Raw genomic sequence first — 144,179 nt, forward strand, 5'->3', positions numbered from 1 at the left:
TGAATTTGTCAACTAACAAAGTATTGGCCTGGAGAATAGACATCCTTCACGATTAGGTGGCTTTCTTCCATGGTGAGAATCATTGTGTTTTCTGTGGTGGCTAATGCTGACTAACCTCTAATTTGAATATCATACCGGGAAAGAGGATCATTTGAAGCAGAAGGATAGCCAGAATGATCAGATTAGCTGCATTTTACGTTATTACTTTACAAGGATACACATAACCAAGGCATCTCTTCTATGATAAGACATAATTTTGTATCATTCTTCACATTCTTTCAAGGCCCAGTTCTAATGTCATTTCCATTGTGAAACCTTTAGTCATTCCCAAGGCTGAAGGAACTACTCCATCCTCTGTGCTCCTAATGATATTTTGGATACACTTTGATTCACTCAATATTCAACACAATTTTTTAAAGTTCTAGACACGTGTTAGAGCTTGAAATATAATCAGGACCAAGACACAGTTTATGCACTCAAGAGAGAGGAGTAATGGGCAGTTACAATAAACTATCCATGAGTGGTAAGTTCAAGACATGATAGGGGAATGTAAGAAGGGTATCTTCCCTGTTAAGTTAAGGACATAACTCCCCAGAGTTCACAAAGACAGTCCAGTCCCAGTGAGCAGGAATACTGGAAGGTAGAAAAAGCCTTCTTAGCATAAGGAAAGGATATGGAATGCTTTTTATTTTTGGAAGTGAAATAATGTATCTGGGGGAAAACTGCAAGTAGAACAAATTGGCCTCTGCATGGAATTCAATGCCAAGAGTTGGTTTAAAAAGAATAGTTTGGACAATTAAGCAGAGGTCAGTTCACAAAGGATTAAGTTACGGATTTACATTTTATTATAAAGGTAATGGAAGATGGGATTTACAGGTGATGATAATGGAGATCTGAATGCAGTAGATGGTTAGGAAATAGAGAAAAGTAGAGAGAGTTGGAGATCATTAGAAGATACTATTAACAGAGATCATTGACTCTTTGGGTATGGAAGTGAGATAAAAGTAGACGCAAAGGATGATGCCCAGGTTTCTGTCCTGAGAAACTAGAAAGCCATGATAACTATGGTTGAGATAGTGAACTCAGTAGAAATAATTACTTTGGGGGAGAAAATACAAAGTTTGGTTTTCATATTAACTTTAGGTTGCCTGTGAAACATTCATTTGAGAAATCTAAGAGACAGATATTTCTATGATTGATTTACCTTCAGAAAGACATCTGGACTGGAGGTCATATTTGAGATCAACCACCACAGAGTTGGTAACTGATAGATAAGATTACTTACGAAACTTGTATAGAATGAAAAGAGAAGAGGGCTGAGGTTGGTACACTGAGGAAATATAACGGTTATGATCTGGGTAGAGGACTAAGAAGAAGTGGCCAGAGAGGTAAGAGGAAGATCAGGGGGAATACATTACCACAGAAACCAATGAAGATAGCATTTCAAGAAGGACGTGAGGTCAGGAGTGGTACATTTCAAGGAAGTAAAGTACAGTAGTCCTCATTATCTATGGGGCATACGCTCCAAGACTCCCAGTGGATGCCTGAAACTGCAGACAGTACCGAACCCCATATATACTGTGTTTTTTCCTATACATACATATTTGAGGTGCAATAGCAAAATTAGCATGAATTTCTTTTTCCTTCCTCACAAGTTCACGGATAGAAGATTTGTTCTTACCGTAGATCTTAGCAAACTCAGCATACAATTTTTTTTCTTTAAGTCAAGAACGTCTACCTTTTCACTTAAAGGAAACACTTTACAGCTTCTCTTTGACTTATCCAAATTGCCAGCATCACTATTCTTGCCTTTTGGGGCCATTATTAACTAAAATAAGGATTATTTGAACACAAGCATGGAGATACCATGACAGAAGATCTGATAACATAGATGGCTACTAAGTGACAAACAGGCAGGTAGCATCCACAGTGTGGATATGCTGCACAAAGGGATGATTTACATTCTGTGGGACAGAGTGAAAGGCAAGAGATTTCATGACGCTACTCAGAATGGCGCACAGTTTAAAACTTATAAGTTGTTTATTTCTGGAATTTTCCATTTAAAATTTCCCACTGTGGTTGACCGAGGGTAACCGAAACTGCAGAAAGCAAAATCACGGATGCGGGTGGACTTCTATAAAATTGAGAACCAATAAACATCCGTATAATTTTTAGAAGTAAATAAGTCATTGGTGGACTTGGTTGGAGCACTTTCAGGGAAATGTGGGGGCCAAAGACAAATTGCAGATAGGTGAAGAGTAAGAGAGGGGAAAATGAAACCATGTACAACAGTTTCTTAAACAAATTTGGATGAGGGAGGGAAGTATCTTTATTATAGATCCAATACTTCATTTTGATGTGCAGAATATTCTCCTCTTCTCTTCACTGCCCCAATCCACAACACTAGATTGAATTTTTGTAGTCAGCTGAGTTTTTTATTTATTTAGAGATTCTTGTTGACTAGCCTGGTGCCTGGAGCTCCACGAATATTGTTACATAAATGAGTGACTGGGGCAGAAGTGAGGAATATTTTTTCCATCACTATTTCCCAGAGAAATATCAATTATTTGGATGGAAATTATTTTGAGGAAGTGGAGTACAAATCTACGTGAAGTGAATTGAGTCTTCACGAGGCCAGGATACCACTCATTTAATTACACTTTCAATGAAACTCAGTAATATCCTTCTCTCTAATGGAAAACCGACTTTCTAAACAATTAAGAGAATTAAAACTTGTATATGACATTATTATATCGGCAACAGTCCCACTGCAAGTACATGAGACTGTCACAGCAATAACTGGAGAACTAAAATAGATGTCTATGTAGACAGCTACACATTTACTGCCTGAGGCTCAGAACCAATCATAACTCTAGGTGAACTCATTCCTCAAAGCACTAGGGGAAGCTGGAGGAGACTTCCAGGTGACCCCTGGATGGCTGGTTTCTGGGCTATATATAGCATGGGCTGAAGTGTGCTGTCAAGATGCAGCATTTAAGCATTCTGAACTCCATTAAAATATTCCTTTCAAAGATAAAGAACTGAAGACTGAATGCAGGAAGAATCTGCTTTTTGCTTTTTTGGATCTGGGCTCAGGGGCAATGGTGCTGGAGATGTGGATTTAGATATGACCAGTATGGAGATGGTGACTCCAGCAGGGAGGATCAAAGAGAGAGATCAGAGAGCACTGTATCGTTGGAAGAGGAGAGGGTTGTCTCTTGAATCTTATGGAATCCTGGCATTGATCATTGGGCAGGAAAAGAAAAAGTTTCAAAGGGACTGGAGGAATGGTCTCTATGCTAGAGCAGTATGCACTCCATTTCTAATTTTCTTCCTTTGCGTTTCGAAAAATAAAAATAAAATCCATCAGATTAGGTATCAGTCTTCTCTTAAGAAATGTTTTCAAAAATTGCGTCTTTCTTTAAAATATTCCCCAATGTATTGTTTTTGGACTTCGTCGTGAACGTGCAGCCAGAATTTATTGGGCACCTACTATATACTCCATACTCCAAGAACAGCTTGGTACTTAAACTTGTGTTGTTTTGTACAATGCCCACCTTCAATGTAGAGATGAAAAATGGTCCTGGATTACACAGAGGTAGGAGGCAGGGCTAGAATTTGAATCCAAATTTTCTGAACCCTATGATCTTTCCATAATAGTTGATATGGCTCTTTGATAAATATATTACCCGTAGAATATGTGTTCTCATATCTTTCCTAAAATTTTAAGATTCCAAGGCCTGTAGAACCAGTCATGTCATTCCACAGTGACAACCTGAATGTTTTAAAAGGCATCAGATATATAACCCTTCCAACAGAAGTCTCTGTTGCTTATTCAGAGTCTGCATAATGGTGGGCCAGAGGTGTAATGTTGGGTGATTATCCTCTGAACTTGACTTTCTCCAAATTCATTGTAGACATACAAGAGAAAATGTGTATATTAAGGTGGTCTAAGGTCAAACACATGGAATCATCTTACGTTGAAAATACGGTTTTCGGTGTTTTAGAAAGTGTGTTGGGCATCTTTTTGCCTTAGAGCATAGTCTCTGACAATTGGGAGTTTAAGTCAGTTTGGTCCTTTCCAGTCCGTATGGGGTGGCTCAATTACATTGGAGAAGAAGCATAAGTAGTTTAAACAAGGTAAAACACACTAACTCCATATTTTGACATCTCCTACAAGAAAAAAAAGGAATTTTTAAGTGGCACCCAATGTTCATAGAACATTAGATAAGTAAGTCAAATTTCAGGAAGAAAAGAGAGGGAGAGACCAGATGCTATCAGGTTTCTGAGACGTCAAAGGTAAAGGACCCTCTTTCTCACCAGAAAAACGTGGGTGGGGGAGAGGCCTGTAGGGATCTGCTCTGTGATCTTTGGGCAACCTGATATGTAATTTAAAAGCTTCAAGGGGCTTGACAGTTGCAGCTATTTATCCTTATTTTAAGGCTTTAATTATGGTGGATAAAAAACACATACAAAAAAGTATCAATGACACATATAAAAGAGCTCAATGAATTATTATAAACAAATGAATTCGTAATCAGCATCCACATCAAAAATTAGAATGCCCCCAGAAAACTTGTCGCTAGCAAACTCCTGTCCAATCACAGCACCTTTCCTTCTGCCAAAGATCACTACTCTCCTGACATTTGAAGGAATTACTTCTTTGTTTTTATATCTTACCCACCTACATGTGCACCCCTAAACATTACAGTTGAGTTTTGCCTGTTTTTGAACTTTGTAAACTCTGCATTCTTTCGTGTGTTGGAGATTCATCCAGTTTTTGTGGGTAACTGTAGTTCATTATTTTTCCTGTATATTTCACTATTGCATGGCCATACATTATTTTGCCCATTCTATCATTGATGAGCATTTGGGTTCTTTTTGGTTTAGATCTATTAATAATGATGCATCTATGAACTTTCCTGTATCTGTCTCTTGCTGCCTATTTGAATATGCATATCTTCAATGTTAGAAAAAAATGCTAAACAATTCTCCAAAATGGTTATGACCAATTTACATTCCTGACAAGAGTGTGTAAGAGTTTACATTGCTTCACATAGCAGGTTTTTTCTTTTTTAATTTTGGACATCCTAGTAGATATTTAGTGGTATCAACTTGTGGTTTTAATTTTGTTTCTACTATAAGTAATGATGCTGAGCATTTGTTTGTATATTTATTGATCATTTGCATATAGTCTCTTATCAAGTACTTTCCAAGTTTAATGTCCATTTTTCTACATGATTGTCTTTTTCTTATTATTGATCTATAGAAGTTCTTTATATACGACTGACACAGGCCATTTGATAATTTATGAATTTTGTTTGTACATAGCAATGAAAATTGTTCTTATTGATTGATTTGTGTTAAATAACCTTGCCGAACTCACTTTTTGGTTGTAAAAATGTATTTATTGATTCTTCTGAACTTTATACTTAAAACTAATGTTATCTCTAATAATGACAATTTTATTTACTCTTATCCAAACTTTACACCTTTGATTTAGCTTTTTTGTTCATTTAATTGACTACTACATTTAACAAGCATATTTTTATTGTTATTGCTGTTCTCAATCTCAAAAGGATAAATTGGAATATTTTGCTATTAATTATGATTTTAGATGTAAGTTCTAACATATACACTCTATTAGTAAAGAAATTTCTTTCTATTTATATCATGCTGATATTTTTAAAAATATTATGAAAGATGTTTGATCTTCGTCAGATTTTTTTCATCCCTTTTCATTTTTAAAATTTATTCTGCTAATGCAATAAATAATAATAATTTTATGTTTCAAATGCTAACCTAACCTTGCATTCTTGTAATAACTCCAACTTGGTTATTGGGTTTGCTCATTTTTATTTAATGATTTTTTAAATCTATATTAATGAGGGATATTTGACTATAATTTTCTATTCTCCTGGATGTTTCAGATTTTTGTATCAAAGTTATGCTGGCTACATAAAACAAATTAAAGGTTATTCCTTTGTTACCTATTCTCTGGAATATTTTATGAGAGATTTTCAATTTTCCTCAATGCTTTGTGGAATTTGCTGGCAAATTTTCTTGAAGCAAAAACTTTAAATCATTGATTTAATTTTTTCTAAAATGAATAGTATTTGGCTTTTCTATTTATTTTTGAATTCCTTTTGCTAAATAATATTTTTCTGGGAATTTGCCCATCTCATCTAAATTTTCAAACCTATTGGCATACATTTTCTCAAAATATCTTTTTATCTTTGAATATCAGACACTCGGTAGTGACGGCCCTGACGTAAGTTACTTGTTTCTTCTCGTATGTTTCTTTATCCAACTCACCACAACTGTAGTAATTTTATTATTTTTCCCCAATAAACAACTTTCACTTTGTTGATTCTCTCTATTATGCATTTATTCCGTATTTCATTAACTTTTGCTTTTATATTTATTATTTCATTTCCTGTACTTCCTTTGAGTTCACCTTGTTTTCTTTCTAACCTGAGGTAGATTTTAAAATTACTGCTTTTCAGCCATCCTTATTTACCCAGATGTGCATTTAAGGCTATAGATTTTCCTTTAAGCATGGCTTTAGCTGTCTTCCAAAAGTTTTGAGATGTCATACTTTTTATTATAACTCACTTGAAATACTTTTTAAATTCTCACTTTGATTTTTTTCCTTGACATCTGGGTTATTTCTTCCACCTCCTGGAGTATAATAAGCATGTTATTTTAAGCTTTATAATTTTATGTTTGATAGTTCCAATATCTCAAGTCTTTAAGAGGCTTTGTAGAATGTCTGGAGTTCCTTCTGGCTTTTCTTCATATTGCTTTTTTGTTTTATAAACTGGTGATATTTTATTATGTGCTATAAATTATGCATTCGAAACTGTTTGTAGAAATAACACAAAACAGAGGATGATGTTTCATCCTCCAGATATGATTTACAGTTGTTTCTGTCAGGTACCGGAGGCCTCAGCAATCTGGAATTCTCTTCACCCAATTTGCTGATTGAAAATATTCAAACTTGAGTTGCTATCTCTGTGAGGCCCTGTCTACTTCTGCTTCACTCTTCTTCCTAAGCTGGAATTTTTCTGTGGCTCAGCTTAAATGAGGATTTTCATCAGGGCCCCCCTTACTGAGTTCCAGACTCTAATTCCTGATGGTCTAGTCTCCTGGGATGGTCAGAACAACTGATGAACCCTCCTCTCCTCAACTGCCCCATACTGAATGAGGCAACTTCCCCTCGGGGAAAAGCGACCTCAGATCCTAGACTCACTCTTATTGGACCTCTGTCCTCCCCTGTATTCTGGCCTTGTCACTTTTTAGAGTCCTGTGAGTAATCTTATACCTTCAAAGAGAACACATAGCCAACTTTTCTGGTTATCCTCATCATTCCAAATTGCCTAGTTCATCATTACTAGAAGCAGAAGTCCAGACAGATATTTTTCTTCCCCAATATAAATAAAAGACAACAAGAGTCTCCTTGTTTTCGATATACCAATTCAAAAAGGCAACATAAGTTACCAGGTTTAACTTACTCACTGTCTTAGCTTTTGTCCTGATGCAATTGGATCTTCAGTCACTTATATCATTGCAGCATATTGCTCTGAGCGACTTTTGCTGTTATAAGCATATGGTGTTTTTAGTTCTACTGTTAATTCCTTTCCACTGGACTTGTTTAAAACATGCTCATTATCAATTTAGATGCTGGTTTATGTATGCATTACATTCTAAAATGCCTGGCTAGCTTCCTCGGGAGATGAAATTATGAACTGGTCACTTAGATTTGCATATATTTTCCAGGACTTATTTGCAGAATTATCAAGTACCAGCTATACAAGCTTTGAAAAACCTGCTGTACCATGCCTCAGTACACTAGGGAGCATTGCCCCCCTTATTTCACGTGGAATGTCTCTATCGAAGCAAAAGGAAAATGAAAGTATGGGAGCCTGACTTGTGTGAAGATTTGACTCTAAAGTTGTATGAAACTTTCCCAAAATTAATCCAGGATTTTCAAGGAAAACTCACAAGAATATGAAGCATTCACCTTCATACATGTCATGGTGAAGTGGATTACCCAGACTTTGAAGCTGTCAATCAAAGTGAGGGAAAAGAAGTCAGTTTAAGAATGCTGGAATGAAACTTCTTTTGTTTAGATTTCCAGATATAGTTAATATTTATTGTTTTGTCTGTCCTCAAACTCTTCTTTCTTCTGGAAATCTCCTCCTCTCTACTTGGAAGAAATGGCTTCTCTTTCCCTTTTCAAATATGTGATCTAAAAGGATGCTGTGATCAGTCTACTTGCATGGCCAGAATACTCGGCCTAGGTGTGGAAACATTTTACAATCTAAGTGCCACATCTCCCTCTTCAAAGCCACTGGCCTGAGTGGTGGGTAGGTGACCTGGGCCTGGACAATCAACCTAGACCTTGTCTAGATTATGTAATTTAAACCAATCGAAAAGAGCTTTTCCTTTTGTGATGGCAAATTTAGGAAGATGTGAGCTCAAAGTATCTGGCAGAATGAGAACAGCAGGGGTAAAGAAACTCACACAGAGAAAATCAAAGATGAATAAAGTGAAATTTCTGATGATCTTGAGCACCACGCCCCACTGACCAGGAGGCCCAGTGGTACTCCTTGCCCTTCCAACAGTGGGACAAATGGTCCATTAAATTCCTCATTTTTGGTTTAAGCTACTTTAAGTTGGATTCCTTTAATTTTTGACAAAGTTTTTGGGTTACCAGATAAAACAGAGGATTTCCAGTTAAATTTGAGTTTCAAATAAACAACAAATACTTTTTAGCCTTATTCTCATGCAATATTTGAATTTGAATTAATGTCAACTTAAATATGAATTCAGATAAACATAAAAAATATTTTAGTACAAGTAGGTCTCAAACATTGCACGAGGGCTGCTTATATCAAAAATTATTTTTTGTCTATCTAAAATTTAAATTGAACTTGGCATCCCATATTTTTATGTGCTAAGTCTGATGACTTTGAGTTAAAAGACTCTTGACCAACACGTAGGCCATATTCTGGTTGCACATTTTGAAAATTCATGAATAAAATTCTTTCATTAAATGTACACTCAAAATAATAAAGTGTATTCATTTTTATTAACTAATTTATTCTTATAACGACTGATTTATTTTTACTTAAACTCAATTGAACAATTTTACTTTTATTGAATTTCTACTGTGTGCAAGACACTGTGCAGGTTTCAGGAAGCGATAAAAATAGATATGCAACCCTTGCTTCTAAGGACCTTAAAATCTAGTTGGGAGAGAAAAATTAAATTTATTGCTATAATTTGTGGAAAATATAAAACAGGAGAGTATAGTCTCCAATTTATTTAGCACTGTATAATTTATCAACTATTTTCAGCTGACTGTTCTCACTGAGTTCTTACAACTTTGTGAAATAGAATTATTATAACTGTTCCCATTTTTTAAAAGAATAAATTGGAGTTCAAAGACATTAAGTAATTTTCTTAGATCTCCCAGGTAACATGTAACATAGCCAAAATATAATTCCAGTTATTTTTACTCCAAAGTTTTCCACTCTATTACTCTGTCATTAATTATTAAATAAAATTTTGGAATATATGGCATAGAGTATAGACCAAGGGCGATGTAAGGAAATGTTACGTGGAATCTGTAGGAGACTGTATGAAGGAAGTAGAATATGAGAAGGACTTTAAAAAATGGGTCTGATTAAATGGCAGAACAGAGAAGAACTAAAAGGTATTTAGGAAAAAGGAATGCAAAGAATTTGAGGAAAGAGGGAGGACATACTCATCGGAGGCCATTGGAGGAAACAGTCCTTCTGGGATAGAAGTTTAGGAAAGTTACTAAATTGAACTCTGTCTGCATTCATGAGTGAAAGAGAAAAACATGACCATCAACGCAAGACACTGACAGGAAATCATAGCATATCCCACTAGTCCATTGACTTGACCACGCTACTGGACAAACATTTCATGATTTTTCTTCTTCCAATTTCCAACCCATCCTTCATTCTTACTCTCAGTTGATGGTCTTTGTTTCCATTTCCCTGGAAAAATAGAAACTTTTAGAAAAGAATTTGCTGATGACTCACAAATGTTAATCTCCAGACGATTGCCTCAACTCCACACTTGTGTATCTATCTTGCTGCCTGTTCCTCATGTTCATTTGGATATCCAATGAGTTCTCAAAACGTCTCATAATCAAAGCTGAATTGCTGATTTTCATCTCCCGTACCTGCAGTCAGTAATGCCATCATTCCACATCGTTAGGCCATTATTCTCAACTCCTCTCCATCTCACACTCCATATCCAATCCATCAAGCATTCCTTTTGGTGGGAAACTTAAAATATACCTAGAACTTAATTGCTTTTCGCTAGCTACTACTACCCCCTTGGTACAAGGCATCATTATCATACCCTGGATTACTGCCATTGTCTCCTAACTGGGCTATCTTCTTGTAATCTTGCTTTCCTTCAGTCAGCTACGAATACAGCACCTAAGTAATCCATGTTATGATTCTGTGCAGAACCTGCCAATGGCAGCATCCCACCTCCCTGTCGGCAAAGCCCAAGTCCTTACAATGGCCCACAAGGCTCTACAGGACCCAGCCTTCTGTTACATCTCTGACATCTTCTACTCTCACCCCTTTCTTTTCCTGCACGCCAGTGACCCTGACCTTCTTGCTATATATCAAAAACGTATGACCTGCTGCTACCTCAGGGCTGTGCACTGGATATTTTCTCTGCATAAATTTTTCCCTCCCCAATTGTCTTACTCCGTCATCTCTTTCAATTCCTTTACTCTCCTTTTAAAAATTGCAACCCCATGCCAGTGCCTGGCTTTCTCTATCCACTTTCCCTGCTCTATTTGCCTCTACTGCATTTAATATAATCTGATCCTATATATGTGTCTTACTTATTCATTTATTGTCTGTCTCCTTCCACTACAACATAAGCTTCATAAGGAGAGGGACATTATTTTGCCCATTTGCTGGATTCCTAGTGCTGAGCACAGCGCCTTTCACATGGCCTTTCACAGACTAAATAAATATGCGTTAAATGGATAAATGACTGTGGCCATAGTGTCCAGATCTATGGCAGTCTTTGAAACCAGGCAGTGAAGTATAGAGTCACTGAGCCACTAAGGTTCTTGGCAAGATGAAATATATGAGAGTTAATATAGCAGAAATAGCTAGGATATATTGTATACATGGGAGGAACTAAGATAATAATTAATCATCTGGGGGCTTGATGGTGGTGGCAGAGTCTTCGAAGGTCTATGTGGGGTCAATGAAGGTGAGATTCTTGAAGTATTCTCACAGTTTCCGGGTGTGATCACTAGATGTGAGACAAAGAGGCCAGATGGGAGGCTGTCACAGTATTCCAGGTTTGAAAAGATGTGGGTATGAATTAGGAGTGTGACTGGCAACGAGAAAGACAGAAAGGCACAAATGTGAGCGATGGTTAGGGAAAGATACATAGGATTAAAGGGCAAGTGGAAATGGAATGGGTGGTACAGGTAATGGATGACCTTGAGCCTTCCAAATTAGGATACTGAAAAAAAAAGAACTGCACCTCTGATTGAAAAGAGCTGTCTGGCTAAGAAAATGGTTTCTCTTTGCTGTTTTTGACTTATTTTTTACTTTCAGGTAGGGAGAGAGAGCAACAGCAGACAAAAGATGAAGGCTGAATCCATAGTCACTAGTGACTTCCTGCTTGTCGAAATTGGTGAAAATTCTTTTAGAGATTAGACAAATACTTGAAGACTCTCTGGGGTGCTCCAGCTCTGCTTGGATGGTATCACTTTGTACCCTCTCTCCATGGCATGATGGGATCACATATTTCCTTTAGTCTTTTTATTAAAAAGAATTAGTTGTTGTTGTCCCATTACGCTACCAGTAAGGATGTGTTCAGTGGCACTATTACAAAGTGAAGTCAAGGTCACTTGGGAAGTTTTTGGCTTTGCTGGGAATTCTCACTCACTAAATTCCCCGTAGTCGTGTATCAGAACAGGTCACTGTTACGGTTTGTCAGCCATGCTCAGTGGTAGAAGCTCGTACACCATCTGTTCTCAGATGCCTGGTTTTGCCCAGAGCTATTTGTTCCTCTTTTTTTTTACCCCCACCAACTTCCACAAATCACAAGCAGGAAAATCTTAACAAATTTTTCTAGTATTGGAGTGATTGAGTGTTAAATGAATTAAACGTGGGGAGGTCACCTCATAGAGGGATTATGCTGAAGTTCATACATACAGAGAAACAGCAATTACCCTGAAGGCAGATGAGTTTTCTTTTTGGTCCCTGGACAGACTTGTCTTAAAAGGTTGGAAGGAAGTGAGAAGCCATTCCCTGTTTCCCTTGTAGCTCCTTTTGCCCGCGACTAAGGCTGAGGAAAGGAAGGGAATTAGCATTTATACAACGTTATAACTACCTGCCATGACTGAGAGTTATTATGTGCTGGTCTCTATACCAGCATTTTAAACATAAGATCACAGTTAAGAAAATCTTGAGTTGGTTCAATCTAATCATTCTTTTTAAGATCAAACTCACCTTTAAAAATTAGAGAACATAACTGCCTTATCCTATACTGCTAAATCTACTCCAGAGAAGAACCTGGGGGATTTGTGTATTCAAGAAACACCCAATGATTCTCAGGGTCAGGTGAGTGTGGGAATTACGAAAGAGGGAAATATCTGAGTTCAGAAGCCAGAGAAATTGGTGTGAGGTCCAGCTCGACACTCACAAACTGAGGTCACTTGGGTCCAATCAACCTTCACAAATCTTGGTTTCCTTAGTTTTGAAATAAGAAAAATAGTATAAATCCCTTTTAATGAAAAGAGAAATCTCAAATGACTGGTTCCCAATCGATATAAAAGAATGAACCCTACCCAACATTTAAAAATTAGAGAACATAAATCCTTTGATCCATTTGAACTAAAAGACTGTTCAATGCTTCATAAAGTTGTGGGCGAATAATCTTACGCCACTTAAAATTTATCAACCAACTAAAAAATGAAAGCTTACGGCCATTTAAAAGCACTCAGATCCTCCTGTTGAACCTGTTGTGGTAAACCACATAATTAACGAAAGCAAATCGAGATGAGCTGTGCCAAGGTCAGCAAGTGCAGACACGCAGAAAATCCAAAATACGTAAATAAGCCGTTTGGCGCTTGGGATATACCATTAGACATTTTACAGCATTTTTACTGCTTATTCAAGTTAGCTTGGGGAGCTACTCTAAGTATTATGTAATCTATTCTAGGCAGTTGAGAATGAAATTTTAGACAAATATGAACTAAAATTTTAATGGAACTAGAGTTTACAATACTAATAAGTGAATTTCTCTACAGTCTTTCATTTAGCGAGTATTTATTTAGTCTCCTACACATAATATATAGTGTTGGCCACTGGGGAAGGGTACAATAACATTCAAAATTAGGAATTTGTAATTTAGTGGCAACAAGGAGAGGACAAGTCAGAAAATGCCAGAGTCACCGAAGAAGGATTGCAAAACCTGGACTTTCCTCCCTCGGAGATCCGAGGCTTTGCCCACATATATCACACGTGTAAACACATCAGACATATTAAATGCATATTCATATCCCTCCTGAGGTTCCAATTCTACAGACATGAGCCAGCTGAATATTGCTTAAATTTTGGTGTTGACTTTGGCCCTGTCCATGCTGGTCCTCCTTCTCTAAGTTCAAGGCTGCATCCAGAGGGCTCAGAAATTAAGGAGCGAGGCAAAGCAGTTGATGTGACCTACTTGGGTGAGGGAGATTTGGGGTTGAGTTCCTCTCTGCTCCTTGCATGCTATGCAAGTTTGGGCAACAAATTTATATTTTCAGTCTCTCATCTCCTCATCTGCAGAAACAGATAGTCTAATGAACCTCTACGGAGCAGGAAAACTGCTATTTAGTAGGTAAATATAAAGCTCTCATTACTCTGTAAACTGAGTTTATATTTAATGATAATAAAGAATTACTGATGCAAAATTTTAGATCGATGATATTAAGTTTATTTTTTAACAAAGTCTTATCTTTTGAAGATATATACTGACATACGGAGGTTCAATATCATGTTATCTCTACTTTCATATATTGAAATATGTATATTGAAATATATTTATAAGTTGAAATGTTCTATAACAAAAAGTTTATAAATGCAAGCTATTTGAAGAACAGCATGCAGGGAATGCCTTTTCCCAAACCAAAACTTTTTTTTCCCCTATCTATCTTTCTCATGAGCTTTTGTCATTTATTCAGGGATACGCTGAGTATACATAAGCAACAAAAGGAAGAACTATGGAAATAATCCTGCAGCATCCTTAAACTAAAAAGGGAAACTGTTGCGTGCTGCCAAAATCTGGGAAGGCCCTCTGGCTTCCCCACCCTGGGTCCCCCTTTCATGGCGCCTACTACAACATGGATTTATGCTCACCAGAATATCACCTACTGTATAACAAGCAGAGTATAAAGTACCATATTGGACTACCATATGGCTACTAACCTCAGAGGTTGGTAGCAACTATCAATGTAGAAATTTGAGAGCAGAATGAGCCTCAGGATAGATGAGTTCTCACTCAAGCATGCTATATAATTGGCTGTAGTGAGAAACTAAAAAATGTCTCAGAAACCAGATGGATTTGAAATGTTCCATTATTCATAAACACTTTTTTTTTTCTTTTTGCATTTGTACTTGTTCCCATTCCCAAATATTCTGCCACAGAAATTTGCTGAAGAAGGTGTGAAAGGGACAAAAATCTTTGCTTGTTTTTCTGGAAGGTGTCTCTGCAGCCACGGCACCGAAGGAGCTAGAAGAAATGGCCGGGCAGTCTGTTTAAGGACTCCTCTCCGTCTATTTGTGTTTTGGGGGTTGGGGGGAGGGGAGGGGGGTTTGTTGTGAATGTGGCCACAGGTAATCACAGGCTGTCTGAGCTTGGAGCTGTGGAAGTTCATCATTTCCAAACTCCAAACTGCTGTTTCTTTTGATCATTCAAATAACAGCCATCGATGTCCTTGTAACACGAAGCCACTCCCTAGGGGAGAAAATTACTCAGTCTACTTCCTACCTTCCATCCTCTGTCACCCTCCACTCCTTTCCTCCAGCTAGAAAGAGAAGGTAGGGCCACTTCAACTGGAGGTGGAGATTTTTTTCAAATAAATAACATGCTGAGCAACAACAGGGAAACTCATCAGTGACATTTATAAACAATGAAGGGTTATAGCACCCTCTCAGACAAGCAGCTTGCAATTTGGTAATTTACATACCAGATGAAATGCAAGAAGGAAGGCACCTTTCAAAGAGTATTTGTTTGTGAAAGAAGAAAATCCAGGCCCTCTGCTCTGTAACATGGTAACAGAGAATGCAAGATCGTGCAACAACCACCGGACAGCAAAACCATAGCATTTCATCATATATTTCGCTCCCCTTAGAAATAATGCATCTACTTTAAGGATGTTGAGAAAATGTCTGTTTAAGCCATTAGCCTAATTATTGTTCAGGGAACCGATTGTTTTGTGTGATTTATATTGAGAATTAAATAACTGATGGAGTTGATGTGGTAATATACAACTAGTATAAAAGATTAACCTACCCATGCTTTCACATCTAAATCTTACTCATCCCAACTTCAGTTCCTTACCTCAAAATTGCCAGTGTGTCTAACAGGACAAAATCCATAACTGAGAACTTCAATTTAAATGCAGAGAAATGTAACAGTCATAACGACAAAATACAATGTGTATTTTGTAGGGTTACTAATGATTTTATTATAGCTACCTAGAATTTTTATATGTCTGGGTCTCAGTTATGGAGAAGAATGTAACTTTAGAGACTCAGGTAGAACATAATTGTGAATGACTTAGTTATAACTTAAGAATATATTTAACTTTTTACAAAAAATTGACTTTTTTTCATTATATTAGTTTAATAGTAAAGATATTTTGTTGCGATGGTCAATGGGATTGTATTTTTGACTTGCCTTTCTGCTAGTTCGTTATTAGTGCATAGAAAGGCAACTGACTTTTGTATGTTGATTTTGTACCCCGCAACTTTGCTGTAGTTATTGATTAGTTCTAATAATTTTCTGGTGGGTTCTTTAAGATTTTCCATGTATAGAATCATTTCATCCTCAACAGTTCACTGCAGCATTATTCACAATACTCAAGACGTGGAAGCAATCCAACTGCCCATCAATGGATGAATGGATAAACATGTGGTATATATATACAATGGGATACTCCTCAGCCTTTAAAAAAAAGACAAAATCGTGCCATTTGTGACAACATGGATGTAACTTGAGGGTATTATGCTAAACAAAATAAGCCAAACACGGAAAGACAAACATAGCACTATTTCACTCATATGTGGAAGATAAACAAACACTTGGATAAGGAGAACAAATTAGTGGTTACCAGAGGGCAAGGGGTTGGGGGGAGGGCAGAAGGGGTAAAGGGGCACATGTGTATGGTGATAGATAAATACTAGATTATTGGTGGTGAACACAATGCAGTCTATACAGAAACTGATATACAATAATGTACCCCTATAATTTACACAATGTCATAAGCCAATATGTCTTCAATCAAATAATTTAAAAAAAAAGATATTTTGATGTTCTCTGTGCAGATATCACTTGGCACAGCAGTCCTTCCAACCCCGCTTTCTAGGCTGGGGACAGCCCCAATCCTCTCAGCCCTTCTTTGACTCATTTCCCAGGGACTGCTGCCACTTGTGTATTCTCAGATATTTGCTCTCCACGCCATGCATTATCTCTGCCATACAACATTGCATTTAAAATTGCCCTATCTTTTTTGGCCTGCGAGAAATCTTAGAGACCATCTCATTCAAGCTTCTCTTTCTGTAAACTGAAGGACATCTAATGGCTTGCCCAGGGTCAAAAGCTATCTACAAACCCAGGATAGGAAGCAAAGCATAGACTTCTCACATAACAATGGTACCATCTTATTATAGTCTGTTTTATATCATCATCCAATTGCTTTGATTATGACTTACTTCCAAAATGGTTTATAAAACCTGTGATGGTACAGAAACTATCTTATCTATTTATTTTCTCCCACAGCGCAATGCTGGAAACATACTAGAAAAGCAAAGACCATATTGACTATGTTGGAAAGTAATGAGAAATATAATTTTTCTTATTGAGTTGAAATTCACATAAAATTAACCATTTTAAAGTTAACTATTCAGTGGAATTTAGTACATTCATAATGTTGTACCACCACCACTTCTATCTAGTTTCAAACTATTTTCATCACCCCAAAAGGATACCAGGTATCCACTAAGTAGTTACTCCACATCCTCCCCCACCCAGGCTCTAGCAACTACCAATCTGCCTTCTGTCTCTATGGATTTACCTATTCTGGATATTTCATATAAACGGAATCATACACTACGTGACCTTTTGTGTCTGGCTTCTTTCACTTAGCATAATTGGAGTTTCACCCACCGTGTAACATGTATCAGTACCTCATTTATTTTTATGGCTGAATAGTATTCTATTGTATGTATATATCACATCTGGTTTGTCCATTCATCCATTGATGGACATTTGAGTTGTTTCCACCTTTTCGCTCTTGTAAATAGTGCTGCTATGAACATGTGTGTACATGCATTTGTTTGAATTCCTATTTTCAGTTCTTTTGAGTGTTTACCTAGGAGTGGAATTGCTGGTTCATATGGTAATTCTGTGTTTAACTTTTGAGGAACTGCCAAAGTCTTTTCCATAAGGCTGAACCATGTATACGTGAGGAATACAATTTTGGATTAGAAAATTACAAAATATAGTATGATTTTACTGTATAAAAACTACTCCTTGACAATTTGGTAAGAACTGCTGTCCAGTTCACCATTTATATGCACTCTCCATTTATAGGTGGAATTCTGACACATCTGGATTTTATAAGATGCATATACTGATTTTTTCCAGGATATGTTCAACTCAGGAACTCTCACAAGTTCATATCAATGCCTTCAGTTCTAATCTCTTGGATAAATAGTAGTGCCACTGTGCACAGTTGTTCAGGTTGTGCACAACCTATACTGCCATTTGCAGCTACCCTGATTAAGGAGTATTTGATTCTTTAGACTCTAAATTTGGCCCTTCCTGATGTGAGGAGTTATCAATCTACCCTAAAGTCCTCAGTCATTCTTTGGTGTCTAACTACTTACTTTACTGCAATCAGTGAACAATTATAATATCTCTAATGTCATGCACAAGTCCTTGTGCCAGATCCTCAGAGGGATTCCAAAAGGTGTGAGATGTAGATATTATCCTCAAGGAAATTAAAGATTTTAAGGAGAAATGAGACTGAAATGCTTGAAAAATCTACTCACAGTACAGAGAGTAAATACTAAAAAGCTATTTTTGTTTTCAGTGCTGTCAAGTCAATTTCAACCCCTAGAGACCCTGCATACAGCAGAGCAGAACTTGCCTGGTCTTTTTTTTTTTTTCCATCTTCTCATCTTCCGTTGCTAGACTAGACAATGCTCTGCTGCTATTCATAAGATTTTCATAGCCAAGTTTTTCAGAAGTGGGTCCTTCTTTCTAGTCTGTCTGGAAGCTCTGCTGAAACCATGGGTGACCCTCTTGTATTTGAAATATCAGTAGCTTAGCTTTCAGCAACACAGCAACATGCAGCCACCACAGTATGACAACTGACAGATGGGTAGTGTGGTTCCCTGACCAAGAAATGAACCCAGACCATGGCAGTGAGAGTATTGAATCTCAACCACTAGTCCACCAGGGCTGACCTAAGGAATTATAGGAAGAAAAAATTCTGGCTAAATGATTATTGAAAATTCACAGAAAAGATAAAATTTGAATTCAGTTCTGGAGAAGGGAGTAGTAGTTAAAAGGTAGAGAGAAAAGGGGCCGGCATTGTTCGTGTGTTGTACAGAGTATGCAAAGGGATAAAGCAGATTTAAGTATGAGTTTAAATAGAACAGAGAATTTATGCACCAGAGTAGTGGAGGAATGAGCTTGTAATAGTCTGGAAATACTTCTCAAAGAGACTGAATGTCAATCTGGTATTTATTCTGAAGATATTGGGTCTTTGAATGTGAAAGGATGCTGAAAAGCAATCTCTTAGATCAATTACTCCTACAGGATGGATTGGAGAGGGAGAAGAGTTATGAAGCTTCCATTATTCTCCAGGCACAACGTGATAGGGAAGAATCTGAATTAAGTTAAAGACAGAAGAAACTGAAGGCATGTGAGAAAATCTCAATGATAAATAAAGAGGACTTGGTGACCGATACGGTTTGGGTTTTAGAGGAAGGAAAAGGAGTTGATGGTGCCATCAGGTGTCAAGACTGGAGGACTGAACAAATGGTGATATTCTTTATAGAGTTGATTCATCTGGAAGAACAGAGGAGAGGAAGATGTCAGGTCAACGAAGACAATGAAACATTTAAGTAGAAACATGTGCTTGATCATCATTGTGGCAAAGAGACTGTGTCTTGATAAACTTCTCATCTTTCTAGAAAAAGCTTTGGAAAGTTGTTTCAATAAGGTGATATTTGAAGACATTTGAAAGTGAATGAGATCTTTGAGGATGTGTGCTGAGTCTACCTATTAAAGGACATCCCTTCTATCTAGCCCAGTCAATTTTTTAAAATATTTTTGTTTCAATGAGCTGTATCCCTCAAAGAGAAAAAACCAATGGATTCCACACTCTTGTTCTCCAATCTTCCCATCAAAAGCAATGTTGGGCAAAATCCAGATGTCATCCCTACTGCCTCCAAGAACTCAACCTGAACCTGTGAATTTTCTGTCTTCTGAATGATCCCAAGAGCCTGAGCTGGTGTTGCTCACTTGGTGGTTGGTAGCTCAAGAAGAAGATGAGTCAAGCTCTTCTGGAACCAACCAGGTACTGATTGTAATTTGGATAGGGGCTCATCTGACTGTTTACTTTCTCCAGAGTGCTATTTGAGGTTTCATAGGGGAAAAAATCAATAGGCATATCACTTTGCCTTATTTGGCATAAACAGGGACAAGCTTTATTCTTCCTAATCTGTCTAAGGAGATGGATGACAAAAAGAGCAAGTGACCGTGATCTCTAAGTAATGGAAAATTAATTAGAAATTTTTAGATATTACTTATTCTGCCATAGCATCTTTCAGACAACATTGCAAATATTGCCTAAGAGAAAAGATCATAACTGATTTATTAGCTCCAGCTGTTCCCCATAACAGGTAAAATTGTTAAATGGTGGTGCCAAGTGTTTCTGATCCTAAGCAGGGAATTCTGCAGTCTTCCATAATATAATAAGACAGAAGAGAATAACAGCAAGACAAATAATAACATTTTTAGAAGAGTTTCTCGATGTGAAGCTCTGTGATGGAGATTATTTTATTTAATCTTCACACTGTATATATGATAATTAACGTCATTTTGGGGAAAACTCACCCTTACAGAAGCCCAAGTTTCTAAGTCAAAGGAAATACAAATTGAATGCTTCGGGCTGCAGCACATCTTCTTAACCACGTAACAATTGAGAAGTGTTAAACTGAGGTAAAGAGACTGGAAGGGAAAATACTGACGAATGTAGAGTTAACTCTAAGGGGAAAGATTTAAGAAGACGGTCACATTAAACATGTTTCAAATCAAAGAGGTACACCAAGGAGGACATAGATTAACAAAGGACGTGAATCTGGAGAAAATGAAGTCATTGCGTGGAACTTTGAGAAAGTACATTTTTACATTAGTCCTGAGAGTAGAAATCAGATGGAGGCAATTCAGGTGTGACTGGGTAATGAACATGTGGTGGAGCTAAAAAGAACAGAAAACAAGGCAGCCTAGAAGCCTTAGATGTCTTACAGTGACAAAAGAAAATATGGTAGCTGCCTTTGAAGAATCAAGTGAGCTTTCCTTAGTACATGAATGAAGACAGACATGGGGCTTGTCAGCTGAAAGGAAGGCCAAAGGAGATGGAGAGAGAAGGGAGATTTGAAGGAAGAAGCAAGATCAGGAGCTTGGGTCAAGAAGTAAGTTCTTCAAGGCAAGATAAATACCTCTTTTTTGTAAGAGAGGAGGAGGTAAAGATGGGTGGCTAAAAAGTAAAAACCCACTACCATTACGGCACAAATCCCAACATTTTATTTTAGTTAGTTAATTAGTTTTTTTTGCTTCAGAGGCAAGAACATTCCTCTCCTCCCTCAAGCTTGAAAAGTTCAGACCACCTTTAACCCCATCCATTTTCTCACTCTTACATCTATTCAGCTTCTGGATGTCAATGATTACTTTCCTCTCTGACACCCCGTTTCCGTTCCCACCAGCACTTGTAGTCCCACCACTATCCTGTAGTCTTCTGATAATAATAACATTAACTGAACCCTTTCCATGTTCCAGGCACTGTGATTAAGTCTTAGAACGGCTCTGAAAGAGGGGCGTTATTACACCATTTTGTGGGAAGACGCTAATGCTTTCAGAGGGGAAGTAAATTTTTGAGTCCGTATGATTATAGGTGAAGAACCAGAAACCAAGCTCTGGTCTGTCTAACTGAAAAACCGTCCTCTGCCATACCACACTCTTGAAGGCTAAAACCTCTTTTTTTACAGGATAAAGAAAATATTTCCAAGAGTTATGGTGGAAACCAGGCTAGAGAATCAACAGAGACGGCCATCAGGCCTGATAGCCCCATTGGATTTAGAGAGTGAGAATTTGTAGTGGTCACTTCCACTCAATTCAGTGACTTCTTCCAGGAAGGTACTACAGCCTGTGGGTGGGAACATAAAAGAAATAGTGAGGATCATCACAGGGGAGAATTGTCACGACAAGGAGGACAAGCAAGCTAGAAGCAAGAAACCAAATCACAGCCTTGAGATTCAAGGAAAACATGATTGAGCTCAGAGGTAAGTGAATGGCTCTCACCTGAGGGCCCCCTGTGCTGAGACCAGTTGGGGTGGAGGCCTCCTTTTATCATCTTCAGCCTTGAGCATGTAGTTTTGTCTTTTGGTCTTCAAGTTCTGGCCTCCTGGCACTCCTAATCTTAGTCCATTTATTCCTCCTCATCTCAAGCCTTTTCTTTTTCTTTTAGTTTTACAAAGGGATAAAGGAAGAGTATATATATTATATATTATATATATATATTCAAGTACATATATATATAGTTAAACTCCACCACTATAACAAATTTACTGTTTTCAAGTTTTCTACTTTTTCTCCCAGTCCTTGTACAGAATCACATATGGATTTTAAATAGCTCCAATGAGAGAAGAGATGCCATATTTTACTATGTGTGTTTCACTCTTCCTTACCTTTCAGAATTTTCCAGAGGTTAAGGCTCAATTACGTTGCCCTCATTTTTCCCTAATCGAGCTCCTCTGTTGAACAAAAAGATTCCTCTCAAACTTTTATTATTGACAACAAGGCTGCAAGAAAATATTTATGAAGAAAGCAATCTCTTTCTGTTGGATTGTTTCCTCAGTTGAAAATTTCAGAAGTGGAGTTACTGGGTCCAGATATTCTCTTTTGTAAATAAGTCTTTATATGCCCATGAGCTAATCTTTCATTGTTCTCTTTTACCACTCCCATGTACAAGGTAATTATTTCCCTAAATGTGGATTTTCAAAGACACAATAATAGCTTTAACATTCATATCACTCCTATCATTGCTAAATAGCACTTTTTATAGAATGCATATATAATTGGAGGAGTTACTTATAACTATAGAGTATAGCATTTGTATTAAAATAAAATCTCCTGTATGTTTCTCAATAATCAATGCATTGGGCACCTTCACTTACTTTGAAAATCATTTACTGATTGAAGAAATATTTATTTTTTGGCAGCTACAAACTCTTGCCCTCACATTTTTATGATTCTACTAGGAGAGCAATCAATGACAAGAGTGATGAGGAAGGTGAGCCCAAACTGGCAACTGGAGCACGAAGAGGAGTTACCCTACTCAGACAGATTGCAAGAAAAATAATTGTTTTCTTTTGTTGACAAAGCTGCATCACAAAAGAGATACATAAGAGCATTTTATTTGGAGGACCTAATTCAGGATTTTATGTATGTTACGCAGTCAAGTCAACTCTGACTCCTAGTGACACTATGAATGAGTGACATCCACAATGTCCTGTCCTCGATGCCCTGCTCAGCTCCTGTAGACTCATGGCTTCCTTTATGGAGGCAATCCTTGTCATATGTGGTCTTCCTTTGTCTCTCTTTAAGGTTTTAGAATTCATTATGTAGGCTTTTCTACAGAAGAGTTTACTCAATCCAAGCAGTCTAGCATGCATCGTCCATACCCTGAAGTTATTTTATCACTTGCTTTAAAATGGGGATAATTGAAAGAACATATCCTAGAACTGTGGGAAGTCATCAGTCATGCCCTTTCATCTGGTTATTGGATGGTGAGAAATGATCTTCATGGATATCTGAAGGCACTGCAGAGTTGAAATAACCACTTAATGGTTTGTGCTTCCTGGTGACTTTCTTCTGTCTAACCTCAGTTCTTACAAACTTTTTTTTTGGCGGGGGGGAGGGTATTTTCCTCGTAATTCTAAGAAAATGACAATATAATCTAAAATACACCTTCTTTTGAAAAATATAATATGTAGATTCATTGAATCTGTCGTGCTATTGACTTCTCTCTGTAGTCTCACAGATACGATGAAGAAATGCCTTCATTTTCATGTGGCGGATATTTAGGCTCTTTTTTTTAACATGTAATAGGAGGTGTGTGACTGATAAAGTGTTCATGTCACCTTGCAACCAAAATGCAAATACCAGGTTTATTTTCTCCTAAACCTTTGTATGTAGATAAAGACTTAACTGAATCACTTCTGTCTTAAAAAGTGAGCTCTTGCTTCCTAGTAATCCTCTCATTGTTTTCTGTGATTTTTTTCTATTACACGCAACGGTTCCTGACCTTTCTAGCCTTTGGCAACCTTAAACAACCTGATCATCGCTAATATTTTGAACATCTTTTGAAGCTCCACTGACCACTGCCACCAAAGAATGGCCACATGTGCTATATGGATCAGCGCTTCCTCCTGACTGTTTAACAAAAACCTCCCTGAGATGTTGATAAGTAAACAGACACCAACAAAAGAATGGTGGCAAATTACCCAGGGAGACTTATGGAAGTCATACTTCCCAAGTCAGGAGAAAAAGACAGGACATCGGTGATTCAGGAAAAGGTACAGTGCTCCAGGAGAGACAGGAAGCACTGACATATGGCAAGTGAATCAAAGAGAGCTGTCAAGTCTCTGTTCAATTGTTTGAGTCACAAAGTCCACAGTCCTTAAGCAATGTGGTACTTTGACCATAACTTGAGTGAAATCAGAAGCAATTGTTGGTGACAATGTCAGTGGTGGAAGGAGCATTGCAGAAGGAATGAGAATTCATTGTCCAATGAAGAGGAATGAGAAATTTGGCCTTGATTTTGGTTGAGGGTCATATACAGATAACTTGTCCAAAAGCCTGATTTGATTTTATTTGAGAGACTAATTTCCATGAAGACTTTGAATCTTCACAGATGATGTACTAATTTAGAGTTAGAACTGAGATGAATTCCAAGGAAGAACTAGAGAAGCCATACTTTGAGGAATGAAAACATGGATATAAAAATATTTAGGGAACTGTAAATCATGATAGACACAATAACAGTAACTATCCTACTGAAGAGGCTCAGAATTAGGATCACAAAGCTCTATTGCAAAGGAGATAATCTGATAGAGAAAGGAGATGAAAGCCTTTAAGTGGAGAAAGAGAGAGAGTGTGGAACCCAAGAGAGACATCTCCTGGAGGTATGTCAGTTCCAGCCTGCCTATTTCAGTTTCTGGCCACCACACAGCAACCACCTCTCTCTTCCCCCACCTCCTGAAGTCACTCAGATAAATCTCTGTTCCTTGAAACCAAAAGAAGCCCCCGCACTCTCTACTCCTGTCCCAACACATGGCCCATTATGCTTACCTTATGTCAAAGATACACTTGAGATCTTGGAAATTTCGTATAAATATTCTCAGATTCCTGAAAGGGGAAAGAAAGTAGCAGGAAAGGACAAACTAGTATGTGCGTTATAATATATAATAATATTGAGGTTATAGGGAAATGAAAAACACACCTGATGCTCTGTGTTCTTACTGAAAAACAATAACAAAAATCTAGAAGCCCCGAAGACGGTTTTCCTTTCTCTGACATTTTTATTCCTCCTTAAGATTTAGTTTCATTCACAGTGATTTCTTGGGTGAGTAAAATAATATTTCACTCAAGAGTTAAAAGGGGTCAGTTTGGGTCTTGTCAGGGTGCTTGGGATCTTTCTTGCTGACCTGGAATTAGTGCATGTGCATCTAAGTGCTGCTTCAACCACCCAGCACACCATGAAATATGTTTTCCGCTACAATGATATTGCTGGCAGTGCATAAAACAAATGGACTGGGTCAGAAATAGCCTGACTCCACCTTTCAATGGAATCTTCTAGATATATGTTACTTTGGAGAGCACTTCCTAAACTTTCTTCTATTAAGATTTTATTATAATTTTTATTTCCATCTACAGAAGCTATTCATTAACTCAGTTCACCCTCATAACAGCCTCTGGGGGTGAGTTCTGTATTGCAAGCCCCAATGCACAGATGAGGACATTGAGGTTCAGAAGCCTTAATATGTTGCCCCAGCTCTCAAGCTAGTAACTGGTGAAGCTGGGATGCAAACCAGGAACCTGGACATCTCAAGTCTTTTTCTTTCCTATTCTGCTACTCTGACTCATGTCATTCCAAACTGCATCAGTTAGGGTTTGGGTTCAGCTGCATATAACAGATAATCAAAATAAACAGAGGTTAGACAAGATAGAAATTTATGTTCCTCCCATATGATAATAAATTCATAACTAAATAGTCCAGAGCTGGAAGAGGCAAATACTTTCAGGTTTCCCACTGTGATCAAGCACATGAAGGCAGCTGTAATTCCAGCCATCATGACCGTACTCCAGGCAGCAGAAAAGAGTTAGAAACAAGAGGAAGAGTGGCACCAAATCAGGATAGCAAACCCTCCAGAAATACACAGCAGTGACCAGAAACGTGTTTCCTGTGATCGCCGCTAGTGGTATAGCATCCATAGAAATCTAATTTTTGTCTGATAACATTACTGCCCTCAACAAAACATACTGTCACCAACAAGGAAATTGGAAATGGATTTTGCATAAGCATCCAGAAGTATCTGTCCCATAAGACATCTATATCTTCATTTCAAAAAATAATCAAATGTTTCCTTTGGGTCATTTTTGTCCCAGTGGCATACTCCTACTCCTTCCTGTACATTTATCAATTGAGAACATGTACACATGTTGACCAAGGGTCACTTTGGCTGACACTTCGCCAGCTATATAAAGACTATCCACATGAAGCCCACGCCAGATAGAAGCTTAAACCCAAGGTTTAGCTGTTCTAAAGATTTTGATGTTCCTCTAGTTCACACAGAATCTTACTGGGTAAAGTTATAAAGAATATATTCTAGAGAAATAAGAGGGGAAATATTTGGCATATATAATTCAACCATTTTTAGGTAATGGACAAAGGCAACGAAAAAGACAACATTACAGGGCATCTAATACTTTAGCCAACCAAGAAGTGTCTTTAAAGTTGGAAGCTGACTCTATGACCAGGGCTATTTGTTTCCCTCAAGTGTTACTCATCTTAACTACTGATTCGCACTGTTCACCCTCCTGCTTGGCAGTAGAAATTAAATGGCGTGTGATTCACAATCTCAGCCTTGGAGAAGAGATTTATAATAAAAGAGGTTTACAGTGTGTCTCTAGCCTCCTTTGGCCTCCTCTTCTTCCATGCTAAATCCCTCCTGGACTGTGGGATTTTACAAGGGACTTGATGTTCTCAGGTCTTGTCGAGACAGTGAGATGTTTACGAGGAGTTGGACGGAAAGCTCCCCAGTCATCAAATTGGCTAATTAATCCCAGATTATCCTGAATCTACACTACAGAACATGAGCTGTCCAGAAGATGAGTCCATCATCTAACACAGGGGTGGGGTGGGGCAGGGAAGGAGGAGGATCTGAGGAAGAGGAGATGGCAGTAAGACTAAAAAGCAATGGCCAGTGGGACTGGAGGAAAGCCAGCATAGTATGATGGTTCTAAGCCTAGGCTAGGAATTTCAAGAAGAATGGAGAGTTCAACCATGCTAACTACTCTAACATCTGAGTAAGTTGGTCAGATGAGATATTGGGTTTGGAAATTAGGAGGTAATTGATGAGTTTGATAAGTGGTTTTAGAGGGATGGTGGTGGGAAAAGAAATTAAAAAATAAATAAATCTGTGTTCAGTAGAAATTTAGAGAAACGGTAATTTTAAACTAGAGATATTAATGGCTGGTCATTTTTCGAAAGGCTTATTGATGAAGTCAAGGAAAAAGAGATGGTGGGAACCAGGGAGGTAAGCAAGGTTAGTGGGGTTGATTATTAATGTAGCAAAATCTTAAGCACAGTTTTAGCCTGGGGAAAGTAGTTGGTAGAGAAGAAAGCATGGAAATGAGTTTACAAGGAGATAGAGCAAAGGCTAGGAGAAATGGGAAGGATGTTATATCACATTGAATTAATATTTAATTAATATCACAGACAATGTTTTTCTATAATGGTCCCACTAAATACAGAGCATTCAGTCCCAAATATTAATAGAATAGACACATGTACACACAGTCATACACACTTTTACGTAAACCATAAGTACGTGTGTCTCAAGCCTCAGTGTATAAAAACTGAAAATATAGAGTAATTTAGAAAGGTGATTACTTAGATGATAATAAATATGATACTAAAAATATGTTTTAGGATTCCTTTAAATGTTTACCCATCCCTCCACTCAATTAAATAGCATGTCTTTTGGATATTTTTATTCTTTTCCACTTTTCACTGTACATACCATGAGAGATATAGGTTCTATACTATATTGAGATACACAAATAGAGAGAAGATTAAGCATACATAAGTTTGCTTCAATATGACATATTCAAATGAGAAATAATATTTTTAGGAGGATTATTAATATTTTTATATATTATCAACATCAATGTATAATGCCAGAATGTCTTCATTTCCTCCCCATATTAGTCATAATCATTACCATCATTTTTTTGTGCTAATTTTCTTCTTTCAGCAAGGTTTTATAAGTGGTAAACTCTCTTAGACTCTGAACAAAATGACTTCATGGTGCCCACACCCTGGAATGATAATGTAACTGAAGACAGAATTTGACGTTGGTCATTACTTTCCACTTATACTTTGAAATTATCATTTCATTGTCTCATGTCCTCTATTTCCCTTGCAAAAAGTTTAGAGACAATTTAATGGGTGGGAATGCGTTTGTAAGGAATTTGCCTGTTCTCAATGGTTGCTTTAAGATTTTCCTTTTCCTAAGTGTCCTAAAGTTTTACTATACATCCAGTGTGACCCTACTTCTAATTTCTTATATTTCAGTCTCATGCTTCTTAAATTTCAGGAGCAAGTCCTTTTTAAAATGGCGAAGCCTTACCTTTTCAAAGTATCCACTCTCCCATTCTCTTCTCCATATCAATTGATCTCATCTTGATATTTACCATCTCTTTGTTTTCATGCTAGATTCTTGATAAGTATCTTCCAATAAAGTCCCTAATGCAGTTTTTACATAAGTCTAACTTTCTATGTAAGTCTAGCAACTGCTACTAAAAGTTTTATTTTAAAGACTACATTTTACAATTCTAGCTCGATTTTGTTCCTTTTTTTCACATTTTGTTTGTTAGCATTGCTTTTTGGTGTGATGTTTTATTCTTTCTTTCTTTCTATGTTTCAAACCCTTAGGCTTCTTGGAGGTCTAAGACTTGTTTGTTGTGTTTCCTGGTCTTAATCTTGGTGAGGGTTTTGGGGTTTTTTTCTCTATTTCGTTATCTTTTTAAACACTGGAGTCAGCTTCAATAAAGATTAGTTTTTCCTCTGCAGAAATCCCAAGCAAAGTCTGCTATAAGTTTTACCTTCACTCAAAATTAGGATGGGACATAAGATTAAGTCGTTTGCCTAAAAGAGAAAAAAGAGTCTAGTTCACAGACTTACTCAGAGGCCTAGGGAGCCCCTCTACTCCATTCTTCTCTTTGATATTAGAATGATCACATAAAAATTGAAACTAGACTGTACTAACCTTTTTAATAGACTTTGGGATAAAGTGTAAAGTTCCTTCCTCTACACTTTATTCTGAATAAAGACTGGATAGAACCGTGCCAACTCATTTCTTTGGACTGGGCACCCAACGAAACGACAATTCCAAACCCATTTGCATCCTGGTGGGTCCTTGTGAACTAGTTCTCATCAATGCAGTTATGTTTAAGGGAGAAGCGCCTCTTGTAGGTCGAGGCATTTGACAGCATGTGAACCTTCTCTATGCACCTCTCCCCACCTTTGCCCCGCTGATCTGTAGAGCGGAAGTTGTCCATCCACCAGCACCACCACCATCTCAGACTGTGAGATGCGCAAATTAGCAGAAACGTTTATTTTGCTGTGCCACTGAGATTTGGGGTTTATTTTGTTGCAGCAAAGCCTAGCTCACCTTGACTAAGTCACTTGGCCTACAAGACCTTCCACAATAAGCTTCTTCCCTACTTCTCCGGGCTCAATTTTTACCGTTCTCCGCTAGTTGACTGCATTCTCAGCACATCGGTATCGTTCAGTTTCTTAAATACAGCTGCTCTCTTGGACTTGAGACTTTTATATATGTTCTTCCTCTGTCAGGAATGCTCCTCGTTGGACTGTCTGCCTGACTTCATCTTCAAGTCTCGCGCACCAATTCCTTAGAGATGATGTCCTTTGTTCTCCATTCTAGACCACAGGCTTCCATTGATTTCCTCTCTCATAGAACCCTATTCTTTTCCTTAATAGCATTCTGTTCAATATTTAGTCATGTGTTTATTTGTACAATGTCTTCTTCACTAGCCTCTACTCCTGTATGTGCATAGAGAGGAACTGTATTGTTCATTAGCATTTAGACAACAGAAGATAGGGGCTCGATACACATATTTATCGATTGATATTTATTTGTTTTTGGATGAGTGGACAGCTCATTTCAAACTCTTGCGTTTGTTAAGCCTTGAGATGGAGAACTTCTTTTATGAAGTCTTTTGTGAAATGTGAGGTTGAAAGTATCATATAATAGATCATTTGAATAAGAGAGCATATATGAAAGTCTCCTGAAATTCTCCTTGTCATGTTCAAATCGCCTTTACTAATTTTTTTTTTTTTGAGGAAGATTAGCCCCGAGTTAACATATGCCGCCAATCCTCCTATGTTTCCTGAGGAAGACTGGCCCTGAGCTAACATCCATGCCCATCTTCCTCTACTTTATATGTGGGATGCCTGCCACAGCATGGCTTGCGAATTGTGTCTGCACCTGGGATCTGAACCTGCAAACCCTGGGTCGCTGAAGCGGAACGTGGGAATTTAGCCACAGCACCACCCAGCTGGCCCACCTTTACTAATTATTATCGCTACCAAACTGGTACAATCCTGGAGACATGTGTGGTAGGGTTCTATCAATAGAGGGATGGATGATGAGAATAGCTGTATGCCACAGAGTTTTCCCTGTAAATGAAAAACCAAATATACACGTCTATATAATACACATCTATACAATATGTAATTATATAATTTATAAATATTACACACCCATAAAATATATTCAATTGTTAATTATATAATCATTATTTTCTCTCTCATCTCAGGAAAAATTTGACAATGGAAATTTTTTCTTATTTTCCTCATTTCCGTGGAAATTTGCAGCATAATGTTTATCACATACTGGTTGGTCAATGCGTTTTATGAAAAATAAGCGAATGACTAAATGATTTAACTTTCATCTAATTAATAATAATTGTAATAATAAGTGGCGGCTTCCATACAAATCAAAGAGAAACAATAGTAAGAATTTAATTCTAGAAGCTTGTTTTTCCTAAGAAAACGCTCATCTCTAGGTACCGGGTAGAATGAGATGATTTAAGAGCTAAAAATGTCATGAGAGCAAGAGGTTTTCTGAGACTCTGAATCAAGTTCAGGCAAACATAAATAACAATGAAATGATAATACAGTGCACGACCTGTTTGATGTTCTTATTGCTGCTCTGAGAAATTCCACGACTGGATTTACACTGTAGGAATTCCAAGACAAACACAGACCTCTTGACAATTGGTTTCAGTTTTGAGTATAAGTATATAGTTCATTTAAACATGCAAGAGGAAGCTTTTTAATCAGAAAACTAGTGCTCGTTCAAAATATATGTAAGAGCTATTTTTCCCAATGCTGGATCAGTTGTTTTTGATAATACAGAAAAAAGAATACTCAGTGAGATCATTTTGATGTAAAACTGAAGGGTTGATTAGGGAAGATATTCAACATGGGTTCACTCTAGCTTTTGGTCCCTTGAAAACAAAGGAAAAAGTGGCACATGTTGAACAAAAGGAAAAGAGAAATAAAAAAGTGTTTGTGAGAGAGTCAAATCCAGCTTTTGAAATAAAAGGTTAATGAACACACGCAGGGTTCAAGATGGAACCCAAAGCTCCAAATTCTCAAGAGGTTAAAAGAGGGTTTCCTCTGTGTGTATGTGTGTTTTGTAATGGTTTACGGGTTAAACAGCAAACCCCGTCTCTCGCTGAGGAGGTTTACACCCTGCAGCTGGAATTGATGGATGTGTGTCCCGGTGAAGAGGTAAAATTCTTTCTCTTCGTTGACTTCAGTCCTGTCAAGTTTGTGGACATATGAAAGGTGCAGAATTGAAAGAATCTGAAAACAGAGGGCCAAATAGCTTGGAGGCAATCAAATAGAGAAGGGAGAGAGAAGAGCTGGGGTACTTCTCTGTCAGGCTGATCAGCTTGTTGTAAACAAAACAGCTTTAAACTCTCACCTCACACTGTTAACTAACCTTGTCCCTGACCCTGTGCCCATTCCTGGGGCTGCGTGAAGCCCGTCTGGAGACAATCTGACCAACAGTCATAACAGGGACTGGCCTCCCCTTAAGGGGGCCACTCTCTTCAGGGTGATTGCTTCCTTGTGCCTTAAACTCCTGACCCATTCCAGCTTTTAATTCATTATTCATCGATTTTCTTAGTCCACTTAAAAAAAAAATGGTAGGGTTGTTGCTCAAGTATGAGGGGGATAGGGGGTAGGGAAAGTGGCATTCTGGAAAAAAAGGACAACCCTGTCAAAACATGACAGCCGATCCAATGCCTGTTTTATACTATTCATAGAAAATGCCAAATTCTGCAAATAGTAACCACATGTACATTGGCTTCACAGACTCAATGTTCTGCTGCAAAATGAAACGTTCTTTAGTTTAGTGTGTCATCAAAGGCAGCGAAAATATCATTCTAGCCTTCTAGGCTTAACCCTTTGGGCTCTTGATTGCTAGAAGTTTAACATGAGCAAAGCGTGTGGGTGCGCGCGCACAAACACACACACACACACACAACTCCCCCCTCCCCCCAGCTATATGAGCAGCAGCTTGGCCCACACAGCCCACCACCCAGAAAGGCAATTCGATTCACAAATCTGTTCCCGGGGCATTTTTATTCATAGCCATGGGATCGTTACAGCGACAAGCCCACATCTGAGGTTTATGATCTTCCTTGCTTTGCCAAAGCGGAGGAGGCGGGGAAAAACAGCTTGGAAGAGCTGCAGCATGGCTCAGACTCCTGCGAGCTCGGCAGCCAATGCAGGGATTCTGAAGACCATTTCTTGTCCTGGTTCCCCTGGCTGGTGCCTTCCTCGTTGTGTTTAAAGGCATCAGGACTGGCATTTTAGCTCAAATCTTTTGCGCAATTCTTCTTTTTGGGTGCCTGGTTGGCATTCCCTTATACAGACATTTAAAAGAGTCCCCTCATACAAGTGAACTGTGGATGAAAGTTTTGAGCACAGCACACCTTACTCGATGGCAGCCAGCTGCCTCTGTGGCTGGGCCCTGCTCTTGCCCAGGAATGCTTCTAGCACCTTCCACATGACCACTGGCTCTAAAGGGGCCTCCTGTTTATCTTCTTCTACAGAACAAATAGTCCCTGTAGCGGCTGCAGTAAATCTCTTTCGGTCTGGAAGCCTGAGCCATGGGTGTTTGTCCTATTTTCTCCCCGCGCTAGCTGCCTTCTCCCCCATCGGCCTGGATGTGCTCTGTCTTTGACAATTATTTCAAAATGTCTGTACTTGGCCTCTTGATGAAAAACAAAAGATCCCATAAAGTGCAAGGAAACTTCTCTCTCTTTCCCTTCAGACTTCAGCACACGGGCAGGGCAGCATGTCCCGGGGAAATGGCATCCTTCTGCTCTGTTTCCCAACCGAAGGGGAGATAATAAACGGCAGAGGCTTCTGCCGACAGCCCTCATGACACAGGACCCGGCTGATCCTTTCTAATGGCAATAAATAAATGACGGAAGTTTGAGGCACCAGACTAGTGAATTGGTGGTTAAGCCTCAGGCTTTTATCTCCCTGACCCCTGTTTGAACTCAACCTTGGTTCCTAAGTGCAGGGCAGACAAAGTGGGGTGGGAGGAAGGTTTCTTATCGACACGAACACCCCTTCCAGCTCAACATAAAGAAATATGATGCCATGTGTGTGCCTGCGCCTCGGGGGCGAAGGTGGGGGTGGGGAGAAATTTGTAGGAACAAAGTGAGAAGACAGCAAAATATCAGCTATTCTTTCTTGATGCCTCTCCCATGGTTCCAGAGTTTAATAGAGGACATATTAATTGGTTCCACTGGCATTTATTGAATAGGGGGTGAGGGGTGTCAGTTGTGTGCAAGGCACTGTGCATACTGCTGAAGATACAAGTTTAAAAAGGCAAACTATTTCAGGAACATGGAAATGAAGAATCCCAATGCTTACACTAGCATGGCTAACATTTATTGAAACATAAATACGCCATTCGCTGTGTTAAAACACTTCATATGCGGTATTTCATTTAATCCTCACAATAATTCTATGAAGAGGTACTATTATGTTTTCTAGTTTTACAGATGAGAAAGCTGTGACTTAGAGAGGTGACGTGATTTATCTAAGATCAGGTGCCTGGAAAGTGATGGAGCCAGGATAAAAATCCCAATCTGTCTAACTCCATATTACATCACCTCCTTAAAAAAGAGCTTGGCACATAAGGCTCATTGGTTTGATAGATGATGACCACATTTCCCAGCCAAAACTCCATGGGTGTATCCTGGCAATTCCGAACATATTCATGCCAACTATTGATCTGACTATTGGAGATTAGGATTGTATTATCTCCATGTAGCCCATTTCCTCATGTGAAAAATGAATGCGATAATAATGATCTCCAACGTTTTTTGGTAGAGATGATTTTCAGAATGGTTTGTTGAACAAGTGGCTATTGAGAAACAAGGTTTAGATGCTCTTGAAGGCGCCTGTCCACCACGTCCTCCAGCAAGACTCCCCAGCTCATTGTCAGAATAGGGCTTTCAATATTATTGGTAACACGCTGAGTTTTAGAGAAGTTCTATTCTAACTAGGGACCTCTTACTAATCTACACAGGAACAAGGCAGAGGGCAGGCTTCAATGTAGTTTTGTAGGGGTTACTGTGACAGATGGCCAAGAAACATCAGTCAGGTGGTGTGCTGCACTTATTTGGTGGAAGAATTACAAGATGCACAGATCTAGTTCTGGTTTAAGAGTAAAGAGCAAGTAGGCATTTTAGGCATTTGGATGTTTGCTTTATTTTGTGTCAAGGAAACTCCTGGATACTTAGATGTCAGAAGGTTTCATCTCACTTTCCTGGTTACTCTCCTAAAAGCCAATCCACTTTCTCCAACAGGATCGACCTACAGGAATGTGAAGAAAAGCAATGAAGGTGTGATTCCCCTTAGCAGGAGTTCGCAAAGAACGACCTCTAGGCACAAAGACCCAAGTCTTAGCGAGTCTTTGAAAGGGAACAAAAACGGCTTAGGAATTGGAACATACCCAGCTATTTCATTGCCAGAAGGAAAAGTCAAGCCCTTCTGTGCTCCCATCTCCATTTCACCTATACTCCTTCAATCCCAACAAAACTACCCATAACCACGCACCCCGTTATAACTTCCTAGGTTGCTGCCTTTTCTATCTCTTACGTGAAGGTCCACGTCTGATTTTCCTCTAGATTTGGAGCAACACACACATCATTCCTTTGCCTGACCAGTTCCGTCTACCCTGGGGCAACGTGCTTTGACAGGAAGGTCTTGGGCTGAAAGTCAACTACAGTTTAACTCCTGAAATCCCGACCTCGGGATTTGTCTTTGTGTCCTGGCCAAGTTCTCTAACCTCGCAAAGTCTCCTTTCCCCCGCCTAACAATGGCCTGGCAAAGTTGAAATTATGTGAGATAACATATATAGCTTTATTTCTAGAAAGTGCTCCTTAAACGTGTCTTCTTTACCCTTTACCTGTGGAGCTCACAGATGCACCTTCTTTCATTCTCCACATCCTCTGAGAAGGAGATACAAAGTCTTTATCTTCTATACCATTCCGTCCATGAATCAAGCATGAAATAAACACTTTGCTAATGACACGAGATGGAAGAATTAACTAGTAAATCCCTTCACAGACACATGCACAGTTTTAAATGATGTGCCAATACCCAACCTCTCTGAGAGACAGGGTAAGACTGAAGTTTCTTTCACTTGAGGGAACTTTCTTCACATTCCTTCTTCTTCCTGAGTAATGATATGATTAATTTGTACGGAAACCTTTAAAAAGCTTTGATGCATAATTACAAGTGAAATAAATTTCAGTGAATTTTTCATAATTACAGTGAAACTGGGAATGAAGCGGGGTCCAGAAGTGTGAAAGCATTTACTGTGAATGGTTTATCCCCCTACCCTACCCCAGGGTGGATATTTGTTATGAAGGATGAGTCTGGGTAAGTAAGCAAAGATTTTAAAGTGAATCCCAAAGAGCTGAACCATATTGGAAATGCAAACCCAAGCTTTTCACCTAGACAAGCTCCGAGGACTTCAATTCTGGTTTGTTTTTCTCGACTCTGAAAGAACAAAGGTCACTACAATTTATTATTGGCAAGACTATAAATGTCTAATAAAAATAACTTGAATATGGGTATTTTATTTCAAGTTTGGAACAAATGTCCAAGAAGAGACTTTTAGATTCTTTACTTTGATCATACACCCCTTTTTCCTGGCAATGTATCTTCCATGTTTCCTTGAAAAATCGTTCAAGAGGATTTTAAATAACATTTTAAAACGTCCCCTCTGCTTTTAAGAAAGAAAAAAAAAATCATAAAGTTGCCGAGGAGAAGTGAGGTTGCTGTCTGGCTCTGGTAAAAGTTGGAGATTACGTTTAACAACAGAAACCAAATGGGAGTGCTTAGTCTAAATTCTGCACAGTCATATCAATGGCCAAATTTTGGGGAGCGTCTCTGTTCTGCACCAATGAGACAGAAGCAGGTCCAGCTACTGAAGGGGATTTTGGGAACCCTCTGGCAATTTGCAGCTAGTAAATAAAAAGCTATGGAGTGAGTGACAACCAGGCCCATGCCTATGCTATCACAGGGCAATAGGACATTTTCTCTAGCCCTCACTGGGCCTCAGCTAAGTAGACAGGGCAAGAGTTATACAACATGCAAGGGCTCCAAACCCTTCTCCCCAAGGTCACATTCTCACCTTATCCTTGTGCCAAAGTCCTTCCCAGAATGCCTATGTGAGGAGAGTAAAATTTATACTCGCACAGCCTTAAAATGCTGACATTCCATGTTTACACGGATTGTTTACACAGAAAATTAATCAGTTACGGTTTTAAATTTTAATTAAAGAATGTTTTCCGGTGTTATTGCAAAACAGACAAAAGCCCATAAAATGTATATTTGACTGCTGTTGTGTGTTGTCTTTGGATCGAGGCACAGTCTTGAGATCAATCATGCGTGATATTTTTGTGAACTTTTCTTTTAACAGAACAACCTTCACATAAATTAGGTTCATTAAAAAGTATCCATCAAAGTAAAAGTCATTCTGAGAAAATGCTGGATGGAATTTCCTTTCTAAGCAGCCACAAACTACTTTGGACTTGTTCTGTAAATAATAATACAGGAAAGAAATAAGCAAACACTCAATTGTGCAATAGATTGCTGTTTGCCAATGAACCAGAAGTAACTTTATAGGAAGTTACACATTTTGGTCAAGAGAAAACTATTGGTTCAATGGACATTGGCATAGTGGGAATATTTTGGTTCCAGATGGTGCTAAAAGCTACGCATATTTTTAAGATTTGTCTTGTATTTTTCTGTTTCCATTTCTTCTTTATCTTGCTTTATTTCTCTGGTTATAAAAGAAATATACGATTTTTATATAGAGAAAAGAAGTACACAGAATCAGAAGTTTTTAATAATCTCTTTCTTAATAAAGAACGATTAACACCTCTCTATTTTTTAACGCATTTACTAAAATAATTTATATACGTATTTGCACAAATGCTTTATAAATTGCCAAATAGCACATCAAATATGCCTAATCCTTGCCCACTGAGAGCTCAAAATCTAGTGCTAAAATCAATGATAAGAATACTTGCTATAACAATACCTCAAATTAAAAGTATGCATACTAGTGAATGAAACTTGTATTTTAAAAGTAAATAGATTTATTGCAGAATATTACAGTCATAAAAAACAAAAGTGGAATATTGTATGTTGTTATATATTGTACATTGTTTATTGACTTTATTTTTTGATCTAACAGTATATATAGAGCTTTTCAGGGCGCTACATATAGTTCAATCTCATTCTTTTTCACCACAGTCTAAAATGTCATTGGATGAATCCCCTAGTCATCATCATCGTCATCGTCATTCTTCTTGTTTCCAATGACGTATTCTCACAACCATACTTTAATGAACATATTTATATACTTTGGACATTTTGTTAAATTAAACTACTTACATGAGGTCTGCGCCCAGCTAACTCGTTAGAATTAGTATTGGTGAGTCAAAAAACACGTTTTATTTTTCATTATATTTATTTCCACTTTTGACAAAGTAATATGTGCACACACTTTGATAGGTCAAAAAACACTGAACAGCTTATAATGAAACATAGCAGTTTCTTGGTTTACCCCTTCTCATTACCCACATTTCTCTTCCCAAAGCATCCACCCTCACATTTTGTACCTCTTTCCTCTTAATTTACCTTCAAGATATTTTTAAATTATATGTTTATGCTGCTATTTTAAAAAAAATACAAAAAGTGGACAAAATAGTATAATAATCTGCTGAGTCCTCATCACTCACTTTTACAAATCATCAACCTATGACTTTCTCTGATCCTCACTTCCAAACAATATGCACCTCCATATCATTTGGAAGCAAATCCCAGGCATTGTATTACTTCAGCCATAATATTTCAGTAAATATCTTTTTTTTTTTTTTTTTTGGTAAGGAAGGTTGTCCCTGAGCTAACATCTGTTGCCAATCTTCCTCTTTTTCCTTGAGGAAGGTTGTCCCTGAGCTAACATCTGTGCCAATCTTCCTCTGGTTTGTATGTGGGACACCGCCACAGCATGGCGTGCTGAGCACTGTGTAGGTCTGCAACCAGGATCCAAACTGGTGAAGCCCGGGCCACTGAAACAGAGCACGCAAACTTAACCATTATGCCACCAGGTCAGCCCCTATCTTTACTAGATAAGGATGGTTTTAACATAACCATTATTCAATTATCATATCTAACTGCATCATCAAATATTCAGACAGTGTTCAAATTTATAATTATTCCATCAATATAATGTCAAACGTTTTTAACTATTCTTTTTAAATAAGGATCTAAATAAGGTTAACACATTGAAATGGTTGGTGTGCACTGCCCATCTCTCTCTCTCTGCCTCTTTTTCCCCACGAAATTTTGAAGAAATCACTACTATATTTTCCAGAAATCTCGATTTTTCTGATTGCATACTTGTCACAGAGTTTGTTATATTTCTTTGTTCTTTGTATTTCCTGTAAATTGGAGGTGGGATCTGGAGTCTTGTCCCAATTCAGATTCTTTCTTTCTTTTTCACTCTTCCTTCTTTCCTCCCTTCCTTCCTTCCTCCCTCCCTTCCTTCCTTCCCTTCTTTCTCTCTCTTTCTTTCCCTTTCTTTCTTTCTTTCTTTCTTTCTTTCTTTCTTCCTTTCTTCTTTCTTTCTTTCTTTCTTTATATTTCTTTCTTCCTTTTTCTGGTCAAAATTATTTCATAATGGATTTTCTATTCTGCCATCAGAAGCCACATACTATCTGATTATCTATCTTTTTGTAGTGTTAATAGTAAAAAATTCTTAATATCTAGAAACATGAATTCATTATGAGTGCAATTTGAAGATATTCTGTAATTTTTTCTTCATTTGTTAACTGGAATATCTCTATAAATAAATTATCTCCCACACTCTAATATTGGGTTATCTTGGTGCTATAGTTCTTACAGGAAAGGCAATATAAATGCTTGATTCATTCTCTTTACTAACCAGTTTTCAAATAATGAGATAGTCCTTTAACATGTTGCAATGATGACTTCATGAGGCATAATTATCATCTATTTCCCCATCTTTTGCAAAAATAATCTTTTCACATTGGCTCTTGAGTCATTTGGACACGAACCTGGTAGTTTTAGGTAGTTTCTTTGTTATCTGGGATGACAAAATGTTCCTGGATCATATTGTCTATTTCCTGCCCCAGTGGAGAAATCTGCTATTTCTCCAAGGAGAACTGGTTCCTTTGAGTGGGTGATTGTACTTAGACACCATAATCTGAGAGCTAGGAATGCTCATTGTTACTGAGTTGATCATTGTTTCTGGGACTTTTTAGTGGACAAAACTAAGAATATGTTTTGTTTTTAAGATAAAAATACATTATTAGTTCACACTAATACTTCCTATTCAAATTCCAGACTGTAGCATTTTTTAGTTAAGCTCTTAGATTTCCTTTTTCTCCTAATGAGAATTCTGAATCTCAAGGTCACTAAGGACGATAGGACTAGAATATCACTTACTTACTTGCTTTATCCCACATTACTCCCAGACCTGTCTCAGAATAGCAGTACCAACATAACTACCAAAAATAAGATTAGTAGAAATAGGTAACACATTTTTAATGCAGTTTTAATTCAATCTTTGCCCTTAAGTTATATCCCACTGGTATATGTAAAGCTATTGTATTTTTCAAAAGGTATGTTCTTTTTGGATTATGACATAATCCGGCAAAATGTATTGTCTCTTTTAAAAAGGTCTTTATATTGATTAATCTAGTAATGTATACTTCCAAAACATTAAAGTAGTAATTACAAAAAACAGGCAAAAAACCATTTTCAACACAAATTTCCTGTTTACAAGAGGAAAAATTAAAAGCAGTATAATTGTCAAAAATATGAAGGTAGTTAATTAAATTTTTATAATTTAGCCCTTAGAATAGTGTGCATATGTTAAAAATATATGGAAACAAACCAACAACAGGACCAAATGGTATCAGCATTTTTGTGGAAGGAAGGGGAGTGAAGATAGTAGCTGACAGATCTAAGGATAGGAAAACCCCCAAATTACTGCTGGAGAGCACTGACGAGCAATCTAAGAATGTCCAATCAAACAGGGGGCCAGGGATGCTGCAGGCTCCAATTCAAGCCTGCTGTGGTAAGATCTGAGAGAGCTAAGGGAGTCTGGACTGTGAACGCTTTTTCTTTTTTTAATTTTAAACTTTTTATTAAGAAACACTTTCAAATGCACAGACGAGTTAAAAGAATTAATGTAAAGAATTCCTGAGTACCCTTTGCCCACATTGATCTATTCTCAGCTTTTCACCCTATGTTAACTGCATTTGCTTTTTTCTATATTGTGGATGTATGTATGTCTCTACCCGTATACCTAAATACGATATATTTTTTTCAGAACCATTTGAGAGTAAGTTTCATGGCCAATTTCCTCTAAATCATTTGGTGTGTATGTCATAAGAGGAGGGAGATTATGTTACATAACTACAGTATGGTTATTAAATGCAGTAATTTTACATTGGTAAAATTATTTAATCAACCATCCATATTGCATTTTGTGGGGTTGACCTCATTAATATCCTTTATAGCATGTTTTCCTCTTCAGTACAGAATCCAAAAAAGAGTCAGGTGTTGCATTTATTTGGCAAAGCTCTTTATATTCCTTTAATCTGTAAAGTCCACAATCATGCTTTGTTTTGTATACTATTAGCATTTTTGAAAAATACAGACCCTGCCTTTTTTTTTATAAAGTGCACCTCATTTAGGATTTGTCTGGTGTTTCCTTATGATTATATTCATGTTATACATTTTAGGGCAGAGTAATATGGAAGAGAAGTTGAGCTTTACTCATATCTGAGGCACATGATATCCATTCACTCCTCATTTGTAATGTTAATTTTGATGATCTGGTCAAAATGCTGCCTGATTTCTTTACTCTATAATTATTATCTTTTTTCTTGCATATAATAAAAAGTCTGTTGGGAGACATCTTAATGCTATGTACGTATCCCGATCCTTATCAAAATATCACTTTTGGTTTAGCATCAATTGCTAATACTTGCCTGATTTGATCTTTACTGTGATCATTGCAAAATACTGATGTTCTAACTCCAGCTTTCTGTATATATTTATGAATTGAAATTCAATTTTCACTTGTAAGCAGAGCCCTCTCATCTGGCTATTTATTTGCCATTTATTATCTGTATAAACTCATAAATTTCTGTTTTTCATTCATTCCTGGACTTCATTATTTTAGATGCTCAAAGAGTCCCATATTTTACCGGGGAAACCACATCAAGCCGGCTTCTGTGTCCTTGTGATGTATCTCCATTCTTCTTTTCTCTCTTTTAGTACTTCATTAATTTCAGACATAACAAAATATTCTAGCCTCATTTTATCCCGATCTTGTCTAGCTTTAGCATCATCCATTTCCCCAAGGATCCTTGGTTCCTTTAATTGGTGCAATAGAGATCAAGATCTGTGAGCTAGATATGTCCCTTTGTACTGGAATGTCTTTATTGCATATGGACTACCAAGTCTTGACACTAACAAACTCATGCTCCCTACCAAGATGAAGATCCACATTGAGAAGAAACGTTCAGGAATATAGTACTATTTGAAGAGGACAGGGATGGTAAAGTCAAAACAAAACCTAAATTGTCTAGATGAAAGTGGGGAAAAAAGCAAGGGAGTCAAATTTCACAATGAGTCATATATTCTTATTACTTTGTGAGAAAACTAAAAGATTGTGCTTTAGAACCATGAAACTGGCTAAGTTATACTTGTTCAGACCTAACATCCAAATATTATAGGGAAACTAATTTGTCTAAAACTTGAATAATAGAAAATGGTGACTGTCAAATTTCATACATAGTACACATCAAAGAAAAATAGGGAACAGAAGAATATCCATAGACACCATGAAAACATTCTAGGCAGATATATCTACAAAGCAGATAAAATTTAGCTTTTCATTTATTTTTTTTAGTTTTCTTTTCTGCTTTATTTCCCCCAACCCTCCCTGTACACATTTGTATATCTTAGTTGCACGTGCTTCTAGTTGTGGGATGTGGGATGCCACCTCAACGTGGCCTGACTAGTGGTGCCATGTCCGAGCCTGGGATCCAAATCCTGGGCTGCCGCAGCGGAGCGCGTGAACTTAACCACTCGGCCATGGAGCCGGCCCCGAAATTTAGCTTTTTAAATTGAGCTAAAAGAAATTAAGAAAACATCAGATTCTGTAAAAGAACAATACAAATCAGAATGAGACAAACTCAGAGATAAAGTGATTTAAGAAAAAGAAAGTTTGAAAACAGGTGACAGAATTTAGAAAAAAATTAAAAAGGAAAGAAAAAAACGCATTTCAAAGGAAAAGTGAATTTGAAAATGCGAGAACAAACACAATAGATAATGCCTTAAGAGAAGTATAATACTAAAAGGAGGAGAATTTTCAAAGTCAAAATAGTGTAAAGAAAGAGATGAAAAGAACTTGAAAACATGACAGCCATAAAAATAGGCAAAGAAAATCTAATATACATATAACAGAAGTCCTGGGAGAAGAAAACCAAAGAAATCAATAGAAATCATTCAAAAAATTATAACTCAAGAAAATTTCCTGAAATAAAAGACTACTGGAAACTAATTTTCTGCCTGCTGGATCTGTCCATTTCTGACATTGTGGTATTGAAGTCACCAACTGTGATGGTGGGTTCATCTATTTCTCCTTGTAATGCTATTAGTTTTTGTCTCTGTGATAGTTTGACACTATGCTGTTAGGTGCATGCATGTTGAGGATTGTTATTTTTTCTTGTAAAATTGATCCTTTATCATTATGCAATGCCCTTCTCAATCCCTCATAACTTTCCTTGCTTTGAAGTCTGCTCTGTCTGAAATTAATATAGCTACTTCTGCTTTCTTTTGACTAGTGTCAGCATGGTATATTTTTCTCCATCCATTTACTTTTAATCTGTCTGTGTCTTTATATTTGAAGTGGACTTCTTGTAGATAACATATAGTTGGGTCTTGTTTTTTGATCCACTCTGACAATCTCTGTCCTTTAATTGGTGCACTTAAACCATTGACATTCAAGTGATTATTGATATAGTTGGATTAATATCTACCATATTTGTTACTGTTTTCTATTTGTTACCCTTGTTATTTGTTCCTCTTTTTGTCTTCCACTCTTTTTCTACCTTTGCGGTTTTGTTTATTTATTTATGTATTGATGAGGAAGATTGGCTCTGAGCTAAGATCTTCTGCCAATCTTCCTCTGTTCTTTTTTCTTTTCTCTTTCTCCTCAAAGCCCCAGTACATAGTTGTATATCCTTGATTCAAGTCATTCTAATTCTTCTATGTGGGATGCCACCACAGCATGGCTTGATGAGCAATGTGTAGGTGCACACCCAGGAGCTGAACCAGTGAACCCCAGGCAGCTGAAGCAGAGCCCGTGAACTTTACCACTTGGCCATGTGGCTGGCTCCTGCATTTGTGGTTTTAATTGAGCATTTCTTATGATTCCATTTTCTCTTCTTTCTTAGTGCATTGATTAGACTTCTTCTTTTTTTCCCCTGTTTTTAGTGGTTGCCGTAGAGTTTACAATATACATCTACAGCTAATTCAAGTCCACTTTCAGATAACACTATACCACTTCATGGATAGTGTGAGTACCTTATAATAACAAAATAATCTTTTTTTTTCTTTACTTTTTTTTTTAATTTTTATTTTTTTCGGATGTACATCATATTTCAAATTCTGTATACATTACATCATGTTTACCACCCGAACACTAACTATAGTGCATCCCCTCACATGTGACCCTAGTCACCCCTTTTGCCCTCCCCCCTCCCCCCTTCCCCAATGGTAACCACCAGTCCAATCTCCAATGCTATGTGATTTTTTTTTGTCGTTTTTATCCTCTACTTATGAGTGAGATCATATGGTATTTGACTTTCTCCCTCTGACTTATTTCACTCAGCATAATACCCTCAAGGTCCATCCATGTTGTCACAAATGGCTGGATTTCATCATTTCTTATGGCTGAGTAGTAGTCCATCGTGTATAAATACCACATCTTCTTTATCCATTCGTCCCTTGATGGGCACCTAGGTTGCTTCCAAGTCTTGGCTATTGTGAATAATGCTGTAATGAACATAACAAAATAATCTTAATTCATCCTTTGCATCTCTTTTATTATTACTGTCATTCATTTCACCTGCATATAAGCTTACATAAGCATATGTATGATATATACATAAGCATACACGGGCAAATACATTATTGATTTTGATGTTTTTATTTTGAAAAATCTCTTATCTGTTAGATGGATTAAGAAAAAGAAAACTAAAAGTTTTTATTTTACCTTCACTTTTCCTTCTTTCATAGTCTTCCTTACTTTGTATAGATCCAACTTTCTAAGCTGTATTATTTTCCTTCTCTCTAAAGAACTTTTAACATTTCTTGCAAGGCAGGTCTACTGGAAACAAATTTCCTCAATGTTTGCTTGTCTGAGAAAGTCTTTATTTCTCCTTCAATTTTGAAGGAAAATTTCACAGGGTAGAGAATTTTAGTTTGGTGGTTTTTTCCCCTCAACGCTTTAAATATCTCACTCCACTTTCTTCTTGCTTATATGGTTTCTGAGAAGTTGGATGTAATTTCTTATCTTTATTTCTCTATAGGTAAGGTGTTTTTTCTTCTGGCTTCTTTCAGTTGGTTTTTTTTCCTTGTCTCTGATTTTCTGTAGTTTTAAAAAGACATGCCTAGGTATAGTTTTTTTTTTTGGCATTTATCCTGCTTGGTGTTCTCTGAGCTTCCAGGATCTGTGATTCAATGTCTGAAATTAATTTAGGGCAATTCTCAGTCATTATTGTTTCAAATATTTTTTCTGTCCTTTTCCTTCTTTCTTTTCCTTCTAGTATTCCCATTACATATATGTTACACCTTTTGTAGTTGTCCTAAAGTCCTTGAACATTCTGTTCTGTTTTTTTCAGTCTTTGTTCTCTTTGCTTCTTGGTTTTTGAGGATTCTATTGATTTATCCTCTAGCTCAGAGATTCTTTCCTCGGCCATGTACAGTTTACTAATGAACCCATCAAAGGCATTCTTCATTTCTGTTACAATATTTTTTATCTCTAGCACCTCTTTTTGATTCTTTCTTAGGATTTCCATCTCTCTGCTTACATTGCCCATATGTTTTTGCATTCTGTCTACTTCATCCCTATCAGAGCCCTTAGCATACTAATCATAGTTGTTTTTTAATCCTCAGTGTGATAATTCCAACATTCCTGCCATATCTGATTCTGATGCTTGCTTTGTCTCTTCAAATTACGTTTTTCGCTTTTGGTACGACTTGCGTTTTTTTCTTGATAGGCGGACATGATGTACTAGGTGAAAAGAACTGGTGTAATAGGCCTTTAGTAATTGGTGGTGAGGTGTGGGGGGCGGGGAGGTCTTCTGTAGTCCTATGATCAGATCTCTGTCTTTTAGTGAGCCTATGCCTTTGGACTGTGAACTTCACAAGTGTTTTTAGAGGTTTTTTTCTCCCCTCTTTGGTGCGGCGGTCTGCCTAGAGTAGACCAGCGTTGGTATTTCCCTTCTTCCAAGTCAGTTGGGTTCTGATAACACTCCAGCAGGTTAGGCTCTGGTTAACTAGTTTACCCTGAGGGCAGGCCTTGCTAAGAACAGAGTGCTCTGGTATATTTCAAAGTGATTCCTTTCCCCCTCCCTCTGCTGGAAGCATGAGGGGATTTTTCTCCAATATTTACCCAGGAAACTGAGGTGTAAAGAAGCTAAGTGATTTGCCTGGGGTTTAGCACTGAGGAAGAAGGCTTCTGAAGAAGGAGTCATTAGGCATGAGTAACTCAATATGGGCTCTGAGGCAAATCATTTAGCTTATTTAAATGTCAGTTTCCTCATGTGTACAATAAGAATGTTAATACTTTAGCTATTTTATAGGACTGCTATGATGATCAAACCAGTTAATAAATGGCGTATTTTCATAAATATAAGAAATCAAAATTGCATGCCATTTGTTTCTGTTTCATAATTCAAAACAATGCTGTCTTTAAAAAGATGTGTGAAGGTTTTGTTTCTAGATATAGAATAGATATGACTGCTGGCTCCCTCCTCCAAGATCAATCCAATACAAATTTTAGAGGAAAAATACTTACAAAGAGTGAAAAAAGTGAGGGAAAAAAATCCCCAGGTTGACAGAGATTGTTTCGAAGTAGTGTGTATGAGGTGGCGGCTTTGGCCTCCCTAAGAGTCATTCTGGCACAGCTATAAGATGTTGAAATAAGAAAGACTTTTGGAATTCTAATATTGATCTTGAGTGATTGCCTTGAGACCAAAATAGTGTCTGCCACCACACTTATGGTGACTTTGGTCCAGATTTCTTCAAGAGTAACATCAGACCAGCCTTGTGCATAGCTTAGAAATACGAGGTAGCGGGAGGAACTAATTTCAGGTGTTAGGTTTTTCACATCCCCTATCAAATATCCCAGGGCTGGTGAAATAAAATCTAAGCGTTTCCTCTTAATGAATCTTTTCCTCACCCAGAAAAGGGTAGAGCCTTACCTAAGCAGTTGTTTTGTGGGAAGTGGTATGTTTCTCTGGGTTTTGGAGCAATGTACTCTTTACTCTCCCGTTCTTCTATTATCTTTCCCAGACCCCTGTTTCCACTGACTTTATTGGGCCCGACTCATAACTGGGCCTGATTTTCTACTTTATGTATTACCTGGTAGAGTAACCAATATTTGGGGAAAGTAAGTTCATATGCTAAAATAACAAGATGTTTGAGGATCTAAACTTTTTCAAATGAATATTAACAGAATGTTGTATTCCATAAGAAGAAGAAATAATAGGTACAAAAATTTAAAAGTAGATTAAAGAACATAATAAAAAGATAAGAAAATATTAGCAATATAAACTTAGAACAACAGGGCTGGCCCAGTGCTCAGTGGTTAAGTTCGCATGCTCTGTTTGGTGGCCCGGGGTTCACAGTTTCAGATCCTGGGTGCAGACCTACATACCACTCATTGAGTCATGCTATGGCAGCGTTCCACATGCAAAATAGAGGAAGACTGGCACAGATGTTAGCTCAGCAACAATCTTCCTCAAGCAGAAAAGGAAGATTGGCAACAGATGTTACCTCAGCCCCAAACTTCCTTGAAAAGAATTAGAACAAAAGAATATTAAAGTAATAAAGCAGAAATATTAAGAATGAAAAAGACAGTAGTTGAAATAAATAATTCAATAGATGGAATAATGAGAAGAATGGATACAGTCAAAGAATGAATCTACAAGCTGTAAAACTAAATTGTTTTATATGTTGCAGAAGAATAAGGAAAGAAAGAATGTGGATTCTACTAACTTCTTTGCAGACTCCATCAAGAAGCCTGCCCACAAGCCACTGGAGATGACTCACCTGCAGATAACTTCACAGGCATCCCCAGTTGTGGCACATGGACACCTTTAATTCTCTGTGCACTTTACCCCAACGCATCCTCTCCCCGTGTCTGGCTCCCTGTGTGCACCTCCAATGGCAGTGAGAGGGAGTCTTTGCAGATGGCTAATGAGCACATGCAGAATTCTGGCTAGATGCTGCAGGATTGGGAGAAAGTACGAAGACCTGAGCATTTATCATCGTCTTTGGGTAAGCAAACAAAAGGCTGATCATACCTGGCCTGGCCTTGCAGGCATACAGTGTTAAGAATTCCCCATCAGGAGACAATAAGAAGTGTGGAGCAAGAGTAGTCACAGAAAAGATTTGAGAAAGCCTCAGAATCCCTAATAGGATTGATGGAAGGTGGTTGATTCTCTGCCAGAGTTGGTCAGTAAAGACTTAAGGAGATGACTGCTTCTTTGAATACAAAAACAGCAGTGTAAGCCACCAAGGAACATAAAAAATCATTGAAACATGACACCATCAAAGGAACAAAATGACTTACCAGTAACTAAGCCCAAAGAAATGAAGATCTGTAATTTGTACAATAAAGAATTCAAAATTGTTTTTTAAAGAAAGCCCAATGAGTCACAAGAAACACATGAAAACAATTCCACAAAATCAGAAAAATAATACACAAACAAAACAAGACATTTAACACTGGGATAGAAATCATAAAAAAAGAACCAAATACAAACCTGGAGTTAAAGAACACAATGAAGGAAATGAAAATTTCACTAGAGACTGTCAACAACAGACTTGATTGACCAAAGAGAAGAAAAACAATCTGTGATGTAGAAGGTAGATCAATTGAAATTATGAAGTCAAAGGAGAATAAAGAAAAAAGAATGAAAAAGAGTGAAGGAAACCTACATAAACTACAGTATCCTATTAAAAGAAACAATCTATGCATTATTGAAGTCATAGAAGAAGAGAGGGAGAAAGAGGAGAAAGATTATTTAAAGAAATAATGGCTGAGAACTTCCCAAATTTGGAGAGAAATTTGGACAAAGAAGTTCACGACGCTCATAAACACCCCCCAAATTTTAACCCAAAACACTCTCCTTTAAGGCACATTATACTAAAACTGTCTAAAATTTAAGACAAAGATAATTTTAAAAGCAGCAGGGTGGGGAATAAAACTACCTCATATACAAGCGAACCCCCACAAGGGGTTCTGGATTTCTGAGTAGTAACCTTTCAAATCAGGAGAGAGTCAGAAATATATCCAAAAGATATTAAGAGTGCTGAGAAAGGGTCTGGCCCATTGATGTAGTTCACGTGCTCCACTTCGTCAGCCCAGGGTTTGCAGGTTAAGATGCCGGGTGAACCTAACACCACTCATCAAGCTACACTGTGGCAGCATCCCAAATAAAACAGAGGAAGATTGTCATAGATGTTAGCTCAGTGAGGAGCTTCCTAAAGCGAAAAAAAAAAAAAAAAAAAAGGATTGCTGAAATAAAAAAAACTTGACAACCAACAATAATTTACCTAGAAAATTTGTCCTTCAGAAATGAAGGAGAGATACAGTCTTCCCCAGAAAGACAAAAGCTGAGGGAGTTCAACACGAGACCCGCCTTATAAGAAATTCTGAAAAGAGGTCTTCAAGCTGAAATGAAAGTACACTACTTAGTAATATGAAAATATAGGACACACTTGTAACAGTAAGTATATAGTCAAATTCAGAATACTAAAATATTATAATATGGTGGTATATTAATCACTTAAGCATAAAGGTTAAGGACAAAAGTATTAAAAGTAACTGCAGCTACAATAATTTGTTACTGAACACATAACATAAAAAGGTGTAAATTGTGACGTCAAAAGCATAAAAAGTGGTGGAGGGAGTTAAATGGTAGAGTTTTTGTATGTGATCAAAGATAAGTTTTTATTACCTTAAAGTAAACTGTTATGTATATAAGATGTTTTATGTCAGCCTCATGGTAACCACAAAGCAAAATCCTACAGTAGAGACACAAAAGACAAAGAAAAAGGAATAAATGTATACTACAACTAAAAATCATCAATTCACCAAGGAAGACAGCAAGAAAGGAACAATGGAACAACAAAACAGGCAGAAAACAACTAATAAGATGACATGACATTAGTGAGTCTTTACCTATCAATAATTATTTTAAAGGTAAACTGATTAAATTCTCCACTCAAAAGACATAGATGGGCTGAATGAATTTTAAAAAACAAAATCTCAAATATGTGCTTCCTACTAGAGCTTTAAGGAAACACATAGTTCAAAATGAAGAGAAGAACAAACATAATCCATTCAAATGGAAACCAAAAGATAGGAGGGGTAGGTATACTTAGACAAAATAGACTTCAAGTCAAAAACTGTAATAAGGGACAAAGAAAATCATTATAAAATCATAAAGGGGTCAATTTATCATGAAGATATAACAGTTGTAAATACACACACAATCAATATTTGAGCACCTCAATGTATTAAGCATTTATATACTAAGATAAGGGAGAAATAGATAGCAATACAATAACAGTAGGGGACTTCCATATCCCACTTTACATAATGAATAGATCATCCAGACCAAAAAATCAGTAAGAAAACATTGGACTTGAACTATACATTAGAGCAAATGGACCTAACAGACATATAGAAAACATTCCATCCAACAGCAGCAGAATACACATCCTCTCAAGCACATGTGGAACATTCTCCAGGATAAATCATATGTTAGGTCACAAAACAAGCCTTTGTAAATTTAAGAAGATTGAAATCACACCAAGTATATTTTCTGACCACAATGGTATGAAACTAGAAATCAGCAACAGGAGGAAAACTGGCAACTTCACAGATATGAGGAATTAACAACATACTCCTGAACAAGCAATGGGTCAAAGAAGAAATCAAAAGGAAAATCAAAAAATATCTTGAAACATATGAAAATGGAAACATAACATATAAACACTTATGGGATGCAGCAAAAGCATTTCCAAGAAGGAAATTTACAGTGATCTTAAAGACAGATCTTAAATAAACAATGTAACTTTGCACCTCAAAGAACTAGAAAAAAGAGTATAAACTAAGCCCAGATTTAGCAGAAGGGAGGAAATAACAAAGATAAGAGCAGACGTAAATGAAACAGAGACCAGAAAAACAACAAAACATATCAATGAAACTAAGAGGTGTTATTTTGAAAAGACAAACAAAATTGAAAAACCTTTACCTAGAGTAAGAAAAAAGGAGAGAAGACTAAAATAAAAATAATAAGAAATGAAAGAGGGGACATTATAACTGATATCCCACAGAAATACAAAGGATAATAAGAGAGTACTAGGAACAATTATATGCCAGTAAATCAGATAACCTAAAAGAAATGGATAAATTCCTATAAACATACAACCTGCCAAGACTGAATCATGAAGAAATAGAAAATCTGAATAGACCAATTTCTACTTAGGAGATTCAAGCGGTAATCAAAAACCTCCCACCACAAAAAGCCCAGCACTAGATGGTTAAATAATTGGTGAATTCTATCAGATATTTCAAGAAGAATTAAGGCCAATCTTTCTCGAACTCTTCCAAAAAATAGAAGAAGGAGGAACATTCCTAAACTCATTTTATGAGAACAGAATTATACTGATACCAAAACCAAAAAGGATACAACAAGAAAAGAAAGCAGGTCAATATCCCTGATGAATATAGATATAAAAATTGTCAATAAAATACTAGCAAACCAAATTCAACAGCACATTAAAGGAATCATATACCATGATCAAGTGGGATTTATTCCTGGGATGAAAGGTTGGTTCCACATATGCAAATCAATAAACGTGATACACCATATTAATAGAATAAAAGATGAAAATCATATGATCATCTCAATAGATGCATAAAATGCATTCAATAAAATTAGACATCCTTTCATGATAAAAATTTTCAAATTTATCCAAAAAATTGGGTATGGAAGGAACATACCTCAATATAATAAATGCAATATATACCAAGCCCACAGCTAACATCACACTCAACAGTGAAAGTTTGAAAGCTTTACCTCTAAGATCAAGAACAAGACAAAGGTGTTTGCTCTTGCCACTCCTATTCAGTATAGTACTGGAAGTTAGAGCAATTAGACAAGAAAAAGAAATAAAAGCATCCAAATCTTAAAGGAGGAAATAAAATTGTCACTGTTTGCAGATCTGATCTTACATATAGAAAATCATAAACACTCTACCAAAAAAATGTTAGGAGTAATCAACAAATTCAGTAAAGTTTTGGGATACAAATTCAACATGCAAAAATCAATTGTGTTTCTATATGCTAACAGTGAACTATCTGAAAAAGAAATAAAAATAATAACCCCATTTACAATAGCATAAAAAACAAATACTTAAGAATAAATTTAACCAAGGAGGTGAAAGATCTGTACACCGAAAACCATAAGACTCTTATGAAAGAAACTGAAGAAGACACAAATTAACGGAAATATATCCCCTTTTCATAGATCTGAAGAATTAATATTGTTAAAATGACAATACTACCCAGAGTCATCTATATATTCACCTTAATCTTATCAAATTTCCAACCACATTTTTCACAAAAATAGAAAAAAAATCCTAAAATTCTCATAGAATCACAAAAGACCCCAAATTGCCAAAGCTATCCTGAGAAATAAAAACAAAACTGGAGGCATCATACTTCTTGATTTCAAACTACATTAAACAGCTATAGTAATCAAAACAGTATGTTACTGGTATAAAAACAAACACATAGACCAATGGAACAGAATTGAAAACCCAGAAATAAACACACACACATACAGTCAATTAATATTTGATAAGGGAGCCAAGAATACTCAATGGCAGAAGGATATCCTCTTCGATAAATGATGCTGGGAAAGCAGGATATTCACATGCAACAGAATGAAATTGGATCATTGTCTTACACCACTGCAAAAATGGATTAAAAACTTAAATGTAAGGCATAAAACTGTAAAACCCCTAGAAGAAAATATTTGGAAAATGCTTCTTGACATTGGTCTTGGCAATAATTTTTTGTTTATAACAGCAAAAGTACTAGCAATAAAAGCAAAACTAAATAAGTGAGACTACATCAAAGTAAAAAGCTTCTGCACAATAAAGGAAAGAATCAACAAAATGAAAATGCAACCTATGGAATGAGAGAAAATATGTGCAGACAGCATATAAATGACAAGGATGTTAATATCCAAAATACATAAGGAACTCATAGGATTCAACAGCCAAAAAACAAATGATCCAATTAAAAGAGGGACAAGGAGACTGAATAGACATTTTTTCGAAGAAGACATGATAGAGACCAACACACTAATGAAAATGTTCTCAACATCACTAATCATCGTGGAAATGTAAATTAAAACCACAATGAAATACCACTTCACACCTAGTAGTTAAGTTGTCATCAAAAAGATGAGATAACAAGTGTTGGTGAGGATGTGGGGAAAAAGAAACCTTGTGCATTCTTGGTGGGAATGTAAATTGATACAGCCACTATGGAAAAAGTATGGAGATTCTTCAAAAAACTAAATATAGTACTACCATATGATCTAGCACTCCTACTTTTGTGAATATATCTGAAGGAAATAAAATCACTACCTTGAAGACATATTTGTATCCCCATGTTCACCACAGCATTCTTCACAATAGATAAGAGAGGGAAACAACCTAAGTATCCGTCAACAATTGAATGGATTAAAAAATAGATATATATGTGTGTGTGTATATGTGTGTATATGTCTACACACATACACACACACACACACACAAGGGGATGTTATTCAGCTATAATAAAGAAGGAAATCCTGTCATTTGCCACAACATGGATGAACCTATAGGGATGTACCATGCTAAGCAAAATACATCAGACAGAAAAAGACAAATAATGTTGGATCTTACATCTCACTTATATGTGGAATCTAAAAACACTTTTCATAGAAGCAGAGAGTAGCTTGGTGGTCGCCAGAGGCTGTGGGAGTGGGCTAACTGGGTGATGGTGAGCAAAAGGTACAAATTTCCAGTTACAAGATGAATAAATTCTGAGGCTCTAGTGTACAGCATGGTGAGTATAGTTAACAATACTGTACTGTATACTTGAAAGTTGCTGAGAGAACAGATCTTAAAAGTTCTGACCAAAAAACAAACAAACGAAAAATGGTCACTACATAAGATGATGAATGTGTGAATTAACTTTATTGTGGTAATCATTTCACAATATATATGTATATCAAATCACCACATTGTATACCTTAAACTTACATGATGTTATATGTCAATTATATCTCAATAAAGTTAGAAAACAATAAAAATAAAAATACCTAGATATGGATACTTCTATATGGATACAATAGTAAAAACTGCAAGAACTGAAAGGAAAGAAATAATAATTAATCTTGCTAATGATAATTAATAAACCATAATACAAGATGTAATATAGAAAATCAACAAAGCCAAAAGTTTCTTTTGAAAAAAACTAATGTAGAAAAAGTTCTAGGAAGACTAGACAAGAGAATAGAATGCACAAATAATATTATGAGGACAGTGGGGAGGATTATTATAGACAAATCTACATTATAAAAATAAGTGAAAGATAAGCAAGGAAATAGAACATGAAAACAACATTATAAACCAACTAGCTGTAACAGACATCTACAGAACATCCCACTCAACAATAACAGAATGTTCTTCTCAGGTGTACATGGACTGTTATCCAGTATAGACTACATGCTAGGTATAAAATAACCTCAATAAATTTAAAAGGATGGAAGCTGTGCAAAGTATATTATGCATCTGCTAAGAATGAAGTTAGAAATCAATAAAAGAAAGAAATTAGGGAAATTCACAAATATACAGAAATTAAACAGTACACTTCCACAGAGCTTTAGGGAAAGAAGACATCACAAAGGAAGTTAGAAAATACTTTGAGATGAATGAAAATAAATATACTATCCACCAAAACTTATAGGATGCAACAAAAGCAGTGTTTGGAGGGAAACTTATAGATGTAAACATCTACATTGAAAGAGGAGAAAGATCGTAAATCAATAACCTAAACATCTAACTTGAGAACACTGTAGAAAGAAGAGCAAACTAAATCTAATGCAAGTGGAAGTAAAGATATAATAAAACTTAGAAGGGAAAATAATATAATAAAGAATAGAAAAACTACAGAAAAAAATTTATGGAACCAAAATTAGTGCTTTAGAAATATCAATAAAATTGATAAACTTTTAGTTAGAGCCAACAAGAAGAAAAGAACAAAGTTTCAAATTACTAAAATCATAAATAAGCGAGGGAATTTTACTGTAAAACTTACAGAAATGGGCCGGCTCCGTGGCCGAGTGGTTAAGTTCGCGAGCTCTGCTGCGGCAGCGCAGGGTTCGGATCCTGGGCACGGACATGGCACTGCTCATCAGGCCACGTTGAGGCGGCGTCCCACATCCCACAACTAGAAGGACCTGCAACTAAGACATACAACTGTGGACGGGGGGGTTTGGGGAGATAAAGCAGAAAAAAAAAAAAAAAGCAAAATTGCAAAAATTTATGGGGCTGGCCCCGTGGCCGAGTGGTTAAGTTCGCGTGCTCTGCTACAGGCGGCCCAGTGTTTTGCTGGTTCGAATCCTGGGCGCGGACATGGCACTGCTCATCAAACCACTCTGAGGCAGCATCCCACATGCCACAACTAGAAGGACCCACAATGAAGAATATACAACTATGTACTGGGGGGCTTTGGGGAAAAAATAAAAATTAAAAAAAAATCTTTAAAAAAAAAAACTAACAGAAATGACAAAGATTGTGAGAGAATACTATAAACAATTGTACTCCAATAATTTAGATAATTTAGATTAAATGAATAATTCCTAGGAAGACACAAGCCAGTTAAACTGTTATAAGGAGTAATAGAAGATGTGAGTAAATCTATTATAAAAGTTGGAAAACCAAATTAATTAATAAACTTCCTGCGAAGGCCCAGATGGCTTTTCTGGTGAATTCTACCTAACAATTCTTAAGAATTAATTCCAATTCTTCACAGATCCTTCCAAAAAAAGAAGAGGAAGGAATAATTTCTAACATTCTATTGGGCCCATTATTACCCCCATAGGTAAAACTGTGATTATAAAGAAATTGTAAGAAAAGAAAACTAGAGACCAATATCTCTCATGAGTATAGATGGAAAATCTTTCAACAAAATACTAGCAAATGAATCCAGCAACATAAAAAGGGTTATAGATCATGACCAAGGGCCATTTGTCCTAAGAATAGAAGGTCAATCTAATATCTGAAGAGCAATTGATGTAAATACAGCATGTCAAAATAATTTTTAAAAAAAGATATTTCAACAGAGTCAGAGAAGCATTTAATAAATTCCAACACTTCTTCATGATAAAAACATTTAGTGAACTAGGAATAGAAGGGAACTTTCTCAACCTGATACAGGCCATATGCAAAAATCCCAGAGCTGACATCATATTTATTGGTGAAACACTGAATGCTACCCCTTAAGGACAAGAAAAAGGTAAGGATACCCACTTTCACCAGATCCACTCAGCACTGTACTGGAGGTTTTAACAAGGGCAATTAGGCAAGAAAATCCAATAAAAGAAATCCAGAATGGAAAGGAAAAATTAAAACTATTTGCAGATAACATGCACTTGTATATAGAAAATCCAAAGGAATTCACAAAAACACCCTATTAGAACTAACAAATGAGTTCAGCAAGTTTGCAGGACACACCTTCAATTCACAAAAATAAATTGTATGTTTATTCACTTGCAATGTATTATCCAAAAGTGAGATTAAGTAAATAATTTCCTTTACAATAAATTAAAAAAAAATACTTAAGAATAAATTTAATGAAACAAGCACAAAATTTTTACTGTGGAAAATGCAAAACATTGCTGAAATAAATTAAAGAATATCTAAATAAACTGAAAGACATACCATGCTACTGGATCACATAACTTAATATTCTTAAGATAGCACTATTCCCCAATTTTATCTACAGATTCAGTATAATTCCTGTCACAGTCCCACCTGGCTTCTTTCCAGAAATGGATGAACTGATTCTAAAATTCAAACTCAAAGGACACAAAAGAGCTAAAACACTCTTGACAAAAAATAAAGTTGGAGGACTCATATTTCCTGCTTTCAAAAATTACTGCAAAGCAAAGTAATTGCATTCATGTGATAGTGGCATAAGGAGACACATATAAATCAATGGGATAGTATTGAAAACCCAGAAATAAAACTTCATGTCTATAGTCGGTTGAATTTTGAGAGTTACCAAAACACTAAATGCAGAAAGGATAATCTTTTCAACAAATGATGCTGTGACAACTAGACAGCCATATGCCAAAGAATGAAGTCCAATCGCTATCTCACACCATATACAGAAATTCACTCCAAATGGATCAAAGACCTGAATGTAAAAGCAAAAACTATAAAACTTTTAGAAGAAAGTATTGGGGTCAGTCTTCATGGCCTTGGATTTGTCAAAATATGATTTCTTAGATACAACACCAAAAGCACAAACATAAGAAAAAATTGAATTTCACCAAATTAAAAACTTGTGCTTCAAAGGACATCCTCAAGAAAGTGAAAATGCAGTCCAATCAATGTGAGAAAACGTTTGTAAATCATCTAAGGACTTGTATCTAGAATATATAAAGAACTCTTACAATTCAATAATAAAAAGACAAAAAAATGAGCAAAGGATATGAAATGACATTGCTCTAAAAAAGATACAAATTGTCAATCAACATGTGAAAAACATACTTAACATCATCAAGGAAATGCAAATAGAAACCATAATGAGACACCACTTTATACACAGAATGAATATAATCAAAAAGGCAGACAATAGCAAGTGTTGGTGAGGACTGGAGAAATCAAAACCCTCACGCAGTGCTAGTGGGAATGTATAATAGTGCAGCCACTTTGGAAAATCGTCTGGCATTTCTTTACAAAGTTAACCATAGAGTTACCATGTGTCCCTGAAATTTTACTCCTAGATATATACCCAAGAGAAATTAAAATGTATGTCCACGCAACATCTTATACATAAATATTCATAGCAGCATTATTCAAAACAGCCAAAAGCTGGAAACACCCACATGTCCATAAACTCATGAATGGATTAGCAAAATGTGGTATATCCAAACAATGTAATTAATATCATTCATCTATGAAAAGGAACGAAGTACTGATAAATGCTACAGTATGAATGAATCTGAAAAAAAAAAAAATGCTGTGATGAAGAGACCAGCCATGAAAGACCACATATTGTAGGATTCTATTCCTACAAAATGTTCAGATTTGACAAATCTCTAGAGATAAATAGTATATTTGTGTTTGCCTAGTGCTGGTGATGAGTGAGAATGGGATGGATGAGAACGGGGATTGACAGCTAATGAGTTTACGGTTTCTTTTGAGGAGTAAGGGAAGTGTTCAAAAATTAGTTTATGGTGATTGTTGGGCAAGTCTGTGAATATCTGAAAAAACACTGAATTGTACACTTCAAATGATGAGTTATGTGATATGTGAATTGTATCTCAATACCTTTGTCACAAAAAAGATAAGCAAATATTGTCAACTATCAATATGCTAACAACTTTGAAAACTTAGACAAAAAGGACGTATCTCTAGAAAAATGTGACTATTAACTAATTTACAAAACAATAAAAAGCTTAAAGAGTCCCATTCTTTTTAAAAACACTGAATAATAATTTAAAATTTCTCTCACAAGGAAACTCTAGACCTTGCTGAGTTTTACAAAATTTTCAATGGAGAGTTTATCCCAACATTTTACAAAACATCTAGATGACAAGAAAAAAAGGATTGAACATTCTGAGTTCAGTATAAGCTAATGTTACCAAGCCCAAAAATGTCACAGAAAAGAAAAAATTACAGAACTATGTCATGTAATGAAAGTAGATACCACAATCCTAAATATAACATTTTTGTGTTTGAATCTAACTTTGAATAAAAAGATAATATATCACAACCAGTTTGGATTTATCCCATATATGCAAGAATTATTCAACATTAGAAAATTCATTAATGTAATCCCCATATAGCAATATATTAAAAGAAAAAAAATCTCTGTGATTATCTAAATAAAGCATTTCATAAAACTTAACATCTATTAAAGAGCCTTAGTCAATTAATTATAGAAGGGAACTTTCTTAACCTGATAAAATTTTCCTTAAAATAATGAAATAAAAACTTAAAACATACAACCTTCTAAATAAGAATGCTTGAGACACACTCTTCTAAAATAAGAAAAAAGACAAGTGTGTTCACAAACTCTACTTCTAGTCAACATACTATTGGAGGACCTAGCTAGTGAAATAACACAAGAAAAATATATGATTGGCAAAATGATCAAAAGAGAGAAAATAAAATGGTTATTATTGTAAATGATATACTCATTTATATGTAAAAGCAAAAAATAAGTGGAGAACAAATTATTAAAAATAATGAAGAGTTCAATACGGTTGCTGGATATAGAATAGGATGAGCTTATTATCAAGGTCTTAGATTTTTCTTTTGAGTGATGGGTTCATTATTGCTTATTATGTTATTAAAAATAACTAAATAAATGTAAGCTATGCATTGACCCATGCTTCAAATGTGCCATGATCCAAGAACTATAATAAATTTAATTCTGTGCCTCTGAGTCCCAAAACATTTGTAAGAGAGGGGCATCATTTTAGAAAACCAAGCCACTACCTAATATGTTGTCATAGAGCACTAAGTGCCACAGTGAATCTTGGTGATGTCCCATAAATCAACTTTGTTTATTTCTGGTCCCGAGAGTCTGAGGTAGCAGAGGGTTGTGAAATGGACAAGAGTCAAGTATATTTGTTGTATATAGAACATCAAACTATCTACTGATTCCACCATTCAGTGGGAAAAAAACCAATCAAACAATTATTTGGCACAAAGTAGACAAAAAAGTTTTTCCTAAGCTGGCTATATAGTCATCCATCATAAAAATAGTAATTATGGGAAAAAAATTAAAACTGGAAACGATACTGTAAAATTTGGATGCCTCCAATGTGAAAGAACAAGCTAATTAAACTTTATTTGAGTTCATTGGCCTAAGGGATGTTTACTCTCCCATGACCAACTCTACCTCCAAAATTTGTCTAGCGAGCTTTTTCTTCGGTTATCTCCAGGTAGATTTTAAACCTTTGTGCTCATACAGTATCTGACATAAACACTGTATGAATCCATAACACTTTCTTGTATCAGTTACTTGCATATTTATTCCTAAGACTAGACTAAGCTATTTGATGTTCTGAGTCATCCTTGTATCTCCAGAGTCAAGTTGAGTGCCTGGTTCACATCAAACATTCAACAATGATTATTTAAACAACCAACCGATCAAGGACTAAGGAAATAAATAAATAAATTCTTGGCTTAATGTCATATTTTATAAGAAACAATCCATTATCAATAGATAATAGAACTAAGCCAATTGAGCAATGCCAAAATACTCAGTATTTGGATAACTCTTCTTCAAAAACAGAATTTTTCCTTCTTGTGGCCACTGGGCTTCCACTGACAATATCTTCAATTTAGGACAGGGAATTTGGACATGCATCTATGGCTCTCTATGTCACTGTCTTTTCCAGGTTTTTTTTTTCCCAGTGTGGCCATTATCACTGAAGGGAGGCATTGATGAGACAGTAAGGACAAGGTATAGACTGCTGGTTCTCAGGCTGCATAACCTTGAGAATAAACATTTCACCTGTTTCTCACACCCATACTGGCCAGAGTCGTGATGTCAGGATTGCTTAGGTAAGGATGTCTGGTGGTGAGTTTTGTAAAACATCCAACCAAACTTTCGTTTTGTCCAAAATGCTGCGCCTATTTGGAAAACCAAATATTTGCTTATTGTTGTGTAACCTCATTTAGTCTGGAAAAAGAATAATGTAATCAATTTTGAAGGCTTAGTTCTTGAAACAATAACATGTTTTTCCTATTAAATAAGCGAATGGACACTGAGTCAGGTCTTTTAAAAATAAGTCAAACATCTCTGTGTTCCTTTACTTAAGCATCCAATCCTCTTCTTATTACCTTCTTCCTCTTTCTTATCACCTCCTCTCCATTGTATTCTTCCTCTAAGCTGTTGGTTCTTGTGCTGATAGACCAGCTCAGAAGAGCTGGTTTTTTTCATCATGCTTATGATTTGCAAGAGTATGATTTTCTTGTCTCCTTTCCTTGATTTATTAGTGTTTAGCCAATGTACATAATGTACAAAATAAACAATAATGATAGTGTTGGGTACACCTGACAATATACTTCCTTTCTCTAGCCTAGAAGTTTTCATAGCATCTCAGTTACTTTCACATAATGTTAACCTTAAGGATAGAAATGTCACCTTTAAAAATATCTCAAGGATCTAAACTGAATTCACTTTGAAACTTTATTACTGGACATGCAGAAGCATGTCAAGTCCTCAATTAATAGATGAAATATTATCTCCTTTTTCAGTCTTAAATGTCTTCCAAAGCATTTCATGGACATGCAAAATAGTTGGTTGATATTTTGGGGAGTATCCATGGAAGTAATTGAGCGCGCTGGCTAAGAGTATTTTTGCACTAATTAAATATTCCAAACTTCTATCAAGATTATTGTCACCTATTTAATGGCTCATTGAGTTTACAGGCTATGCAAGTTCTCATTCATCAGTAGAGTTAGGACATCCATTCTTGAAATGACAAATTAGAGAGCAGGCTAAAAAGATAAAAGAACATCTGAAGATTATTCACATTTCAAATTTCTGACATGGACAATTCCATTCATTGATGAGATGAATCTGATGAGCTTGGAAGATTCGTTTTCTTCAAAGAGTCCATTTCCACTTTTTTATACAACCTAGGGCATTGAAAAGTAATGCTAACAAAATATTTAAGTGCACTTAAGTGAGATATATGCAGAAAAATACCTTTAATATAGTTGCTACATCTTATCTTCAATAGAAATCCTTATTGCACATCCTTAAAATGGTTGAAACATGGAATCATAAATAAATTCCAGCATTTCTGGCACAAACAATGATGAGAAAGTTGGCATTAGTGGAACATTATAAAGAATTCATTCATTCATTCAACTAATAATGATTAAGCAAGGGCTGTATGCTAAGGATTGTGTTGTGCCCCAAGTATAAATTGGAAAATAAAATGAATATTAAGCATGACGTTGTTGCTCAGTCTAGTTGGGAAGATGAGCAATAAGTAAACACACAAATAAAAATATAACTATGAGTTTTTATAAGTTCCACGAAGAAAATAAGGATGCAGTACTATATAGGAAGGGCAGAATTACAGTCTTAGGTGGAGTGGTAAAGATATTTAAGCTGAGGGATGATGGACATAAGATCGGAGCCAGGCAAAAATTGAAGGAAAGTGTGTTCCGGCATAGGGAATGGCTTTACAAAAATCCTGAAGCAAGAAAGACCTTGATGCTCTCAAGGGTTTGAAGTCAGTGTTGCTGGAGTGTGATGGGCAACAGAACGAGTGGTCAAAAATGGGTGAGAGACTGAGATCCTTCCAGATTAATCAAGGCTTTATAGACCATGGTAGGTAAGTAGTTCAGATTTTATTCTAAGTACAGGAGGAGGCTGTTACAATATCACTTGGGTTGATGTGTGAGGGAAAGATTGAAAGAGGGCAATATGTGGAACAGAGAAAGGAGAAGTTCATTATTATTTGTGATAATCTAAGACTGAGACCCTGGTGGCTTGGATTCAATGGAATCAGTGGAGATGAAGACAAATGGACCAATCTGTGATCTGTTTTTGAGGGAGAAATAATAGTAATTGATGATATATAGGGTGAAAGAGTTGTCAAAAATGGTGAAAGGAGATAATTTTACAGAAGTTGAGAAAATGAGAGAAACAGATTTGGTGGGGGTGGGGGTCATTTTGATGTCAAGAAGACAATTAAGTCTCTAGGTCTGAAGCTTGGATGACACTACTACAGTGAAAGTTATCAGAATACAGATGATCACTGACACCACAGGAATAGCAGAGCTCATTCGGAGAGAGAATGAAGAGAAAGAAAGGAATATAGGTAGAACTGAGCCTGAGGAATGCCAGCATTTCAGTGGTAGAGGAAATGAGCCTATAAAGAAAACCAAGAAAGCACAGGTAGAGAGGTAGGAAACAGAGTCATCATCGGGTAAAGAATAGTCAGAGGGTCAACTGCCATCTGAAGGCAAGAGGAGATGGGATCCATTGCACAAGCCAAGGATTTGGTCTTTCCCATATGAAAGGCTTCCTCATTTCTCATAGGAAATAAACAGGTACATCTGGGTACAGATGAAAGTTAGGTTTTGAATTTATGTAGGTATACGTTGGCTTGTGCTTTCTCAATGTAATATGAAGAAGGACCTTCAGATTTGGAAGATGGAGGACAGCAGGGGTACAAAAAGGAGAAAGGGCATTATACGAGAGAGGAGAGAATATTAGTCTTGAAAATGGGAAAACAAACCTACTAGAAAAGGCTAACAGTGTAGAGTAACAGTGATGGACAGTGTAGCTTTACCATAATTTCTGTAGTGCGTTCCAATCTGCAAAATACTATATTCATGTCCAATGTTTATTAATTTATTCAGTAAACATTAATTGAGATCCAGTTTCCACTGATGCTCATTGTACCCCATGGGGTACATGAGTGAAGCACTATCATCTACAGATGAAAAAAAACTGGCACAGAAAATATCAGCTATTTCAATGGAAGTGTCTCTGCTATCATGTGACAGATTAATGGTTCCAAACTAGATTTTCAAATCAAAATTCAATGCTTTACTTCCCCCATTAAAGCATATTACTTAGACCGTATTTAAGCTTAAATAGTAATGATATAAAGTCTAGAATCTTGTCTCCTATTATTTTAAACTGTTAGTTGTTAACATTAAAGATAAAAATATGAAGAAGTCATTTTTAAATTCTAGGCTATCATTTCTTATATAACTCAAGCAGAGTCAGCACTGAGACATGGCTTTATACAGCTGTGACCAAAAAGCTGTATGGGATCATACTTTTAAGGTGATGTGAACGGGCAAGGCAGCTGAACAACCAATTTAGTTGATTTTGTTCCACCAACTTGACTGGTCATTGGATTGAATTGACCAGAAGGCACTATCATGCAAACAGAGTGAGTTATATTTTTCTGCAGGATGCAAGCTATGCGTTGGAAGCTGCGTTAACTATTTCAGATCGCTTGAGTAGTATTCTGCCACTGAAGTGACAACATATTTTGAATCAATGTTATATGAAGAAGATGGTAATTTCGTAGAGATAAATATTTGGGTTTTCTCATCTGCATCAGTTGGGTCTCTGCAGTTGCAAATGGCATAAATTGACCCTGATTAAATTAAGCAGAAAAGAAATTCATGAAAGAGTATTGAATAGGTCATTTAGGGAAGATATGAGAATTGAACAAGAGACGAAATCACAGGGCACCTACTATCTACTCAGTGCTATAGCCTGGATTGCTTGGACCTGATTGGACCGTGCTTATTTCTCAGCAGTCTGTTTTCAGTGTTTCTGAGTGTGTGTGTAAGGCTGAGTATTTCTGTTACTATTAGTACTGCTACTAGTACTAACAATTGTGATATTGACACATAATGAGACCCTACTCGGGTGCTAAGCACTTTATGTGCTCATACACGCTTAGGAATTAGGACTGTGAGTACTTTCATTTAATACAAGAGGAAACTACAGCTTGGAGAGGTTGGCCTTCCACAGTTCACGTGGTTAGCAGGTGGCAGAATCAGAAACTCAGTCCATGTGAAGTTAAAGCTGTGTTCTTAACTATTCTAAATAGTCCATCAAGTCGACTTAAAATAATGGTATCTCTGGTTACTTAAGACCATTTAAGGAAATGCAGCCAGTAGGAGAATTAGATTTTATTTTTCATTTTTCTCCTGATCATTTCACTTTTCCTTTAGGTCTCTGTAGGGCCTGTGTAAATATATGTCTATGATTAAAAATCCAATGTAGGTGGTTTTCAATTTCCACTTAAATCATACCATTCAAGTACTACTAAGAAAAATAAAAATGACTATAAGGAAAAAGAAGAAAAGTTTTCTGAGCTGTGTTTTCAAAGGATTAGTGAAACTCAGTTAAGATCATGTAATATACTGCTTATGTGCTGAAAGAAGCAGAACGCTTCTCTTGCTATATGAAAATTATAAGTTTTAGAAGTAAAAGACCTCTGAAAGACACCTTCACTTCCAGAAAGTTACTGACTCCACAATCCAGCACTTGAAAGGAGAAACAGAGATTTGATAACGACTGTGAATTTTAGAAAGAAGTGATGAGAGAAATTAACTGGTAAACTTACTACCAGACTTACGAGCAAAATCGGGTACACAAAATCTTGGTCAAAAAAGTGCTGAGATTGGTAACGGTGTTGGAAGCTCTTGTAAACAACAGGACTTCTTGCTGTACTAATTGTAAGTCAATCTTTCACTATTATATTTGCTTCTGGTAAAGAAAGAAAGTGAGGATACAAAATGTTTCTCACTATAAATTAATTTTCCCGTCTCACAGAAGACTTACAGATTCAGATTTCTTGGTAGGCAGAAATACAAATATATTGATTTCCTCGATGGTAGGATACACAGAAATACTTTCCTGTGTTCTGTTGTTTTTGTCTTTTGTTTTCAAAACAGACTATTCAATGAAATAAGATGTGACCGATATGAAGAACAGATGCAGTTATATTCATTACATTGGGTTAAAGATATTATTTCCTTTTATCACCGACTGATGGCCCAAATTAAGATGGAAGAAGAGGTTTAACTCCAAAATAAAAGTTATTTATATTTGTTTTTCTCTCACTTAAAATAAATACATACTTACTATCTGCATAAAATGAAAACTGGAATCATTTAAATGAGGAAAAAAGTGGAACTGCTGAAAATAATGTTTTGAAAAGTTTTCAGGGAAGTGGTCACAGCCTCTTGGGAGCACTTTGAACTGGAGCTCAAATAAATGAGAGCGTTGTCACCTCACACCAAGACTCCTAATCAGGCCGTCTTTGTTCTGCAGCTCATATTTAACTAGAAATTTATTTCCAATACCTGCATATATTCTTCTATTCATATGTAAATTGAATTAAAGCTGTTATTCTTTCTTCCCCACAATCTGCTTTTAAAGTAATAATAAAATCTATGAAAGAGTGCCATGAGAGGTGGGGGCTTATGGACACCAGCATGTTCTGGCTTTGCACCAAGCCCATGGCGGCCGTCTTGAAGGAGAAACTGTGTCCCTCTCTTTCCCTCAGGGATCTATTTGAACATTTAGGGGTTATCACAAGAGCCATTATGGGCTTCAGACGTTTCCACTGATATGACATTTGGATTCCAATGGCAGTTTTATGGCTCTCTTTACAGCTGTGATTGGAGTGGAGGTGTGCAGATGGTCCTACTGCCAATCAAGAGAGGAAAGCTGTCTGTTGGTCAGAAGAGGACAGGGAGCCACACACCCTGGGTTCAACTCCTGGCTTTGCCAGTCACCTGCTGGATGCCTTGAATAAGTCACATAAGATTACAGGGGCCTCCCTTTCTTCTGTGTGCAGATTAATTGCCTGTGGCAAATGTTGCGTGCAAATTTCAAGGGCAATTGAGTCCTGTGTGCTGTCCCGCTTGCTCCTGTTTTTTTTTTTCTCCTTTTTCTCTCTCTCTTTTTTAAGGGCAGGAGTTGCCAATTTTATGTGCAATTAAGTTGTGCATACCCCAAGCTAAGAAGGGCACTTCAACCGCACTTTAAAACCATCAATTATAAACATATCCATGATATCTGATGTCTTAGGGGAGTAACCCAATTCTGCTTTGATGGAGCCATTTTATATGGACACTTCTTCCTATTTTTACAAGAGCGCTATGGTCATTAGTTTAAACCAAACAGGACATTTCAATCTTGTGCATCTTGGTTTCTCAGTCTGTTAAAGGATAAGAAAATAAAGCACATGATGAAGCAAGTCAATTTGTTAAAGAAGGGAATGGGTTAAAGCAATTTCAAATTTATAAATATGAAATACCTATAACTCTTGCTTACAATGTACCCCAAGTTGTGTTCACTGTTTAAAATGACAGCTTATAAGTATATACATCAAAGAACATGAATCAACTATTTTCTTTCAGAAAGGAAGCTTTGTGTCAAGAGGGCCACCTGGGATCAGGTAATTGTAGGTTTAAATTCCAGTTTGTCAACTAACAACTCTGCGACTTTGAGAAAGTTACTCTCCCGCAAGCCTTCATTTCCTCGGTTCTCAAATGAGGAAAACGATTTACCTGGCATGACGGCTGTAAGATTAAATTAGATAATACATGAAAACCCCAGCCTCAATCAGGAGCTCAGGAAACAGTGAGAGTCATCATTCACAACTTCTCAAAAATTCTCTTTCATTTTGGGAAGACCGTGTGTTTAGAACTATTTAGAATCATATTGAATAAATACTAAAACTGATCAGGGCAATTAACTAGGTTATCTGAGGCCGGGTTGGCCAATAAAATAAATGTATATTTCAACTTTTCAACCGTATTACTGGACTCGTGTGGGCAGAGTTGGTGGTTAGCATGCTTTGCTCTCCTCACCAGCCCTCCCACGCTGTTATAAACCCAAAGAGGTGGAGGAATCCTCCTTACACTGAGGGTGGCAAAGATCCCTCCATGGGCGCTCTGTGGAGTCCAGCTGTCCGTTACTTACCAGTCTCATCTCATTCCATCTTCTGTAGCTTCCCCTTCAGTATTCTCTATATTTCGTTTGCATAGTGTAAAATTTAGCAAGTGATATTAGAGATAATAAATCCCACAACTGCTATTTCTGTTTGAAAACCATGACACAGTGTGGTGAAAGCGCCAAACAGTCTGGGTTGTTCCTGTTTGCAGGGGTTTTTCCTCGCATATTTTACTGTCAGTTTCTTGACATTTTTGTCAGCTTAGAACTGGAGGGCATAGGTGCTGTCGGCAGGTCTCACCACAGTTTTATTCTCCATTGCATTTTCAGAGACTATGAAAAAATAAAATAAAACTGGGGTGGGTTCGGGGGTGGGGTGGCGCTGAGGAAGAACCAAGAATAGAGGTGATGGTGTCAAAGGCAGAGCAGGGCGAGGGTAAGGCTGTGAAAGTCAGAACGTGCAGCCTTTCACTCGCTCACAGCTGGGGCTCACCATGCAAGGTATTCTCTGCCACCCCCTATCCTCCACTCCCCAAAAATCCTGGCACAGAAACGTGAAGAGACTTGCGTGAAAAACATGCCATTTTCTCATTTCCTCATTACGCAAGGCAGATAGAAGGCAAATATTTGAATCTGTTTGCAGAAGAAATCTTTTTTCTTTTCATCATTTTTTTTTTTTCCTGACAAACTGTGCATTTCCAGGCTCCGAGGAGATGTCTGCACAAAACAGCTATTGTTTTCCCTGTAACATCATCCCTGGTTCTAATCGTCTCTTATGATTTTCCGCCCTTTAGAGGTAGAAGCTTTTTTTCCCCTTTTTAATTTTTGGAAAAAATGTACACGGTGGCATTCAAGATGTGTTAATGTCAGAAGCACCACCTCCCAGCTTTTGTAAACAAAGGGAAACAAAAATCAACAGACTCTCATGGGCATCTATTCAATTCTGAACCCCAACAACACTTAAATAACAATAACAACAATAATAATTATTAAACGACTATGTTATACACAGTTCAGAAACGCCTTCCCAAGGTAACCCTAGTACAACTTATTTTAATTTATCTAAGACTATATTTCCCAAACTGCTCATGAAGAAAAAAGAAATGTTTTCTTATTAAGTAAATTTGGACAATGCACATTCCCAAACATCATCTGAAATGGAGACCTTTTTTCCATCACAACATGTATTAACATGGAAGAGGGGTTTATTGCTCTGATGCCAATAGTACACAGTGTGAGCACACAGTTCTGATAGCCACTTTAGAATTCCACCTTTCTGAGCACATTAATTGTGGGTTCTATTTAGTGCATCTGATGACTTGCTTTCAGCATGGAGGAAATTCAAGTATTTGACAATTTCAGGGAAGGCCAAAAGTGACTTTTCAAACCACTGCCAGAGTATGCCGACGTTCTCTTGGATATTAGAACAAAACAAAGCACTTATTAAAGCCTTAAAAAAACAGAGAGACAAGTATAAAAATAAATAAAATAGCTTTTAATAGCCTGCCAAGATGACCCTGCTGACGTTAACAATATAAACAAAGTAAGATGTGAGCGTGGTTCCAAAAGTCACAAAATACAAGTATCTTGGTGAATATCTGCAGACACATCAGTAGGATGAATTTCTATCAGCAGAATTATTGAGTCAAAAGGATTGTGCTTTTGTAAATTTGACAGATGTCACAAACTGCCTTCTAAGCAGGTCACATTGATTTATACTTCCACAAAGATCTGTTTTTTATGTATATGGTTCTTTTTTGTTAATTTGCCCTTTCGTGTCATTTCTTCATTTCTCTATTGGTCTCTAGATGAATTTTAGTTGATATTTTAAAAGGATTGTATTAAATTTGTAAATTCATTTGGGAAAATTGACATCATTATAGCATTGAGTCTTGCTATAAAGGAGCACAAAATAACTTTCTTTTTTCTCTTGGTAGAGTTTTAGTTTTCTTTAAATGGATGATCAATGTGTCTTGTTAAGGTGCTTGGGTGTTTTATATATTGCCTTGTTATTTTAGATGAGGGGTTGCCTGTTTTTCTAAATAAAGCTTACTGGAACACAGCCACGCCCATTCATTTACATACCATCTATGGCTGCTTAGCGTTGAGTAATTGCAAGGGGACCATATGACCCGCAAAGCTTAAAATATTTACCATCTGGCCTTTTACTGAAAAAGTTTGCTGACTCCTGCTGTAGATGATTTGTTTCCTTCCCTTATATTTTTAATATTTCTATATAGAAAAATTACCATTTTTATTGTTAATTTTGTAACTGACCTCATTATTAAATTCTCTTGTTTGTAATAATTCCTGATAATTTCCCTGAGATTTCTAAGTATGTAAGATAGAAGATGAAAATAATTACAATTTTCTTTTCCTATTCCTATTACATTTAGCTGTTCTTTCATTTGTCTAGTTCTATTGACATATACATATATATAATATTGTGTTTCCTTTATACATATAATTATATATTTATTTCTTTATATATGATATTATATAATTTATTCCTATTTTATTAAAATAAATTTTAATCAAAAATAGATGTTGAATGTAGTCAAATTTTTCCCCACATTCACTGAAATATTCATAAATAATGTTCTCCTTTGCTTTGGAGATGCATTTTATGAATAAATTTTTTATATTGAAGCCATGGTGATGAACCACACTTGGTTAGAATATTTCAGTTTTTAATGCTCAGCAGAATTTTACTTGCTAGTAACTGATTAAGATTTTCCATCACTATTCAAAAGTAAAACGTATCTATATTTTTCTAGTTTTGGAGTTTGTAAGTTTAGGATGTTAACATTATGTTGGGTCTATAAAAATAATTTGGATGCTTCTCTTTTTCCATGCCTTGGGTTAGTTAAGAGCATCAGAATTATTTTTTCCTTGAATAATTAAAAGAATGTAGCTATGAATCCATTTGCACACTGAGGTTTACTGGGTATATTATTTTAAGACATCTGTCAGTTTCCTTCATCATTAATAGACAAAATGCTCAGTATTTGTAGGAAGAAATTTAGGATCTTTGTTTATTAAAAATAAAATTTTTATTTTTTACCATGCTTTTTATTCAGACTCTCAAATCTTTTGTGTAGAAGATGTAAAAAGCAGATTTTTTTTTTCAGATCTTTAAGGATTTACAAAATTTACCTTCCATGTATCCTTGATGATATTACTCAATATACTTCAAGAAAATAAATATGAATATCAAAAGAGGGGAGGACACCTGATTAAAAAAATGATGACAATATCCCAGGAGAATTTATTTGATATTTCCTGGATCATAGCCGCCTGAAAAACCAACTGGCCAAAAATAAAATAGGAAATCAGAGGGTCCCTAGATAAAGAAAAGAGTGAATTCTAAGTAATAGATAGAGAGTATACAAAAAGGAAGTTATAGGTGAGACAGTGAAGAGGCATCTTTCAAAAAGTAAAAAGGCAATTACATACCTAAAAATAAGGTTGTACAAACCAAGGTTGTACAAAGAATATCTTGGGACAGTTATGAAGCAAACCACAAAATGGTGTGATTATGAATGTGTTCCACAAAAGGAGTTTAAACGAAGAGAATATGATCAACCTGGAAATTAGGGGCATTCTTCACTTGCACAGGCATCATGAAAGTGAGTCAATAGAAAAGAAAACATAACTGTGGCACCCTATTGGTTCTGCAATGGACATTAGTTCTAGAATCATAATGTGTATTAGGTTTTCGTATTTTAGGCCCAACCCATAGACAAAACGTAAAAGATTTCATTATAGTCTAGAAGTGATTTATCTGTGCTGACACATGAAAGCGGGGAGGGGTAAGGCTGTTGGGGAGGAACGTAGGAAGGAAGGTTAAGGGCTTCAAAATCACCATCTTATATAGAGGAAAGCAAAGAGATGCCTTCACAAATAATAAACGATGAAATGGCCTTTTAAGAAACGTCATTTAAAATTATAAGATCACCAAGCAAAGAACTAAAAATAGTATTTTGCTCTACCTGTCAAGTGTTGATGATAAGGTAGTGAAGTGAGATATTTTACGTAGGTCATATCTTCTTCTTACCTAGTGAGAGTCAATCATTAATGTGTAAAATTGACAAGCCCAGAGTCTCTGTGAACATCCTCTGGAGTTGTGGGGGCAGCACTAGAAGGACTAGGAACAGACAAGGATAAACAAGGCTGCCTATGGAAAGGAGAACTCGCGGGAGAAATTGCTTTGGAAGAAAGAGTATGAGCCTGTCCACTTTAGCTGATGTTCTTTTCCTACCATGTTCATGTTTTAGTGCCGTAATAGTGTGTGTAATTATGGTAATTATGAAATTTATCTTTCGATAGCTCACCCTTTAGGATTTTTCCCCAAGAAGAAAAAACATATAAATGGGGACAACTCTTTGCATCTGAAAAGTATTCAGATTATCCTAAAGACAATCTTCATTCAGAAAATCTGCATACTATTATGCAAGCTTCTAAATCTTATCGTTGTTACCCTTGTAAAGGTATTTTTATCATTTATATTTTGGTTTAATTAGCTCAACTTTATTCAAAGGATCTGAAAACATATTTTATGAAACGTACCATATTGGACATGTTGTTGAATAGATCTTTCCCTATATCATTTTGGGCTTTATGAAATGAGTTAGGTGAGTCGTCATAAGGAGATCTAAGTTCTGGAATATTCTACTTCTCTTAGGAATTGGTATTATATTTTTTATGAAAAAACAAAAGCAAGTCATTTTAACCTCCTGATTTCCAAAATCAGCTGAACATCAGATTCATCTGGGGATCTTAGAAAAAGCATAGACATGTTGGGTGCCCTCCTGGAAGTGTTGGTTGAGCAAGTATCTAGGGGGAGGAGCCCAGGAATCTCATTATTGAAAAATGCTCCAAGGTATTCTGAGGCCCATTCAGGTTGGGAAGAACTGACTGCCCTTCTCGTTTCCTTTTTCCTGGCCGATAGGAAACTCAGTGCTAAATTAGCTCTTCAACCATAATAAATATGTGAGACCCTACAACCCCTGTATCCTTTTCCCCTTGACCTTAGTTGTTTAATTTCACTTGGCTATATCCTGGTCCAGATTTTTAAAAAATGAATGGAGCAATAAATGCATAAAATTCATGGATTTTATACATGGGTAGTTTACAAGGAAATATTTTTATCCTACCTTTGAAACCCGAGAAAATCCACTCTTCTAAAGCCTACAGCTACCTAGGAAGCAGAGACTTAGTCTCTAGTTTTACATGTTTCAACAGAGCTGTCGAGAAGAACCGTAGTGTGGATACGGCAAGTTGGTTTCTACCCAAGTACAATAGTATGTGTGTGTAAGTTCAACCACCAAGAACTATGTATTTGCATGGTATACACCTTGCAAAGGACAAAACTCTTTAATAATGTGGAAGAGAGGCAACGTTCTCCTAAGGAGACTCTCAGAATTCCACTGTGAATGAGGGGAGAGTTGTGGCTAGTATGGTGCTAAAATGCCCTAGGAGGCAAGAAAGAGTCAAGCTTTGGATTTTCTGTGACACAGATAACTCTGTGGTGTCTGCTTTTGTTGTTGAGGACAATCTTAATATCTAGATGTTGAGAGGTTTCAAGTCATGAGGTTTTCACCAGACTATCGGAAATGAGCTAGCAAAAAATTCAGGAAGTGACTGGAATGAGTTGTGGCTGCAATTGCTGGCACTGGTTGCAGAATTCTTCCTCCCTTGATCTTCAGAAGGAAGCTTCTTTAAATTAGCATGTTTACAAGGTAGAAGGGGGAACAGAGCTGGTTATCAAGAATTCACCTTGATGTAGTGCTGTCTAGTCCACAAGGGTAACTCTTTCTTTCCAGCTTAAAAGACACTGGAGGCAGAAGGCAGTCCTGAAAGAAGCTGCTTGGTAAGCAGACTCAGACAAGTGAACCATTCTGGAATCACTGATCTTCAACTGGACATCATACGGGGCTACTGAAGTTGAAGAATGACCCACGCCTTCTGCAGCCCATTAGCAGCAAGCCCTCCAGGCAGGTGTCTTCTGAAGTATGAAGAAAAAATTAAGCATGCAAAGCTTGTTGTATGTCTTCTATGTGTTACAGCTCTAGCTGAGACAAAGTGAGTTTTGTGCAGTCCTATCCTCACTTCCCTAGTGAGCTTGGAATTGGATATGAAAGGAGAAAAACAAAGAGATATTTGTCTTAAGGCTTAAAGTTCTGAACAAAACAGAGAGTGGGAGGGCAGCTAGCCCTTCTCATGTGCTTCAGATAGCTGTTGCTATGCTTTTTCCATATACATACACACTCATAGAAAACACGTAATGTTCATGCTCACGTCTACAAGGGGATATTGACTTTGTTCTGTATATCATACACTTTAGTGTAGTTAGAAAAAAAGAATGGTGAGCTTCCTGGATTGGCCACTTCAATAAGAAATGTTTTCTTTCTGCATAGATCAAGGTAACAAGATCCAGATTAAAAAAAAAATGACACTATTTAGAACAAAATAGCATTTATTTCTCACTGTCCCTAGTGTGTGTGGGAGAGGGGGTAGGTGCCCTTCTTCTTAAGTTATATAATTAACAAAAGTGCTAGTGGTAGGAGAACTCCAGAAAAGTTTATGCCTTTAGGAATACTTTTTAAATTTCTTAATGTTTGAAATTAAAAATAACCGTTATAAACATAGACTGCAAAGCAAACTCTTACTCCACCAAAATGACCTCCTCTTACCCCCGTTGCTTTCTATACATGCCCAAAGAGGATAAAGTAATCTAAAGACTTCTCTAAAGTTTGGAATACTAGAGGCCAAGAAATTCTAAGAACATTTAGATAAATCAAATATTCTCTTCCTTCATCTCCCAGTGTGCAGTCTCTAGCGGCATTACAAGCAGAACTTAAGTGAAAATTTTCCATGGGCCTTCTTTATCCTTATTCAGTTGTGGCGACCAGCATCTTCAGAAACCAATAATTCTTGCAGAAGAACAAGCCAGGGAGGATAAGTATTATTTTTTTCACATCTATGGGCAAAAGCAGCTTTCCATAACAAAAAACAATTCAATCCTGTTGCCTTGAATTGCCCTAGGTGGAAATCATAGGGTTTTTCGCCCCCAGGAGAAATTTTTAGCCACTTGTCGAGTGCAATAAACACAGATTTTTTGTCCTTGCATGTTTTTCCCATGCCTCACTTGAGAAGCCTAAAGCTTAGATATTTCCAGGAATGTTCTCCCCTCCCTCCAAAAACAATGTTGCCCTGCCCCTTTCCCCTTTTAGCCGTGGAGACATTACAGATGATTAAATGAAGTTTATATGTGATGGCAAGAGATTATAGTTACAGCCTTTTTGAACTTTCTTCTCCAGCACCCTCAGGTGGTATGAGAATATCCAAGTGGCAACACTCTGAGGACCAATAATCAAATCCATCTTTTTCTTTGCTCCACCATTTTGTCAAGCAGGAGAAGTCCAGGGTTATGACGTATGGGCTTCCACCACATGTCGGCCGCAGGTTTCAGCAGTTGTGCCACAACGTGTTGCTCATTCTTCATCAGGTAAATAAGAACTGAGTTAACTGACAATCATGGTATATAAAAGTTCTGAGTTGCTTTGCCTGTGGCCATCAACAAGGTCTTGGCTCAATAATGAGAGCAACCATTTATTGAGTATTTCCCCTGAGCCAAGCACTGTACCAAAGCTCTCCTACATTTTCTGTGTAATCTTTTCAGCAATGGGCAAAGTAGTGTGGCCGCCCACATTTACAGGCAAGAAATGATGGATAAATGTGGATGACTACTCTACTTTGTATGCTGTCGAAAAGATTACACAGAAAATGTAGGGGAGCTATGAGTATAGTACATTTGAATATGCAGCTCTAGTCATAATATGCATCAAGATTGTATTAATTTTCTATTGCTGCTATAGCACTAACCACCACAAGTTACTGGCTTAAAACAATCCCCATTTGTTATCTCAGTTCCGCAAGTCAGAAATCTGGCTATGACTCGCCCAGGTTCTCTGCTCAGGGTCAGAAAAGACTGAAATCAAGATGTCAGCTAGAGCTGGGTTCTCATCTGGAGTTCAGGGTTGTCTTCTAAATTTATGCAGATCGTTGACAGAATTCAGTTCATTGTGGCTGTAGGACTCATGACAACTCATTTCTTTAAGGCCAACAGGAGAGTTTCTGCCACTGCCCCTTGTCTCCTTAAGGGCTCATCTAATTGCATCAGCCCCATTCAGAGTCAACTGATTAGAGACCTTAATTATATTTGCAAAATCTCTTTTGCTTAGTAATGTAGCATAATCATTGGAATGATATACCAATACGTTTACAAATCCTGCTCACAATTAAGTGGAAGGAGATGAAAAAGAGCACGCACACCAGGAAGGTGAGAATCTTGTGGGCCATCATAGAATGCTGTCTACCACATGCTGAAGCAGGCATCCCACATATAAAATAAAACAGAGGAAGATGGGCACAGTTTGGCTCAGGGCCAATCTTCCTCAGCCAAAAGAAGAGGATTGGCAGTGGATGTTAGCTCAAGGCTAATCTTCCTCCAAAAAAAAAAAGAATAGTTTTAATTGATTGATTTTTTTAAAAAACACTTTCTTGATTTACATTTGTTGGGAGAGGCAATCTGCTGTGGGTTCCAAGTGTCCCTGCATGTTCTTGCTGAATGTGACAAACCACAAGTCTAATTATCCTCACCCTGAAGTGGTTCTGTAGCTAGACGTGTAATCAATTAAATAGGTTAAGATGACCACAACATGACTACCCATGATCTCTAGCCTGGGAATATGCTAGACTTACATTAGAAACTAACTTTACAACATCAGATCTCATTAAATTGGGTTCCATCAAAATGTAGATTAGGAATTCCAGAGTGTGACAGTACCAACAGCTAGCAAGGCTTCAGTCTTCCAAGGAGTTGATGAGTCCACTGATGTGAGTAGTAGGAGAGAACATAGAGGTGCTAGTTAACTTAGAGATACATCACTTTATCCCATCAAATAGTTCTCTTAAAAAAAATAGTTGTGGGCCAGCCCGGTGGCGCAGCGGTTAAGTTCGCACGTTCTGCTTCTTGGTGGCCTGGGGTTCACTGGTTCGAATCCTGGGTGTGGACATGGCACCACTTGGCACACCATGCTGGTAGCATCCCACATATAAAGTAGAGGAAGATGGGCACGGATGTTAGCTCAGGGCCAGGCTTCCTCAGCAAAAAAGAGGAGGATTGGCAGTAGTTAGCTCAGAGCTAATCTTCCTCAAAAAAAAAAAAAAAAGTTGTGACATTGGTTAGCAAAAAGAACAAATGAATCCATAGAAAAAAAGACCATTTGATACTATATTTATGTCATAGTCTGCCAACTTGATAAAATAACTTGGGCTTGATTGAACTACTTATACCTGTGAAATTATTATCCTAGGGCAAGGAAGAAAAAGAACATGATGAAATGAACTAAATAGTTCTAAATAGTTCTAAAGGATCAAACTAAGCAATAGTATATAAACAAAGAAAGAAATAGATAAAATTAGTCTCAAAAATTAGCTTTTTCTCTCTTCCATGGGTATTTCAGACACTTTTCCAATCCGTCATTTAAACATTTTTGCTTTCATGGCAGTAATTTGCCATGAGTAATAAAATGCTGATGACTTGGTGTCCAACTGGCAAATAAGTTTGCAGCAATTTACACCTACCTGTTTGAGGCAGATAAAACAAAGCTAACTGCAAATGAAAATTGCACAGCTCAAACTTCTCCCACACACATATACCATCATCATGGGGTTAAAAAAAGTCTCCTTTCCCACAAAGGCAGCCACCCTCCCTATGTCCCTTTTCCAATCAAATTAAGAAACAAAGCCCTCGTGGGTAAATCATTGCAATGCTAATAAAATCCAGACAGGCATCTTGAAACTTGAAACAGAAAAAACAAAATTATCCAATGGAAATCATTCATTAGCAGTCCCTGGTTCATTGAAACTAACAAAATGTGGAAGAAATATGATCTGAACGTGTCATGGATGATAATGATCTTATGCCTATGCTGTGCTTTCTACCCAGATGGATCTGAAACACTTTTCAGAGTTTCCTAAATGGTGGGAAAGAGGCAATTGACCATTACTTTAAATTAATAACTTCTGGGATAACTAACGGCATAGATTAACAACTGGATTCCATCATTACTCAAGAGTTGTAAGAAACTTAACGCAACTCTGGCTACAACCTACTTCCACTAAAGGAACTGAGGAAAGAAAATGCCCTACTAGCAATCCATGTTTACACCACACCTAACACCTGCCTTGAGAACCAATCAGAAATAAGGAAGACGTTCTACTCTCTCTAGTATGGCTAATGATTACTTCTTCTTGTTGTTTTTATTGCCTAAGCTCTTTCCAGAATTGCCCTTGAAAGCATTAAACCACCCCAGAGTGAATCAAGTCAGCAGTAGCAATCGTAAACATTTTACTCTACTGTATAAATGCTGACCTGTGACTACTCCTACCTTGCCATCTCACACACACACACACACACACACACACACCCACCCTTTGCTACAGAATTGATCTCAGAAAGGGGAATAAGCTTGGAAAAGTTACTGGAGCAATGATAGCGAGGAGAAATAAGGACTGGCTGTAAAATTAGAAGCAGCTTCAGTGAATCTTTCTTTTGATTGACTCCACACCACCATCTTTGCTTACTCGTCATCTTTCCAACCATCTTTTGAAAACATGCACCAGTTGCCTTCTGGAAAATATTTCACCCACTTTAGATGGAATCTGTTGATACTATGGTAATCAGATCCCCTGCCTTCCCTTGGAGAATGGGCAGGTACATCTAAGTTAGGCCAGGTGGGCACTTCCTCCTTGGAATTTGGATTATGAATAGAGGGGCAGAAAGACTGAAAGTGATTGAGGTCATTTATTCCAGCGGTGGTGCACGGGCAAGTCTGTTGAGTTCCTGGTACCTGGGTCCTCTGCTGCTGCCTGAGTCTGCTCATTTGCAAGTGTTATCCTTAAGTTTTCCCTCCTGTTCTATAAGATTCTCCATATATTTCTAATAGATATTCTATTGACTTAAGTTTTTCAAAGTTAGTGTCTGTTGCTTTCAATCAAAAACTACAGTTTCTGAGTTCTATCTGTGTCACTTATAAAATATAGCTAAAAATTTCACTTCAGGTTTCCATTCCAAAAGGTATTTGTTTTAGTAGACCTTTGAAGTGAAGTATAACATATACACAGAAAGTGCACAGTTCATAAACATAGTTTGATGAAATTGTACAAATAAACCTGTGTGTTTACCATTCAGAAGAAGATATCAAACTTAGCTACTCACAGTGTGATCCACTTCCGAGCAGCCTTGGCATGAAGCTTGTTAAAGATGGAGAATCTTAAATTGCACCCAGACCTATTTAATCAAAATCTACATTTCAGCAAGATTTCCAAGGAGATTCATATGTGCACTGGAGTTTGCTAAACATAGCTATAGAACATGAATAGAGATCTATAAATCTCCTTTATTAATCTACTCAGTCATTACATCCTCAAAAGCAACCACTTTTCTGATTAACCCTGGATTATTTTTGCGTGTTCTTGAACTTTCTGTAAGTTGATTTGTGATCTGTATTTTCTGGGGTTTTTCTCCTTTTGCTCAACATTATGTTTAGAGATACTTCCATGCTGTTGTATGCAGAAGTTTGTTCTTCTTATTAATCTTATTTTTAATTGCTGAAAGAATATACCACATTTTATCTATTTGCGGTTGAAAATGTTTGGATAATTTTCGCTTGAGGGCTGTTATGAATAATACTGGCATAATCGTGACCTTTGAAGAACGTATTTATGTATTTCTGTTGGGTGAAATTTTAGGATGAGAATTGCAAGGTCATGGAGGATGAGTATGTTTAGTCATAGCAGATACTGACAAAAAGTTTCCCTAAGTGGTTGTCCCAGTTTACCATCAGAGTATGAGAATTCTAGTTGTCCTTCCATCGATTAGATGTCCTCACTATCTATTGACATTGTTAAATGTTTGTTGGTTGGCTGGCTGATTGGATGGTTGGTTTAGCCATTCTGGTGGTTGTGCAGTGACATCATATTGTCATTTCAATTTGTATTTCCCTGTTGATTGAAGCTACTCAGCACATTTGTGCACTTTTTGGTCATTTGGATATCTTCTTTTGTGAAGTGATTGTTCAAGATTTTTGCCCAATTTTTAAACTGGGTCACTCTATCTTTTTCTTTTCGATTTGTAGAATTTCTGTATGTAGTCTGGAAATGAGTCTTTTGTCAAATACGTTTTCCTATATCTTCTCCCATTCTGTGGCTTGACAGAGCTTTTTAATTTTAATGAAATCCACTTACCAATCCTTTTCTGTATGGTTAGTGCTTTTTACGATCTGTTTACAAAATAGTGGCCAATGCACTGTTTTCCCTTTTTGTAGTGGAAGAGAGAGAAAATCTCCTGGAAGATAATAATCCCTCCAATTTGGGAAGATGACATGTTCAGCTGAAAAGTATGCCTTTTGCTTACACTGATATTATTTGTAGAAGAATAAATTACTTTTCTTATAACCTCTAATGATACAATCGAAATTTTCTACCCAAATACCTCTGATCCAAAAAAATAATATAGAGCCACCTTGCCTGAATCACGGAACTCAAGTCAAAATTGCTGAGTTTATATTACAAATTACTTAACAAACCATGGTGTCATCAACTGAGAGCAACTCCGATCAGTGAAGGCAAGAAGTTAACGCTCACGGATTTTACCAGGAATTTTCCTCTACTCACATTATACATTAACAATAAAATTGAGCAATTTCTGATACAAAATAATCAATGACCAATTTTACCTGTCAAGAGTACACTGGTACAATTACCTAGGTAATCCAAGCAAATGCATGATTTTGCCTGGATTTCTTGGATAGCAACTACTTTTGTCAAATCTTTATTATGCACCTGCAGTATATCAGATATGAAAAAAACTACCGAGGTGATTATTCTTCCCTATACACCATATGACATCAGAAAGAGCATCTATGACATGCAAGAGAGAAAGGAACACCACTTCTCCTACTAAGAGGAGAAGTAATAGTGAAAACTAAAAATCCGGCCATGGCATCCTCACGTCCTGCAAGTAGAAAAATGAAATGGCATGGATTCTTTTCTCTGGTGCATGGTGATTTGGAAAAGACATATTATACTGTAGCCAGCAGTACAGAAAATGCAAACTATTTATTGAATACCTTTTCATGCAAGACAATTTATATAGAGTCATTTTATTTAATTTGACATAAAAACTGATGAGATGAGTAGCATTATTACTATTTTGCAAGTGAGGCAACTGGGACTCAGAGAAAGTTAAACAAACATGGCCCAAATCACACACCTAGTAAAGAGCCACCTGACTTGAAGGGCATGGCCTACCCATGTCATCACACTTTCTCTTCCAGTTGAGATATTTCCTCAGCCAGATTGAGATCCTTTACCTAGGATGCTGGACCCTCCACATCTACTGTTGTCCACTCTCCCAGCAGACCGTTCCCATTGGCTCACCCACCACAGTCCCTGAAGCACATAGAGGAACCGAAAGGGTCAGTAGAATTCAGACTAGGGTCCAGTGCGACAGGAGAGCTGGAAAGAAAGCCTTTATGCAGTAGTCCAATTCCCTATGCAGTTTGTTGTGTGTCTCAACACATTTCTTCATTTTTCTCATTCTACCTTTAAGGCTTTAGCCTTCTTTCCAGTTTTCATCATTTGGTTTACTTATGGAAAATGTTTCCATTTCATTAGCTTTATTCAATTGAAATCTCCAGAACAAAACATCCTTTGTTCAATAAGGAATTAAGTAAAGACTGTAAGAGCTTTTAAACTTTAGAAGGTCCTGGAACACTGGTTTTAATAATTATGTCCTGTGTGAATAATGAACACACCTGGACTACACCAGACCATATTTCATAAAGAGTCTTATTGTAATTTTCACTGTCTTTGTCTAAAAATTAATGATAATCTGGAGTGTGAAACAGTGAGAGGCAGGGATTATAGTGGAAACAACATGGGCTTTGCCATCGGATCACCGTCTGTATTCCAGGCCTGCCTTTACTTGCTGTGGAGTCCCAAGGCATTCTAATCTCCTCTTCTGCACCTCTCCCTTGTGATAGGATACTATAAGAACGTCCAGTGAGTCATAAAGAGGATAAGGAAATAAAAATACTATGCTGGAGTTTTTCTATCTTTCTAAAACCAAAATTCCTTCAGATAAGCACCCAGGGTATCAAGACAAGCATGTCAAATCTTGTCCAGGAGTCTGGCCAACTCCAGGTATGAATCACACAAAATAGGCAGCACAGAGAATCTAGTAGCTGTGTGAGAAATAGCTCAGGGAAACCTGATCTGAACGCCCTTTAGAAGACCAGGCAGTCTGATGAGCACGAGGACATGAAGCCAAGCCATCCTGTGTGAGGATGGAGGACTGTGCAAGCTACCAAACCCAAAATTCAGGAACTGGAACCAAAGAAAAAGCCTGATTTATGAGGTAATTTAAATGGAAACTCGGTGGGTTCAGTAACCAAGGACAAGTAAACCCTCTCTCAGACTGAACTTGGAAGATGAAGCAGGAGATCCAGGGTTATAACTGGGACATTGCCCTAGGAGCAAAGCAACAATATGGAAGAGTATGTGGATCCAACAGCTGAATCTATACGTGCACTCTCCAGGGTCCTTCAGAATTAATATGGTTCTTTTATTAAGATATCTAGGGGCCGGCTCCGTGGCCGAGTGGTTAAGTTCCTGCGTTCCGCTGCCGCAGCCCAGGGTTCGGATCCTGGGCGCGGACATGGCACCGCTCGTCAGGCCACGTTGAGGCGGTGTCCCACATCCTACAACTAGAAGGGCCTGCAACTAAGATATACAACTGTGTACAGGGGGGTTTTGGGGAGATAAAGCAGAAAAAAAAAAAAAACAGATTGGCAACAGTTGTGAGCCCAGGTGCCAATCTTTAAAATAAAAAAAAGAAAAGAAAAGAAATCTGTAATATACTCCAATAAGCAACTTCCCCAACTCAACTTTCCTAGTTTCTTTAACTTGGCTTCATCTTATGGTTTTTGAGTGGCCATTATGGTCACTTTCTTCTGAACATATCATGATTTACCCACTACTATCTTTAAGTGAAGGGACTTAAACACAGTAATATTCTTCTGTGTTTCTGGAGGCTATACTTCCTAAAATTCAAAATCGCTTTGGCAAGGGGGGGCAACTTTGGTGACAAGGTCTGTCCTGTCCACCCCCATCTGCTGTTAAGTATATTTCTAACCCAAATTTGTGCACTGGCTTGCTTGTGGATCGGTGTCAGACTTCATTTATGTCTATAAAACATGGTGTAAAGGATTGTAAAAGATCTTCCTGTAAAGAGGGAAAAAATTCTCTCCTGTTAAAATTTCTTGTGTTTAATCCTTATAGTCAGTTTGCCAGATTTCTAACTAGGCTCATTAATTTACTTAATTATTAGATTTTAGAAAGAATTGAACCCTCGATTTAAAAAGCCTGAGGGCATAGTTCAATAAAAACTTGCATTAAAATATCAATGAGCAGCTGCAATAATAACAAAAGTAAAATCTCTATAAAATCCATCAAGCTGCACACTTTGCCCACTACTTTGTCTGGACAGACCAATTTATATGAACAAGTTTAGCCTCCTGCCATAAAATTAATTTGTCAGCTCTCCCTTAAGCGTGGCATGCATGGCTAAGAGACATCTTTTCCATTGACATGTGCTGCCTCTAATATCTTAAAGGAGAAATTGAGGCAGTGTTGGGTCTATTGCGGGGGGCACTGGTTTAGACATAGTACACTTTGGGACTAGACCTGACAGCATCACAAGTCTTTGAGTAGATCACATAATTTATCTAGGCCATAGTTTCCAAATTTTAAGGTGAAGTTGTTGGAATAGATGGCCACCATGTTTCTTTCCAGTTCCATAGTTCTTTGAGTCTATGAGAAAAGGAGTCAATAAGTCAATAGCAATACCAAACTCACAGAATTCTGTTGACGTTTTATATTTTGGATATTAGTCACTGTATTCAGCTATTCAATTTGTTTTCCAAACTTTAGAATCATGTCGCTATGAGCAGTTCACATTCCTTTAGAATCCATCAGCCCAAAGTTAATTATGGAAGTTTCTAAAACATAGAGAAGATATGATCCCCGCCCTTGATGTTCTTACAGCAGAACTTCTGTTTTGCAGTCCACTCAATTATCGTAGCAGACTCCTTTTCTATATGCAGAAACATCTCCCAGAAATAATTAGCTGCAGACGCAAAACAATTAGGTGGTTTCAACCTCATAAAATGTGGTTGTTGGTTAATTGACTGATATTCACATTGCAATATTTGCATCTACCCCCTTACCACCTGCAAAATTTAGCTCGCAAAAATAGAAATGAGGTTCCAAAATTATGGCCTGGCAAGTGTAGCCGATATAGTCAACGTGACCTGCGTTTTCTATGGGCATTCTTAATAGCACTCAAAAATGTTCAGGCATATGGAAATATAACATGTTAATCTCCGGACTGCAAACTCTTTGTGGGAAGAATAATGAATACCAGGGGCTTGGAGATACACCCAAAATTCACCTCTATTTTCTGTCCAAGCCTGTTTTCCTCTGTGGGCTCATGCCCTCAGGCCTCTTACATCTGAAGGAACTGGTTTGTATCTTCTTTGCGTCGTTTTGACAAATGGGAAGCCCTCTCCTATGGGAAGGCCCATGCATGATAAGCAGGCTGCATATCAGTAAAGCATATTTGCTTTGACTGGAGTTTTCTCCTTTTCATCATGGTTTGAACTGAATTATTCACTTTCTTTCAAAAGTTCTCCCTAGTGACCAGCTATATATTAGCCACACCTCATCTGAGAACCCAAAACACAGGGATTTTTTTTCTCTTTACCTAATCTGTTGTCTAAAATTTAGAGCCAGAGGGCCGGCCTGGTGGCACAGCAGTTAAGTGCGCATGTTCTGCTTCGGCGGCCTGGGGTTCACAGGTTCGGATCCCGGGTGCAGACATGGCACTGCTTGGCAAGCCATGCTGTGGTAGGCATCCACATATAAAGTAGAGGAAGATGGGCATGGATGTTAGCTCAGGGCCGGTCTTCCTTAGCAAAAGGGGGAGGATTGGCAGATGTTAGCTCAGGGCTAGTCTTCCTCAAAATAAAATAAAATTAAATTAAATTTGGAGCCAATATTCTGCCATTTAGCATTAATGGACTAAGTTAACCAGACCAGACCCTTGATATAGTGAAAAAGATACTCTCCTTGACCAAACTCTAGCCAGGGTCCTCTGACCCCTTACTCCAGTAGGCCCCAATCTTGGCCTATAAAGACTTGGCCTAAACACTAATATAGTCTCTAACAGCTCAAGGCCACCCACCTCCCTAGGATAACCCTAGCTCCCCTTAAGATGTCTCCCTGAGAAAACCCAAGGCTGCCAGAAGAATTTACTGTCTGTTCCAGCCAGCATCTGGGGATGGGGCCACCCCCATCTCCCAGTCCCTATGGGAGGGTGAGGAGCCTAATTTCTATAAGCGTCAGTTAACAAACCCAGATGGGATTTACATGGACCAACCCTCCTTCCCGTTTTTTGTAATTTTTCACTTCCATGACTCTACTGAGCCCCTGCTCACCCCACCACCAACCCCTCATTCTCCCTTTAAAGGGCCCAGTAACCTCTACAGTTAGAAGCTCAGTTCAGTTCACATTGGCCTCTTTTCCCTATTGCAATAATGTATTACTGATTTAAACCTGTCCCCACCACTTCAACTTGTGTCTGGCTTTGTTTGTTTATCTTTGAAAATACCTACCTAAATGCCAAAGAGCACATGGTACCTGGAAGGCTGAAACCATTACAAAAGAGACATCTTGGCTAAGAGTCTTTTGGACGGGCATCATCTCAGCCATGTCTGGCTTTTGAATTACTAGCCACACCTCTCGAATCTGTGATGACCTAAAATGAGAGTGCCTACCTCGGTGGGAAAAATCCCTAAACATTTCCCGAGATTTTCAGTCCGGAATCAGGTCCGCCAAAGGAGGAGCTTTGCCTCTTTGAGAAACACGGGGACTTCCTAGCACTTTCTGTGTCAGTTTCCTCTGTGGAGCTGCCTGGTGTTGGTTTCAAACCCCATTGACTTGTTGTTTAAACTGCTGAGGTGTTTTTAACACCTATCTGTTCAGCAAATCTTTGACTCCTAGCAGTCAACTTTTGCTGGTCTTGATACCATCAGATTACAGCTGTGTCTGGTTGAGAATTGAAGCTGCTTATCCCTAACCTGGACAGTAACCTGGACAGCTTTTGTGAGGCCTTGATATATGAGGAAAGTCATTTCAAAAAAGGAAGAGGACGTGAAGAAGCAGGAGGAAAAAAGAAAAGAAAGGCAAAAAGATGGGGAGAGGAGGAAGGAAGAGACAGGAGGAGGAAGGAAAAGGCAGATGAAGGAGAAAGAGGAAGGAAAGAAGAGAAAAAATTCCCGTCTGACTTAATGGTACATCACCCTATTCAGCAACAAGTGTAACTTTTTCTTTTTTTTTTTAGTTTGGAAACATGTCCATGGTTTCTCAATCTAGATCCCTTTTTTTGGTATTCACAAAGCAATGTGTTGGGGAAAGGAGGAGAAAAAGAAAAGAAAGAAGAAAAAAAAAGAAAAAGAAAGCCTTTAGAATAGCAGAGAATGCCGATATGGGCAGACCCAGATGCAGAGAAAATGGATGAACGCCCCGCTCAGAGCAGATGCCACAGCTGGTGTTAGAAATGAACTCAGGGGAGGTTACCTGGACAGCCGTCCCGTAACTCCAACACCAGTTCTGTTTACCCTTTACTGACCAGAGAACACCATCAACACAGAGTTAATGCTGACTTGAAATATTCTCAGACATATGCCACACTTATTTCTTAATTGCAACCTTAAGATCCTCTAAACATATTATGGAATAGACCTAAATTAGATAGACTCCTAAAGGTAATAATTAAAACATCTTCTGGAGGGAATGAGAAAGAGAGTTGAGAGATGTATTTGTACACTGTGAATGAAGAAAAAAGCTGAAAATCGCTTCTCTCAATAAGTAATTATTTCTAGAAAAGACAATGGCAGAAACATCTTTGCCAAAGGGAGAGGTAAATGCTGTGTGGATCAAGGTTAATAGAGCCGAACTTTTAAAGGAGGTGGGATCTGGGATCTATGTCCTTCAGTTCTAGTATGATAACTTTATAACTAACTGTTCATGGAAAGAGAGTAACTTAATCAAAGTAACAGGAGAAGGTTTGCAAAATGAAAGTTGAATTCCAGTTCAGGATAGGTTATCGACCACACGAATTTTCCTCCTCTACCTCCCAAATACCCAATAAATGATAGTAAAGGATAGTAAGGAATAAAAATAGATATGAATCTACAAAACCCTGGGCCATCAGACAACCAGAGATTTTGCCACATTTCTGGAAGCAGAAAGTATACAGGAGATGTTATATTATGAAGTCAATGGGGAAGACACAGCCCAGAATGAACATAGAAGAGACTAATGCTGGAAGCTGCCAGCCTGGCTGGCAGGCTCCAGAAAGCTTCTGGCATTAGACTGAGAGAAAGAAGTGGGCCTGAAAGAGAGGGGTTTGGTGATGGTCAAGGGTCAGCTTTCCCCTCCACCCCAGCAGGCAGAACTACTGGCAATCTGATGTTTACTCCAGGCAAAAAATATCACATGGCCATTCTTTAAAGGAACTGAACTATCTAGGGAGAACTTGGGAGCTGGTGAAGGTGTAGGACTACAGAAGAAAGCTCTTCTTGTTGTAGCCTTCGTGGGTCTTTTCCTATGATTCTAAATCAACGTGCATCAATCTACGAGCCACATTTGTGTGATCAGAGATTCAAATCAAACTTATTCCTTCTTTATTCTTGAATAGAGATGAATCAGCATCTCCAGAAAGTTGAAGAATATTTTAGCATGAAGAAAAAAGGATTTAAAAAATAAAGGAAGACATAAATGGAATTAAAAATGGACTTCAAGAAGGGTATAGGGGAGAAAAAAACAGAAAACCTCTAATAATTATCCTTGGAGAAATGTGAAAAGATACTATATTCATCAAACAAGAACAGGCTACTATGAAAAATGAACTATTGGTTAACCAGAAGAGTTTCTAGGAATTTAAGATATGATCACAATTGCAGAGGAAAAAAAGGAGAAAGTAGGATTGAGAAATAAAGATAAGTATATCTCTCAGAATGTGGAGCACAAGAAAAAGAGACAAAATGTGAGAGAAAAAGATAAGAAACTTGAGAATTAACTCCAAAGGTTTGACGTCTAATAATGGTGGTGTCATAAAGTCAACAGAGCAAATAAGGAGGGAGGAAATTATCAAGTCAATAGAAGGAGAGAGTTATGGATTTCAGGGAGATGTACGATTTCAAAATTAAAGGGCCTGTCAAGAGTCAAGCATGACTAATGCAAATGAAGCAAAACTTAGACACATAAATGTGAAACTATAGAACACCAAAGATAAAACTGTAAGATCTTAAGTTTCCACAGGGTAGGAAATAGTCGATCTAAAAAGATAGAATAAGGAGCAGGAGAAAGGGGGAGAGGAAGAGAAAGAGAAGGAAGAAGGAGAATCATTATATTATTATTACATTAATATCATTATTCTTATTCTGGAATGAAACATCATTTTAGCAACAACAGAGGCAAAGAAATTTCACACAGATTTCGTCATTATTCACAGAGCTCACAGGTGCAAGTGATGAAAGTTGCTGCGAACATACCTTTTAAAGATCATGCTAAAAAGCAATAAAGGAAGTGGTTATATTATGGAGATTCACAAATTTTCTCTTCTGGATTAAATACAAAACGTACATGGTAACTTGCAGTTTTGGCTAAAATTACAGCGACAGCACTGTATGGATTCAAAAAATGTCTATGTCTGACACGATTAAGATGGAAGCAAGGATGATTCTGAAACAGCCTTTAATGACCTCACAGGTGGCTCTAGAGAAGATGGTGATACGCGTGAAGACTTTGAAAAGAATCTCTCTGTAGAAAGATAAATGTAGGAAAATATTTCTAAATGAATAGTACGTCCATATAACATACTTTACTATATTCTTCTATTCCTAATTTACTAAATTAAATATAATAAGTAGTCAGTTGACTGTTTTATGACATATAAATGTCTATATTTAACTTAGCTGATGAAAAAGCTTTTCATCTGGAAAATTACAGGATCTGTAATGATTTCAGAATATAGTAGAATTATGTTATTAATATTAATAAATTAAAAATAGTAGTAGATCTGACAGAAATTGAAAGGTAAAAAGGAAGAAGTAGATAGAACAAGACATAAAGGTTTAACTATATTAAATAGAATTACAGAAAGATAAACTAAAAGTAAGACACGTGAAATTTTATCATAATGGAAATTCAATAGATAAATTTCAAGTTGCTAAATGAAGGAGGAGAAATAGCATAATATTTAATAATTTGGAGGCAAGAACCTCCAGAATTTTAAGAAAAAATGGGTAGAAGGGATTGCCTCGGAGAAGACAGAATGTATTTTGGGGAAGTGTGAGATTATTCTTGAGTGTTCGTTAAAATTAAGACAGTTCAAACTTCATAGATCATATTCAAATATTCTAGGCCATACTGGAACCCTCACTGTGAGTAAGAATTAGGTGTTTTTGATATCCTAGGTTTACAGGGAGGAAATTAAGACTCAGAGAAGTTACATGACTGCCTAGGTATAACAGCCTTAAAGGTGGTAAAAATGAAGCTTTTAAAACCATATTTTCCAAATGCTATTCTCTTTGGAAATCTCAAAATAGAGGTGGATACTAAACAATGTTATTCCAAAATTTTTCAGATCTTCTCTCATCAATGTATAGAATGTAGTTAAAGCCAGGTGTTGGCAAACTTTGTTTTTTATAAAAGGCCAGAAAGCAACTACTTTTGAATTTGCCAGCTGTGTGGTCTCTGTGGCAATCACTCAGCTCTGCCATTGTAGTGCAAAAGTTGCCACAGACAATGCATAAATGGATGGGTATGATCGAATTCGGTCTGTGGGCTACGGTTTGCCAACCCTTGGATCAATACATTAAATTTTTCTAATTTTCATTTTAAATGTAACTTCTGGGGACAGGGTTAGGAATATATTTTTTCTGAAACTAATCCACAGTCTTCCCCTAACCTCTGCCATTATCATATGCATAATATGGTACAGGTATCTCTACCACTCATGGCTAACTTTCTTCTCCATAACTTGGCTTTGCATACCATAAACTGACAGTTTCATAGCATTTGTTATTGTGTGTGGGCTTCTATTGACATATAACTTATTTCATAAGACAAAATCTCAATAAAAAGACTAAGTCATTGTTTTCAATGCTCTAGAGTAACATGGAAGTGGCAAGATTTCATCAGTCTAGGGATTCTTGGAGGCATTTAGTGAATACCACGCAGGGTAGGTGATGTCCAGGTTGTGTTTGTAGGACACAAGCGAGCACAGAAGCTGAAATAGAGCCAGGAAGGGGTTGTTCATTGATGGGTTGACACAGTCATGATTCCTCTGAGTTGACAGAACTGGGGCAGATGAAAAACCCAATAGATTCTATAACTAGATTCTTGAAATACCATCAAAGCAAAGCAGGGAGGGGCATCCAGGATGTGTCAATCAATGACCTGGGAACTGAAGAACAGTCTCTGTAGGGTACTTCCCACAGAAGAAGTAGTTCTCTTTTTCTAAATAGGTTCTGTGCTAAGATTCAAATTCCTGGGACAGAGAATCCTATTAATGTAGCTACTGCTGACTCCAGTAGGAAGAACAGACACTGATTCTTTGCTACTCTTGGACTCTGTGCAGTACGTCTGAGGATTTCTTCAAAAAAAATCGAGGTGCTGCTACCAGTCAACTGGGGAACAGATGGTGGGCAGGCAAAAGCATATGATGTCTACCCAGTACAGAATACTCAAGATCAAATTTTAGGAAAGGTAAACACATTATTCATTGCAATAGTTTGTCTATCTTCCTAGGTAAAAAGAAGCAGTTCATTGCTTTGATATCATGTAAAGGGCCCTTTCTCCAAACGCAACATAATATTGGTTTTCATTTCTTCCTTCTCTTTTTTTTGTGAAAATTTCTCTCAAACATTCTTTTTTAGTTTCTCTGATCTGATTGGGCAGGTTTTCAATGCTGTGGAACTTGGGGCTTTTAGATCAAAGCAAGTGCATACTCTGAAATATCACTACAATCCAATCATATCTTTGTTTCATATCTTTGTATTAATTTATTAAAGTAGAAAAATAGCTGACCTACCTTGGTCTTGCTTCCAAGCAGAGTTAAAGGCATATGCACATTGAATTGAACATACATATTAGAATCTTTATAAAGTTATCACAATGAGTTTGTTACTGAATTTTTTGAAGTTCACAGTGGAAGCAAGCGTATACTGATAGCACTCAAACAAATAATGACTTGCGCATGTCCATGGAATGTGCGTTCATGCTCATAGTTGCCCCATCGGGAACGGTTCAGTTCCCAAGCTATGGCCACATAGTTTCAGGATATGAATGGAAAGCAAATTTTCTAAATTTTTTCCTCTTGAATGGTGTTTACAATCCAGATTATCTGAATAGATTTGGGCATACTGGCTACATGAGAAGACAGATGGCAGCCCTGTTGCACACCCCAAAGAAATAAGTGCTGAATTCACTCTTTAAAAAACTTTAAAACTGAATTCAAAGTCATCTTGGTTTGAATCTTGGGGGCAATTAACACTTAGATCGTGAAGGAACATGTGTGTGTCTGTCATTATTAACTTTGACAAAAGGGAGTAACTTCCCAATCTAACTCGAATCTAACCAAAATGCTTCAAATGGCTTCTTATAATCTGTTTACTTAAAAATGTTTTATTATTTAATTGACTCTAGTACTATACTTATGTTTCAGATGATAGTTCTCGAGATCTGAAAACTCATTTGTGTATCCAATATTTCCCCAAATGTTGTTTTTAGAGTACCAGCCCCAGAAAATACTCCACCAAAAAAGGAGTTTTGTGGACAAGTAGTTTAGAAAATGCAACTTTTTCCAAAATCTGCCTAACTTTATTTATCCTATCGTTTGACAGACTTATTTATCATGACATGTTTCTTCTTGAGTTACTCTTACTGACACATACTGATGTACTAGGATTCTCAGAAACCAAAAATGTAACTACCTCAAATATCTGTTTGGTTATATGTAGATGAGTAATCTTAATAATTGATCGAATTTTCTGATCAGGAAAATTTATTTTCTGAAAGACTTGGAGATGTACAAATAAAACTTTAGCCTCTTGGTTTATAAGGCAAAAGGAAAAATAGTAAAAAAAAAACCCAAAAAAGTAAAAATGTGAAGCAAAGATATAAAATGGTTTTGTAATTAAGCAGTCTCCAACTTGAAAGAGCAGATTTAGTGATGAGGAAAATGTTGTTCAGTGTTTTGTGCAAAAAGGTGTGACACAGGCAATTTTGAGTGACACTTTGGAATCTCTGGAGTTCTAATCCTGGTATTCCAGTTTGGTTTTAGAAGGGCGGAAGAAAATAGAGGAGGAAAGAAAGAACCAGTAGTGTCGTCTGTTACCTCTGCTTCCTGGAAGTTCTTATGATAGGCTCACAAGCCCAAATTCAGACAACATAACTGCAGACACAACTCAGTTGTCTTGAACCCACAAGTATCTAGAAAAAGTTCAAGTCTTGAAATAACAGAGCATGTGTACATGTTTGGGAGTGGTGGAGGTTTTGAGTGAAGGTATAGCAAAGGCATTCCTAGTGGTCAAAATAGACCTTTTAAGGAGTCAGTGAAGATACAAACTTAAAATGAACTGTTAGAGTCCAGAGCACCAATCAATCAGCTCACTGATCAGAAGGAGCAGAGCATCCTGATTGGCTACAACTTGCTATCGAAAAGGTTCTTTCGGGGCAAAAGGAAGCAAAAGTCAACAGGAAAAGGAGAAAAGATAAAAGAAAAGCAGTGTGAAGAAAGAGGACAGTGGAATGGAACAGAAGGGATGAGAGGATTGGACGTTCTCCTGAAGCTGAACAGCAGCTGTTCGGACATGAGGAAAGAGAAGGGCAGGAAATGTATTTATCAAGCATCTACTGAGTCCAGGTGCTAAATTGTGTCATTTACTTTGTTAGTGCATTCACCTATTATCAGCAACTTTGTTGAGTGTTCATTTTAATTCCCAATTTACCTCTTAAGGCTTAATGAACTTGTCTATATTTCACAAATAGTAAGTGAATTTCAGACCTTGTGGCCAAGGGCCCACATTCACTCTGCTACATCCACCTCCCCTCCACACCCACCTCCCCTCCAACAAAGAGGAATTAGAACATCTGGCCACAACATCAAATAGTTTTTCCGGATTGTGCCAGCAAAAGGCAGTCCATTGGAGCTCAAGTGGGCTTTGGCCAAATGCTACCTGTACTTCAATGGCTCCTAAGGGCATTCACATGACATCTTGGAAGGATGTCAATCAATCTAGTCCATAGGTTTAAGATGCAGAGTGGAGAAAAGTATGGTTATTAAACCTCATAATGAAGATAGTCTTCAATATAAGGTCAGTTCACTCTATTTAAAAACTCAGACAAGGGGCCTGCTGGTGGCGTAGTGGTTCAGGTCACATGCTCCACTTCGGCAGCCTGGGGTTCACGGATTCGGATCCCGGGCGCAGAACTGGCACGGCTCGTCAAGCCACGCTTTTGCGGCATTCCACATAAGATCGAGGAAGATTGGCAACAGATGTTAGCTCAGGGCCAATCTTCCTTGCACACAAAAAAACAAAAAACTCAGACAAGTATGTTATCAGTTTTAGAATGCTTTTCCAAAACAGAATTACAAATAAAAAAAAAGGTTGAAGTGTAAACCACTGAAATAATCAGATGCAGGCATTCCTTTATTCAAAAATGGCACATTCTCTGTGAATGTCAGGTAAGATAATTTATTTTTCACATCTTTTTGTCTGTAACTATCATATCTTGTGGCTCACGGACAATTTACAATAAGATTTTCAATAGGGAAAACACTTGAATTTATTTTCCCACTAATGCCATGTGTGTACAGGGTTTTAGAGCCTCCTCCATGCATCCACAGCATTTTAATCAATAAATACTTCTTGTAGGATAGGAAAAGCCACAGAGAACAAAGCTCGTCTGCCATTGTGTTTTCCTTAACACCACGTGCTGGATGCACAAGGACTGTTTTCTGGAACACAGTAAAAGTTAAGACTGCTTTACCTGTGACAGACAGATGGGCAGATAGATGGATGGACAGATGAATAAAAAATCAGAAAGAAAAGAAAGGAAGGCAGGAAGGAAGGAAGAGAAAGAAAGGAAAAAAGGAAGGAAAGAAGTAAAAGAAGGGAAGAAAAGAAATAAAGAAAGAGAAAGAAAAAGAAAGAAAGAAAGAAAGAAAGAAAAAGAAAGAAAGAATGAAGGAAGGAAGGAAGGAAGGAAAGAAAGAAAGAGAAAGGAAGGAAGGAAGGAAAGAAGGAAGGATGAGAAAGAAAGGAAGGAAGGTGATATCTCATTGTAGTTTCCGTTTGCATTTCCCTGATAACTAATGATGTTGAACATCTTTTCATATGCCTGTTGGAGAAATCTCTGTCCAGATCTTTTGCATTTTAACTGGGTTGTCAGGTTTTTTTGTTGTTGAAATGTTTGAGTTCTTTGTATATTTTGGATATTAACCCGTTACCTGATACATGGTTTGCAAATATCTTCTCCCAGTTGTTAGGTTGTCTTTTCATTTTGTTGATGATTTCCTTTGCTGTGCAGAAGCTTTTTAGTTTGATTGGATTGGTGGTTGCCATAGAGGAAGTTGGGGGGAGGGCAAAAGGGGTGATTAGGCACACTTGTCTGGTGATGGACTATAATTAGTTTTTGGGTGGTGAACATGATGTAATCTATACAGAATTTGAAATATATTACGGTGTACATCTGAAAGCTATATAATGTTACAATCCAGTGTTGCTGCAATAAAAAAAAAAAAAGAGAAAGGAAGGAAGAGAAATGAAGGAAGGAAGAAAGGAAAGGAGGAAGGAAGAAGAGAAAGAAAGAAAGAAGGAATGAAAGAAAAGAAAGAAAGAGAAAGGAAGAACGGAAGAGAAAGAAAGAAAGGAAGGAAAGAAAAAGAAAGAAAGAAATGAAGGAAGGAGAAAGAGAGGGAGGGAGGGAGGAAGGAAGAAAAAAATAAAGTAATGCCATGATCTAGAAGAAGAAAACATTTCTTTTAAATAACTAGTATTTATGGATTAGTGAGCATATGCATGATAAACGTCACCGTGTTGTAGCACATAGAGCAGTGACTAGCAGTCAGAAGATACGCGTTCTATTCTCTGCTATGGACTTCACAGTCTTAAACAAGTCCCTCAGTCTTATGCACTTCCTTTTCCAACTTGAAAATCTTAATCTAGAGGAAAGCATGCTAACATTGTCTAAGCATGAGAGAATGTGGACATTTGAGAAAGACCTGAAATAGTTAAAGGCACGGCCAGGCTTGGGAAGGGCTTGCTGGGGCCACATGTTTTCCCAGTGTGTGACCTGCAGGCACACACCTGGGCTCGGTCAGGTTACAGCTCCCTCCTTCCCACCCCCAGGTCAGGCCCTGGTTGATGATAGACCCAGGACCCTCCTTAATTAAGTATACCAATCACCTAAAGCAACAAGAGAGTATTAGGGAATATTGGATGTCACTCAGTCTCTCTTTAGACTTCCTTTCCCTTTAATTATTTCAAAAGAAAAACACTAACTGTTTAAAAAAACCTCAAAAATAACAAAAGCAAAGCCCCTTAAAGGAATAGATATCTGTGAAGATTAAGTAGCGGCTGCCTGGAGTTTTAACTGCCCTATATTTGCTGCTAAATTTGATGCTAGGTTGAATTTAGACAGCTCTGGACAATCTATTCCCACCTGTTTGCCCCAACTGATGCCTCATTTAGAAAATATCAGTGATCAATCACCATCTGGTTTCATAAAGAAAATGTTTGGAAATTCTCATTTGATTCTTTCTTACTTAAAATTATTTTGTTGTTGTTGCTCCTTAAATCTAAGGAGCTAGAGGATGTTTAAAAACATTAATTCTGCTTTCCTATACAAGCAGTGGTTTCTTTCAGAAAGGTCCCTAAATCACCAATGGCTTTTGGGAATTAATCACATCAAAGAAAAGCAGAGATGCTTTCGGTTATGCAATGGGAAATGTAGGTGCGTGGGGTGGGCTCCCTCCAGCTATTTATTTGATAAGTCAATTACAGTTTTATAATCTACCTCATGTAAAATATGTCATAAGGACTTACATATAACAAAGGTTTTGCTTTCTCCTACATCAGAAAGTAGAACTCAAAGATAAACTAATGGAATTTGACTCTTTTAAGTTGGCCACTATTAATCTAGGCAAATTTTCTTTGTCTACCCCTCTTGTTGTATTTCATAAAGATTCCATCAAAATATTACTGAATGGTGTTTACAATATCACACTTAGAATATCACTTATTTCCTCATCTGAATTTCTTATCAACCCCTTGATATCTATGTTATCGTTAATATCCCCATGAGGAAGCAAATGTTCAGAGAAGCTATGACTTGCTCGAGACCATACCATGAAACCCACTCTACTCTAAACTCAAAAGTCCATTTTCTTGCTACTATACCGTTCACAAAAGTGAAGTCTAACTTCAATAACTCCTGGACTAATCCTCTTAGTACTTTTCAGTTTCCAATCACTGTCTTCTAGGCATCCAGTGACTTTCCCTTTCTCAAGTCACCCCCAGCCAGCCCTAGTGGCTAATACACTAACCTCTGAATTTTTATTCATGCTCTATCATTTTTGACAGTTCCATTTCCCATTCTCTGTTCTTGCTCTCCTTCTAAGAGGATAATATCTAATCTAAAAAACTTGACTGCACAAATATTACTATATGATAATAGCATAATTACCCATCATGTTTCATTTTTTTAAGTTCAGCAGTTCTCCTAAATAAAAATCTTAAACCAATAAATTTACAGATGTTGAGAATTAAAAACACAGTGGTTTGATAACCTAGATGAAATGGATGAATTCCTTGAAAGATAAAATCTGCCAAAATTCCCTGAAGAAGAATTAGATGATTTGAATAGACATGCACCTATTAAATAAATTGAATCAATAATTAGTAACATTTCAAAAGAGAAAACACCAGGCCCAGATGTGTTAACTAGTAAATTCTACCAAACATTTAAGGAAGAAATTATACCAATTCTCTAGTCTCTTCAGAGGATAGAAGCAGGGGTAACACTTCCTTGTTCTGTGAGATGAGTATTACCTTAATACGAAAACCAGAGGGAGACATTACAATAAAAGAAAACTATAGGTCATTATCTCCCATGAACATAGATGTAAAACTCTTCAACAAGACATTATCAAACTGAATACAAAAAAAGTATAAAAAGAATTATACACTACAACCAAGTAGATTTAACCCAGATATGCAAGGCTGGTTCAACATTAGAAATTAGTTTTGTAATTCACCATATCAACAGACGAAGAAGAAAAATTATATAATCATATCAATAGAAATAGCAAAAGAATTTGACAAAATTCAACACCCATTCGTGATAAAAACTCTCGTTAAACTAGGAATAGAGGGGAAACTTTCTCAACTTGGTAAATATTATCTACAAAAAACCTACAACTAACAACCTACTTACTGGTGAGATAGTCAAAGCTTTCCTACTAAGATTAGGTAAATGTGCCCTCTCACCACTCCTTTTCAACATCATATTATAAGTCCTTACTAATGCAATAAGGCAAGCAAAGGAAATAAAAAGTATACAGATTGGGAAGGAAGTCATAAAACTGTTTTTCTTTGCAGATGACATGATTGTCTATGTAGAAAATCTGAAAGAATCAACAAAAAAACTCATGGAACTAATAAGCAATTATAGCAACTTTGCAGGATACAGGTTGATATACAAAAGTTAATTGCTTTCCTATATGCCAACAATGAACAAGTAGAATTTGAACTTTAAAACACAATACCATTTACAATAACACCCCACAAAAGTAAAACATATAGTCATAAATCTAACAAAGCATATACAAGATCTGTTTGAGGAAAACTACAAAACTTTAATGAATGAAATAAAAGAACTAAATAAATGGAGACATATTCCATGTTCAAAAATAGAAAGATTCTTCCCAACTTGATCTATAGATTCAATGTAATCCCATTCAAAATCACAGCAAGTTATTTTGTGGATATTGGTAAACTAATTCCTAAGTTTATATGGAGAAGCCAAAAAGACAGAATAGCCAACACAATATTAAAGAAGAAGAACAAAGTTGAGGACTGATACTTCCCAACTTCAGACTTACTAGAAGTTGCAGTAATCAATACAATGTGGTATTGGCAAAAGAATAGGAAAATAGATCAATGGAACAGAACAGACAGCCCAGAAATAGACCCCCAATAAATATAGTCAACTTATCTTTGACAAAGCAGCAAAGGCAATACAATGGACCAAAGATAGTCTTTTCAGCAAATGGTCATGGAAGAACTGGACATCCACATGCAAAAATATGAAACTAGACACAGACCTTACACCTTTCACAAAAATTAACACAAAATTGATCATAGATCTAAATGTAAGATGTAGAACTATAAAACTCTTGGAAGATAACTGAGGAGAAAACCTCAATGACCTTGGGTATCATGATGTCTTTTTAGACACAACACCAAAGACACAATCAATGAAAGAAATCATTGATAAGCTGGATTTTGTTAAAATTAAAAACTTCTTTCCTGTAAAAGACAATATCAAGAGAATTAAAAGACAAGCCAAAGGTTTGGAGAAACTATTTGCAAAAGACACTCTGATGAAAGACTACTATCTAAAATATACAAAGAACACTTAAAACTCAATAATAAGCAAACAAATGATCCAATTAAAAACTAGGCCAAAGACCTTAACAGTCACCTCACCAAAGAAGATATACAGAAGATGAATAAGCATATGAAAAGATGATTTACATCATATGTCATCAGGGAAATGGAAAATTATAACAATGAGATACCACTACACCTAGTAGAATGGCCAAAATCTGGAACACTGACAACACCGCATGCTGGTAAGAATGTGGAGCAACAGGAACTCTTATACTTTGCTGGTGGGAATGCAAAATGGATCAGCCACTTTGGAAGGCAATTTAGCAGTTTCTTACAAAACTAAACATACTCTTATCTTATAATCCAGCAATTGTACTCTTTGGTATTTACCCCAGGGAGCTGAAAATCCATGTCCATGCAAAAACCTGACATGAATGCTTATAGCAGCTTTCTTTATAAATGCCAAAACTTGGAAGCAACCAAGATACACTTCAGTAGGTAAACTGTGGTACATCCAGACAATAGGCTATTATTCAGTGCTAAAAGGAAATGAGCTGGTAATCTATGAAAAGATATGGAGGAAGCTTAAATGCATATTACTAAGTGAAAGAAGCTAATTTGAAAAGGATATATACTGTATGATCCCAACTATATGATAGTTCAGAAAAGGCAAAACTATGGTGACAACAAAGGATGAGTGGTTATGGGAGGGAGTGAACAGGGGCAAGATGAACAGGCAAGAGCACAGAACATTTTTTGGGCAGTCAAAATACTCCGCATGATATTATAAAGATGGATAGAGAGTTGTCCAAACCCATAGAATGTACACCAAGAGTGAACCCTAAGGCAAACTGTGGACTTTGGGTGATTATGATGTATCAATGTAGGTTCATCCTTGGTGAGAAATCTACCGTTCCTATGACTCATGTTGACAATGGGAGAAGCCATGTACATATGGGGGCAGGGGGTGTATAGGAAATCTCTTTACCTTCCTCTCAATTTTCTTATAAATCTAAAACTCCTCTTAAAAAGTAAATTCTTTACAATAAAAATATTTAAAAATAATCATTATCTACTATTCGTATTGCTTTGAAATCTTCCCCAGAACTTGAGAGAAGAGGGAAATCTAGCCCCCATCCCTGGCCTGTGGTTGGTTTGACTTCTCTTCCAACTTCCCGCTCCTGCAGTCTGACACCTTTCCAAGCACATGTGTGGACACCCAGGCTTCTCCTTACAGTTCTGCCCACCTCCTCTCCCTGAGGTAGATAATAGGAGAAGCCATGATCATGTCGGGGCAGGGAGTATAGAGAAATCCTTTACCTTCCTCTCAATTTTGTTGTAAACCTAAAACTGCTCTAAAAATATAAAATCTTAGAAAAAATACACAATGGTAGACTAACAGGTAACAACTGTTAGTTTGCTAACCCGCAAAATGAATGATTTAAGTAGACTTCCATCTAATTCACATACATAGGATAGGTCCTGTCCATATATGTCCACATACTTAGACCAAATTAGCCACATAAGCATAAGTAATTGTCAATGTGTGCATCTCCATAAAAGTGGCATAATGCAGCAGTGAGATCAGATTTTGGCTTCCCTTGTGGGAGATGATGTACTATATGGGAAGAATTTCCAGTATTGGTGTCAAAAAGATGTGAGTTCGAGTCCCAGTTAAGGCATTTATAAGTGGTGTAACCTTAAGTATGTTATTTGCTTCTTTGTATCTCAATTTCTTCATCTGAAAAAAAACCAGAACTGACTATATCTTCCGTACAGTGATGCTATAACTAATAAAAAAAATTGTAACTACACGTAATGATGGATGTTAACAAGACATAGTGTGGTGATTATTCTGCAATAAACACATACATCAAATCATTATGTTTTACATCTGAAACTAATATAATGTTATACGTCAACTATATCACAGTAAAAAATAAATATCTATAAAACCCATAGTTCATTGCCTGGCACACAGTAGGCTTTCAAAAAATGAGCGGCTTTAGCCACAGAAAAAACAACTTTTTACAAGGTTGCTAGGTCTCATATCCTCCACAAGAAGAATACATTTGAATAAGAAATTGAGTGCAGGAATTGAATACATCAAGTTCAGACAATCAGAGGCTAAATATTTCCTAGAAGATGCCAGTTTTCCCCAGAGTGAGTAATTTCACAGACAGGGAATGACAATGAGCCTACCACTTTGTAAGAGAGATATAGGGTTTGTTGCCTCAAAAATTAGTACTGTACCTTCAAATTAAGCTCACTATATTTAAAGTGAACCTGACTTTAAATCTTTCTTAGTCCTTACAATAAAAGTTGCAGTTTCGGTGAACAGGTTCTTTCTATTAAACTCTAAACTTCACTGGCATAATTAAGACTCATTTAAAATAGAATTAACTTTGACATGTGGCAGGAGAGGCCATAGTTAATTCCTATTCCTTATTACGTCGTAACCTCAGATGTGTTGAGATGTGTCCCCGGGATGGAGCAAGGAGGCCAAGTGTGCTTCACTCATTTTGTAAATCTATCCTTTCTCAATTTGGGCTTCACCTCAAGAGTGCAGCCACTGAGTTGCTGGCTCACCCCATGCCTTGTCTCGATAATTTAGTAGTAGACAAATATAGCTGCAGTGGATAACCACATCACTGGTTGGATCCTCAGAAGCCGTGGAGCCCAACCTCCCTCCAAGCATAGAAGCTCTCTCTGTGTCTACAGAAACCTCTCTAGGGGAGAAACAGGGATGTTAATATAAATTTGTTTCTCTAAGCAAAGGTAGCACTCCTTCTAGGCAGGTGCTTTTAGTTCTGCATCATTTCTGTGACGATATCGGGAAGCACCTATATCTAAAGCAAAAGATAGACCTTCCTCCTAAGAATAGTAGCAGGATGGTTAGGAAATAACTTTCAGGGGGAAGAAGAGAAAGAATTTAAATTAATGATCTTCTCTGGCTAAGTGAAAGTTGAATAGATATCTCATCTGATTAATTTTTAAAAATCAACAAATAATTTGTTATTTTATCTAAAATGCAAATAAGCAAATAAACTTGGAGTTCTAGTTAATAGACCTTTTCAAGTTATTAAAGCCTTGTTTTAGTTTTCTTCTTTTAAAATAATTTATATATAAGGTTTTTTTCTGATCATAGAAGTATTATATATCTACTGTAGATAATATAGAAAACAGTGAAGAAGAAATAAAAATTATCCATTATCCTTTAATCCACTCAGAGCTAGGTATCATTAATATTTTGAATTTATTTCTAATCTTCCTTGCACATCTTTGTGTGTGTATATTGGTTTTATAGAATTAGAGACATATTGTGTCATACATGTTACCTGCTTTTTTCATTGAAAGTAATTTTATACGTATTTCTCAATAACATTTAATATTACAAGGCAGGATAATACCGGATGAATATTATTCTACGATAAAAGTATATCACTTAAGTCCTGTTATATAGCAATGCTAACACTTCACATCAACTGGGAAAGGTTGGACTAGTTAAATATTGGTGATTAAAACTTTTGTCAGAGATAAGAAGAGTTAGGTTCCTAATTCACATCAGACACCAAAATAAATCACTGACAATCCTAGTTAATTCTAAAAATTGAAATATAAAAATTTTCTAAACATGCAGGAAAGCACAAAACAAAGATCTATTAAATTATAACGTAAAGAATTTCTGTTTAACAACAATATAAAACTCTAATCAAATTAGGAAAATATTTACATTTATAATAGCCAATATATGTAAAAATGTAATATATAAATGTAAGTAACATATGAACATAATTACAAATTAGAAAAAGATGAACACTCTAAAAAATTTGTACATCACATTACAAGACAAATTTCAGAAAAGAAAATAAAAAGTATCCAACTTCATTAACAAAGATGTACCCCTGATGTGCCAATTTTTATTCTTTATTAATTTACTCTTTTTTCAAATTAAATCAATACATGATACTAGAGATATAGATAATATTTCATATATTGTATATTTTCCCCTTCAATGCAGTATAAACCGTGTTGTTGCCTTCTTGTTCATTGTTCTCTATGCCCAGTAACAGGCCCATTTTGGTATATGTAGTAGCTTACTACTCAGATAAATAATCTCGGATTTTCAGTGGGATATAGCAATAAGTGTTTACTTTTGTTCATGAGTTTCTGGGTTAGCTAGGATGGTTCCACTTCATGTTGCAAGTTGGCTGGGGTACCACTACGCCACCTGCCCCTCATCATGCTCCTGGGACCAGCAGGCCAGGGGGGCCATGTGCCTCTTCTGAGAATGGCATAAATCCCAGAAAGCATGCCCAGACAGAAAATCTCATGTCAAGTCTCTTTCATCATATCTTCTAATTTCTCATAGGCCAAAGAAAATCCCACTGAGAAGCTCAAAGTCAAGGGAAGGGAAATATACTCCATCTTTTGTAAAAGTATCCTGCAAAGGTATACAGCAGAGAGTGTGTATGTAAGTAGGGTAAAAATTGGAGCCAATAATCCTCACCAGTATTATATATATTAATGTATACATGTGTAGTGTTTATATATGTAATATCGATATATAGTTATATATAACATTAAAAAAGGAGATATCATTTTCATCTGTCAATTACTAACATACTTAATTACAATAGGCAACGTTAATGAGAATATGAAAAAGCTTATATCCTTTTCCCCAGAAGTTCCTTTCTGTGAAATTAATATTGCAGATATATCCAGAGATGCACTCAAAAATTTATTTCCATGATTGTTCATTGTAGTATTATTTATATTAGAGAAAAATTGGAATCAACCTACTTGGGTTTTGAGATAGCACTTTCTCTTCTCACCATATTTAATTTGACCTAAAACAACCAACATTTCTTGTTATCACACATGATGGCTTGCAACTTGGCTATTTAAGTTCATTAATTAAAAAATCTTTTTTTCCCCTAAAGATTGACACCTGAGCTAACATCTGTTGCCAACCTTCTTTTTTTTTCTCTTCTTCTTCTTCTCCCCAAAGCCCCCCAGTACATAGTTGTATATTCTGGTTGTAGGCCCTTCTAGTTGTGCTATGTGGGATGCCACCTCAGCGTGACTTGATGTGGGGTGCTAGGTCCGCTCCCAGGATCCCAACTGGCAAAACCCTGGGCCACCGAAAAAGAGTGCGTGAACTTAACCACTCGGCCACAGGGTGGGCCCCTAAAAAATCATTTTTTGAGTGTCTACTAAACTTTAGGAATAAATTAGTCATATTCCTTCTGCCCTTGAATTGCTCAGGTAAACAGCAGAAGACTTGGGAGAGTGCATGTGTATAAAAATCAAGAATGGATAAAAGAGTGTAATAGTAGATAAACATACATTCTGTTTATTAAGAGGTCCAGAAGAAAACAACTAACTCAGCTGGAAGAATCAGGGCAGATCCCACAAGGAGGAAGAGTTAAAATCTAGGCTCTGGGTCTAAGCATGGTAAGAATGAAAAATCCTTAGCAAGTGTGAATCGATATTAGCAGCTTTGAAAACGCAAAGATTACTTTAAAGTCTGTGCCCATGGCTTTTGATTGACATTGCTACCCCACCTTGGGGGAGAGATGGGGATGCTTCCCCACTAGGTCCAAAGCCTCTGGAAAATATGGGAAGTTAGCTTTGTTATGTGACCTGAAAGGGGACAGGGATAGATTCCAGGCCACCTGATGAGCTGTGAAGGGCCTAAATTTGCTTCTTATTCTGGCTTCTGGGTCTCCGTCCTGGTTTTAATTTCTATTGTACAGTCCCTAATAAAGTTCTATAGGAGGAAGAGAGGAGGAGGGTCCATTCACTTATCAGGGTTGGTTGATAAAGAAATAAAGAAACTAATTGCAGGAGCCGGCTTGGTGGTGCAGTGGCTAAGTTTGCACGTCTGCTTTGGTGGCCCAGGGTTCGCCGGTTCGAATTCTGGGTGCGGACATGGCAGCGCTTGGCAAGCCATGCTGTGGTAGGTGTCCCACATATAAAGTAGAGGAAGATGGGCACAGATGTTAGCTCAGGGCCAATCTTTCTCAGCCAAAAGAGGAGGATTGGCAGCAGATGTTAGATCAGGGCTAATCTTCCTCAAAAAAAAACAAAAAAAAAGAAAGAAACTAATTCCAATTTAATAGTCTTGCTTTATTTCATAATGTCCAAAATATGAACTCGTGGAAAACATCGGTTCCAAAAGGCTACCCCTACAGGCAGAAGGCTATCAAACAGGTGGCTTGGCAAGGGCACTCATATTTTCTTTTGTTCATCCATGTATTAGTTTTTTTCTTTTTTAACAAATATTGAAGCGCTTGACTCCTTAGTTTCTTTTAAATGGTTTAGGATCGTGAACAAATTGTTTAGGATCAATTAACATCAAATAAGCATTCACAGTGAGGGTGGTAAGCCGTCTTCAAATCAAAGCCCAACCCTGCCGTTGCTTCATTGGTTAGAAATACTGCCCTTAAGACACAAGAGTCTGCCCTTCACTCTCTATCACACAGGATTCAAAAGACCAAGTCAGGAATCGACGGCACCAGAAAATGTCCTTCTGCCCTAAAAATAGAAACAAATCAAGGCTCACTTGAGCCAAACAACCCACCACTTCTTTTGATTAATTTTGAGCACAAATGGGCTTCCAGCAGTGGGGCTGGGACCCCTGATTTGAGCCTCATCAGCGAAAAGAAACTCATCTTTATCTGGAATTAACTACAAATTCAATTAGAATAAAAATCTTCGCCCACCTCATGGAAAAGATTTTACACAAAGAAAACCAGATGTTTCAACAACGTTGAGAGCACTTTGCCTAGCAGTCTAAGGAATTTTCCATCTTGTAAGCCCAATCACTAGTGAAAGTTACACAGATCCAGCTTCCTTAACTCACAAAACGGCTTCCATTTCCCATGCTCCTTTAATTAGATTTACTTCTTTAACCAGAGTAATATTGGGTTGAAAGAATGGGGGGTGGGGGAGAAGGGGAGGGACTCTACTCAATACTCTGTTAGCAAGTTTAGAGGGAGTCGAAGGGTCAGAGGTTGAGGTCTATTTGGGGGTTCTTTCACAGATGAAGCTTTTCTTATTTTTTCGTGAGTTTATTCTGTTGGAAAAAACAGTAATAAAATTAATCGCTAGAGGTTGTGCTAAGATCATACCTTCGTTCTATTTTTGGCTTCAAACGGCTTATAGGACAATGGAGCATAAATAGGAAATAGAAGAGATTTAGAACAGCCACAGAGGTTACATAGCGTTTTTTCACAGGAGGATAATAACTGTGTGGAATGGCCGATGAGGCAAGCTTGTGAAGGAGCAGACACACGTATTACTCGTGTCACATATGGGCAATAGAGCACCAGCACAATGGAGCCCAGAAGGGCTGAAATGACCTCTGCTTGGTTTCTGGAGATGTCTTAAGTGTATATTTTTAAGCCTGCCTTAATTTGATTTGTTTAACCAGAATAGAGAACCGGAGAGACAAAGGTGAGCTTTTGCAAGAGAGAAGAAGTGAATTATAAAGGATAAAATGCAAGGTACAATTTGCTCTTTTATAGTTACATCTGTCACTAAATTAGACAAAACAAACCCACGTGTGTGGCTCAGTTTCCACTTCTTTCCATACGGTGGTGTTCAATGCATCATATCTTCTTCAGACTTTTCTCATTATGATTAGAAGAGTTTGCTAACAGGTATTTCTAGTCGTCTTAACCCTATTTTGGACTCATTCACTCCCAAAATGTAGCAAGAGTGAGCTCCTTAAGATACAAATCTGGTTGTGAAGGCTCTTGTTTCAAACGGCTGAGGTTCCCCATCCTCTGAAGGAAAACTGTCTCAGCTCCTCAGTTTTTACAAGGCTTCCTCCTCTTTCCCGCATCATTTCCTGTTGCCTGTTTCCTTTGTCTCAATCTATGTCCCTTGAATGTGTTAAACCCTTCCTCAACTCATCATTGTCTATACAATTTATTTTAAAATTTATTTAGGTAATGCCTCCTCTGTGCCAGGCACTTTTATAGGCACTGGGGATAGAGTGACAAATGAACAAAGTAGGTAAAGTCTCTGACCTAAAGGCCTCTATTCTGGTGGAGGAGGGGGCTATAGGCACTTAAGCCCATAAGTACACACGCAGATTGTGAAGGGTACGATGAAGGACAGGAAAGAAGGAAAGAAGATAAAGAGTGACGCTTAGACAGCGCTGTCAGTGAAGGTCTCTCCGAAAGCTAACTCTGGAGTTGACTAAAGCAGGTGAGGGAGGGAGAGGATGGAATGTCTGCAGCCTGGACACCACCTTAGGGCATCCAGACCTTTAGGGACTGGTGGACAGCTGTTTGACACGTTTCAGAAACTCTCCAGGATGTTCTAATGTTCAGCTAAGAAGTGTGGTTTCAAACCAAGGTAAGGGCTTTCCTTTAACTTTGAGTGACATGGGAAGTCATTGAATACAGACGCAGTGTGAACTTACTTATGCATTCCGTCTCCCCCTGGTTTCTGAGAAAAGACTGTGGAGGGCAGGAGGAGAACAAGGACACTACATAGGCGCCTATTGCACTTGACCTGAGGAAAAATAAGGGGGCCCTGGATGAGGAGGGTTGTACTACATAGGGAGACAAACAGTCAGGTGTGAGCTGTGTGTTGAAGGTGGAACCCACAGGATATCATTATCATTATGCATAATGATCCTAGGCCCCAGAATGCTAGGTCCATTTCTATACATTTGTTAAACCAGATCTGGTCAGAACAGTGCCCTGTATTCCCCACCACAGGAATCTGTTACCTGCCTGGCCCGAGAATGCATCTGAGTTTGCCACCTTCTCTAGGTACCTGGAGGCTCCACGGTGAAGGGCTTCCTTCTCTGTGTTCCCATGGTACCTCTTGGGTAGTGAACCATATTCCCATCATTACTATTTTCACATGTGTCTCTCCAGACTATATTTTACTCATTTTCATATCCTCGTGGTTTAGCACAGAGCCTTGCAATTAGTGGGTGTTAAGTCATTACCGAATGCGTAATTAAATGAATTAATGAATGAATAAAAAAATAAGTAAATAAACAAATGGATGGGTTTTTAGTAACATAGTCTCATGGCGGAAACCAGAAAAATTCCATGCAAAATGTGGGGTATTCTTTCCTTTGTTAATTAAATATTTCCTAAGTATCCTAAATTAACACAGCTGTATGTTCTCAGTAGTTTACTAACATTTTCTCAATTGTAAAATAGTGATAATAAATGAAGTATGATAAAAAACCATTGACATGTCAGCTACAAACTCTTCTGTCTTTTTCCTGTCACAGGTACAATATTAGAGGAGATGCTGTAAGGAGAAAAGGACCAAGCCCCACAGCCCAATTCTCCTAGGAAATGAGGTAGTGCAAAGGGAGAAACGCACAGCTGGGAGGCTGTGGCTTGGTGGTGGCTCTTCTGGTTAGGCCGTGTGCAACAAGCAAGGGAAAGGAGGGTGAGGGGCCAAGATGAAAGGTTTGGTTTGGCATTTTTAAGAAAAGGAGAGTGAGCAGTTCCCTGGAGTTGAGAGTGTTGAAGAAGACAGAGATAGAGTTCTACAGACTCTGGACCTGGGAAGTCTTGAAAGTCTGAGAAAGATATCATGAGAGGTGGGAATTTCTCTAAATGTCACATACTCTGCCAATAAGGTACAGGAACCATGCTTTTAAAAGTTTTGCATAAAATATATCCATATAGATATACAGCAAGGAACACATTTAACTTAGAGCCTGACACACAGTTAGCGTCCAATAAACGTTAGCTGTTTTTCTTACAGAACTTGAAGGGTTAGGAAATACTTTCAAAATCATCATTCCATTTTCATTTCATTGTGTTGACAGCTGGTGAAATAAATAGGCAGGTGTTGTTACACCCACTTAGCCGACAGGGAAGTGGGCTCAGAGTGGCAGAATATACGTGTCCAAGGTTACATAGGATTCAAGTGTCATGGGCAAATATTTTTTACTTTTAGTCCAGAGAAATAGAGCTGTTAGATTATAAGTCTTGTAGGACTTTTTTTTAATTAAACTTTTTATTTTGAGATAATCTTAGATTTACATACAGTTATAAGAAATAATACAGAGGGACCAGCCTGGTAGCGTAGTAGTTAAATTCACACACTCTGCTTCTGCTGGTGTTTGCAGGTTTGGATCCTGGGCACAGATCTACACACCACTTGTCAAGCCATGCTGTGGTGGTGTCCCACATACAAAGTGGAGGAAGATGTTAGCACAGAGCACAGATGTTAGCTTTGGGCCAGTCTTCCTCAGGCAAAAAAAAAAAAAAAAAAAAAAAGAGGATTGGCAACAGATGTTAGCTCAGGGCCAATCTTTCTCAGACACAAAAAAATACAGAGTGATAATTTACCCAGTTTCCCTCGATGGTAACATCTTGCAAAACAATAGTACAATATAACAAACAGGATATTGATATTGATACAGTCAAGAATCAGAACATCTCTATCGTCATAAGGATCCTTCATCTTGCCCTTTTATACACACATCTTCCTCCCTCCTACATTTACATCCTCCTTAACTCCTGATTAACTCCTGTTCTCCATTTCTATAATTTTGTGATTTCAATAATGTTATACAAATGGCATCATGTAGTATGTAACATTTGAAATTGGCTTTTGTCATGCACCATAATTCTCTGGCAACTGACACAGGTTGTTACACGTTTCGACCATTAGTTCCTTTTCATTGGTACCCATGGACCACAGTTTGTTTAATTATTTGCCCATTGAAAGACATCTGAGTCGTATCTAGTTTTTGGCTATTACAAATACAAATGTTATAAACATTCATGTACAAGTTTGTGTGTGAATATCTGTTTTTATTTTTTTGGTATATATGATCAAGAGTGCAATTTCTGGATCATGTGGTAATTGCATGTTTAGTTTTTTTTTTTTAACCACTTTTTAAAAAAAAAAAATTAAATGTTTTCTTCTTCTCCCCTAAGCTCCCGAGTACATAGTTGTATTTTCTAGTTGTAGGTCCTTCTGGCCTTGCTATGTGGGCCACTGCTTCAGCATGGTTTGATGAGCGGTGCTAGGTTCATGCCCAGAATCTGAACCCATGATACCCTGGGCTGCTGAAGAGGAGAGTGTAAACTTAACCACTCAGCCATGGGGCCAGAGTCACATGTTTATGCTTTTTAAAAAAATTCCAAACTAGTTTCCAGAGTGGTTGTACCATTTTATATTCCTGTAAGAAATATATGAGTGATCTAGTTCCTCTGCATGCTTATCAGCATTTGGTATTTTCTCTATTGTTTATTTTAGTCATTCAGATGTGTAGAATACAGTTACATCTACTAGTGGGTTTAATTTGTATTTCTCTAATGTCTAATGATGTTAGACATCTTTTCTTGTGCTTATTTTCTAACTATTGAGTTTTGATAGTTCATTATATATTATAGATACAAGTTATTTATTGGATGTGTGCTTTGCAAATATTTTCTCCCAGTATGTAGCTTGTCTTTTCATCCTCTTAATAGGGTTGTTGCAGAGAAAGATTTTTCTCATCACTACTTTAGCTGTGTCCCACAATTTGTTGAGGTTTGTTTTATAGCCAGGATATGGTTTATCTTAGTATATGTTCTGTGAGCACTTGGAAAGAAGGTGCATTATTCTGTCATTACATGATGTGTTCTATAAATGTCAATTGGATCCTGTTGGCTGATAGTGTTGTTGAGTTCTTCTATACTCTTTGTGATTTCCTATCTAGTTGTTTTATCAGTTCTTGAGAGAGGGATGCAACTGTATGTTATTTTAATTGTAATTGTCAATTTATCTACTTGTCCTTTCAGTTTTATGTTTCTGCTTCGTATGTTCTGTAATTGTATTGTTCAGTGAATACTCATGTAGGATTTCTAAGTCTTCCTCATGGATTGACCCTTTTGTTATTACATAGACTAATGTTTGCATGATATATCTTTTTCTTTCCTTTTACTTCAACCTATCTGTATCTTTATATTTGAAGTGAGTTTCTTGCAGACAGCATATAGTTGGGTTATGTTTTTTAATCCATTCTGCCAATCTCTGTCTTTTAATTGGTATATTTAGACATTTTACATTTAATATAACTATTGAAATTAGAGCTTGAGTCTGACATCAATTTATTTTTTGTTTTTCTTTGTTTTATTTTTCTCTGCTTTCCCATGGGTTATTGAATTATCTTTTTTTTTATAATTCCATTTTTATTGATTATGTTTTTGGGTGTATCTCTGAATTAGCAGACATTTGGTCCATGACAAAACGTCCTTGATATCTGGTCATATTTGGTCCTGTGCAAAATATCCATGGAGAAATTGGGTCCACACCAAAAGATCCTTCATATTTGCAGGACCATTTGGTTCTGTGCAAAGCATCCATCACATATTTTATCCATGCCAAAATGTCCTTCATATTTGGTCATATTTGATCCTATCCAAAATGTCCATGCGGACAGTGGGTCCACGCCAAAAGCTCCTTGACATTTAGTCGTGTCTAAAACATCCATGAGCATATTTGGTCTATGCCAATAGTTTTGGACAGGACCAAATAGCAGACTTTTTGGCATGGACTAAACATCTTATGGACGTTTTGGACAGGACCAAATGTCCTGCAAGATCTCTTTGTATAGCGTTTTCAGTGGTTGCTCTAGGGATTACATTATATGTACATAAATTATCACAATCTTCTCATTTTACCCATCTGAATGAAGTGTAGAAGACTTACCTTCTAAGTCACTTATCCTCACCTTTTCATAGAATAGTTCTTAAATAATTTTTCTACATACATTTAGAACCACATGAGAGAGTTATATTTTTGCTTTAACCCTCAAACATGATTTAAAAAAATCAACAGGAGAAGAAAAGCCTATTATATTTACCTATATTTTTGTTTATTGTGTTGGTTCTTCCTCCCTGATGATCCAGAGTTCCTTCTTTTATCATTTCCTTTCTGTTTAGAGAAATTCTTTAGTCATTTTTTTATGGTAGGTCTGCTGGCAACATATTTTCTTAGTTTTCCTTCAACTAAGAACATTTTGATTTCCCTTCATTCCTGAAAAATATTTCACTGGATATTGGACTTGAGGTTGACAGTTCTTTCCTTTCAGAACTTGAAAAATGTTGTGCCACTTCCTCATGGCCTCTCTGATTTCTGATGTGAAGTCCAAAGTCATTTGAATTGTTTTTGTTTCTATAAGTAAGGTATCTTTTTTTCATTGTCTTTTAAGGGCTTTTTTTTTTTTTTTGTCTATAGTTCTCAGAAGTTTGACTACGATGTACCTCAGAAAGAATATTTTTGAGTTTATCCTGTTAAAGATTCTCTCAGTTTCTTAAATCTGTAAGTTTATGTCTTTTGCTAAATTTATGGTGATTTCAGCCATTATTTCTTAGAATAATTTTTTTAAGGCTGCCTTCTTCTTTCCTTCTAGGATTCTGGTAATGCAAACGTTAGATCTTTTGTTATTGTCCCACAGGCCCTTGAAGTTCTGCTTATTTTTCTTTTCAGTCTATTGTCTCTTTGTTGTTCATATTAGGCAGTTTATATATTTCTATATTAAAGTTTGCTGATATTTGCCACTATCTCCTCTATTCTGCTGTTGAGCCCATGCATTGAGTTTTTAATGCATTTTTCAGTTCAAAAATTTTCCATTTGGTTCATCTTTATATCTTCTATTTTTTGTTGTGACTTTCTATTTCGATGTTGAAGCTCTATTTTTTTTGTTAGTTTCAAGAATATTCACAGTTGCTCATTGGAGCAATTTTATAGTAGCTGCTTTTAAAATCTTGTCAGATAATTTTAACATCTGTGTCATCTCAATGTCGGCATATAATTTTTGTCTTTTACCATCCAGTTTGAGTTCTTCCTTGTTCTTGGTGTGATGAGTGACTTTTGATAGAATCCTGGGCATTTGGGTAATATGTTATGAGACTCTGGATCTTATTTAAACCTTCTGTTTTAACTGGCTTCCTCTGACATTATTCTGATAGAAGAAGGGTGGTTCACCCCCCCCCCCCCCCCATTACTGCCAGGTAGAAGTCCAGGGTCCCCACTTGGCTTCTGTTGACAACTGAGAGGAAGGATGCTCTTCACTACTGTTGGGCAGAGGTGGGAATTCCCACTTCCCATTAGTCCTCCAGTAATACTTCCCTATATGAGACGAGTAGGAGTGCCTTGTTACTGCTCCCTGTACAGCCTCCACTGACACCAGATGGGTGGGAATCTGTACTGTGTGGCAGGGATGAGAGTCCCAGCTCCCTATTCATAGCCTTGGATACTATCTAGGTATCTAGACGGTGTTTGCTAGAGTAGAGTGATTATTGTCTAAATGTTTTCTGTCTTGATAAGTTGCCCTTTTCCTGGTCCCGTGGCTAGAGAGAGCAAGCTTTTGTTGGATCTTTTCTTGTCTGCACCTATTATGGTTTCAGAGTTGTTGGTTTTTTCAGTTCAAGGTCCAATCTATAAAAAATAAAAACTCGGAGAACTCATCATTGTATCATTTCTTGGGTCCTGAGGTCCCTGGTCAGTCTGCCTTGTTCTCTCCACCTCTCAGAGTCTTCTTATGTTTGTTTTATATACTTCCCAGGGTTTTATCTGTACGTGGCAGGAGGAATAGAGGAAATTATGTGTACTCCTCCTTTAGCAGGACTTTTTAAAAGAGACATTTGATTTACCAGGGTAAAAACAGAAGTATCAGTGGTAATAATATTTAATGAGAAAATGATCTAAGTGTCTTATTGCAACCATTTATATGTAGGAGAAAATTCTTTTTACATATTGACATGGGAGGCTTAAACGACATCAACATTTTCATTTTAAAAACTAATACATTACTTTTGGTGAATCTGAAAATTCATCTCAAATCCCTAAAGAAGCAATTCTCTGAGCCCTTCTGCATATGCCCTTGACACCTCATGAGGCTACATTGCAGAGGAAACGTGGAGGATAGGTGGATCAGCAACATTTAACCTTTGATTTCCTTCTTTAAGTTTCTGCATAACAACATTCAGTTCAGAAGCTGCTAAGACTAATTGACGTCTATTGACTACAAAAAAGGGCACTTATTCTAAGCACCAAAATAATACCATAAATGTAGAGATGGACTCCGTGTCTAAGAATGCATCTGATGATCATTCCAACCACAAAATTCAATCTATTTTGTTGTTGCTCATATTTCTTTTCCCAAAGGTTTGATGCTTCTTCCCAATGCAGAATAGCAAAAGGATCTGATGCAAATTTAATATGGAATGTTTTAAAGTGTGGCCAAACAACTGGGTGATAGTGAAAAGGTCAGTTAACCAATGAGTCGGTTTGTCATGATGGCATGAACGAATTATTTTAAATGATTTTCCACACTAAATTTTCCAGATGTTTTGGCCATTGGCCAAGATAATTAATATTGCTAATCCACTGTCTAGAATTAAGTTGGCAAGCTAATTCACAGAACTGGGAATCAGAACTCTGTGTTGGGTTGTTGGTAAGCCATGTGTATTATGTTTAAATGAAACACACTTGTCTCATGGTTAACCAAGACCAAAAATTTGCTGAGGTACTTGAGATGATTACTCATCTTACATCGTCAGAAACTAAGTCTAAAAAGAAAAGATAGTATGTTTTTTGTTTTTCTTCTCTAGAGAGATCTTTATACTCATGACAAATTGAAGTGCATCGCTTTCATCCTTTAGAAGTTTTCAGTGGAAATATTTAAAAGACTGATGCTCATTTTAAGGGGAAAAGAAAACACTATGTATATATTTTCCTTTCATAAAATTGAAAATGGATGCATAGATTTTCCTTAACCATTAAAAACATTCATATTTTCAACTACCAACAAATTACCCAAATTACTGGTATTTGTGTTGTTCTTGTTTCTAAATATCATAATGCTGCTTAAAATTCTCATGATTTGCATTTACTTTAGGTGATCCTACCTTAGAAAATGCATAGATCACACTGCATGTGCTTTCTGAGCTTGTTTCAAACTAGAAAATGTGCATTCCACACCCACCTATATAGCACCGAGAATAAGTCTAGACATCAGGAAAAAGCACTAAAACTGGGATAGAAACTTGCCTTTTGGACACACTTTGGCGCACCAACACCACAGATTTCACACAGTTTCAATTCCCCTTTCACAGACTCACTGACAAGAGGGTATTACAATTTTTGCTGACATCAGTGACCTGGCAACGCTGATTTATTCCCTGCTTCGGTTTACAGAGGAATAAACCAGTAATTAATTATATATCAGAACATGAGAATCGACCTGGCAATAATGTACAGGCTAAGAACGCTCTATTTACATATGTAGGTTATTTAAAATATGTCTTGTTAAATAAATATTTAAAATACCTCCTTATTTAGCTTATAAACTGTTTGGACTGAGGCTGCAGTATGACTCGTTGCGGAATGTTCGAAAGAGTGAGAGAGTTGCCATAGATTCTCATTGCTGCCTGACCTGCAAAATCTCCTCTCTGTGCACGGCACAGCATACAGAAATACTCTTTAGCAAAAACGACATAAACTATCTATATTGCCCCTGAAATGTATACTGAAGGTAGAAAGAAGATCCTTGGAAAATCGTAAAACTTACCTTTATCTTGAGAGCAGGTATGTGGAGCAAGGAATCTAGGCATAAATTAACCACAATCAACAAGACCACCTCTGAGAGGCAGGAATTAAAAGTAGACAGGAAGTAAGATAAACAAATGATGTCACAACAAAATGACAAAATGTTCCCCCGCTGTGGGGTTTTTCCCCATGTAAAGGTCAAGAATTATTGTTAAAGGGGAATAAAATAAAATGTAGAACTTCAGAGTTTTCCACGTCTCTCAAATCAATACAGAGCCACGATTTCAAAACAACCATACTAATAAGAATACAGATGGCAAAGCCCACAGTGTGGGAGGACAAACCATGTGCACTTTGCAGAAGGGCTGTGTTCAAAATCAGTCAGGGGCCATGTTAGGCGTACAACTTATTTTTGATGCTCTGAGAGTTAGCTTTTTCCTGAAGGATATATCTGTAAACCTGAAACTGCCCTGCTTTCTCCAGAGCATGTTTGTTCCCTACAGAATGGAGTCACAAACGTGTCAATCCCTGATCCACCAGGGGGAGCAGTTCACCAGCACAAAACAAACCTTCCCCAAAGGAAGTCGCTGAAGGCGCCTCTTCCTCTCAATTTACACAGCTGACAACGACCCTGATTTTTATCAATTCTACTAGCTGTGGCACTCATATGCCTAATGCTGATTGCATATGCCTAACCTCATGCTGGCGGGACTCATGTGGTTTAGTCCTGGACACACAGGCACACAGCAGATTCAGCAGTAGGACTTGAAAAGTAGCCATTGTAATTTACAGAAATTTCTTGTTTTATTACAGGAAATAATTTAGTCCGTGCTTCCACACTAGCTTTTATGCACAAAGCCAACAGATTAATTAAACTATGAATTCTAGACTTATTCTAGTGCACAGATGAAATTAGGGATTGGATCTCTAATCTGGTGTGTGTGTGCGCGCCAGACTCTCACAGGTCTTCAAGGCAGGCATGGCCACAGCTTGCTGATCCCACCACTTCTTTCTTCAGCAATCGCTTTCCCTTTCCTTCAGCCACAGCCCTGGGGCTGGGAAGGAAAACAGCTGTCAGAGAAAGGCCCGTGCTGACGACAAGACCTTTGTGTGCAAGCTCAGACTTCGCCACCATCCTGTCCAAACAAAACAGCTGTGGACCTCAGCAGACCTGTGCATGGGTAGCAAACCCAAGCCTTCTGGTGATAAAAGACAACCAGAAGAGTACACCTAAGGTGTTTTGCAAATGGCTTTGAAATCCACAGAAGGAATTGCCCTTGGGGGGCCAAGTTTTACTTTTAATAATGGTCTGTTCCTTTGGCCCTCTTGTCCTAAACCTCTTCCCAGGCACTGCAGCTCCTTATTCTTCTAACAGGCTCCCTGCAGCTTAAGACGTAGATTCTGAGTCAACAGCTTCAGCATCACCTGGGAACTTGTTAGAAATGCAGAACCTCGGACCTCATCCCAGAGCTCCTGAGTCAGTCTGCCTTTCAACAAAACCCCCCGGTGACTGGAGCGCATGTTGAAAGCTGAAACTCTACTCACAGAGACCCTTTTCTCTGGATAGGGCTGCTTCTGTTAGGATGCAGATAAGATGCATAGAAGCATCTTCCTAAATAGTATGCACAGACATCAAGATTATTACATGGCTTTATGGTCTATGCAACCAACTCTTGAAGCAGCAGCATGAAAGCAGAGAGTTTAGTCTTTCCAGTAAAAGAGAAACAAACTTAGCTTCCAATCTCAGCTCAGGCACTTACCAGCTCTTCTTTCCTCATTTGTACCTCACAGGCATTGACTCCATTGTGAAGATTAAATGAATCCCTGACACTTGGAAGATTCAGCTGATATTTTTTTCCTTCACAATTGAGTTTCAAGTCTATGAAGATTATTGAGTGATTTGGTCATTAGCTTTTTTCCCCTCGACTTTACTGTTATTCTTTTTTCTTCTAATTTTTTTTATTACTTCTGAATAAAGGAGAGAAATAGTGAATCTCTAGTCAGCCTATATGTTTACTCATTAGTTGCTCTGTTGAATGATTTTTGAAGAGGAAAAAATTGAAAGAGCTAAAATAATCATTTGGGGGTTTTGATGAAATTCCAGGACCTCTCCTTAACACTGTTAAGGATATCAAAGATAATCATGGGCGAGGGAATCATTCTGAAGAAGGAAATAGAAAGTGCCCCATTAAAAATACCTAAAAACGAGGGAACAACAAGCCAAATTCCAACAAACACATCTGTTAATGCTATCATGGGAACACTGTCACAGCTGGATGGAGTAGTGACAGGTATTTGTGTTGTAGTATTATGACATATTGTCTGCATTTCTTTGAAGAATGCGACTTAAGGAGCGGTATTCTACATTGCTCACTTTCTTTCTTTATATTATCCTTTGGCAAATGCTGTAATGTGGTATTCTGAATTTGGCACCAATTCATGAGAAGATAAAACTCACCTGGATATCAACCACTCGGGCACCAAATTGGATGTAATCTCTTCTGAAGAAAGTCAGTTATGCGGGAATTACAATGTGGGATTTACTTTCTGACAGAGTATGGCTTTAACATAGCAGGTGAGAGGCTGGTCTGAATCCGATGTCCTAGTTTTGCTCAGGCCTGCCTTAGACATCCAGATCTTTCATACGAAGAAGAGATCTTCCTGCCCCTCAGTAAGGTCCAGGGTAAGGCTAGGGGTGGGGGTGGGGCAGGGACACTGTGCAGCTGAATGTGAAGACTGTGAGAGGGTGAGCTGGACTCGGAGCAAGGGAGCTCATCTCCAGAGAGTTTTTGACAGCTTCCCCCAAATTTTCCTTCCTGCCCTTCCAGATGGCCTCCTCACACTGTTTTCCTCTCTAGGGTCTGCCATTCAGTTTTCAAAGGGAATAGCTACATTCCAGGGACCGAACTGAAGAGAAATATATACTTGTTATTCCAGACCCACTTCAAAGCAACCTATTGATTTACTAAAATGTAAACAACTTGGTTATTTACTCGTCACCCCTAAAATAACCTCATTGTTTTATTCTCTAGGAAAGATAGTTTCACTAATATTCTGTTTATATTCCAGGACATCACATTTAAACTATTTGAACTTGCAAATATCCAACGGAAGTTTAAACAGATTAAATGGGATGCCCCCCAACCCCAATTTCTATTAGGAGCTTCTGTAAGATCTAGCAAGGGACTGTCGAATTATCATAGGAATGTCTGACGTAGACGTTCATATTGACTAGAAATAAAGATCATAGGCAGAGTGAAAGGGATGGTTCTCATCCTATTTCAGACTGGTAGCCAGCACCAAAAAGGGTGAGACCCGCAGGCCTGGTAGGGGAACGGGGTATACAGAGCCTAGTCTTTCCTGGCTTGCATGGACCAGAAGTCTGAAAGGGTGAATACATCCGTTGGAGGGTTCCTGCGATGATTTAGATGCAAGAACTCTGTGAAATGGAAGCTTATCACTCTGAAGAACACAGATCTTTCCGTTCCTCCCGCGTTTCTTAATTTTTACAACCATCATCAAGGAAGAAAAAGTTCTTTTCTCTCTTGTCAAGCATTAATATACAAGCTGAATAATTAGCATGAGTTATCACTGGTCTTGTTTTAAGCCATGTAGCCACATTCACAAATATCAAAGTACTTTGCAAGATGAAAACAACCTCAGACATGTAGGAGTGAAGTCCTGCCAACATCTAGGAGAGAAAATAAAACGTCTCTCATTCTTTCATTCCATCTCTCGACCAAATTTCTTTGGAGGGGAACTTTTACTGGAATGGGGTGAAAATATGGAAAGTCTGAATATAGTCCATAACTGGCTTTAATTGGTGTCCTTTTTGGCCTTCTGAAAAAAGGAAATTAATCCAAACATTGAGAGGGCTTTGGGGACTAAGTTCTTCTCTTATTCCGGTAAGCGCTTCCAATCTGCAAAGAAAAGGGATGAATCAGAAGAAAGAATGGTTCTCATGATCACCCTCAAAGTGAAGAAGGGGCTTACCGTGGCTCGATTCTGTTGCATTTTATCCCAGACTTATTTACAAAACATCTGCAATGAAAAGACAAGAGAAAGAGTTTGGAAAATGAAGGATCCTCTGGAAGAAACAAAACTTACATTTTTAGGAAGCTTATCATCAGAGCTGAATTCTCTGACGTAGGATAAATATTTTCTATGTCAATCTCACTCTGAAATCTTCATGTATTAATAGACCCACAGGAAGTGTCCCTTGATGAATTGTTATAAACGGTTAATTGTTTCTGAAATCATCTTAAAATGAGATGTCCTTAACTGTCAAATTTTTAGTAAATAGTTCAAGGGAGCAATTATCTTCTAAATATCTCACTTTTCAGTTTTGGGATTTTAATTTTTTATGCAAAAGTACCATTGAAATATGCTACCACAGGGTTTTTCAACCTGGATATGATTGACATTTTGGGCCAGGGAATTAATTCTTTGCTGTGGGGGCCTGTCCTGTGCGTTGTAGGATGTTTATCAGCATCCCTAACCTCTACCCACTAGCTCCCTACTGGGAGCATCCTCTGCCTTGCCAGTTGTGACAACTGAAAATATCTGCAGATGTTGCTAAATGTCCATGGGGTCAAAATCAACCCCAGATTGGGGACCACTGCACTGCTATTTTGCTTAACTGATGTCAAAACATTCTGTGGCAACCGTCACTCTGTGGAAAACTGGATAACAACTCGTGTTTTAATTTAATTATTTTATTTTTCGGCATTGTTGAGACTAAGTTGGTGATCTACCTTAAAAAGGAAATGCTTTGTTTTTGCTTGGGGTCAGTCAGCCCCTTCAAAACATATCTCTGCTTCTGATGCAATTCGCTGTCTGATTTCAGACAGGTTATACAGCTCTGTGACTCTGCGTTGTCTCGTTTGTAAAACGATACTACTAGCTTTTCTTAAGAAGTAAAAACAATTCATCAAAATAATAGGCTAAATGTTCCGACTATTTGAAGGGGCTACGAGAAGCAAAATCATGCAAAATAGTACTTCAACAAGTAGATGAGAGGTGACGTAAATATGAAATCTCAGTCATTACTGGCATAATGTGCAATTGGACTTTTGCTCTCTGAAAGGGTTAAAGCATGCCTCTGACCACTATCACGAATGAACTTGAAAACTGGGAGAATAACGATATAAAATCCGTCTCAAGAAATGCCTTCTGTTCAATGTATACATATTTTAAACTCACTTTCAAAACAAAATTATACTCTTTTTAAAATAACCTTGGTAAGTAGACATTTATACAGTCTAACTGAAGGGTGTTTTGGAAATGACTTTTCACTGAAAGACGGAACACAGGATTAAAGTGCCTGTGGGAGGATGTGTTTTCCTGGGCTCCCATGTCTTCAGAGAAACAGTGAAATCAGGTAATAAACATGAGGATGGGGTAACATACAGGTTGACCTAACAAAAATAACAGAAGCCGAGTGGCAGCTGCTCTAGGTTCTGTACCTAATTCATTCAAGTGTGCCCAGGCATTAGCTGAGCCCAGAACAGGGTGGGCTGTGATGTTTCATATGTGGTCCAGCAAGTAGGGCAGGAGTTGGGAACAGAACACCAACCTTACATCTTTGTGTTTATAAAGCTGTATCACATGACGCTCACCTCCCTAAACGGTGTGCGTGGTGTGTCACGGGATACCATAATGTGTAAAAGAAGGTAACGGAGGCAGATTCAATCACTCCCACTAACAAAGACTTCTTTCTTAGGCCTTTGAAAGGGTCTTTGGACACAATTTCCTTGTGTAACAATCACTAAATCCTATTCTCTCAGAATTGTGATACGTCCCTGCTCCCAGCTACCCGTTGAGTCACTTCTCTCCTTTCACTTGTGGTAGGTGACCTATTTTACAGGACTTTCACCAGACCTTGCCCCAGTTACCTCCCAAATTCATTGTAACAAGGGTAAGGCCAGTTTGGGGGAATCTCAGTGCTCACGACCCATACCAGGAAACTTTGTGCTGGCATGTGCCCACTTGTGAAAGGCTAGTAGTTATGTCTTTTTTCATATTTTCTAGATTGAACCTGTTCTTAAATAAACCCTTTCATTAGGAAAAAAAAGATGTGAAAAGAGAATAAAACTGTCTCAACCTGCAAGGTTTAATTTCTAGGTAGAGTTTGAAAACCTCTTCAAGGTAAGTCCACTAGCCCAGAACTTAGTAAAGAAATAGCATAAAAACTCAAACTTTGTTCTGACTTCCTGTCAAAAGAACCAGGATCTATTCGAGGGCCAGACACGCCCATGGGCCTATGTGAAGGACAAGGTCATCGGCTACCTGTAATTTCTTCATAAAATCTGGAAGTTTTTACCTGTTAAAACAAATTAGCATAGCTTCAGAGGCAGAAAATTTGGGAGCGTTTGCTGGTCAAATCAATATTTGTTCTTATGGGTAGCTGTTAGAGTTGCTTAGATTCCAAATCAAAGTTGGAAACCAAAATAACAAATATTGTGGTGTGGACTGGAAAAATAATAGAAAGATAATTAACAAGAGGACTTTTTGTTCATTTATGTAATGATGGCAAGAAGATCAAATATGTCTCCATCGCAACCTTACTATTTTGTTCCTACTGTCAGATAGAGCTGGTTTAAGAGCTAGCAATCCTCTCATTGGCTGCTATCTTGCCTGTGTTTCTTGTGGATCAAAAAGGTGGGCCAGGTGAGAACTCACGGCGAGACAAATCTATCATTTCTCCTGAACAAAGCAGCGCCATTGTAGTTCTGTGGCTATACGAGTAGGCCAGAAGATTTACGCTCCCTCAAAATATCATCATAAAGCAAGGGAGTATGTTGTTGATACACCAATGAACTTTCTTCTTATTCCAATTGAATCTGTCACCGTAAGACTATTGATTTCAGTTTCCCTGTCTCAGCATGTTGTTTCTTTCCTTTTTGAAGTAATCCTCCTTGAAATTTGTAGTGAAGATGGAATTCATCTTGTTCCTTCCTTGGATCCACTGGTCTTGGAACTGAACTCTGCTTGAACGCAGACGCCCCAGAGAGTCAGAATTTGAACTTCTGTTTCTGGGCTGGGAACTGTATCAGTCATATCCTGAGCTAATAAATGATTTAGGGTTTGTGGAATCTTTTCTTTTTCTCTTCAAACTAATCTCAGAACAATACTCAATCGTAAGGTCATTGTCAACAGCTTGCTCAATTTGTCCTTTTAGAGAACCGTTCCTTCCAAGCTTGGCCAGCTGCAGCCTCTTCACTTTAATGTGCTGCCATGTATCAGCCTTGGAATTCAGTCTGGCCTCGCATTTCAGCTGACTTTATAATTCAAGTATAATTGTTGATGCACTTTCAAAAAACTTCAGGAAACTGTAAATGCTTATTTTAGTTTATAACAGCGACGGTATTTTATATTTGAAGAATGTTAGCATGACTACTAGAAAAATGCACATTCATCATCCTCTATAATCTAGGACTCTGTTAGCAGGTTTAGTCTGGAGATAAAGGTTCATAGAGTGTTTTGTCTATTTATTTTGGAGAGTCTAAAGTGCCAAAAGTGGGTTTGTGACATAATAAGTGAAAATAGGAGCCAGGAGTCTGTTTTCTCATCCTCGAGTTACTATTAACTCATAAAACAGCCTCCCTTGTTCTTTCTTCCTGCATCCCTTTGTCGCACAGCTATAAGACATGACAGTATGTCCCAGCCATCACTGGGCTTTAGTAGGAAGGCGATCCTATGGCACTGCAGCCCATGATCCCTGGAGTTCATACCATGGCTTCTGGAATCATCCTCACAGTTCAGGGATTGGCATCCCAAAATTGGCCACTAGTGAATGGATGTTGCCTCTTGTTTCTCATCACTCAACGCCTTCCTGCTGGCTGCTGCGAGGGTGGTCATCCTTAAGCACACATTGTGGTAACCCTTTATTTGCAGGCTTAAGACCAAACTCCTAAGCATGGCGCTCAAAGGTCCTCAGCACCCTACACCTTCCCTTCAAGGCACTGTGTGTTTGGCCACTCAGAGCGACTTCACTTGCCCTGATTTTATCCTCTTCTCTCACACCTTCAAGTCTTTTCATGTATACTTCTAGCTGCTGTAAATGCTCTTCCGCATGTCTCCACCCAATATCAGGATCCATACCTTTCAATATCTGCAGAGCTGTATCTTCTTACTTCAAAGAGCTCCTTTAATCCTTGGGGCAGAGAGAGTGGCTGTTCCCTCATTGTTCACTGGGTCCCTTTACACTATCTTTCCCCATCCTGTGCTTGTTAGTTTACTTGTCTGTGTTTGCACACCCACCTCTTGGAGACTGTGATTTTATTAGGGTAAGAACTGGAATCCTATTAGTTTTTGCTCAACAAATGTGGGAGGAAGAAAGATAAAGATGGAGTGAAGGGGGAGGGGCTTGGATATCTCACAAACATTATATTTGGACTTAACAGGTCCAAACCAGATGTCTCGATTCTTTGCACCCCCATACCCCACACACCATATTCTGGTCTCTCCCCTGGCTCCTCCATTTCACACACCCGTCTGCTTACCCCTTGTACCTTCAGGTCTTCCTTGGGCCTCCCTTTCTCTTTCCATGGCCAGGAGCTGTCTGTCTAATCTGTCCTCCAGGCCCAGCTCAGTGCCAACCACTCTCCTCTCTTCTTGGGCTACAGCCACAAGAACTTCTGATAATTTCCCCATGAGTTCCTCTATGTTCTTTCCACCTCATGATCTTCTGCATTTATAATGACTGCAGTGTTCTTCCTCCAGACCCTCCTTAGCTAGATTCTTCTCATCTGTTGGACTTAAATTTAAGCATTACTTCCTCAGAGACCTTTTTCATACTTTCCTATTAGGAACACTCACCTCTTCTCATTCTGCTTGTTGATTCTCTATGGCAGCCCATTCGTTGACTTCCTCATACATCACACTTTGGATTCTTCTATGCATTTTTATATTTACATGTTATCTGTCACTTTCTTTAGAAAGTATGTTCCAGGGGTCCCTGAGGTCCTATTCATCACTGGGTCCCCAGCACTTGGTTTTCTCAAGCTATCCTTTCCTGCTACCTGCTAAGTAATCTGCTTCCAAATGAGTCCACACTGCCCTCACATGACACTATACTTGCTAGTGGATTTTCGTCACAACTCCTTTTTAGTCCTGATGAATAATACCCACTAAGAGACACACCCACTCAAGGGATTCGCTTGTTTTGGAAGGGTAGAGCGCCAACAACATGTGCAGCTTTCTACTAGCATTCATTTAGAAAGTTAGAGAATTCAAAGACTCTGTCAAAAGCCTAGATCCTGAAAAGTGAAAATGTCCCATTAAAACAACAGTTAATTAATATGCAAAATCAAAACAGGTTACACTCTCCGGAAGCCCACCAATGAGAAGTGATGCAGATCCTATTAACAAAGCATTAAATGATAAAAATTCAGCATAAAAAAGGAAGAAAGGTAAATTTCTAATGGAAATCAAAACCACATTGGAGATTCCACTATGTAAAATTCTATAATTAGACCAGCCAAAGCAATAGTCCCTGTTTGAAACTTTTCCAATTGTTTTTATCCTTTATTCCATTTCATGGTGAATCATTACTGTTAAAATTATAAAAACTATCAGTGTTGTTTTAAAATCACAGCTTAAATGGGTGTAGAGTACTGCATAAAATGTATTTTTATTTAGCAGGATTTCTTCCCTTCAGTCTGGGAAGAGCTCTGGACACTTCAGGCTGCAAGGTTTTGCTGCATGTGGGTCCTGTGTAAAAAGATCTGGTTGTACTTCATTTCCAGCTGTTGGTGCTTAACAAAACTAAGACGCTCTTGAGACACCAGATGGTCCAATCATAGGAGTTTAGAGAGTGGCTCTCCTTTGGGGTTTTTAGTGCCCATTAGGAGTTTACCTATGCCTCTTTTGTACACTGAATTTTTGTCATTACAACACCTTCTAAACAGGATCTGAATTGTTTCTCATTGGCAGACTTCAGAAGAAGGCAACATGTCTTAATTTTACTTATTAATTAACTGTTATGTGTTATGGGACATTTTTCTCTTTGGGAACCTAGGCTTTTGCAAGTCTTTGAATTCTCCCATTCAAAGAAAAAATGAACGCTGTTTAAGGCATTTTAGATCTCATGATTGTATGATGAATTCATGAGACAACAATTCGGATTGAATATTAGAAAAATATTCCAGCTGGGAAATTACACCTCAAGGGAAGAGGGAGAAATCCCACTGCTTGAGTCAGATGGATTTGGATGAAACTCCGGCGGGGGATGGAACAGGGAGACCACGCCAAAGGGAGCTGGCTCTGCATAACCCAACATGGTCTTTCCAGCTCTAATTTCTGAGTTCGTGACTCTTGTGGGAATTTTTCAGCCCATAAAACGTGCCCTTTTTCTATCTCTGGTAATGGCCTAATGAAATAAATACTCATAAATATATGAAGTTCCCAAAGATGAGATATGAACATCAGCTGTTTTCTTCTACCTGGCAGGGGATGTTTTACAATTAGTGTATTGGCCACGTGACCTCTTTGAGCTTTTTTTTCCCCTCACACTGAAGGTCAGAACTCTTGGCATTTGATTCTTTCAAAGGTTCTGATTTCTAAGTGCCTAATGATTGAATAAATTTAAATTTTATACACTTTCTAACACATGGCAAAGAGATAACTGGACTTTATCAGTGGCTTGTGAATCTCAGCTGAATCTCCACAGATCTGGCCCAGGACTTTGGAGGCTGAGTAAGAGTGTCTTAAACAGCACACAGAGGTAGATGGAGGTACTTTGCCTGTCAAAGTTGGATTGAAAAACTAAAACAAAGACTTCTGATGGCAACCGTGACACTGCAAAGATTTGTTTCTGCTGGAATGGAGCTTGCTCAGTTTTAGAGTTTCCAGGAAGACTTAGTGGTCTTTCACTGACAGGCTAAGGCAAGAGTAACCTACCTCCTTTCCCTGATGAATCTCTGTTAAGAGGCAGCCTGGAAATAGCTTAGGTTTGTTCTGTTCTTTTTTTCTTAGAGTCTTATGATCAGTCACATTGTACTTAGTATATTTCACCCTGAAAAAATGTAGAGGTGGTGTGTTCCCTAACCCTGAGAGATAAGAAGTTCTATTCGAGAGAAGAGAGGACAGACCTCCAGCTCCGCCTCTAGGCTGAGGGCTCTGCACACCTAAAATACAGGTGAAGTTGAACTTCCTTTGCCCGCTTCCTGTCCTTTATATCCAGCTTTCTCTTCCGGGGCTCTAATGTAGCTATCCTGAAGGATGCTCAACTTCCTATGCTACCTCTGGTGTAAGATGAAACATTCTGCTTAACAATAGCCCATAGGAAAGTCAAATAATCAGGATCCCAGAGGAAATATAGAGGACTGATCTGCTCTAATTTCATACTTCCTTGTTCTATTTCTTTCTTAGTCTAGGCAACATTCATGCTTTCAAGCAAGTCTATACCTTGAGATATGCGTACGCTTTCAAGAATCAAGCACTTAATCTAAGTGTTGGTTCATTTGGGCATTCCGCAAGTGATCCTGAGTGCACTGAATCTCTGCCACAGCTCACAAGAGAGGAATGGCGAGAGCTCTTTGCTGGATCCACAGTCTGGCTCTAATTCCTGAGTCTTCACAATTATTTGTGGAACTTGGTGTCAACCTCTCCAAGGTCACTATGCTCTTGGATAAAGAGTGGAAACAATATTACCTGCTTTGGGTATTTCACAAAGCCATTAGGAGAATCTATGGGATGATGTTTGTCCAAGAGTTTAGCATTATTAAATGGTTGGACATAATTATGAGAAAATTACTAATAAAAAGAAATTTGTAAATGGAGTAATTAACCAGCAAAGCATAGTTTTAGCCCTTACAGGCTAAGTCATGAAGAAAAAGGAATTCCATGTTGGAAGTGTCAGAAAGATTTTGCTCAAAGAAGGGTTGAAGAAGGAAAATGTGTAACTATGATAAATGAAAGGCGTGGACATTGCAGACAAGGGCCAGTTAGGAGAAGCAAAGAGACTGTAGCTTGAGCATATCTCTGTGACATTCTCTATTGCCCTGGATTTAAATTCTCTACCTTGTGTCCACCATGGTAGACATGCCTATTAACTTTTGTTGCTTTAGTGCCTGATGCATTTCTTGCCATACACGACATATATGTTTTGACATGTTGGACGTGTCCAATGTGTGAATGAATGAGTAAATGAATGTACTTCAGAACTGTTCCACTTCCCAAATCTCTCAGAGCTTCTGCTCTCAAACCATAATCTCTTTTCTTCTTCCCATGATCATCTCTACAGCACAAATTTATTCTCATTACGATCTCCCTTCTCCAGTTTCTAGTTTTCTGGACTGTTTTGATTTGCCTCTTGCTTCGCCCCACAGTCAGACCTGGCAACATTGTCCTCTCTGGCACCCAAGTTTCTTGTGTCTTTATCATTTTACCACACTCCTTTACTATTCTCAACCTGAATTTACCAGCCACTGTGTTTCTGCATCCCAACTCTCAAGCTGCCTACTCATCCTAGATGTGATATTGACTTTACTAATATTTCCACCAGCATCACATCCAGTTACTTCTTGCTCATAGTTCCACAGCAAAGAGTCCAAAATATATCCTCATGCCACAACAGTTTCTCTTACTCTCAGGAGACCTCACCGCTGATTTATTGAGAAGATAGTGGCCTCTTTGTTTACACACCATAGCATTCATTCCTTCAATGCATGTCTCTTTTCGTCTTCATTAGTTCCTTCTATATCCATATGGTTTTTTCCAACTCAAAATCCTCTCTTCTCTTCTCTTCCTCAGGACTCTCCTTTCCTGATTTCTTAGTTTTGTCCCGTGCTGCCCACTTAGAAGATCCATCTAGACCCAACCATTTCCAGCATTTTTGCATTCTCTCTTCATTGGTTCGTTTCTCCCAAACAATTCTATTACTATAAGATACTCCGAGAAATCTAGGCTTCACAGTCAAATAAGCTTAGGAACTATAACATACCATGTCCTCATTTTGGATATTTACAAGATAAATCTAGCCAATTAAAGATGATAAAGAACATTGTTAGGTTTAGTTTAACTTTGAATCTCTTAAATGTTCTTGAATATGGAACTCTATTTTTTTCCCTTTGGGTAACGCCCATTAACACCCCACAAAACTTTTGAGATATGGAACTCATATTGGAATGCTGTCTTAGTATATAACATGTCCAAATGATTACTATTAAATCAATAAGTAAACAAATTAGACCTTCTATGGTGTTGATAACTCTCAAGACTTTTTCTCCTCATTTCTCCTTCTTTTTACTAATATAATTAGTGAGACAAGGTTTTTGTCTCTAACCCCTTTCATCCAATTCTCTTCACTTTATCTACCACTTATATGTAGACATCCCATCTATATCTCTAGTCTCAAACTCTCTCTTGAGTTAGAATGCTATATTTCTGACTATGCGCTTGAAGTCTTCACCAGTTGGCCTCTTATAGCACCAAACTAAACATGTCTATTATTCAACTCATCCTTGCCACCAATTCCCACCCCAAACTAGCTCTCAGTTGGTGGTGCCACAATCTTCTTTGTCCTAACAACAATCATTTGAATTAAACGTGGAAAAGTAGAAATGAGCATTTTCTTTCAAGTCAGATATACCTGGAGTTCAATTTTGGCCATTATTCACTAATCATTTGAGCCTCAAGATCTTATTCTGTAAAAGAATGGCAAGAATAACACTGACCTACAGAGTTCTTGTGAGCTTAGTGGAGGCTTCACGAATGCAATGTGCTTTCCCTTTGACATATCTCGTAGCTTCATTTCTTCTTTCTATCCTTTTCTACTCCTATAGTTTAGACTCTGATAACTTAATAGTCCCAATATTTGTTTTTAGGATTCTAATGTCTCTCCTCCTTGCACAGATATACTGCATGTATATAATATATATGGAATGATGCACAGTTATATTACTACACTGTAACAATCGTGTCCTAAGAAGAAGAGAGGAAGATGTGTATATGACATATAGTCTTTCCATTATACAGTGAGAAAGTTATGTTTCATTTCACTGGGAAAATGGAGTCATGATTTGACTTAAACTATAACTAAATGCTTGGAACAATGGGAATTTTAGAATAGAGTTTTACTAAGTACATTTCCCATTGTCTCTTGAGAAATGAAAGGGCTGAGAAATGTGGTTTAAGATAAGAGTACCTCATACTGTCAATACTACTGATTGTTTTACCAACTCAGCTTTTAGATAAATGGTCAACACCCAAAACAGGAGAGAAAAAACTGACAGTGGCTGAGAGATATAAAATGTCCCTTCTAACTTCATAACTTGGGATTGTAAAAATATTTATAATGTACAAGAATAAACAATGAGGTAATAGTCCATAGGGTTCTCTGTGGCCAATTTGGACTTAAAAGAGTGATGGGTCACTCCTAAATATCTAAAGTTCAAATTCAGTTTGGATCATGACCAAAGCATTCAAATAGATAGATGAAGTTTTCAAACCTCTGGAGACTGGAAATGTGAGCTGGAAATCTCATGGGCCTTCACGGTATGTTTGATTTTTCTGCTTTGGGCAGAAATGAGAAATGAAGTTTGTTAAATGTTTTAGATTACAAAAAAGTAAATTGAAGGGTGTCCAAATATGGACTTTATAGCACAAATACTCATTAAGCAAGCCCCCTTTCCAAAGTTCACAATCATTTTTATAAAATAGCCTTCATGATCTGTGTTAATTTAATTTTTAATTGATCCATTCTTTTGGATAGTAGACAGTGGGAGAAATTATACAGTTGACGAAGTACCCTCTCCATAGAGTCATTTAGCTCACCTCCCAATTTTAGGAGTGATTTGGGGCCAACCCAGTGGCACAGCGGTTAAGTGCGCACTTTTTGCTTCAGCGGTCTGGGGGTTCACCGGTTCGGATCCCTGGTGCAAGTGTGGCACTGCTTGGCAAGCCATGCTGTGGTAGGCGTCCCACATAGAAAGCAAAGGAAGATGGGCATGGATGTTAGCTCAGGGCCAGTCTTCCTTAGCAAAAAGAGGAGGGCTGGCAGCAGTTAGCCCAGGGCTAATCTTCCGCAAAAAAAAAAAAAGGAAAAAGAAAAAAAAAAGTGATTTGAAATGCACCTCCACTCTCTTATTTTTTTCTTTCTGAGTTTAGAAAGAAAATTACACTTTTCCCAATTTCTTATAGTTATTTAAAGTGCTGACTCCTTTTGGGAGGGAAATCACATCTCATTTGGTTTAGGTACATTAAGGTTGGGTCTACACAATGGGAGAAATGGAGCAAGAATGAAAAATATAGTTAACCTGATTTTCTGGAAAATGTGGATGTCTTGTCAACAGGGCAATAGTGAGGTTGGCACCTCCAAGTCCATGCTGTTTGTCTTGTAGTGAAGACGAACCGTGGCAAGTCAAATCAACTGAAAACTTTTTGGTTTGGTATGAATTAACTGAAATTGCTAAAATGTACAGTATAACACTTTCGATCTTGTAAGTCACAGGAAGAAAATTTAAGAGGCTTTCAAGGACAGAGGGCTAATCAGTTCCAAAAGGTATATTAAGATGTTCTCATATAGGCTCCCACTTGTCATAAGTTTGAAACCATGTTCCCAACCCTGGAGCTCATTACACTTTCCATGACATTATGGTTTTATTTAAAGCAGAAGTTCAAGAATAAACTATGACATAACCTTGACTGCAACCAGCAAACAAGCAGAATAGTTTGTGATAGTGACTTTTTTTGGTCCTACAAAGTGCAACTCTTCCTTGCACATAATATGAGCAGTGATAAACTCTTATTGAGTTTAACGTATTTCTTTTGGGCAACATAATTCAGCCTCAAAAAGCAGAAGATAAATGCAAGTGCCAAGGTGAAGTCACACAGTTTAATTTTTTCTGTGTCCCTCCATGCTACCCCATCCCCAATTCAAATGCCTGTACTCAAGAATCAGAGGCAGATTGGAAATCTTCACCAAGTAAAGGTAAGAATTTATTCCCCAACACTGAGAACACAACACAGACCTGGGTTCAAGTCCTAAATCCAAGACCTCCATTCCAGTCTTACACCCCCCATTTTCTAGTTGCCACATTATGGAGTGCCTTATGTATTCAGTCCTTCAACAAACCTTGCAGGGGCTCAAATGAGGCATGTGATAGTCAAGGCATTGGAGATGGGGCAGACTACATGACATTTCCCAGATTCCAGGCTAGGTTTGGGGTACATCAGTATTCCCAAGATACATCCTCATGTTCTCTTACCACAAACTCACTGTCTTGGGATTTCTCTCGTGAAACCCAGGAGTCTCTATGTAACAGGCATGAGCCAGGGATACAAAAATGGTGAGCACACAGTTTCTCTCTCTCCTCTAGGCATTCCCCAAGTGGGAGAATCACATGCATATGATTCATTTTAGGAGTCTGGTAAGATTTTTAATAGAAGTACAAACTAAGCATTCTGGAGACAGGATATTTTTGAAATCTGCCTAGAGAAGTTGGAGAATAAGCACTTCATATGTTTTATGAGAGGATCATTTGGGTCAAGAGGCATGACAACATTTTATTAATTGCATCATCAATATAAACATGTAAATATATGGGTATGACTATACATGTGTGTGTATGACTACATGTGTATATAATCTCGTTAATGTCATCTGTATCTTATACACAGCTGACCATGTTTCAAGTTGACACTATTTGAAAAGGCTAAAGAAAATAAGCTCTAAGTTGTTCAATACATGAGATTTTTACATTCTGAAACTAGTAGGCCTCTGGATTAACCCTTTTTTCATCAATATAATTATGTTTTCCCTAAACTTTTAGTATTGCCTACTTGGGGGTTGTGTGTGTGTTTCTGGCTTGTTTCTTTATTTTTAAATCCTCATGGCTATTGTTTGCTTACTTGTTTGTTTTTCTCCAACATATTATGTGGGAAAAATCTTTGGTTAAGACCAATTAATACAACATAGATCAACATTTACTATGCATATCTTATTGATAAGTTAGAAAAGCGCCACTTATTCTTTTTAAACTCCTAAGTTAGCATTTCACTTGATTTTCTTTGTCTGGTCTGCCATCAGTAGAACTCTGTAGAGGTTTGCTGCGTCTTTTCCCCCCATTCTTCGCTCCCATTAGATGCCTGCAGACATTGAGCAACCCCGCGTGCCCTCAGTGGAAGTCGTGACCCACTCCACACCTGCAACACCATTTGCAACAACAACAACAGGACCATAAGCAGAGACAGGTTTGGACTTCTGATGTCACTGCTGGGTATTATCCTTACTCTGGGAATCTTCATTTTGACATTTTTGATCCACTAGTCATTGACTACTAATGTAAACATAAGTGGTCCCTGTGCTGCCCTGCTGGAAGATTGTTTCAGGCTGGAGAAGGCATTTCACTGTGCCTCCTTTTGAGCCCTGTTTTGGTCTCTGAGGCTTATCACAGCCTGAATTCTTACTGCAAGCAGTGCACTTTGATATTAAGTCTTATAAAATGCTTTGCTTTGATGGGGTAGAGAACGCAGTGTGTTTCCTGCCTGTGCACACTATAATATCTGCAGGGAACTTTCACAAGTTCGTTAGGCAAGACCTTCCCCATAAATCAGCAGAAGGCCTAAGAAGGCCATTGGCTTTTCAAGGTGCTCTTTAGCTAAAGCCCACTGCAAACATGCCCAGTATTTCCTTTGGCACCTGATTTCTTCTCGGAGTCCATGAACTCGGCACGTGGTGAAGCCATACTTGAAGAATAATTTAACGTCACCATTCAGTCAGTTGTCAGTTACAAGGCCTGAAATTCTTCTGCGGACATCCCGGCATGTCTTGCTTTTATTCATTACTAAGAAGCGTTGTGAGACTCAAAAGACTGTGCTTTGTCCTTAACTCACTATTTAATGGTAAGTGTGGGGCCAGTCCAGGGGCACAGCGGTTAAGTTCGCACGATCTGCTTCTCGGTGGCCCAGGGTTCGCCACTTCGGATCGCGGGTGCAGACGTGGCACCACTTGGCGAAAGCCATGCTGTGGTAGGCGTCCCACATATAAGGTAGAGGGAGATATATGTGCATGTGGTCAATCTGTAGGACAGTCAGAGGAGGGAGGGTGGCAGCTGTGGAAGGTGCAGGGCTGTTTTTCTAAGGCTTTGGCCGTTTTCTGGATGTGAGTACATGGGCGTCTGTATTGTTTTTCTTTAAATTGTATGTCTTTTGCATGTATATATAATAAAAATGCTATGTCTATCAAAAAAAAAAAAGACTGTGCTTTGGAGAAAAGGTTGTTTTGGGACTCAGTTCTGACTTTGCCATCAGAGGCTTTGGGGGAGCTATTTAATCTCTGCAGCTCAGTTATTCTAATAAATATTGTAGCATACACTGTATTTAGTATAGATTTAAAATTATTGTGAGGATTAAATATAAAGTATATGTAGGGCCAGCCCGGTGGTGTGGTGGTTAGGTTCGTGCACCCCACTTTGGGAGCCCAGGGTTCGCAGGTTCAGACCCTAGGCACAGATCTACACATTGCTCATCAAGCCATGCTGTGGCAGCATCCCATATACAAAACAGAGGAAGATGGGCACAGATGTTAGCTTAGGGACAATCTTCCTCAAGCAAAAAAAAGGAAGATTGGTAACAGATGTTAGCTCAGGGCCAACCTTCCTCACCAAAAAATAAAAAAGAAGAAAGAAAAAGCATATGTAAAGAGCCCAGCAGATAGTAAGTCCTTCATTTAAAAACATATATAAAACACAAATCTATTGAATAGACTTTTTATGGACTTCTTTTTAATTGAGAAAATCTCTTAAACATCATTTCAATTGCTTTTGTTTTCTCAGGATGAGGCTTTTGGAACTTTCTCTAAAGTATAAAGAGCCTTCTCTCTTCTTTTACCATAAAGCGGAAAGTGACAGAAAGCTTTGCACTGAGAAAAGTAGGGCCAAGTTCCCCAGATGACAATGGTTTCTACCAACTAGACCTGAAAAGGGTATAATTAACTTAAAGGTGCCTCTCATTTAAAATAATTCCTCACTCCCTATTTGAAAACTTGGACACTGTGGCCAGATTTTATTTATTTTTATTTTCCACACCACTCCCTTCTTTCCAGCAATCTTTCACTCTACTAAAAATAGTCTTACCCTGAACCTAACTGAACTGGCCTCTGATTTTTCCCTTATACTCTACAGTCTTGTCACTACTCTAAAGCTCTGACTATCATGCCAGAATGTTATAGAGAAGGCGTTTTGTTTATTTGAACTAAGCCAATGACCTTTTCAAGCATTCTCATCATGAGCTGCATATTACATAGAGTACCTTTTGTGCATAATGAACAAATAGGATCAAATTCCAGAGCCTTATGGGATAAAACTACACTTCCCCTTAGGTCGTCAACTTTTTAAGATGTTCTGCAGAACAGACAATGTTGACATGCCATTATGGGGACACATCATGACAGGATAGCGTTTAGTCACAATGGTGATGTGTGAACTTTAGAAGATTTAGATCCTGGGTTTGGACACATTGCCAAGAATGTGGATTCCTTTTTAAAGTATCCAGATGTCTTGTGTCTGTAGAACTGGGCTTTTAGAAATTGTTTATTTGTTGGTTTATATCAGAACAAGAAGGAGTACATTGCCTTCTTGAATCTAATTCAAGTTACTTCAAGAGACTGAGAAACATACCATACCTTCAGACACTTATTTTTATCTGCTTTGTGGTGGACTTCTATTGACTGGATCAAAGCTAGACATTAAAAAAAATAAAGAAAAACAACAAAAATGACCCTTTATTTTAAGCAAAGTCAAAATGTTAAATATCATTTCATAAAAATTGAGGAATGGGATGGGAGACTGGGCAATTATTAGAAGTTGACTTTTTAAAACCTTGACGTTTCTTCATAGCATAAGCCAGCACCGCCTCAACTATCTGTCTACCACTTCCTCGGAATGCAGGCTCCAGTGATGACGATCAGTGGTGGCGATGGGATTATTGAGGTACGAATTTATTATCTGATTCATTTTTACTATCATTTATCTAAAACATAAACAGTAAAGTAAACAGTAAAGGAGAGGACTTATGAGTCACCTAGCCAATCGTCCTGCTTTGTGCACTGCTTATACCAGGAGAGGGAAAAAATAATATGGTAACTACCTTGTACAGATTGGCATTGTATATGCACTAGACACATTCTAGGGAGGAATGAAGGAGATATCTATGGAGGATGAGCGTGGTACATCACTGTCACTTTATTTCATCTCCTCAACAGCGCTGTGTAGTTTAGTGCTGTCACTCGCTTTACTTTTATATAGATGAGTCAGCCACTTTCCCATGAAGATTAAATGAGATAATGCAAGTAAAAGTGTTATCTAAACCTCAAAGGGCCATGTCAGTATAGATACTCTCAGAGGCCGTGAATTCTGAGAACTCCCTGGTTCTTACAGACCTACAGACTCAATGAGCCAACAGCAGGATGCTGACTCTCCTTCTCAACAGAGAATGGTGTGGGGCGAGGCGGTAAAGAGCCAACTAGTGAAAAATTTGTTAGTTCTTGGGGGATTTCGCTTCCATCTCTCAGGCTTACTAATGAATAATAAGCCTTTTACTGGCTTCCTGGCTTTCCAGGACCTAGAAGTTAAGGTTCCAACAGACTGGGGCTGAATCTGGTAGCAGGGAAGAAGGAAAAGCTAGTTCCTTTCCCAGGGGGTGTTGTAATTGGGAAAGAAAATATGAGGATTCTGGCACGGGAAGCAGTTTCTGGAGATCCAAGCTAACTGAAGGTTTTTCTTAAACTCTAAGTCTGGGACCAATAACTAGCAGTATCAACAGCAGAATGTTCCAGCAGCTTCTGAAGGAATAGAAGCGGACAGTTCAGGAACAGGAGAGGGATAGGATGGGTTTCAGCGCTTTCTTCATGAACAAGTCAGGTTCTGGTGGTCAGGAAAGAAAGAGCCAGGTTGGATAAATCAACAAGGTTGTTAGGTAAGGGTTAGTTGGGACTTAAGAAAGGGGTACTTTGCCTTGAAGGCCCACACAGTTGTATTCGTGCCTTAATTATATAGCATAGTTTCTTAGAGAAGGGTGTGTGTAGGTAGGCAAGACTATGATATCATGTGTCAGCGGACTGGAGAAGAAAATGCTGGCCTTAGAAGCACAGAAAACTGAGTTTGGGTGGTGATGAAAGTAGATCACCCTTTATGGGTTTCACATTGCTCAGCAGCGCAATGGCTGTGCTGGTATTCGGCTGTCTGAAGATGTAAAGTCGTGTTCTTAACCTTGTGGGAATATAAATAATTCTTGAACCTCTTCATATCAAGTTGTCATGTCCACCCCCATCCTAGACGGATTGAACCCCATCCCAGACTAATTGAACCCAACCCTTTAGTGAGTAGAACTTGGGCATCCAAGTTTTGGGGAGTTTGGGATGTCTTTGCTTTTGTTTTTAAATTTCCCAAGTGCTTGAGAACCACTGATTTAAAAGTGCTAAGATGGACATTTGCAAGGGGCTGGCTGGTATTCAAATCACCTTTCCTATTGTTATTCAGCTGTCCGTTATCCAAGATGCCGCCTAGATTCGTGTCAAAGGGCAATTATGAGCAGAGTTCTGGCAGGTGGAAACTGATACCGTCTAAATGGGTTTTATAAGGTAATCACTTGTTACCTAAGCTTCAAGGTCTGTTCCACACTAGGAATGAAGAGGTAACAGATTGGGAACCTGGAGTGGCCTGCTTCCTAGGGCACATGCTGTGAGTCTCATCTCTTTGATTATACAAAGGAGTCTCAAGGAAAGGCTCTTCCCCACTCCTTGATAACTCTCACCTGGCTACCTCCTTTTGCAGTTAGCCAGCTTGCCAACCTCTCTCGCTGACCGCCGCGAATGGCTACCGAATTTGTATAAAGTTCATTGATACTCCTTGTTGGGTCCACAGATAATAAAATTTTTCTTAGGGTTTGGCATGGGTATTATACTGGAATACTGAAGACAAAATTCCCATAGTTTTGGTGAACACAATGCCTAGTGTTCAAAGTGGAGCCTGAATAATTACAAAGGAATCAAGAATCTAGGAGATATTAGAAGGTAATTAGGGCAAGGGATATGTGTAAGAAGACTTTGAAGATTCCTTCTGCTGTCTTTTTATCTTTCCTCACACCCTATGATAGGATATCCCCTCAGTTCAAAAAGTTATGAGAGAGACCAGTCAAAGCAGAATTGGCCAAAATCTGAAGTTTTGACAGAGCACCAAAGACTGCTCTAGGAGGGGGCTAATCTTTAGAAGTTCAGACCTTTAGAGAGGTCCAAGAGTAGTTGACTGGTAGATATTGAAGGAGGAAGGCAAAGTAGAGCTTCAAGGATGTCTAGCAACAGGCGGGGAGAGGTATAAGATGCGGAGCAAAGAGCATGTGTAAGTATCGCAGAGCCCACAGAACTCTAGTCTTGAGCACCAAATTACAGGAGAGAATGCCAGACTCTAGGAAAACCTGTTCTAAGGTGCTTAGAACAAGGGTGCCATTTAGGAAAGCAATGCAATGAGTTGTATTTGGGCTCACGGGCAGGAGGAAGCATATTAATCTAGGCTAAGAGTTAAAGGTTTGTCCTGTGTAATAAGCCTGGAGCCTGGCCTCTAGAAATGGGGAACAGAATTTGTCCAGCAGCCAAGGGGACTTCAAGCTGGGCTGACGAACTGCTGGTCTACAGCTCCCTGAATTCCCCCTGCCCAGGGTCAGGATGATTTCCAGAGTCATTTCGGGGCTGGACCTGTAGGTTGGGGTTAAGTGGTTCTAGCTTCTAAGGTTAGAAAGATACAGAGGCAGGAAGCCAAAGGGATCCTCATCATAAGTATTTTTTTTTAAAAAAAAAACTCAATTGTACTTTCCTCCTCCAACTAAAGTTTAGTTATTTGGACATATTCTAAGAGTAGGCTCAGAGGAAGAAGATTAAATAAACTATTCCAAGTCAAACACAGTTAGAGGCTACAGCACGATGGCCAAAATGACTTTGTAAAAGACGAAACTTATTTACTGCTGAAAACAGTCAAATGTATTTGATGTTCTTTTGTGCTCTAGAATATCTGGTATTGTGTGTGACACATAAGATACTTTAAGTGCACATTGATACATATTAGAAAGCCATAGCTATGATAGAGGTGTATTAATGATAAAATACGCTATTTTGAAAATTATTACTATCCCCATTCCAACTTATTTTAAAATATGTATTTATTTAAAACATTTTATTTTTAATTTAGTCTCTGCAAAACTTTATTCGTATCTCCTCCCTTTAAAATAGAAAATCTTAAATATTTGGAAGCTATAATGCTGCCAGATAATATATGATATTAAGACACACACACACACACACACACACACACACACACGCCCAACAATAAAACGACCCAAAAAGGAGTTTGGGAAGTGTTGTGTTAATCAACATATTGCTGAGCCAGCAACTAAATAACCAGCTACGTACACCCTTTTTGTATCATCAAGTCGTGTGCATTCTTAAAGTGATAATGGAACTAAATTTGGAGAGAACGGGTCCTTAAGTTTCAATTTATTTGTTTCACAATCACAGCCTCAAACTGAAGGGAAAATTACGCCGCAGTTTGATAAATAAAGCACTATACATTCAAAAACAAAATGCAAAATGAAAACTTTTAGAACTTCAAATAATCAAGGATCTTAGATTAATTCCATCAGTGGTCGAGAGTTTTTTGTTGTTGTGAATTTGCTGCAGAATTTAGTATGAAAGCTCTCTAACTAGTGTCTGATTATATCAGTGTCTCCATTTCCTTTTAGAACACACATCTGTTGTTGTGGGGGGTTTTCGGAGGGGAGAGTGTGGTTGTGGTTATTATGGAAATACGGCAAAACCAAATATTTTAAAGCAGATGAGAAGAAACCCGCAAACAGTTGGTTCACAAATGTTGTAATGCTTTCCACACCCAGGAACAGAGCAAGAAGCAATGACAGCCGCGTTCCTGGTGGCCTCTGTTTTATCTGTTTCAAACACTGGGTTGCTCTTGTTAGTTAACTGCCTGGACATTGTTTTCCCCCTTTATTCCCTCTCTCTCTTTTTTAATTGTTGTTACTCTGTTTTGCCTGAAAGCTGCAGTATCTCACTGTTCATTATTCCTGGTTCAGTCAAATCCTGTCCAAAATTAACTCCTTGGATGCTGGCGAGATTCTCCAGCTCGATTTCTCTGCTAGATGCATAAAATGGACCTTACTGGAGCTCTTTTCAAAAGTTTGCAGATCACATATAGATAACTCTTTGAATGAACTCAATGGTGATTTTCCTGGCCTGTGTTTCTTTAATATTTAAATTTTCTTGCTAGAAATGTTTCCAATTATTGACAAATTGTGCTAAAATCCTAAAGTTCCATCACATTTTAATCTTCTCTCTCTCCCACAGAGACCTAGTTCTGCAGAATCTGTTTGAACTTTAGCTCCTCTTTTCTGTCTATTTGATTTTCAACTTTTTAAAGGAGACTTCTGAAGCTCCAAACTAAAGGTATAAGACAAAAAAGAAAAAAGAAAAGGCAACAGTCAATGAGGCAGGGCAACTAGTTTCTCATACCAGCATCAGATTCCAGAGTATTCAACTTGAATTAAATGCAGCCATCAAAAAAGCCCAGAGAAATGGGAAAGTTGCTGTTATAAATTAATGATTATTTGCCATGCACGTTAGAGTGGCTGTTTGTTCCACATTTTATTGTGATGTTTTATTCTTATTCAGTGCAACAGTAATTGGGTCTTAAACATGATAAAGTATCTTAAAGCCGCATTGGTAGCTGAGCTGCCTACTGCAGGTTTTTAACTCTAGTTAAAGAAGGTTAATCAAAGCTAATGAATCTGTTTTATCCAATGCCATGAGTTTATCAAAAAAATGTGCCGGGAGGTGACTGAACTAAAATCCAAATTGTTCAGCTGTGAATGCAAATACATTTGTAGCATATTAATTTTAGCAAGTGTCTTGGATGGCCCTGGGTTCCTGTAGGGCTCGTACCTGCAAACTCAAGAGTTTTCTCATCTTTCTGCTGCTCACTCTTCTGCCATGAAAAAAATATGAGCCTTATGAAAATATAGAGGGGGAAAGGCGATCCCACAGACAGCCTTCAGTGAGAGAACATCAAGAGACTGTTGCTTTTAGAAGTTCAGAATAGCTCTGCTCTTTATGAAAGAATATGAGGAGCCCCTAATAAGGCTAATTCATTAGAACGAGCATTTGTTACTGAAACACACCACGCGGGACCACAGGCATCCCAGCCAGCCTGTGCAGCAATTAAAGTTACCTCCCTTCAAAATGCAGGCTGCCCACCAACTCTCACCCACGGGTTCTGTTTTGTTTTCCTATTGGAAATGGCACTGAAGAATGCAAGTTCATAATCTGTCAGGCAGCAGAGGACTCATAAGTCTCTGGCCGTGACACCGTTTTGTTCCCTTTTAATAAGAATTAAAAAAAAAAAATTAAAATCGTCTGTGCGAGTCCTTTTTCAAGGCACAGGAGCAAAGCTGCTTGCTCCGGGGGAATACACCTTGCGGCCTTGAAAACATTGCCTTGTTGCATTTGAAAAACTCACAGCGAGAGTTCCTCCTGCAAATATCTAAATTCACAGTGGTGGAGAGTTTTTAATCTTAATCCCAGCATTTACAGAAAACACACACACCCCCTCCGTCTTCAGTGACACCTCTTCCCCCCTTTGGTGCTTTGGAATGAGATTCAGAGCAACTCGGACTGTTGCTGGCATGCAAAGCCCCCCGCAAGGAGACAGAAAGAAGGGGCGGGGCGGACCATTGTCGTTTTCCCTCCCGCTCTCTTTTTAAACCTAAATAATATTTGTACTTTGGGGGAAGGGTGTGAAAAAGGGATCCACAGAGGAAAGAAGGCAGAGCCCAAAAAGCGAGGGGGAGAAAAAAAAAAAAAGCATGAGGACCAGGGCTAGCTTGGGTCCAAGGCAGGCCTCCATCACAGGTTTCAAAAGCATATTTTTCAGTTTCACAAGCCACAACCCCCTCGATGAAAACTAGTTGTGAAATTCAGTGCCTGTTAGGCCTCGGCTAATTAGAAAAAATGGGCTTTTTTTTCTTTTCCTTTCTTTCTTTAGCACCTTTTCTTTCAAGCATTTAGTCTCAGGAGGGGGATCCAGGCTCTTGGCCGGGCTGTTTTGAAAACACGCCTTTGAATGCCTCTCCCTAATTCACGCCTTTTGTTTTTCTGCCTTTGTGTTTGCCAGTTTGACCATATAACGTTATACATCTGGTGTATAGCTTGTTGGGGGCTTTTTTCTCCCAGGGATCCTATGCATTCCCTATAGGACCCTCCTGAGCTTCAATTTGAGCGATCGTGTAACATAAAGAGGGAAAAGGAGAGCCAGGAGGCTGCGGGGGAGGGAGCGAGCCGAGCAGGGGAGGAGGCCTGGGGGAGACAGAGAGAGAAATGAGTGAAACATAAAAAAAAAAGTTGAAAAGAATTCTTTTGCTCTCTTCTTTTCTTCTCACTGTTGCGACTGGACCCTGAGTCAGCCGGCGACAAGGCCTCGGTGGGAAAATGACGGGGCCACAGAATAGATAACTCATTGGAATTCTGGCAACATATTCGTAAATAAAACAAAAGTGGAGAGGCGGGCTGGGGGCGGGGGTGTGTTCCTGGGGAAGCGCAGAGCTGTGCCGGGGCTGGGGACATTTCCAGGGCCGGCTCCCTGACTTGCCTCTTCCAGGGGAAATCTAAGATGGTCAAAGGAAAGGAATTCGGACTGTTTTGCCCAGGCTTGTTTAGCAGAGCCCTTGCAGCTGGAGATGTTTATTATTGCAGCTACGAAGATGCTCTTGCGAACATACTTTCCAGGCCGGAGAGAGCTGGAATAATCCGTCCTGTTTCTTCAGAGCAGCGTGCAAATTCTGTGCTTCAGAAAGGGTTTTTACTAAAATAGGAACATACCTGGGCATGGCTATTTTCTCCCCAGGCTCCTCAAGACTAGATGCCCCCCAGATGTAGTTTGCATTTATCTTTCCCGGCCCCTACCTCCCACGCACCTTTGACAAAACAGCTTGCATACCTCTTCTGGGAATCATGGTATTTGTGTAAGTTTCCTGATATTAAAAGCTCCCAGTCTTCTGGCTGATTTTTCTACTTAGTGCACATTGATGGGTATTCTTCTGGACGAGCTCTCATCTCAATTTCCCCATCTGCAAAATGGACAGAGCACAACACCAAAGTCAGAATTCTTAGTTTTCACATACCTTGAGTTCTTTTTATACTGGCTTTGTTTCATATGTGATATATATATATAAATAAGGGATTTATTTCATGTATGATATTTCAGCATATCATATATCCAGCCTAAACCTATTATAAATAACTACTGTCCTGATTTGGGTGAAATAAAACCTAGAATATATAGGAAGAAAATATGTTTGTAGCTGGTGTTTAAAGTTAATACCGGCAACCTTCTCTTTTCTTTACTGCTGAACAATTTCCAAAGCAATACTAGGCACGAAGCAAAACAAACCCATTTCACTGCAAAGCTTATGAGTTATTTGTGTTTCCCTGAAATCAAGGAGGGTGTGGGTGGGGAGGGAATTTGTTTTAAATATAGAAATGTGGAAAATACAAGGAACTCGGCAGAAGATCTTAGAAGGTTCTGCAGCTCACAGTGCAGAGTTTATTAGAGATGTAATATAACTTGTGGGTATAGTTTTTAAAAATAGCCTAGAAAAACGCTGTGAGAAATATTCCTGAAAATACCAGTTTTTGCTCACATATTTGTAACTCAGGTTGCCAACTGATTAACCCCAGGATGAGAGTTTCTTTAGGTGGGAATCTGTGTCCCTGTCTGTCCTTCATCAGTCCAGCCACCTGACCAATAATGCAGATCCAAGGAGTAACACAAGTGCGTTAGCAAATGTTTGGAAGGAAATGGTAAAATCTTTCTGAAAAGATTTTTAACTAAGACACTGTGCAGTTCCAATCAGACACATAATTATACAATAGGCTAATTTTCAAGAATCTGTTTTTTCCTAAACATTAATCAGACCAGTAGAAAACGCCTACTATTCAACATTGAGATAGACTGTAATTCCTTTGGAAAAGTAACTTACCTTGGGGAAACATTTTACTTTCCAGAAAAAGGCTGTTTGTTTACCCTGAGCTCCTTGCGAGGTTGTTGTCTGGTTTTTGTTTTTGTTTAAACTGGTTTCAGAACATGGAGAAGTAAGACCATCCTCAACTGAAACAAACACGAAAACATGGACTTTAAAATTCTTCAATGAATTCCTTAGCTTCAAAATGTAAAACCGTCCCAGCAAGAATGTCACAAAATGTAAGCACAGAAGGATCTGTATTTTACCAAAAACATTCTCTCTATAACATCCAAAGAATACACAAAGAATGAGCTGCCCTCGTTTCTAGTACGATTTCTGTATTTATTATATTTTCAAGTACGCTTAACAATTTGATACCCTTTTCTAAAAGATTTCTTAGACTGACTCCTAACCCACCCACCTGCTCTCCCAGGCCATGAGTCTAGATTCCAAGAAAAATGGTCTTTACGTTTCTGTGAAAACTAGCTTGCTTTCTTTTTATGAGGGAGTTTAGAATGAGAGGTAAACTTGCTGGCAGGTAACAGCAACAGCAAAGTCAAAAAAAGACAAACAGCAGTTACCCACTTAAGAAAATAACACTCTGTTGATTGACCAACTCCCTTTAAATTTTAGCTATTAACAACTCGTACAGAAACAGGAACTGCCAATAACTAACTTGATTTTCAACATCCCCAAGGTAATAATAATCCATTGATCTGACTATAGCCCAGCTAGCCCTCTGTAGCAGTTTCTATTTGGTTTCTGAAGCCAGGAAGCCTTATCTTTCTTTGGAGAGAAAAAAAAAAAAAAAGGGAGGGTGGGCAGTGAAGTTAAGAAGGAGTGTGGAGAGAAAACACATGGAAATTTAATGTGAAAGTTTCTTGTTGCAATAAAGCTGTTAGGTTTGGCATGAAGACTGTTATCAGATGGTTCCTTTGACATTCCTTGAGCCTCTCAGTAAGTAAGACAAGCCTGAAGGATTAGCTTGTCAACTTCAGCCTGTCATCTTAGGGGGAAAAAAAAAGTTTCTTTTCTTTCTTTCCTTTTTTTTTTTTTGGTTGCATCTTCCTTCTCCAGCTCTGGGGACTGCAGTAGACATAGTTAATAGAAGACAACCTCAACCCCACAATGGTCACGAATGTCCTGCTTT

At 37.7% G+C, this 144,179-nt stretch overlaps 4 long non-coding RNA genes across 4 annotated transcripts in view; 2 read left to right on the forward strand and 2 right to left on the reverse strand.

The window, feature by feature from the left end:
* Positions 1 to 44,350: 44,350 nt before the first annotated feature.
* LOC138924151 (uncharacterized) lies at positions 44,351 to 115,107 on the reverse strand. The gene is made up of 4 exons (XR_011438891.1): positions 115,035 to 115,107; positions 55,218 to 55,365; positions 47,879 to 48,054; positions 44,351 to 44,596 (listed from the first exon to the last, which is right to left on the reverse strand). It is a non-coding gene; the product is annotated as an uncharacterized lncRNA (long non-coding RNA).
* LOC111775350 (uncharacterized) lies at positions 74,411 to 117,009 on the forward strand. The gene is made up of 6 exons (XR_002810972.2): positions 74,411 to 75,108; positions 102,846 to 102,947; positions 105,912 to 105,984; positions 107,742 to 107,813; positions 113,630 to 113,730; positions 116,804 to 117,009. It is a non-coding gene; the product is annotated as an uncharacterized lncRNA (long non-coding RNA).
* A 17,333-nt stretch (positions 117,010 to 134,342) lies between these two features.
* The window catches only part of LOC106782210 (uncharacterized), a 23,054-nt gene continuing 13,217 nt past the window's right edge, over positions 134,343 to 144,179 (forward strand). The window contains exon 1 of the long non-coding RNA XR_001379122.3: positions 134,343 to 134,946. This is a non-coding gene — a long non-coding RNA (uncharacterized lncRNA). The remainder of the gene's footprint in view (positions 134,947 to 144,179) is intronic.
* LOC138924153 (uncharacterized) overlaps positions 138,493 to 144,179 on the reverse strand; it is a 36,498-nt gene continuing 30,811 nt past the window's right edge. Inside the window, exons 3-5 of the long non-coding RNA XR_011438892.1 lie at positions 143,048 to 143,175; positions 142,006 to 142,135; positions 138,493 to 141,847 (exon numbers count right to left, since the gene is read on the reverse strand). This is a non-coding gene — a long non-coding RNA (uncharacterized lncRNA). The remainder of the gene's footprint in view (positions 141,848 to 142,005; positions 142,136 to 143,047; positions 143,176 to 144,179) is intronic.

Source organism: Equus caballus, chromosome 1, assembly GCF_041296265.1.
Source record: "Equus caballus isolate H_3958 breed thoroughbred chromosome 1, TB-T2T, whole genome shotgun sequence".
Taxonomy (NCBI): Eukaryota; Metazoa; Chordata; class Mammalia; order Perissodactyla; family Equidae; genus Equus; species Equus caballus.